At 42.4% G+C, this 144179-nt stretch overlaps 1 protein-coding gene across 1 annotated transcript; it reads left to right on the top strand.

Moving 5' to 3' along the window:
* Window positions 1-125258: 125258 nt before the first annotated feature.
* On the top strand, window positions 125259-129328 carry LOC129812610 (uncharacterized). The gene is made up of 10 exons (XM_055864310.1): window positions 125259-125438; window positions 126101-126250; window positions 126566-126696; window positions 126807-126943; window positions 127067-127160; window positions 127489-127600; window positions 127892-128115; window positions 128267-128438; window positions 128533-128660; window positions 128830-129328. The coding sequence occupies exons 1-10, from the start codon at window positions 125327-125329 to the stop codon at window positions 129145-129147; spliced, it is 1578 nt and encodes a 525-aa protein (XP_055720285.1). The 5' UTR covers window positions 125259-125326; the 3' UTR covers window positions 129148-129328.
* The last annotated feature ends 14851 nt before the right edge of the window (window positions 129329-144179 follow it).

Here is a 144179-nt window from a genome sequence, read left to right as displayed (position 1 = left end):
ATGGCAGGCTGACGGCTCTCTACGCTCATGGCAGGCTGACGGCTCTCGACGCTCATGGCAGGCTGACGGCTCTCGACGCTCATGGCAGGCTGACGGCTCTCGACGCTCATGGCAGGCTGACGGCTCTGGCTGCTCATGGCTCTCTGACGGCTCTGGCTGCTCATGGCTCTCTGACGGCTCTGGCTGCTCATGGCTCTCTGACGGCTCTGGCTGCTCATGGCTCTCTGACGGCTCTGGCTGCTCATGGCTCTCTGACGGCTCTGGCTGCTCATGGCTCTCTGACGGCTCTGGCTGCTCATGGCTCTCTGACGGCTCTGGCTGCTCATGGCTCTCTGACGGCTCTGGCTGCTCATGGCTCTCTGGCGGCTCTGGCAGATCCTGTCTGGTTGGCGGCTCTGGCAGATCCTGTCTGGTTGGCGGCTCTGGCAGATCCTGTCTGGTTGGCGGCTCTGGCAGATCCTGTCTGGTTGGCGGCTCTGGCAGATCCTGTCTGGTTGGCGGCTCTGGCAGATCCTGTCTGGCGGGCGGCTCTAGCGGCTCCTGTCTGGCTGACGGCTCTAGCGGCTCCTGTCTGGCGGATAGCTCTGTAGGCTCATGGCAGACGGGCGGCTTTGCAGGCTCATGGCAGACGGGCGGCTTTGCAGGCTCATGGCAGACGGATGGCTCAGATGGCGCTGGGGAGACGGATGGCTCAGATGGCGCTGGGGAGACGGATGGCTCAGATGGCGCTGGGGAGACGGATGGCTCAGATGGCGCTGGGGAGACGGATGGCTCAGATGGCGCTGGGGAGACGGATGGCTCAGATGGCGCTGGGGAGACAGATAGCTCTGTAGGGAGGAGAAGGAGAGACAGCCTGGTGCGTGGTCTAGGCACCGGCTGCGCTGGAGAGGAGGAAACAGCAGGAGAGAGAACCCGGAGAGACAGCCTGGTACGGGGGGCTGCCACCGGAGGACTGGTACATGGAGGTGGCACCGGATATACCGGACCGTGAAGGAGGACACGTGCTCTTGAGCACCGAGCCTCCCCAACCCTACCAGGTTGAATGAACCCCGTAGCCCTGCCAGTGCGGCGAGGTGGAATAGCCCGCACTGGGCTATGCAGGCGAACCGGGGACACCACCTGTAAGGCTGGTGCCATGTACACCGGCCCGAGGAGACGTACTGGAGACCAGCTACGTTGGGCCGGCTTCATGGCACCCGGCTCGATGCCCAACCTAGCCCTCCCAGTGCGGCAAGGTGGAATAGCCCGCACTGGGCTAAGCACGCGTACTGGGGACACCGTGCGCTTTACCGCATAACACGGTGTCTTACCAGTACGACGCCTTCTACCTCCACGGTAAGCACGGGGAGTTGGCTCGGGTATCCTACCCGGCTTTGCCACACTCCTCGTGTGCCCCCCCCCAAGAAATTTTTGGGTCTTACTCACGGGCTCCCAACCGCGTCGTCGCGCTGCCTCCTCATACCAGCGCTCCTGGGCTGTGGCTGCCCTCTTCTCCTCCTTAGGACGGCGATATTCCCCTGGTTGAGCCCAAGGTCCTCTACCGTCCAAGATCTCCTCCCAAGTCCAGAAATCCTTATTGCTCCGTCGAGCATTCCCATACCGCTTGGTCTCTGTATTTTGGTGGGTGATTCTGTTAAGGCTGTCGCTCTCCTCATCCTCGGACGAGGAGAGGAGAGAGGGATCTGAAGACCAATATGCAGCGAGGTATGATGACATGATTTATTGAATTAAACAAGACACGACATAGACAGAAAACGAACTATACTTGAATAACTACAAAACAACAAACGACGTAGACGCACCTGAACATAAGAACTTACGTATAACGAAGAACGCATGAAAACAGGAACAGACTACATAAACCGAACAAACAAAACCGAAACAGTCCCATGTGGCGTAACATCACACAGACACAGGAGACAATCACCCACAAACAAGCAGTGAAAATGCCCTACCTAAATATGACTCTTGATTAGAGGAAAATGCAAACCACCTGCCTCTAATCAAGAGCCATACCAGGCAAACCGAAACCAACATAGAAACAGATAACATAGACTGCCCACCCAAAACACATGCCCTGACCATAAACACATAAAAAACAACATAAAACAGGTCAGGACTGTTACAATTACTTATCGCATTTACTCAGAAATTAATATTGCTGAATCAGAATGGCTATAGATTCCGTCAATGACCATTAGATAATGGGGAATAGTGATATTCCGGAATCCTGACTCAGCTAATTTGTGGAATCATCTCACCGCCACTGCACTAAACAGTGTTTGATTTGCAGCAGCTAACAAGAAGTAGTGCAATTGTAATTGTGTTATTCACACTTCTGTCCTATACTGTCAAGAGGAGAGTGTAGCTGGTGCATCGAAGTCAGGCGCAGGAGAGCAGAGATGAATGGAAAAAACACTTTACTAAGGCAATCATTTGCACAGAACGCAACTGCGTCACAAAACAAATGCCCAACGAACCAGTAAGGCAGCACAAAGTACAAAACACACAAGTACAAAGTACAGGCTGCCACAAAGCACGGGTAATAAAATAAACCCGGAGCAAACCAGCTCGAAGCCTGCACACCTCAACAATAAACAATTACACACACAGACATGGGGGGAACAGAGGGTTAAATACACAACATGTAATGAGGGAATGAATACCAGGTGTGTGGGAAAACAAGACAAAACAAATGGAAAATTAAAGGTGGATTGGCGATGGCTAGAACACCGGTGACGTCGACCGCCGAACGCCGCCCAAACAAGGAGAGGGACAGATTTGGGTAGGTCTGCCTACCCATGTGAGAGACGCAGACTCGGTCTCAACCTTTAAGTCTTTACTGAAGACTCATCTCTTCAGTAGGTCATATGATTGAATGTAGTCTGGCCCAGGAGTGTGAAGGTGAACGGAAAGGCTCTGGAGCAACGAACCGCCCTTGCTGTCTCTGCCTGGCCGGTTCCACTCTCTCCACTGGGATTCTCTGCCTCTAACCCTATTAGAGGGGCTGAGTCACTGGCTTACTGGTGCTCTTCCATACCCTCCCTAGGAGGGGTGCATCACTTGAGTGGGTGGAGTCACTGACGTGATCTTCCTGTCTGGGTTGGCGCCCCCCCCCGGGTTGTGCTGTGGCAGAGATCTTTGTGGGCTATACTCGGCCTTGTCTCAGGATGGTAGGTTGGTGGTTGAAGATATCCCTCTAGTGGTGTGGGGGCTGTGCTTTGGCAAAGTGGCTGGGGTTATATCCTGCCTGTGTAGACCTGTCCGGGGGTATCATCGGATGGGGCCACAGTGTCTCCTGACCCCTCCTGTCTCAGCCTCCAGTATTTATGCTGCAGTAGTTTATGTGTCGGGGGGCTAGGGTCAGTCTGTTATATCTGGAGTACTTCTCCTGTCTTATCCGGTGTCCTGTGTGAATTTAAGTATGCTCTCTCTAATTCTCTCTTTCTCTCTTTCTTTCTCTCTCTCGGAGGACCTGAGCCCTAGAACCATGCCTCAGGACTACCTGGCATGATGACTCCTTGCTGTCCCCAGTCCACCTTGCCGTGCTGCTGCTCCAGTTTCAACTGTTCTGCCTGCGGCTATGGTACCCTGACCTGTTCACCGGACGTGCTACCTGTCCCAGACCTGCTGTTTTCAACTCTCAAGAGACAGCAGGAGCGGTAGAGATACTCTTACTGATCGGCTATGAAAAGCCAACTGACATTTACTCCTGAGGTGCTGACTTGTTGCACCCTTGACAACTACTGTGATTATTATTATTTGACCATGCTGGTCATTTATGAACATTTGAACATCTTGGCCATGTTCTGTTATAATCTCCACCCGGCACAGCCAGAAGAGGACTGGCCACCCCTCATAGCCTGGTTCCTCTCTAGGTTTCTTCCTAGGTTTGGGCCTTTCTAGGGAGTTTTTCCTAGCCACCGTGCTTCTACACCTGCATTGCTTGCTGTTTGGGATTTTAGGCTGGGTTTCTGTACAGCACTTTGAGATATCAGCTGATGTAAGAAGGGCTGTATAAATACATTTGATTTGATTTCGGCGGAAGTCATAACATATACAGGCATCTACATTTAAGTGGTTTGAAATACGGTTGGTGAAATAGGGTTGATGAAATTAACTTTGTGTACAAAAATGACTTTATGTATTAGTGTTAGAACAGGGAATTGCTGCTTTAAGAGCAAAGTTTGACTTCTTGAAGTTTATTGTCGTAATTAGAGAATAACTGAAGTATATTAAAGTCATCCCCAGTGAATATATTTAATGTGTTTTGTAGCTACATTTTATGAGCCGAAATGTTTATTGGAGATGATAATATCAATATTATTTATTGTAGCTTTGATGGCAGGTAAAACTTGAAGCTAATATTCTGGCTAAACAATCTATTACAATTACTCACTTCTCTCACCAGCTCTTTCCCAGTCTCCTACAGTATATGAAGACGAGCAAAATATTTCCATCTTCATCATCTAGTGTAAATGAAAGTAAGAGACTATGTCTATGACCCATCGTTGAGCTGAGTTTGAAATAGATTGCATCCCAGTCTGGCCACCCTTGTGAAATACCCCTCATGCCGTATATATTGGACCAAATTCAATTACATGATTGCATTCTCAGCCAAACCCTCTTCCCTTCAGCTTAAATGATACATTGCATTAAATTTAAATAGTGAATAGTTCCACTAAACAACATAAATTACTTAAATAAAGAGTTATTAGATTCAGCATGTCTGTCTGCCAAATGGTGACACACAATGTCTGGTGGGTATCCTTCATAGGTATGACAACATATGACTGCAATAGACTGATGCACAGGCGGCTGGAACAGGGCAATCATCTAAAGAGTTGGTTCATTTTGGCCTTGTTTGAGAGCTCGACCTGATCACAGACTGACCTACAAATAATAGTGAGTAGTAATTTAGTCTGCAAGGTGATTTGTAGATCAGTCATTGTGCAGATGCCGACTGCAATGCAGCTGATCTCAAACATGACCATTGAGTTGAATTGACAGTAGTTGTTTCCAGATGGGTCTTTTGGAACTTCACACCTTTAGTTATGTTCCCCTTATCTCAGTAATATACTGTTTTCCTTTAGCCTAGAAATAATGTAGAAATGGTAACGGTTAGCTGAATGTTCATGGATGTTAAACAAGGGTAGAGTTGTAATGTTCTGTTTTTAACAATCGTTTGTTGCGTTTTAATGATATCAGATGATTTGTCATTTATCTTAATTAATATCACTAGAAATGCCAATAGGACTAGGCCTTTTATCAATCTTCTTCCTCTTCTTAAGAATTTTGTGATAAGAAATCAAAGAGTTATCGTTCGTGCCATCGACCTCCCCTATTCTTTGCCAATGAAATTCCTTTTCATTTGTCTTGTCCTGTTTTCCTGGCTACTATTCCCTAGCTTAGGTTTGCTGTTTCTAAAGCTTCTCCTCTCGTGCAAGGTCAACTATAATCAACCCCAGACAATGTCACTGGCTTCTGCAGCAACCAGGCTATTCCTCTGGGGCTTGGAGGGCCTACTGCATTGTACCATTCAATTACTGTTCATTAGACAGTGTACAGCCATTAATCGGACTGAGATGTTCTGCTATTCCTCAAAGGGCCATTGAACCAGGGAGGAAAAACACATGGTGTTTATCCTTGTTTCCTGTTTGGAGATACTGTAGGAGTACAAAGAAAACACTCTGGGATTCCGACTTGATATGTCTCTGTTTTTTACTTCTCCTCCACAAGTCTTGGAATGCAAGATTAAGAAACAGAGCAAGCTAGAGATTTACTGCATATGCACCACAGTATTAGGAATCAAATAGATCATTTGGAGGAGACAGATTTTGTGAATCGGGCCCATATGCATTGAATCTGGCTGGATGATGATATGAGATATGATTTATGTGCCTTCGTTCCAGGAGACTAAAGAGGAGGTGGAGGCGGTGTCATCCTCAAAGCTGTGCGGAATAAGGTCACGGATCTCCAAGTTCTTCAAGGGTAGGTTCATCAAAGCATAGTAGCACCGCAAGCTAGTAGCCCCACGTTTCCTCCACAACACAATTGAACATAATGCGCCCATAACAGACCATAAAGAGACCGCTAATACACTCAGCGTTACCCGGTTTCCCCCTTCGCATGTCACCGGATCCCCAACCGCAGCTCCACACATCTGGGAGAGCTAACGTACTTTATGTTTACCATCTGGTCGAGAGGTTGGAGTTACATTCCCTGATCTCAAATTACTTATTATTTAGTATTAAACAGACCTGCACTTCACAAAGTGCCCCATACAGTATGTCCCGTACTGTGGATTATTCACCTTCGTTTTATTTTTCCCATGTAATCGTGTCTACCCTGACAGATATTCAGGGTTCTCCCCAGGATTTTTTACATGGTGGTGCTGCTGAGTATGGCTAGGGGAGAGTCCCGGAGGGGGGCAGAGATTTTCGAACACCTGTAACTGCAATTTCCTTCAATCTAGAGCAAAAAATGTGTTAATATGATAACAAATCTCTTAGATTCTTTGGGGAGAACCTTGGATATTGTAAATGGTCTTAGTTTAGTATGCCTGTATCTTCTAAAGTATTTCATTTTGGATACAGTATTTTAAAATGGGTTGAATAGAATGTATGACTATGAAAAATGTAAATGGCATGTTCTTGAAAATGACTTCAAATCATGTGTAGATGAGCACAATGATTAGAATGATATACCATGACAGAACGAGACCTAACGGTACCATGATAGAGTCATGTTCTATGTCGGAGGATGTGCCTCACACCTAGCTCAAACAATTTTCTCCAATTGGCCACATATCACAGTCTGTAGGGGCAAGGCCATTCAGTGATCCAGAGGTGTTCCAGCATTTTCCATTGTCCCGTGAGAATTCCATTAGTGAATAATGAAAGACCGGGTCCTTCCACGTGGTTATTTACTGTCCCTGATCTGAGGTGGCACAGCATAATAACTACATCCTGTGTTGCTAACAGTAGGCAATTTACAGAAGCTGTCTCATCTCCATGTCTCACCCATATTTTCTTTATATTCACATTTGCTTTATATTGACTGGACTGGAGCTCTGGCATGATGACAGAGATGGGAATTTTAGCGAATGGATAGAAATATGGCCTGTTAAGTTCTTCTCTTTGTGTGGAATAGAGATATTCCCATTAGGGAATCCTGCCTTCTCATCATTGGCATTGTGAACTCTAGACTTGTCCTTTCTATTTGTATGCACATTGCTGTTTATTGTCATTATTTGTCAATGAGACTTAATGACTTGGTGTTTATGCCCCATATTCAATCACACAACATCTACACATCTGTTCAGAAGCATAGATCATCTATGCCACAACCACTTCAGAGCTGAAGTGAAGGGGCATTTTGAAATACAGGAAATTAATGGGATCTACTCTAACAGTAAGGGAACCCAACACTGCCTGGCTATGCCGCATCTGTCTGTGCCAGTCTTTATCCTCAATGGGATTTTTCCAATTGGTCAAAGTAGGAAACCTTCTTCAGTTCAGCAAATGTAAATCTACCTTCAAAGAGCTTTTTCTTCATATTTGTGTCCAGGTTGGATTGGGTATGGCCTCTATACTAGGGCATTCTGTCCTGGGTTTCCTTGTATAACAGTAGACAATACAGTGTTCAGTTTGCTGGAGATTCTCCCTCAAAGGTTATTGGCAACATGAACAATGGCCTGGTAATTTACAGTGAATGATAGGGCTGCTGACAGAAGTTGTAAAGCATCATGTTCTGATGTACAGGTTGTCATATTTATAGGTCATGATGGTACTGTTTAAGTCAAAAACATTTTGTTTTTCATTTTACCGTAAGTCTTCTGTTAAATAATTTACAGTAAAAAAAAGAGTAATTTATCAGACGCTTTTATCCAGAGCGACTTAAGTGCATACATTTTAATACCCCCCGCCCATACTGGTCCCCCGTGGGAATCGAACCCACAACCCTGGCGTTGCAATGCTCCAATGTTTGTAACTGAATCTTTTTTGCTACATTTTGTTTTACAGAGAAAAGCTAAAAGTGACCAGCTTCTAGACCAATATACCATTTATTCAGTCGAGGTAGGTTGTGCGGGGTAGAGGGTAAAAAACATGGCAAATTAAAAGCCACCTAAAGATCTAATTATGATTCCTGCATTTTCACAGAACCTGTATCCAAAATACAGGTATTGGGTCTGTGTTAATGGTTCTCTGCTTTTTTGCAGGTAAATTCATTAACACTTCCATTGCTTAACACCTCCCTAATTTGAAATGCACCCATGGTTTAACATAATCTCCCACCCTTGATATGTATAAAAGGGGAACGTCATGAAATTTGTCACATTGGTAATTGCATGTTCCATGGATATTTGAGCACACAGTTAATTTCATGATACGTCTTTTCATACTCAAGTTGAGTACTGGTTTATGCTCAGAGCAAATAATATCCCTATGGAATTGAACACTTGAGGGGGGAAAAAACCCATTTGATTAACTATGGGTGAAAATGTATTCTTCTCATTCATCAGTTACATGGCACGAAAGAGCCTTTCAAAGCAGCTCCACTAGCAATACGTTTTCGCCATGAAAAAATAATAAGTTCCAAAGAATTTGCCATTGTGACGTGAGGAGAAGAGAGTGGATGTCTGCGTGTGATCTCAGCTGCCATTGTGATGACGGGCCCCTGTGAAGTGCACCACTGGCCAGTTGCTCTGGCCGCGATCCGCTTTGGACTGCATCTCGAGATGAAAGCCGTCCCTGTCCAGTGTGTCCATCCGTTGTAGCTACTGCTCCAGCTCTCTATTTGCTCTAGGCACCATCAAGGGCATGCTGCGATGAGCGTGATGTATCATTTATCATACAATGCATCTATGACAGCAGGGACATCTCTGTTCCTTCATTTTAATTGAATGCCATTTTTAATTCCTCCTGTTGACAGACTGTGTGGTCAACCTATTGCAGCAAGGTATGGCTTTGTTGTGTTGTTGGATGCACTTTGACATGAGTGGACCCTGTGGTTCCAGAATGCATTAGCATCTCTGTTCTCTCTTTCTCTACACAGAAAGAGCCGGAGCCAGGGAGTCCTATAGTAGCATAAACAGTGGAGGACAATGCACCCTTCTCCTTTGTGAGACCCCCATGTACGAGATGAAACAGTGTTATAAAACCAAATAAAAACGGTCTTCGTCTTGGCAGCCCCACCGAAGATATATGGCCTCTTATTCCAGGGACTATATTGCATAATTATGTATGGCTATGAATATTGCAGGGTGCCTCACACTGAGCTCATGGTAAGATGCCTAATTGCAGAGTTTAATTATTAAGAAGCAAAGATCCTGGGTGGGTTTCACAGAAACACTTTTGATAAATTATTTTTGGAGGTTTTCCTGATGAATTATTTTGGGGCTGGTACCTCATCAGCGGGCAGAGTGGAGAGAGACTTATCCTCCCGGGGAGAGGAATTACTATGCTGATTCAAATTCGGTGGAATCAACAAATAACAAAATGGTATTGGAGTAGATCAAACAAATGATTCACTCCTCTCACAGTCAAGGCTATTAAAACACAGAGGCGCTGTGATGGGAAGAATAAGATCTGTTGGCATTGACCTTCAGGGCAATGGTTTAATTTCTCTGTGTAACATAAGAGAGATTGAAAACAATGTTGTTTGCCTGAGCGCAGAGGACTCTATGTCAGTGATTCCGAACCAGGGGTACTAGGACCCCTGTGGGTACTTGGCCAATTCACAAGGGGTACTTGAGAAGACTCATTACCATTGGCCTACTGGTAAAATGCACATGAGGGGGTACTTCAGAGGTACTCTGGGTAGAGAAAAATTCAGTTGGTGGTACAGTAACCAAAAAAGGTTCAGAACCAATCAATCAATCAAATGTATTTATAAAGCCCTTCTTACATCAGCTGATGTCACAAAGTGCTGTACAGAAACCCAGCCTAAAACCCCAAACAGCAAGCAATGCACGTGTAGAAGCATTGTGGCTAGGAAAAACTCCCTAGACAAGCCATTGCTCTTAGTTGTAAATACCATATATTTCGTGACATAATCCTGGGAGATACTTAGCAATCAAGGAGAGAGAAAGGAAACCACTTATTCACATTTTCTCCAACACGAATGCGGCTAAAGCTGTAGATTATATCTATATACAGTTGGGAGAACAAGTATTTGATACACTGCCAATTTTGCAGGTTTTCCTACTTACAAAGCAGGTAGAGGTCTGTAATTTTTATCATAGGTACACTTCAACTGTTAGAGACGGAATCTAAAAAAATCCAGAAAATCACATTGTATGATTTTTAAGTAATTAATTTGCATTTTATTGCATGACATAAGTATTTGATACATCAGAAAAGCAGAACTTAATATTTGGTACAGAAACCTTTGTTTGCAATTACAGAGATCATACGTTTCCTGTAGTTCTTGACCAGGTTTGCACACACTGCAGCAGGGATTTTGGCCCACTCCTCCATACAGACCTTCTCCAGATCCTTCAGGTTTCGGGGCTGTCGCTGGGCAATACGGACTTTCAGCTCACTCCAAAGATTTTCTATTGGGTTCAGGTCTGGAGACTGGCTAGGCCACTCCAGGACCTTGAGATGCTTCGTACGGAGCCACTCCTTAGTTGCCCTGGCTGTGTGTTTCGGGTCGTTGTCATGCTGGAAGACCCAGCCACGACCCATCTTCAATGCTCTTACTGAGGGAAGGAGGTTGTTGGCCAAGATCTCGTGATACATGGCCCCATCCATCCTTCCCTCAATACGGTGCAGTCGTTCTGTCCCCTTTGCAGAAAAGCATCCCCAAAGAATGATTTTTCCACCTCCATGCTTCACGGTTGAGATGGTATTCTTGGGGTTGTACTCGTCCTTCTTCTTCCTCCAAACACGGCGAGTGGAGTTTAGACCAAAAAGCTCTATTTTTGTCTCATCAGACCACATGACCTGCTCCCATTCCTCTGGATCACCCAGATGGTCACTGGCAAACTTCAGACGGGCCTGGGCATGCGCTGGCTTGAGCAGGGGGACCTTGCATGCGCTGCAGTATTTTAATCCATGACGGCGTAGTGTGTTACTAATGGTTTTCTTTGAGACTGTGGTCCCAGCTCTCTTCAGGTCATTGACCAGGTCCTGCCGTGTAGTTCTGGGCTGATCCCTCACCTTCCTCATGATCATTGATGCCCCATGAGGTGAGATCTTGCATGGAGCCCCAGACCGAGGGTGATTGACCGTCATCTTGAACTTCTTCCATTTTCTAATAATTGTGCCAACAGTTGTTGCCTTCTCATCGGTTGTTGCCTATTGTCCTGTAGCCCATCCCAGCCTTGTGCAGGTCTACAATTTTATCGCTGATGTCCTTACACAGCTCTCTGGTCTTGGCCACTGTGGAGAGGTTGGAGTCTGTTTGATTGAGTGTGTTGACAGGTGTCTTTTATACAGGTAACGAGTTCAAACAGGAGCAGTTAATACAGGTAATGAGTGGAGAACAGGAGGGCTTCTTAAAGAAAAACTAACAGGTCTGTGAGAGCCGGAATTCTTACTGGTTGGTAGGTGATCAAATACTTATGTCATGCAATAAAATGCAAATTAATTACTTAAAAATCATACAATGTGATTTTCTGGATTTTTGTTTTAGATTCCGTCTCTCACAGTTGAAGTGTAGCTATGATAAAAATTACAGACCTCTACATGCTTTGTAAGTAGGAAAACCTGCAAAATCGGCAGTGTATCAAATACTTGTTCTCCTCACTGTATATGTGAAATGAAGCCTCCAGTGGAGGTTCTCTGATTGTTAAATTGACTCATTGACAGTAATTGTTTTACCCAAAAACTATTTCCTCGCCACAAATGAATAATGGCCTATCTACTGTACAGGGGTTGCTCCATTACCTACTTCCACTGTTCCACAATGGTTGTAAGACATTAACTTTTTGGTGAACTGCATGGGAGAGGCCACCCAAAGTCTCCTTCAACACCCATTAGCATGTCATTGTGTGAGAAAAAAAATGGAAGCCACTTTGGCCTATAATGGAGGTCAATAGCTGTTTTTAGAGCCCCTTTCCACAGTTAGCTCATGTTGCGACATAAGTGCAACTTTAAAGGCTATCTTCTGTAACTACAATAATAATCATGTTGACAGCTGACCTGTAATACTCAGTGCCATGCAGTCTACCCAAGACAAGATATTGCAGTGTGAACAGTAGCTTGGCACGACAATAGGTTCAAACTCAGAGTAATGGATCAAATGGCTCCTGCAAAATGCATTGCAGTCTCGCACTTACGAAATCCAGTCAAGCTGCTTTTTGCAAGACCAGCACAAATAGCTGAATAATTGATCAGGATCAATGGGAGGATGACTTGAGTGTGTCCAGCAGTGTTTGGTCTGGCTTACTCTCCTATACCCAGTCTGTCAATGATGTGTCAGTGGTCTTATAGCCTACAGACATGCAAGACATGCAAGACATCACCTAGCTATCCACTTTGTTTGTGTGTTTTTGAACAACCAGCTATTCTTTGACAGTTTGAAGACATCCTGACAGAATATTGTCTAACATTGACAGAGATTCTGGAACAGGCTAAAAAGAAATACAATAGTGAAAGAAAGCAAAGGATCACAAATTGGTAAAAGTCGATATCTAACCAAGGCTTTAACTTAAACAGATCACTGGGTGACTGATTGACTAAATTTTAATGCTTAGGTCCACTAGCCGCAGTGACATTTTAGAAAGCAACCAGCATCAAGATTTACATAAATGATGGATCAATATATAGTTGTAGTATGTGTGTGTGTGTGTGTGTGTGTGTGTGTGTGTGTGTGTGTGTGTCTGTGTGTCTTCATGTGTGTGTATTTGTGAGAGAGTGTATGTGAACCGGTATGCTGCCTATGTACCAGCAGCTCTCTGAAAGGCCTAAAGTGGTCCTCCTAGCAGGCAGTCTTACAATCCCGGTCAACACTGACATCATCCAGAGCCACCATGAGCCACTTATTTTTTCCCCTCGCTCTCTTCCGGTCGGCGAGCTACTGCTAATGGCTGGAGGCTCAGCTAAAAGCCCCCAGTGTGAATAGATGTGAGTCAAAGACAGAGCGAGAGGGAGACACGGAGACTGTATCATTGGGCCAGATACAGTTGAAGTCGGAAGTTGACATATACTCCACATATTTCTTGTTCACAAACTATAGTTTTGGCAAGTCGGTTAGGACATTTACTAAGTACTTTTTTCCAACAATTGTTTACAGACAGATTATTTCACTTATAATTCACAGCTTGGAAAATTCCAGAAAATGATGTCAAGGCTTGAGAAGCTTCTGATAGGCTAATTGACATAATTTGAGTCGATTGGAGGTTTACCTGTGGATGTATTTCAAGGTCTACCTTCAAATTCAGTGCCTTTTTGCTTGACATCATGGGAAAATCAAAAGAAATCAGCCAAGACCTCAGAAAATAAATTGTAGACCTCCACAGGTCTGGTTCATCCATGGGAGCAATTTCCAAACGCCTAAAGGTACCACTTTCATCTGTACAAACAACAGAACGCAAGGATAAACACCTTGGGACCACGCAGCTGTCATACCGCTCAGGAAGGAGACGCGTTCTGTCTCCTAGAGATTAACGTACTTTGGTGAGAAAAGTGCAAATCAATCCCAGAACAACAGCAAAGAACATTGTGAAGATGCTGGAGGAAGCAGGTACAAAGGTATCTATATCCACAGGAAAAAGAGTCCTATATCGACATGACCTGAAAGGCCGCTCAACAAGGTAGAAGCCACCGTTCCAAAACCGCTATAAAAAAGCCAGACTACGGTTTGCAACTGCACATGTGGACAAAGATCATACTTTTTGGAGAAATGTCCTCTGGTCTGATGAAACAAAAATAGAACTGTTTGCCCATAATTACCATCGTTATGTTTGGAGGAAAAAGGGGGATGCTTGCAAGCCGAAGAACACCATCCCAAACGTGAAGCACGGGGGTGGCAGCATCATGTTGTGGTGGTGATTTGTTGCAGGAGGGACTGGTGCACATCACAAAATATATGGCATCATGATGAAGGAAAGGTATGTGGTTATATTGAAGCAACATCTCAAGACATCCGTCAGGAAGTTAAAGATTGGTCGCAAATGGGTCTTCCAAATGGACAATGACCCCAAGCATACTTCCAAAGTTGTGGCAAAATGGCTTAAGGACAACAAAGTGAAGGTATTGGAGCAGCCATCACAATGCCCTGACCTCAATCCCATAGAAAATTTGTGTGCAGAACGGAAAAAGTGCGTGCGAGCAAGGAGGCCTACAAACCTGACTCAGTTAGACCAGCTTTGTCAGGAGGAATGGGCCAAAATTCACCCAACTTATTGTGGGAAGCATGTGGAAGGCTACCCGAAACATTTGACCCAAGTTAAACAATTTAAAGGCAATGCTACCAAATACTAAATGAGTGTATGTAAACTTCTGTGTAACGTCCTGACCAGAGTTCTTATGTGTTTTGCTTGTTTAGTGTTGGTCAGGATGTGAGCTTGGTGGGAATTCTATGTTGTGTGTCTAGTTTGTCTGTTTCTGTGTCCAGCCTAATATGATTCTCAAATAGGGGCAGCTGTCAATCGTTGTCCCTGATTGAGAATCATATATAGGAGGCTTGTTTTGTGTTGGGATTTTGTGGGTGATTGTTTCCTGTCTCTGTGTTTGTGTTCTGCACCAGATAGGTCTGTCTCGGTTTTCACATTTGTTTGTAAAGGTGTATGTAAACTTCAACTGTATGTCAAATCAAATAGAATTTTATTTGTCACATGCGCCGAATACAACCGTGAAATGCTTACTTACAAGCCCTTATGTACTGATTTCTCTGTGATGAGGAACTGGAAAAAGGCTCGATGATATCATCCCCAGATTGCTGACAATGGCGACTGTAGAGCAAGGGGAGGGAGGAGTGTGGGGGACGGCAACTTCTCTGCCTCCTTAAATGACTTGACCTTAGACAAATATGGTAGAAGGTAAAACTGGTGCTAGTAAGGCTAGTTAATAGCATGAGGAGAGGCCACCCATCCACAGGACTGTGCAGGACTGACACACTATGGGCCTACCGAGCTCTAGCAGACTAACGAGCTCCAGTGGCCTATCGGGCTCTAGGGGCCTTTCCACACACCCAAACATTTTTTTAAAGATATATTTTTTTTCAAACTGTTGGTGGCAAATAAACATCACAATAAATACATTATATACCAATACGACAGTAACCCTAAGTTGTTGAGAGACCTTTAGAATTTTCACCTGTAATAAGCCCTCCTAATTAGCCTTCAAGTTCAGGTGAGGTGACTCGTGACCCCAATGCTCATGAGAGTTGTGACTTGTCCGGTCAGAGAGTGAGTGGACTATCAAAATTAGTAGGCTAAACTAAAGTTTTAAATCTTCAAATCCCATAAATTAGCTTCCGTTTTGATTAATGATAAACGATTTGATTTGATTTAGTCCTATTCTTTAACTTACATTTTTGGTTGAGATGTTGACCTGAATCCAACATACCAATTCTTAATTTGTAGACAAACTGGAATTAAAGCAAGACTAAGGCACAGGTTTTATGCTCGATTCTCCCACTCAACAAAAAATACAAGTTAAAGAATGGGATTCAACCAGTGGCTCAGATGGAACTATCCAAGCAGTAAATAAACTCAGTGTATTAGATACATCCATATACAGTAGTACTGGGCCAGACACTCCCTTTGCCCCCATAACAACCTGAATTATTCGGGGCATGGATTCTACAAGGTGTGGTGTTCAATTTTTGCTCAATTGGTATCAAGGGACGTAACGTGTGCCATTCTCTGTAAACCTTAGACAATGTCGTGGTTGAAAAGCCCAGGAGGCCGGCCATTTCTGAGATACTGGAACCAGTGCGCCTGGCACCGACGATCATTTCACGCTCAAAGTCACTTAAGTCACTTGTTTTGCCCTGTAACGGATTTCCTCTTCGTCTGAAGAGGAGTAGCAAGGATCGGACCAATGTGCAGCGTGGTAAGTGTCCATAATGAGATATTTAATAAATCAACAGAACACTTAACAAAAGTACAAACAAACAACCGAAACAGTCCCGTATGGTACAGACACAAGAAAACAACCACCCACAAAACACAATAGAAAACAGGCTACCTAAATATGGCTCCCAATCAGAGACAACGACTGACACCTGCCTCTGATTGAGAACCATACTAGGCCAAACACATAGAAATATAACAACAGAACAAAACATAGAAAATCAACATAGAATGCCCCCCCAACTCACTCCCTGAACAAACTAAAATAAAGACATAAAAAAGGAACTAAGGTCAGAACGTGACATGCCCATTCTAATGTTTAATCGAACAGTAATTGAACGCCTTAATGCCTGTCTGCTTGCTTTATATACAAAGCCACATATACAAAGTGTGAACAATTTTTGTGAACGGTGTACATCTCCACTGAGTGTTGAATCTTGATATTTGATTGCTTTGTAAACTAAACACAAATCAATATTAATTTTGTAATACAGTAAATAGCCTAAAGTTAAAGCTATTTTACAAACCAATGTAACATTCAACCTTAAAATGAGTAACACATCCATGGCCACATTTTGAGGTTACTGTAACTACACATTTCTTCTTATGTAATCATGATAGCATGCTAAGGTCGCAGACGAAGGTCTGTGGAGATCTTCACAATTGCTATAATAATCTGTGCAGAATCTCGAACAGCATTGATCACTTGCACTATGCACTTTTAATGTAATCTCAACTGTAATCCAGGTCATTTGGTTGTGCTATTAGATGAAGCACAGTGATACAATATATTTCCTGACATTGTTTTCCCATTGGAATTTGGTTGTGCTTTTAGATGGTTGAACGCATAGTGATAACTAATTGGAAATTCAACAAACTTCTTTTTGAGTGGCTGAATAAAGGTTGAAATGTCATTGGTCAAGGTCTCAACCAAATATGACCCACATCTCCGTGTTGAAATTATGTGGTGTGCCCAGTGGGAGACTACTGTGTAGCCAGAAATTCGTAGGTGCGTTAGCCAGCAGAAATTTGGATGGGCCAATGAGGGGGTGTTGAGGAGTAATTTTTAAAATAATAATGTAGAATTGTGTTGTTTTTGCTCAATCTGATTGGGTGGGCCTGGCAGGGCCTGGTGCACAAGTGGGTGGGCCTGTGTCCACTCAGGCCCACCCATGCCTATGCCCATAGTTGAAATGCACTGAATTAATTAAGGAACATGATAACGCTCAGAATTTAGGAACGGCCTGTTTCACAATTCACAGCAATGTCTTTGGTGAACAAAAACAGTCACTCTATCATTACTAAATATACATTTAATTTGCTATGAAATCTTGACATATTGGCTTCCGATTTCTGCGGTATTTCCAGGGACTCTAGAGATATTAATTATTCCCTGTATTGAAACGGTGTCACGCCCTGACCTGGTCATAGGATCTTTGGGATCTTGTCTTTTTGTGTTGCAGGTGTTGCACTCCTAGCTTTACGTTCGTTGAGTTGTTTATTGTTTTTTGGTGGAACATTCATATTAAAGAAAATGTACGCCTACAACGCTGCACCTTGGTCTCCTTCTTCATCCGACGAGTGGCGTAACAGAAGATCCCACCACCAACGGACCAAGCAGCGTGGTCAGGAGGACTGGACCTGGGAGGAAATCCTGGATGGAGCAGGACCCTGGACAAGGGCCGGGGAGTATCGCCGTCCGAAGGAGGAGAGAGAGGCAGGGAAAGCGGAACGGCGTCGTTACGAGGAGATAGCTCAACGAAGCAAGCACGAGAGGCAGCCCCAAAACATGTTTGGGGGTGTGCACACGGGGAGATTGGCGGAGTCAGGGTTCAGACCTGAGCCAACTCCCCGTGCTTACCGTGGGGAACGTGTGACTGGTCAGGCACCGTGTTATGCGGTGATGCGCACGATGTCTCCAGTGAGCATTTACAGGCCGGTGCGCTCTGTGCCAGTGCCCCGCATTTGCCGGGCGGAAGTGGGTATCCAGCCAGGACGGGTTGTGCCAGCTCTACGCTCGAGACCTCCAGTGCGCCTCCAATGCCCAGTGTATCCGGTGCCTGCTCCACGCACCAGGCTTCCAGTGCATCTCCCCAGTCCAGTGAGACCTGTTCCGGTTCCACGTACCAGGCCTCCAGTATGTCTCCCTAGCCTGGTAAACCCTGTGCCAGCTCCATGCACCAGGCTTCCAGTGCATCTCCCCAGTCTGGTGAAACTTGTTCCGGTTCCACGTACCAGGCCTCCAATATGTCTCCCCAGCCTGGTAAGCCCTGTGGCAGCTCCACGCACCAGGCTTCCAGTACGTCTCCTCAGTCCGGTGAGACCTGTTCCGGCTCCACGTACGAAGCCTCAAGTGATAATCCATGGCATGAAGCCTCCTGTGATGATCCAGGGCCAGGAGCCTGTAGTGATGATCCACGGCCCGGAGCCTCCAGTGATAATCCATGGCCCGGAGCCTCCAGTGATAATCTATGGCACGGAGCCTCCAGTGTTAATCCATGGCCCGGAGCCTCCAGTGATAATCCATGGCCCGGAGCCTCCAGTGATAATCTATTGCCCGGAGCCTCCAGTGATAATCCATTGCCCGGAGCCTCCAGTGAAAATCCAGGGCACGGAGCCTCCAGCGACGGTCTCCAGTCCGGAGCCTCCAGCGACGGTCCCCAGTCCGGAGCTTCCAGCGACGGTGCCCAGTCCGGAGCCTCCAGCAACGATCTGCAGTCCGGAGCCTCCAGCGACGATCTGCAGTCCGGAGCCTCCAGCGACGATCTGCAGTCCGGAATCTTCAGCGACGAGCTGCAGTCCAGAGCCTCCAGCGGGTGTTCCCAGTCCGGAGCCTCCGGCGACGATCTGCATTCCGGCGCTTCCAGCGGTGGTGCCCAGTTCAGAGCCTCCGGCGATGATCCACGGTCCGGTTCCTCCGGCAACGATTCACGGTCCGGAGTCTCCGGCGACGATCCACTGTCCGATTCCATAGAACCGGATCACCGCCACCGAGGGTAAATGCCCACCCGGACCCTCCCCTACAGGTTCAGGTTTGCGGCCGGGGGTCCGCACCTTTGGGGGGGGGGGGGGGGTACTGTCACACCCTGACCTTAGAGATCCTTTTAATTCTCTATTTGGTAGGTCAGGGTGTGACTAGGGTAGGAAATCTATGTTTATATTTCTTTGTTGACAGAGTATGGTTCCCAATCAGAGGCAGCTGTCAGGCAGCCCTTTTTCCCACCTTCAGTTGTGGGATCTTGTCTTTTTGTGTTGCAGGTGTTGCACTCCTAGCTTACGTTCGTTGAGTTGTTTATTGTTTTTTGGTGGAACATTTATATTAAAGAAAAGGTACGCCTACAACGCTGCACCATGGTCTTCATTTAACGACGGACGTAACAAACGGTAGATTTTTGGGAAAATATGAATCTCCCTACATCCTATACATTTTTCCATACCCTTTAATCATACATGGAAAGCTTAGATGCACAGCTATCCGTCAGACACATTTTGGGGATGTTCAAGTCAGCAGAACTTCGACCTCGAGGGTATATACCATAATTAACTGTAACAATTGCTTTAAAGGAAACCCTGATACATTTTAAACTTTGTTTGACAAGTGGTTATGAAAGGTCATGAAATTATCTTTCAAATTATATATAATATAACCAACTTTTAAAGCACCAGCCACAACTGTTGTTTAAAAATCGCCCGGCTGAGCTCCCTGCTATCCAGGACCTCTATTTCAGGCGATGTCAGAGGAAGGCCCCAAAAATTGCTGAAGACTCCAGCCACCCAAGCCATAGACTGTTCACTCTGATACCCAGGGGCGCAACTTTGGTTTTAGAAGTGGGGGGGAAGGGGCATAAATATAATATTTATTTCGTCCAGTCGGATAAACACTCCAAACAGCCTACCCGACCGCTCGGTGGCGTCCGCATGGTCCTAAAGCACACCGTTGCCTCGTTTTGTATCACATTCCAATGATAAAACTGGAGGGGACAAAAATGCAATTTCAGAATGTGGGGGGGACTTGTCCCCCCCAACCCCAGTGAAAGTTGCATCCTTGCTGCTATCATCCAGCAAACGGTACTGGAGCATCGGCTCTCGGACCAACAGGCTTCCGAGACAGCTTCTACCACCAAGCCATAAGACTGCTAAATAGCCAGACTGCTAAATAGTCAATTAATGGGTCCCAAACTATCTTCACTGACTATCTTGCACTGACCCTATGCACACTCACTAGACAACATATACTCACCATATACACACAGGGTGTTTCTCAATATCCATACTACCGTGCTTCACACTCTCATGCTCCAAGTGCATTCTCCGAGGACATTCTTTTGAGTACATTTTTGTGAGGGCGAGAGTGTGGAGAATGCATAAAACATTACATTAGAGAAGCTCTCCCCCTACTATGTAACCTCACGCTGCACCTCCCCATTCACTGAACCTTCTTCCAGCCAGGACAATAGCAACAATAGAGAAAAATCAAGATATACAGTGTATTCGGAAAGTATTCAGACCCCTTGACTTACAGCCTTACTCTAAAATGGATTTTAAAAAAAACAATCCTCAGCAATCTACACACAATACCCCATAATGACAAAGCGAAAACCGTTTTTTAGAAATGTGTGCAAATGTATAAAAAATTTAAATTGAAATACGTTATTTACATACATTTCAGACCCTTTGCTATGAGACTCGAAATTGAGCTCAGGTGCATCTTGTTTAGGTTGATTATCCTTGAGATGTTTCTACAACTTGATTGGAGTCTACCTGTGTTAAATTCAATTAATTTAACATGATTTGGAAAGGCACACACCTGTCTATATAAGGACTCAAATTGACAATGCATGTCAGAGTAAAAACCAAGCCATGAGGTTGAAGAAATTGTCCGTAGAGCTCTGAGACAGGATTGTGTCGAGGCACAGATCTGGGGGGGTACCAAAAAATGTCTACATTATTGAAGATCCCCAAGAACACAGTGGCCATCATTCTAAAATGGAAGAAGTTTGGAACCACCAAGACTCTTGCTAGAGCTGGCCACCCAGCCAAACTGAGCAATTTGGGGAGAAGGGCCTCAGTCAGAGGTGACCAAGATCTCGATGGTCACTCTGACAGAGCTCTAGAGTTCCTCTGTGGAAATGGGTGAACCTTCCAGAAGGACAACCATCTCTGCAGCACTCCATCAATCAGGTAGATTTACTGAGGAGTGGCTTCCGTCTGGCCAAAGGCACATGACAGCTCGCTTGGAGTTTGCCAAAAGGCACCTAAAGACTCGCAGGCCGTGAGAAACTAGGATTCTCTGGTTTGATGAAACCATGATTGTCGTCGACTATGCTCTTGATAAGAAGTCTCATTGTGTGTCTGTCTTTATTGAGTTATCGAAGGCTGTGGACCATGCTGTGTTAGTGCAAAGGCTAAAATGTTGTGGAATTACTGGTCATGCTCTAGATTGGTTTATAAATTACCTATCAAATCATACACACTGTGTAATGGCGGGTGTTCCTCAAGGTTCTATTTTGGGCCCACTGTTCTTCATTTTGTATGAAACAGCGAATGTTCATTTTTATGCAGATGATACTGTTCTTTATTCAAGTGGTAGTAGTTTATCTTTAGCTTTTGAAAATGAGGGTGGTATGAGGGCCCGACGTCCACAGGTGGGGGTTGTGCTTACAGCCCAACACCGTGCAGGACGTTTGGCATTTGCCAGAGAACACCAAGATTGGCAAATTCGCCACTGGCGCCCTGTGCTCTTCACAGATGAAAGCAGGTTCACACTGAGCACATGAGCACATGTGACAGACGTGACAGAGTCTGGATTCGCCGTGGAGAACGTTCTGCTGCCTGCAACATCCTCCAGCATGACCGGTTTGGCGATGGGTCAGTCATGGTGTGGGGTGGCATTTCTTTGTGGGTCCGCACAGCCCTCCATGTGCTCGCCAGAGGTAGCCTGACTGCCAATAGGTACCGAGATGAGATCCTCAGACCCCTTGTGAGACCATATGCTGACACATGCACATTTGTGGCCTGCTGGAGGTAATTTTGCAGGGCTCTGGCAGTGCACCTCCTTGCACAAAGGCAGAGTTAGCGGTCCTGCTGCTGGGTTGTTGCCCTCCTACGGCCTCCTCCACGTCTCCTGATGTACTGGCCTGTCTCCTGGTAGCGCCTCCATGCTCTGGACACTACGCTGACAGACACAGCAAACCTTTTTGCCACAGCTCGCATTGATGTGCCATCCTGGATGAACTGCACTACCTGAGCCACTTGTGTGGGTTGTAGACTCTGTCTCATGCTACCACTAGAGTGAGAGCACCGCCAGCATTCAAAAGTGACCAAAACATCAGCCAGGAAGCATAGGAACTGAGAAGTGGTCTGTGGTCACCACCTGCAGAATCACTACTTTTTGGGGGGTGTCTTGCTAATTGCCTATAATTTCCACCTTTTGTCTATTCCATTTGCACAACAGCATGTGAAATTTATTGTCAATCAGTGTTGCTTCCTAAGTGGACAGTTTGATTTCATAGAAGTGTGATTGACTTGGAGTTACATTGTGTTGTTTAAGTGTTCCCTTTATTTTTTTGAGCAGTGTATATATATTTTTGAGTGTAATTGCCCTTTAATTCAGTGAGCATGCCCTGCACTGTTGTTTGGTTGGAGGGTTTTCTGTAGCGCAGTAATTGCACATTTGATGATTATGTGTTCCATACAGTGATTCACATTGTGGCAGCCAATGGATTAGGTGGAGTAAAAAGCCACTGCGTATTATTCAGAACCCCATGAAGTGACACCATATATACATTCTACAGACCCTATGGAGTACTCCCTTCAATACTTTTACTGGGGCACCCAGAATAGTTTTTGCTCTATAAGCCAATATGTGGCATTGGTAGCAGTGATTAGCAGTGGGTCATTTATATGAGCTTGGATTTTTTTTTACAACCCACATTTATTGCAAAGGTCACTTAAATATGAACAAATATGAATGAATGTTAATGTTTAGACAATTATTTTTCATATATCATCAATAAATACAGGTTGTTGACACTTTTATGCTATTACGTGGGGGACTTTTATTTAGAAAAGTTTCGAAATTCCATGACCCGGAAGTACTCACAAATGCTAATGCTCCAGATAGTCAACTATTCTAAAGAAGAACAGTTGTATTGCTTCTTTAATCAGAATAACAGTTTTCAGCTGTGCAAACATAATTGCAAAATAGTTTTCTAATGATCAATTAGCCTTTTAAAAGGATAAACTTGGAATAGCTAACACAACGTGCCATTGGAACACAGGAGTGATGGTTGCTGATAATGGGCCTCTGTACCCCTATGTTGATATTCCATAAAAAAATCAGCCTTTTCCAGCTACAATAGTCATTTACAACATTAACAGTGTCTACACTGTATTTCTGATCAATTTGATGTTATTTTAATGGACCAAAAAAATCTGCTTTTCTTTCAAAAACAAGGACATTTCTAAGTGACCCCAAACTTTTGAACAGTATGTGTTATAAGTGACTAAAGGTGTTTTACTTTATAGTAATGTCACGATCGTCATAATAAGCGGACCAAGGCGCAGCGTGAGAGACATACATCTTCCTTTTATTATACGAAGACGTAACACGAAACACTTTTACAAAACTAACAAAACAATAAACGACCGTGAAGCTATAAACGAAAGTGCACACACAAGCTACTAACGTTCAACATAGACAATTACCCACAATCACCTAAAGCCTATGGCTGCCTTAAATATGGCTCCCAATCAGAGACAACAATAAACAGCTGTCTCTGATTGAGAACCAAACCAGGCAACCATAGACTTTCCTAAACCTCTCTACTGAACACAACCCCATACACTATACAAAACCCCCTAAACAATACACACACCCTAAACTAGACAAAACACACAAGCATCCTATGTCACACCCTGACCTAACTAAACTAATAAAGAACATCAATATAACAGAGGCCAGAGTGTGACAAGTAAGTACAGCGTCATATGATATAAGGCATTTATGTACGTGTTATGAATGACCAACGGTGTCTGACTGTAAATGAAGTAATGCGTCATGCAATATAGAGTCTTTATGGCTGTGTTATGAATGGCCGAAGGTGTCTCACTTCAAACGATCTATTACAGGACACTACATAAAATGTCAATAAACAGGTTATTCATGTTCTGCTGATTTATGAAGGCTCTCTCATGATCCACCGGTTATTGTATGGTGCGAGAGGTATTTAAATGGGTTGATGGACCTGTGAAGCTTGTGTGTCTGTCAGAGCCAAGATGATTTGGAGTATCAGGTATTCCTCTTCTGTTCCCATGCTGGAGACCAGGGCTTGATTACAACCTGTTACAATGGTGCCAATATTTTGTGGCTATTCTTTCAGTGGGGGAGTGGGTGAATGTGTCAAAGACCTGACTGGGCCCAGGGACAGTATGGCTTGTTTTTGTTGTGTGCGTGTTTGAATACTGAGGAACATGTAACTTGGTTCCAGAAGAAATACACTTCCAACATCTTTAGGTTGGGGGCTTTCATCCAAGTAAGTGTTTATTGGTGTAACGTCATCCCCAGGCTATTGCACACACAACACATACTACCCTGGGATATCAACAATTCAACAGGGTATGGTAGTAGGTGCCAGGCGCACTGGTTTGCGTCAGGAACTGCAACGCTCCTGGATTTTTCACACTCAACAGTTTCCCTGGTCTACCACCCAAAGGACATCCAGCCCACTTGACACAACTGTGTGAAGCATTGGAGTCAACATCCCTTTGGAACACTTTCAACACCTTGTACAGTCCATGCCCAGACGAATTGAGGATTTTCTGAGGGCAAACATATAAAATACTGTCAAATACTGCCATACCATCAAAAATGAGAAAAACTCATAGGCTGCATTTACACAGGTAGCCCAATTCTGATCTTCAGATTAGCTCTGAAAAAGATCTGATGTGAAAAGATCTGATGTGATTGTTTTCTTCACTAATTGGCCTTTTGACCAATCTGAATTGGGCTACCTGTGTAAACACAACCATATTCAAATTCTGCCTGCTTCTCAGAGCTGATTACATTGCTGAGCCTGGGGAGAGTACAGAAACCTTAGTCTACCACATCATTGCATCTGTGTAGTGTTACAGTGTTACTAACTACAAGAGTGATCACTCCTTTTGGTATCAATCCTGTTCTCAAACTCCTAGTGGTTCAGTAAGTGATATGGCAAGATAGTAGAGTTGGTTACTGTACAGCAGGGACTCTACTATTTGAGAAGGCCCGGTTACACAAATTTCCAAGATGGGAAAGGTCCGGATGGATATTTTTCATTTATCGGCATAGTAACCAACCCCCACTTCGCGTCACAAGCGACCTCAAACTGTTCACACCCCTCTTGTTGGCGTAAAGAAAATGTTGCCGTTTTTTAAGCTCTTTTCCTACAATTCTACACATTTTCACATGGGGTGGAGAGAAACTGCTGCAGTTGTAAGCTAATTACGTGCAATTCTACACATTTTGTCATGCCTTATGTGTGTTCCAGTGGAGGCTGCTGAGGACGGCTCATAATAATAGCTGGAATGGAGTAAATGGAATAGTGTTAAAGAAATCAAAGACGTGGTTTCCATGTTTGATACCACTCCATTGACTCCATTCCAGCTATTATTATGAGCCGTCCTCCCCTCCGCAGCCTCCACTGGTGTGTTCATATGATACCTGAGGGACTCAATAAAATCAATTGGGGCCCCCATGTGCACTTCATCTGCTTCAAGATTTAAACAGGCTGGTTAGCCTAACTTACCTACCTAACTAACATAGGATAGTTGATCAACTGGACATTTCTGACCGGTTATAAATAGCTCTCTAAGGTCTGTCAGTGAATGACATAACCCGTGCAAAACTGCCCACCTTGTGCATTGTGCATTCTACTATTACAACTCAGCATTACATTGAAAGCCTAACTGAATTCCTGACAAAAAAGGCATGATGAGTATTACTGCTGTGCTCTATGGGACATAGTGCTAAAAAACACTGGTGTATACTGGTTTATATTCAATAGTAAGATTATTGTGCAAAAAACATTGAGAGGTGGACATAAAATGAAATGCAGAGACAATGGATTTATTTAACAGTTTGTATTTATATAAAACCTTTTAGGACTGTATGAACTACACTTGTTTCCTACTACATTCTCACATGCTATTATTATGATAGGATACATGTTATATTGTATTGGGTGTTGACAACATGGCTAGAGTTGCATGATAAACTCCCAGTTATGTGGGAACTTTGACTGGTTTTCACCAAAGGGATTAGACTGTTGCCTTGCTCTGCATGCAGTTCGTGATTTTCACGTCCTCCCAATAATACCTCTGATTGGCTACCATGTTGCATAATGGCAACCCATGTCTTTTTGATAGATTAATTTCATTTCATCGCTCTGATGAACTTTCATAACAGCTATCATTTACCTGCAACATACAGTTGAAGTCGGAAGATTACATACACCTTAGCCAAATACATTTAAACTCAGTTTTTCACAATTCCTGACACTAAATCCTAGTAAAAAGTCTCTGTTAGGAGAGTAAAAATTATCTGTCAGTTAGGATCACCACTTTATTTTAAGAATGTGAAATGTCAGAATAATAGTAGAGAGAATGATTTATTTCAGCTTTAATTTCTTTCATCACATTCCCAGTGGGTCAGAAGTTTAAATACACTCAATTAGTATTTGGTAGCATTGTCTTTAAATTGTTTAACTTGGGTCAAACGTTTTGGGTACCCTTCCACAGGCTTCCTACAATAAGTTGGGTGAATTTTGGCCCATTCCTCCTGACAGTGCTGGTCTAACTGAGTCAGGTTTGTAGGCCTCCTTGCTCGCACACGCTTTTTCAGTTCTGCCCACAAATTTTCTATGGGATTGAGGTCAGGGCTTTGTGATGGCCACTCCAAGACCTTGACTTTGTTGTCCTTAAGCCATTTTGCCACAACTTTGGAAGTACGCTTGGGGTCATTGTCCATTTGGAAGACCCATTTGCGACCAAGCTTTAACTTCCTGACTGACGTCTTGAGATGTTGCTTCAATGTATCCACATAATTTCCCAACCTCATGATGCCATCTATTTTGTGAAGTGCACCAGTCCCTCCTGCAGCAAAGCACCCCACAACATGATGCTGCCACCCCCGTGCTTCACGGTTGGGATGGTGTTCTTCGGCTTGCAAGCCTCCCCCTTCTACTCCAAACATAACGATGGTCATTATGGGCTAACAGTTCTATTTCTGTTTCATCAGACCAGAGGACATTTCTCCAAAAAGTACGATCTTTGTCCCCATGTGCAGTTGCAAACCGTAGTCTGGCATTTTTTATGGCAGTTCTTGAGCAGTGCTGAGCGGCCTTTCAGGTTATGTCGATATAGGACTTGTTTTCCTGTGGATATAGATAATTTTGTATCTGTTTCTTCCAGCATTTTCACAAGGTCCTTTGCTGTTGTTCTGGGATTGATTTGCACTTTTCACACCAAAGTACGTTCATCTCTAGGAGACGGAACACGTCTCCTTCCTGAGCGGTATGACGGCTGCGTGGTCCCATGGTGTTTATCCTTGCATACTATTGTTTGTACAGATGAATGTGGTACCTTCAGGCGTTTGGACATTTCTCACAATGATGAACCAGACTTGTGGAAGTCTACAATTTATTTTCTGAGGTCTTGGCTGATTTCTTTAGATTTTCCCATGATGTCAAGCAAAGAGGCCCTGAGTTTGAAGGTCGGCCTTGAAATACATCCACAGGTACACCTCCAATTGACTCAAATGATGTGAATTAGCCTATCAGAAGCTTCCAAAGCCATGACGTCATTATCTGGAATGTTTCAAGCTGTTTAAAGGCACAGTCAACTTAGTGTATGAGAACTTCGGAATCACTGGAATTGTGATACAGTAAATTATAAGTGAAATAATCTGTCTGTAAACAATTGTTGGAAAAATTACTTATGTCATGCACAAAGTAATGTCCTAACCGACTTGCCAAAACTATAGTTTGTTATCAAGAAATTTGTGGAGTGGTTGAAAAACACATTTTATTGACTCCAACCTAAGTGTATGTAAACCTTCGACTTCAACTGTAAATTCAGCCAGGCCCAGGCGGCCATATGACATTATAGTGAACGGCGGAGCAGGGAAGCCAACACGGGTCTCCGGGGTGAAAGGCGAACATCCTACGCATCGCGCCAATAGGGTTAACCCACTTGGTGGGAATTATAACCTGGCTCATATCGTGAGGATTTTTACAATACGCTATGCTCTGTGATATTGCCATCTTTGTCTAGAATGCCTAACCCCAACCTTCATTTCAATCTCAGCACTCGATCGGAACGTCGTCCCTTAGCTGTTCCTATCAGATCTAATAAATGTACTGCCACAGAGGTGAGTGCCATAATTGATTAAAAACCATCATGTTTTCGCCTGGGCTGAATGCTGGACGTGTGTAGGCATCAAAGTTGTGCAGCACGCCACGCACCGGCACTATTTCATCCTGGTTAATGAGCAAACGGCGAGAGTGCTTCTGGGTCACCGTGGGAACATGCCCGGCGAGGTTACTTCAAAGGCGGGATAATGACGGATTAAGTTTAAATCACGGCGATGGTTTAGTCCCTGCGTCACATTTCCCACTGTCGTTGTGCATTTGATGAACAAATCATTGCAATATGATCTGGTAAAATGTGTCCGGTGTCATTTTCCTTGTCCATCTTACTCTACTACCCAGATTACTGGATAGACAGCGTGGGCAGTAGGTATTTTATAAAGCTCTGATAATGGTGATGAAATATCCTTTCATTATAGCCCTATATCTCTTTGGTGTATTCATATTTTAATGTAATGCTGTCCTCACTTCCTTAATTGCCTCTTACGGAGGTGTTGTCAAATGATAGGGACAGGGCAGAAGGGGATTCAAAATGGCTGTCTCCCTCTTCATCCACTCCAGTTTCCAGTTCGTTTTAGTGCTCCTCTATCCAAGAGGAGTGGCTGTCAGCAGGATAATATAAATATGTGATATATCTTACCCATGGTCTTCTCCTTCAGTTTATAACCCTGACCATCTCTTCCTTCGGCCATTCCAGAGTCCTCCTCGTTAAAGGTATGTGCTGAGATCACTCACTGTACCTGCAGGTATGAGACCACTTAAGCCCATAAATGAAGCTGAAGAGATTTATGCACCTGTAGGCTAGCCGAGTGCACTCCAGCAGAGAGACACTCTTGTCAGCACACACCCCAAATTATATTAGGGAGGGTATACATTAGAAGGAGTAAATAGTGGCTCTCTGGATAAGGATTTAACCAAGTGGTTGTTTATGACACGTCTCGATAAAGTGCCGAAAACGATTATGGATTTAAGCGTTTGTTCTGACAAAGGTCAAGAAGGGGTCAAGGTTTTTATGACAGCTCTTAAACATTGGGGCCAATAATCTTGTATCAGCCACAATAATAATGTTTACATGTATGCCTGTAAACCATGGCAACAGCAAATATAATCCAGGATACATAGGTTATTATTAAGATCAACAGTATGTCAGTATCCATGTCGGCATATTTGATCGTTTTAGTTTAGCTGTGATTAGTGGAGGTTGTAGCAGCTGAGTTTGGGCAGTCTACTCCACTCCCTGGCCAGAGGGGGAAATCAGGCTCATTTAACTGCAGGCTCTGAGGTGGCTCTCATTTCACCTGAGTTCTCCAATGTTTAATTGGACTCATTATGTGATTAACTTAGCAAATGTACCTCTTCCCCTCAAGGGCACAGCGTTTAACAGTAGCAGATCAAGAGGCTTCCCAAAGTCTCCATCATACAAACCACAGTGTCAGCATGTGTAGAAGAGCTGCTGCTGGACATTGGGACGGAAGTTTGAGGAACGTTTCCAAGGTCTCAGCAATATTGTTTTGGACGTGTGGCTACAGTAGCACTAATGAGTTTGACTCTCAATTCCCAATGGCTTAACTCTATGATAAATGTGTTATGTCAACCAAATAACCAATAACAAACATAAAGAACTGCACTACAAGTTGGAGTTTAGGCTAGTTTGATATTCTGAAGGACAGTATGTTCTGTACTGTAATACAGAAGTCTTCTGCTGTCACGCCCTGACCCTAGAGAGCCTTTTTATGTCTCTATTTGGTTTCGTCAAGGTGTGATTTGGGGTGGGCATTCTATGTTTTTGTTTTCTATGTTTCTATATTTTGGCTGGGTTCTCAATCAGAAACAGCTGTCTATCGTTGTCTCTGATTGGGAACCATACTTAGGTAGCCTTTTTCCCCTCCTTTCAGTGTGGGTAGTTAACTTTGTTTGTGGCACTAATGCCCTGTAAGCTTCACGGTTGTTTCTTTCGTTTGCGACATTTTAAATAAAAAGGAAAATGTACGCTCACCACGCTGCACCTTGGTCTTCTTCCAGCATCGGCTGTGACATCTGGCCCTATGGTTAGTGTAGTATTGTATTTATGTAGTGTGTTGGTTTAGGATGTGTGCTCTATTACAGTCATCATAACAAGGACAAACACCACAGTAGTGTCAATGGCACCCCTAAACCGTCAAATCTAAACACACCATCTTGTCAAGGAACCTTGAAAGGCTGCAGTCTTGTCTGCCTTTGGTGCTGATGCATATTGGTTTTTTTCTCCTTTGGGGAATACAACAAATGAATGGTAGATGAAAAACAAAGGGCATGATATTAATCTATGTTGAATTCAACATTGAATTCTCTAAGTCCTCTGTGAATTCCCTGACAACCAGATGGAAAGGCAGTGCTAAAGTGCCAATTTAACCAGTTCACTTGTTATTTGCCGGCAAAGTCATTGGGCCGCTTCCTGTTTTAATGACCACTGGCAGACCTCTGTGAAAGCCCAACGATGTGGGCTGGAAGAGCACGGCTTTACAAATGGGATCCGTCATTTTTCATGCACAGGGTGACATCTACCCGACAGCCAATTTCGCTCCGATAGCTTCTCTCCGGGATCATTGATATCTGCATTAGAGACCTTTGTTGAAGGTCTCATCTAAATGCATTGGGAAAAATGCCTTGCTCTCCTGTGTTCTTCCTGCTGAAAAAGCAATGGGTTGGTTGTGTGTGTGCTCGCAGCGCTGAGATTTGGCCGACTTGGCTTTGTCTACATTAATGTTAGCACTATGACAAAGCAATATGGTGTCACTGAACCCTGGTGCTAAACAAGTGGAGAAAAGCAACAACAAGAACAATACATATGGGCTTTTAGAGGGTTCTCACAGCAGTGCATACATGTACATTTGACCGGTGTATCGTCAACAATGAATAAGGAAAATGCCGAGCCTGTTATTGTATAAAAACTTTTACATTTACAGCACAGAGAGTAATATGCATATATGAGTTAGTCAAAGTATGCGGGTAAATGCAGACAAAACATAACAATGAGGCAGTCTTAAAAAAAAGTAATTGACATAAAATAAGGCTTCAAACAAATATTAATATGCTCAGCGTCTTAAATGTGATGTTGGTTTGAATAGCTCTCCATTAACCAAACCCCTACAGAAGCACTTACTTCTATTTGACTGAGCCCTATCTCAAAAGTATGTTCATATAGTAGCCTATGCTTGACAATTACTCAGCCTTTCCCTCTGATCCTTAATGCGTTACTTGCTATTACTGCCTTTCTATTTCCCAGAGCAGCACGAGGCAGAAGTGATCAAGTGTTCACCTGCGTTTTAAGGTAATAATGTCACTGTCTATCCACCGTCTCTTCTCCTCTGTGACAAACATTTGACTTAATTTCCCCTCTAATCAAAGCGCTGTTGAGCTTCAAGGGGCCTCACTAATGCACTTAAATTTGAAATTGCCCCAACCTCTCTGCCCACTAATGTAGCCACTGTAAAATACCATATAAAACCTCAGACCTGCTTTCAGGCAATCCTGTAAAACAGTTATATATAGGATACAAATGTATGTCGAACACTTCATTAGGATGTAATAGGTAGTTAGGCTATATCTTCTGGCACACTTGGAAGATATATTAAGAATAGTAATTAACAAACCTGATAATTCAGAGTATCTTGAAATTGACTAATAATGTGGTGCTGGAGGACATCCCCGCTGTAGGGTTCCATAGGGACCCCATTAGGGGACTCTTCAATAAAATATTTTACGTTTATATAGTTGTGCCATTCGTACAGTTTGGCCATATTATCCCTCTCACAACAATACTGAAATCCACTTTCAAATGTCATTGCAGTAAATATTGCATTTTGACCATATTCATATTATCACAATGGCTAATTGTTACATAGACGGTAGTTTGAGTTTGTCCAACGTTTACAATTTCACTGGGGCCATCTGTCATTGTGTCACGCCCTGGCCTTATTATTCTTTGTTTTCTTTATTATTTTAGTTAGGTCAGGGTGTGACATGGGTAATGTTTATGTTTTGTTGGTTTTGGGTGTTTATTTGGTAAAGGGGTTATGGGGTGTAGTAGATGGTTTTGTGTTGAGTGTATATGTCTAGCGTTGTCTATGTTGGTTAGTTATCTAGGAGAGTCTATGGTTACCTGAATGAGTTCCCAATTAGAGACAGCTGATTTCGGTTGTCTCTGATTGGGAGCCTTATTTAGGGTAGCCATAGGCTCTCATTAATTGTGGGTAATTGTCTATGTAAGAACGTTGGTAGCCTGTTTGTATGTGCACAACGTTTGTAGCTTCACGGTCGTTTTGTTGTTTTGTATAGTTTTGTTAAAGTGTTTCGTGTCGTGTTCATCTTCGTCTTTTAAATAAAAAAAGAGAAGATGTATTCATATCCAGCTGCGCCTTGGTCCTCATTCTCTCCAGTACACGATCGTGACACATTGACGTTCACGTTCTCGAAAGAAAAACTTGACAAAAGCTGTTATCAGAATGCGTGAGATCCTGTTGGTGTTTCTGTCAAAAAAAAATTGAGAACGTGTCAATGGTTACCAACATCAAGCATCTATTTGATAGACAATACATGGAAGATAGAAATACACAAACATAAAATACATCAAAGGAAAGCATAAAGTATGCAATTTCCTCCCCCTTCTATTTGAAATATACATATCAGAAGCACTCAACTACTTTATCATGTGAGGCGGAAATGTCTTTTTTTTTTTTCAGCCTCAACTCCAACAGAGAACACCCAAACCCCAAAACATGGAGAAAGATTGGATGAGAAATCAGTGCAAGGGTCACTGACAAAAGAAATAGGTTTTTATGCAGAGCGTGTGCCCCAATACACAACACTCCCAACAGCTCTGTACCAAAGTAAAGGCACAGCCTTACAGCTATTTCCAACCCCTCATTATTCCTCATAAATCCCAAACTAGTCCAGACCACTGCCTCTGACAACATGACTGATGAGTTTTCTGTCGTGAATGTCAAGAGAAATGGTCTCCCACACCTTATCTCCCCCATTTCTCATTGTGTGTGAGACTTTGGGTTTATGGATAAATACAGCCGCTGTGATGAACATTACTCGGCGATAATGAAGGTTACGTTGATGTTGCTGTCAGGTTCTTACCAGCAGGCAAGCCCCCGTGCAGAGATGTGGAGACATTGTCCATTCAGGCATTTCCGTTGCTTTTATCTGGAGCCCAGGGATAAATAAGCATATTTATACATATTTATATATTTACATTGTGTCAACGTGATGATTGCCTTATCTAGCACCGCCTTTACTCATGAATAGAAATGTCAAGAGGTAATCAAGTCACATAGCGCCTTTATCAATGCTATTCCTGTACGAGAAATTGCATATTGAAAGCATTTTCCCCTTCTTTCCTACTTTGGACAAATGTTCCAGATCCTTGCAAGTTTTGCTCAACTTTGCTATGCAAATAATCCTACATCTTCACTATCCATTATCTTCATCGCTAGTCTGTGTAGATCATTATGCTTTTTTAAAAAAATGTATGTTTTTTTAAAAACATTTAACCTGAGCTAAACACGAGATGAACATTTTAGATGAAATGCGATGAACATCTTCACTTAAAGATTGACTCAGCACAACACGGTAGCTTAACCCTTGCTTGTTTTGAAAATCGGACTCATTCACGAGCACCTGATCAAAGAGGCCTGTAGTCTTCGGAGGCTAATGTAGGGATTTTACTTATTCCCCTTCACCCTTTGCACGCAACAGCCTCTCAGCGGAGCCTACGGATAATGAGGGCTGAGCCAGGTTTTAGCAATGGCTATTAGCCCCAGCAATTGCATATTTATGAAAGCTTTATCAAGCATTTACAGCTTGGTTTCATCAGACAGCTTTCCTTTGAGATTAGTCTCCGATACCCTTGTTAGATGGCAGTCTGCACAGATCAGTTTTCCCGCTGTTTCCCCTCCTCTCTGAAAGAAAGTCCTCCTCGGCTCTTAGGTTCTACTTCTGGGGCCCTGTTACACAACTGATACGAATCAGAATAAGAGTGTTTGTTTACTGTGATGAGAGAGAGCGAGAGGAGAGACAGAGAGAGCGTGCAGCTCACCGCTGTGGTAAATCAGCATTTGTTTACTGAGAAAAGAGAGCGAGACAGAGAGGGAGAGACAGAGAGAGACTGAGGGAGTGCAGCTCAGCGCTGTGGTAAATGTCAAGGATGATGAGGTCGGTCAGGCTGGCAGCGCTGTTGCCATTACGGCAGCAGTCGTCTTCGCATGGCATCATCACAAACTCTGACAAAACACAGTAAGACCCAGTAATGCATGCTTTAGAGACTTGCTCCTCCGAATCCCGCTGTGTTTCACCGGGAAATTAGATACACATGTTATCTTTGAGAACATCCTCCCTCATCGCCCTGATGCCAGCGTCGGGAGTAGGTAAGGGCCAGGTGCCCCACTGTGCTGTTGTTAAATCAATGAGCAAAAGACTTAGGCTTTGGAATGTTGTACAAAACTTTTTACTTTGGGGTTAGACGAGTACTTCTGAATCTAAGTCGACAAAACACATTCAGAAAACACGTTCTTTGTATGGCAGTATGGTATTGTCTTCTAGAAACTCACTAAATGGGCCTAGAGTAGCCGACAATATTGTGCAACTTCAACTTGTGCGGTCAGCAAACATAAAACGACAAGTTACTTCAAAGAAAGGACACAGAGAAATAAGAACAAGATGTGTTTGACCTCACTATGGCACATACAAGACAGTAAACGTGTGCTCGCACCGTTACATAAGGGAGCTGCTATAGCCAGGCTCTCTGTCTGTTTGCTGAGCCTTGTATGTGTATGGTTCTGTCATGAGCTGTGTGCTGGCTGGCCTTTCGCACGCGCTCCTCTCATTGAGCACTTCATCAATAGCTGTCATCTCCAAGTCATCCTCCAAAGTAGCCCACCATTCTGAGTCTGCCCCATAATCCATCACCGTGGTGCTATTTGAATTTGTATTAGACGCTAAGAGGATCTTCTTTACTGTCAGATGACTTAAAGGATTGTTTAAGGACCTTCAGTACGTAGTGTCATAAGCACAAGACCTGCTTTATAAAAATCTATACAATACAGCCTGAGGTCCTGAGGCGGCCTGGTAACACAGGAAAGAGGACGTGTGGAGAATCCTAGTTTTCCCACCTAGTTCTCCCACCCAAAGGCAATTTCGGTGTTTAGATTTATCTGATTGTTTTGTAAAATCGGTTTTTATTAGTGTTTTTCTCCAGCTCCGGTATGTATTTGCTTTCGGGTTGACACAGGTAATTTATGGCATTTACTCATTGGAGGAGAGTGTTTATAAGGTGTTACAGGTCACTCGTTCTCTAAAGCTGACCTACTCCAGACTGCAGAGAAAGCAAGTAGACCGGTGGAGTGAGTACAGTGGTGGCTTGGGATCGTACTTTGTGAGTTTATCTGAAGTAAACACTAATTGTATTCTCTGGGCAACGTCTATAAAGGCGTTCTTCCAAGTGATTGTTCTGTGTAGTTTGTGAGTTTATCTGAAAGAGCGCTGATAGCATTGGAGACGCAATGCCTGTATACAGTCTATTTGAGTGAATACTTTGTTTTCAATGTACTCTCAGTTCTCTACAACACAGCAGTCTCAGCAGATATACATGTACACTGATCTGTTGACCCGACACGGTTAAAGAAAACTGTTTTCGAGAATAGATTTTTGAAAGAGTAATTGGAGGTCAATGGAAACAAATGCTTAAATAGTCATTGGTAAGTTGCTCTGCCACCTCTACAGAACCTAACCCTACAGAGAGCAGAGTAGAGGAACAGCCTTACAGGCTGGCTGCCTGTCAATCAGCCAGTGTTTTGCCTGCATCGCCCCTTAATTTAATCACTGTTTAATTACTGCCGTCCCCGGAGGGGTCGTTCTGCTGGGTTCGGTTACTGAGCTTTTCCTTCTTCCTCTCTTCCATCTCCTCATCTCCTCCATCTCTCGGCGCGTATTTAGCCCTCGGACACTCTGAAGCAGGTCACTCGTTCTCGAAAGCCTCAGCAGTATTTCAACCTTACCTCAGGGCCTCAGCACATCTGCTGATGATAATGTCAAGGGCAAGCACATATGCATAAATGTGATGAGAGTTGCCTGCGGGAGTGTAGAGGAGGCAACTTTAGCTAGCCCAGCGAGCACATGCAGGAAAAAGCTTGGAAACATCTTGTACTAGCGCCACCACTTCCACTTCTACCTTCTCCACACCTTTTCCACTCAAAGTCAAATCAAATCGAATTCTTCTACCATTCTCACGTGCGAAGATGATGTACTACGACATCCTCGAGCTCTACAAATCATCCACTTACAATCACTGCTGAAAGGCCAAGGTGGGGGATGGGTGAGGGGAACAGGTTCCAGGGGAGAACTACTGCCCCCTCTCGTTGAGGGCTCCTGAGTGGCGCAGCAGTCTAAGGCACTGCATCTCAGCACTTGAGGTGTCACTACATACACCCTGGTTCAATTCCAGGCTGTATCACAACCGGCCGTGATTGGGAGTCCCATAGGGCAGCGCACAATTGGCCCAGGTTTGGCTGGTGTAGACAGTCATTGTAAATAAGAAGTTGTTCTTAACTGACTTCTCTAGTTAAATAAAGGTTAAACAAAAAAATAATTCAAGCCATTGAAGTTCAAGGCCAACTGTGGTACTGCAGGCATTGTTAGCAGAAAACAAGATCCCCCATTATAATGAATGAAAAAATGTCAATCTTTGTGTAAATTAAAAGACAATCATGGTACCAATAATTGCTTCTCATACACCAGATGTATGTCCTTGAACTGATTATTTAAAAATCGCACACAGAACACGTTATAAGGATAGTTTAGTTTCTAATGGCAGCCTGCAGTATCCCGGTCAACCTTCAACTTGAGAGGGGGCAGCACTGAGCTAGCCTCAAACATTACATGTTATGTCTCCATGAGACGCCATCGTAACTGACTTATTTTGGCTACAATGCGTTATTGAGTCTTCACATAGGAATGAATGCCGTCACGTGATCGATGGCTTTGTCCATTCATACTGTATATTAAGTCATTAATATGTTCATATACCGGTACTGTAAAATACGACCATATCTACACCAAACACAGTGCACATGTTACAGCTGGATTAACAGCTCCACCACAGTATCGTACATACTACGACATTGCGCCAGGGGAATAACTGACGTTTAGCTATTAAACTACAGCAATCAATATAAATGTAGCATGGTAATGATCATGCAGTGGAGGTATAACTCTCCAGTGCCCTGCCTCTTCCCCTCCTGCTGCTGCGGTAGTAAACTACACGGTCCCCACAGGCTCAGAGGGAACACTATGGGCCTCTACTGAGGATTACAGCAAGGATACACACAGTCAAACGAGGCTGTTTAGAGAGCATCATTTGTAAGTGGAAGTGCCTGTGAGTGTGTGTTCCTCCTTAGACCTAGGGAAGGCAGCAGGGGGACATTTAGAGTGTGTTAAGGATGTAAATGAGACAAACAGAGTGAACGCATTGAGGGTTGTGTGTGTGTGTGTGTCTGAGTGACAGATGGATGAGATGCGGTCTCTGAGGAGAGGGACTGTGGTGATGACTATCACTCAGTGTGTGTGTGTGTGTGTGTGTGTGTGTGTGTGTGTGTGTGTGTGTGTGTGTAAACAGTTTTTTACATTTTAATTGAATTATTATTTGGTTCCGTTGAATGGATGGATATGTCGTCAGAACATCGAAGCCTCAGTGTTTTTCCATGTTTCATGCCTGATGCATACTGACACACAACGCAAACATCTGCAGTGCTGTTCTGGGAATCATTTCACCAGTTTTCCTAGTGGGATCCTTTATTTCGATAACGATGCGAGAAAATAAGTGAATTATGTTAGCTGGATGCGTTGGAACCCCTGCCCCATTCCAATCTACATGACATCCCTCTAAGTCATTGTACATTTACAATGGTGAGGCCCGCTTACTCTATTACTGCCCCCAAGAACCCAAACTGGCTCCAAAATTGTGCCAAGCCTAATCCCGTTAACCCAGTGAGCCAAAGGCTTTGTTTATGTCACCAAATGCATAGCCAGGGAGCAAAGGCCTTTAAATGCAGTTGACGACCTGCTGTCCCTGACGTTAACAAAGATGGAACATGCACAGGAAATTAAACCCTCACTTTTCTATTGTAATGAGATCTTATCCATCAGGCCATTGTTTACAATCAGATCAAACAATCAAAATTGAATCTCAATCAGGCTCAAGCGCCACGCCATCTCTGCAGCCTGCCGCCATCACTCCTCTGAATGGACGGGAAGCAGAATGTGATTTAAATAAAGACTCTATATGTTAATGGTGAGGAGGGTTCGAGCTCCCCGGTGCTCTGCATTATATAGAAAGAGGGGAAGAGGAAGACGAGGGACCGGTTAGAGGTCTCTGTGTCTCCTGTGAGTTGCAGAGCTTATGCAATATAAACGTTAAGACTTCCTTTTGAATGCTTTACAAAGTGCATGACCAACATTTAACATGTTGACCTAAGCAGAAAATGTGGAACCCACCACAGTATGGTTTGGAGAGTGGCCACAAGAGGGGAGTAGCTGCACAGAGGACGGACCAAGGCCAGACAAAACAGCCCACCAAGGGGTTACAGACAGCTGGGATAGGACAGCTGGGATTCATTTCAGTTCTCTTTATGATTTACTGTGGGGTTTTTTTGCGTCTCCTTTAAGGAGTCTATCATGTCTAATATAGATGGTGGAAAAAGGCAATGTAACATTGAATGGTGTGGGCTTTTATATATAATAAGGATCCTGATCAAAGGTTCACATTACTCAGATGTAGCAAGGTTGCACTCAAGAGGTGGAACAAGTGCTCTCTAGCACCATGCAGCTCACTAAATTGCCAGATCAGCTAATCAGAATTCAGCTGGAATACGATGTTAGTTGAGAGTAATTGAAGACAGATTTTAGGGCATCCATCTGGATACCTACCCCACTCTGGCTCTTTGCCGTAATTTGTGGTGAATCTTAATACATTTTTTTTTTAATATAATATGTATAATAGCTGGCTTCCTTAAAATGAAGTCTAAAAGAGCTTTGGACGCATTGGGAAATATATGAAGTACACTATCCATTTACTTTGTACCTCTCCATGGGTCGGGCATGGTGGAGCTTGATGTACTCGTATTCATGAATAACAGTGCATGAGGGACATTAACAGCATCTGCTCATGATAAGTATTGCGCAAGCCAATTACACAAGTCCCATCCTTTTCTAGATGGGAAGATACATATGGAGTGTGTTCTTCTACTTGGCCTCATCATCATAATCAATTCAATATTCTCCTGAAAAATATTGATTAAAGAGGGCAGTATCTGTAAAATGAATAGTTTAGTAATAGGGCCCCACTAGGAAGTGAAACCACAGAGTGTGTTAGATAATACAAAACACTTATTGGGTGATTCCTCACGACAAACAAAACAAGACCATGATTTGGGGGATATTCACTGTCAATACAAGGCCAAAATGTTGCAAATACTCCAACCTCAATTCATTATTTCTTAAGTTTAAGATACCAATGTAAAAAATATGTCAACAATCCTTCCTCCAAATGATCCTTGTTTTGTTGTAGTTTCTTGAGGAATCCCCCAATAAGTGTTTTGTGTATTATCTAACACACTCTGAGATGTTATATTTAATTAATCTGTGGTTTTCTCCATCTGGAGTGGGCTTTCTTCCTAGTGGGGCCCTACTCGTTTGTGAGGAATTACCCTATTTAAAAGAATGCAATGCACTGGAGATTTCTAAAGAGAAATCTAGCTGTTCTATACCGTACGTGTTTATTTACATACAGCATATGAAGTGTGGCGTGTATGAGGCCTCGCTCATTCAATGCTCATCTGCCCACTATTAAAATCAATAAGGCGGTAATACACTCCGTGCTCTGACAATCAATAAGCATTATTGAAGTGGCTGGCTTGATTCTGCCAGTAGTACTGTTGTAAGCGTTGGTCAAACTACACCATCAAAATGCCCTTTCCCTGTTTCACGATTATGTCTCAACATCATCTTATTTCCCTTAACAAAGTCTATTTTCAATCCAATATCGTGTTCAGTCTTTACCCCGATGGCAACATTCAGTCTTCATCCTCCCAAAACGTGTTAATATCTTACAGTGGCCTATAGTGCAAACATCAGGCACATTGTCAATATGGCACACAGCAGCATGAATGGTGTTATTTCCCCTAGGACTTCAAATATTACGTTTTATTGATACCCCGGGAACTTATTTAGCAGATGGACCTCCAAGCTGACAGTACTGTAACCAAAAGGAACCTTACTGACTGTCACACTGCCTAACAGACATAAAAAACAGCCAATGCCAAACTACCTTCCTATCACCCTCATACACTATGATATCGGGATATTTAGCGGAATTATCAATCTTAAAGCTGTCATCAGACCCAGAGATCACATTTAAGGTGTGATTACTGTCTCCAGGTGTCAGTAATGATGGAGTCGACACGGAAGAGAGCATGATGATTATTAGTCCCCGAAGGCTAGAAGATATAATATGTTCCCTTATTTAACTTCTCTCATTCCGGGATGCATTTTCACTCTCCAATGCTTTGCTTTGCCTGGCTGCTTCCAGCGTGCTACTCCGTAAAGAGCCCCCCTGCGACAGACAGGTGTCTGGTTCCTATTCCCGACAGGAGATGTGTCCTACTACTACTAGATGCAGATTGCATGTGGAGATCGCCGCTTGAGCAAAATGATAGTGGTTTGGGAAATAACGGTACAGAGGCCTTTAGTGATGCATTCCACGAAGAAACGATACAACAGTGAAAGAATGATTGCTATAATGATAGAGCGCTAGTAACCAGACATTTTTCATAGATGGAAACATGGAATTTTGGCCTGATTTGAGAAGAGAGAAGCCGTCCATATAATATACGGTATGATGTCTCAGACAATTTGGAGAAGTTTGATTCTAAATTGCTGCATGGATGCTTTGGATGCTTTAAGCCGGGTGTACACTACACGATTTTGGCCACGATTTAGCTCTCCCAGACAAGTTTTTGAGATCAGAGACAATCCCCATGTTGTTGCCTACTCGGGGCTCGTTTAATGTGAGCTAGGCAGAGACGCAATCCGAGGGCTCCAGTCTGAGCCGTCCCGATATTTTCAAACATGTTTGGTTTTATTTTTATGCAGCCATTTTGATCTCAATATCAAATCAATTCTGGGTATCAATTCTGGGTACTGTGAATATTTGTAATAATTTTAATTGAAAACAAAAATAGCTTCTTAGGGACAGATCGATATTCACTGGGGGGAGGTGTGGTCCAGAATGCTTTGGGGAGGGTTGAGTGGTTTTTATTGGGCACGGGAAGGTAGTGAGTTTTTCCCTGGTTTACATTCACTCTTCTGCTCGTTTTTTCCCCTATAAATAATGGCTTGACTTACTTTTGATATTACCCTAATAAAGTTTTGAAAAGTTTGTGAAGGTTTGGTATGGTGCGGCTATTATTAAGCTTTAGCTACTGCAAGCCTACATATGAAGGCAATGCACCCTGGCGCTCCAACTGACTCAGACGAATTTGAGGTAAGGAAGTCTGTTTCAGGCCTACCAGAGTTACTCCTATAATATAACAATTTAATGCTTATCTTTATGCAAAATATTATGATTGAAAATCTACAAAAGAGCCTCCTTCTGTACGTCTATATCTGTATAGCAGACGCGTTAGCCATCTGACATAAAGAAATGCATGTCGGTGTCGTAGCATGTCACCGGAATATCTCTCTGGGATTAGGCCTAAGCTTCTCTTCCTTTATACAGGCTAAATACAGTGCATTCAAAGTATTCAGACCCCTTGACTTTTTCCACATTTTGTTACGTTACTTCCTTATTCTAAAATGTATTAAATAGTTTTTTCCCTAATCAATCTACACTCAATAACCCATAACGACAAAGATGTTTGATTGGGTTAAAATCCGGGCTCTGGCTGGGCCACTCAGGGACATTCAGAGACATGTCCCGAAGCCACTCCTGCGTTGTCTTGGCTGTGTGCTTAGGGACGTTGAACTGTTGGAAGGGGAACCTTCGCCCCAGTCTGAGATCCTGAGTGCTCTGGAGCAGGTTTTCATCAAGGATCTCACTGTACTTTGCTCCATTCATTTTTCCCTGACTAGTCTCCCAGTCCTTGCAGCTGAAAAACATCTCCACAGCATGATGCTGCCACCACCATGCTTCACCGTAGGGATGGTGCTAGGTTTCCTCCAGAAGTGACGCTTGGCATTCAGGCCAAAGAGTTGTATTCATCAGACCAGAGCATCTTGTTTCTCATGGTCTGACAGTCCATTAGGTGCCTTTTGGCAAACTCCAAGCGGGCTGTCATATGCATTTTACTGAGGAGTGGCTTCCGTCTGGCCACTTTACCATAAAGGCCTGATTGGTGGAGTGCTGCACAGATGGTTGTCCTTCTGGAAAGTTCTCCCATCTAAACAGAGGAACTCTGGAGCTCTGTCAGAGTGACCATTGGGTTCTTGGTCACCTCCCTGACCAAGGACCTTCTCCCCCAATTTCTCAGTTTGGCCATGCGGCCAGCTCTAGGATGAGTCTTGGTGGTTCTAAACTTCTTCCATTTAAGAAGGATGGAGGACACTATTCTTGGGGACCTTCAATGCTGCAGACATTTTTTGGTACCCTTCCCAAGATCCGTGCCTTGTCACGATCCTGTCTCGGAGTTCTACGTACAATTCCTTCGACCTCATGGCTTGGTTTTTGCTCTGACGTACACTGTCATCTGTAGGACCTTATATAGACAGGTGGGTGTCTTTCCAAATAATGTCCAATCAATTGAATGTACCACAGGTGGACTCCAATCAAGTTGTAGAAACATTTGAAGATGATCAATGGAAACAGGATGCACCTGAGCTCAATTTTGAGTTGCTCAGCAAAGGGTATTTCTGTTTTTAATACATTTGCAAAAATCTCTAAAAACCTGTTTTTGCTTTCTCATTATGGGGTATTGTGAGTGAGATTAAGGCTGTAACGTAACAAAATGTGGAAAATCGAAGGGTTCTTAATACTTTCCAATGCACTGTATATTCTGTATATGTCATACAGTAGGCTTGAGCGGTATACCATATATATCGTGTACTGGGGTATTTGGTAATAGCCCAGGGTTGGTTTTAGCACAATTGGTTGTGCGCCGGTAAAACTTTTCAGTATTGACGGTTTTCCAATATCGTCAAAACAATTATTTGAAGGTAAATACATTTTTATATTTGTAGCTATTTTTTAAGTAAATACCTGCAGTCAACGTTAGGAGATGAAGCAGATCACGTTCTTCATTTCACCTGTCACATTATTTTACATTATGAAGCTTACCAATGTTCCCCAGAACAGTTGAGCCAGTCTCGTGTTTGTTAGTAAATGACAGAATGGGTGAAAGCGGGAGCAGGTGAGTCCCGCTGTGTATTGACAGGGGTGGGTTTTATATTGAAAGTCAGTGTTTTTTTGCTTCAATGGATTGAAAATACATTAGTGCAACACATTCAGTGGAAAATAGCTTCATTTTCAGAAACATTTGGCTGGCAGCCACACAAGTAAATGAGCTTACAATGAGAAAGCAAGGTATTTTTTTTCAAAAAAAATGCATGGCCAGCTACATTCCTAATGTTTTGCTCAAAGTTATTCTTGAATTGTATTTAAAGTAGGCTGGCTACACCGAGAAAAGTACTGGGAGAAAAAAGTCAGAGCGCTGTCTGCTGATAGAATACCTGTGTGAAAAATGAAGAATTCTGCATTAACGCAACCACTAAGTTTAACTTGCTAGTTATCTAAGTAAGTTACTAAATTAATAAGGTGACGGGCCATCATATTGTGTAAGCTTTCTGCCGTGCTTGAGAAGTCAACTCCCTTTGGATGAGTTATCTGTACAGCTGCTACTGCTCTTTTGATTTCCTTGTTTTTTTCTCCTCAGTTCTTGGACAGTCTGCTCCTCCCCCATCTTCTCCAAGCAGAGCAGGCAGGCCCTTTGTCCTAGGGATTCCAGAAAGACACAGTGTGCACACATGCTGCTTCAGAGCAGACAAGAATGCATCAAAACTACATTCATTTGCACAATGTATCTCGATCACATTCTCTTGTAAATGTCCAAACTCAACAAAAATGACATTCGGTAATGCCTACAGTATGACTTTATGAGCTGGATTGCCTGTCTTTGCAATTTCTTTGCTCTCGTTAGCATATTTAGCAAGCCGGCCTCCATGGAAATTCACTATTACTTCTGCTAATTGTGTTAGCATTCTGGTAACAGATGCCCAATGGTCTTTTTTTGGAGGCACCTCTTGTGTACTAAACCAGTAATACCGTAAATATCGGAATGAGAGAAGGATGGTATAATGATATGAAAATCTGGAAACTGCCCAACCCTATCATACAGTGGACACCTAAGCCTATAGGCCCATGCATAGGGTGATACATTTAGTGCTGAAATCTATGACAGCTGAACCGTAAGGTGGACAAAGTAGCCTAAAAACGAATACAAAAAAAAAAAATAGGCTAAAAAAGTTTTGCATATGCTACACACCAAAACACAAGGAATAGTGTTTTTGTATTTTTTTATAGCGGTTTTTAAGGGCACGTAAATGTGGTTAATTTGACCAGAATTTCTCGTTTATTGATGACGCTGGCTGTGCCAGGTTGGATCTGAATGCATATGGAAATCTGTTAAATTTTGTAAATGTCCGTTAAATTTAAATATTCCCTGTCATGTTGTCTGTTGGCAAATTTTCTTAAAGGAAACTCTGAAATGGCATATTGTTTTAAATGAAGATTTTAGAGTATTTAGACGAAAATCTCTCATCAATTGGATGGAAACCCAAAAAATTCCAGAGTCACTTTGATTATGCCAGCACATCATGGTTCACCAGCAGCCCCAAACATTTAACTTCTTATGTCTGGGGGCAGTATTGAGTAGCTTGGATGAATAAGGTGCCCAGAGGTGCCCAGAGTAAACAGCCTGCTCCTCAGTTCCAGTTGCTAATATATGCATATTATTAGTATATTTGGATAGAAAACACTCTGAAGTTTCTAAAACTGTTTGAATGATGTCTGTGTATAACAGAACTCATATGGCAGGCAAAAACCTGAGAAAAAATCCAACCAGAAAGTAGGAAATCTGAGGTTGGTCGATTTTCAACTCAGCCCCTATTGAAGATACAGTGGGATATTGGTCATGTTGCACTTCCTAAGGCTTCCACAAGATGTCAACCGTCTTTAGAAACTTGTTTGAGTTTTCTACTGTAAAGGGGGGCTGAATGAGAGGGGATTGAGTCAGAGGTCTGGCAGAGTGCCAGGAGCAGGTCACGCGCATTCAGATGAGAGGTAGCTCCCGTCCCATTGGCTTTTTCTGAAGACAAAGGAATTCTCCGGTTGGAACATTATTGAAGATTTGTTAAAAACATCCTAAAGATTGTTTCTATACATCGTTTGACATGTTTCTGCGGACTGTAACGGAACTTTTGGACATTTCGCCTGCAACTAGTGAACACGCTTCGTCAGTTTTGATTCAGAGTCGTCTCCAGGTCTTGGTTGGCTCTTTCCGACTGGCAGTTGGACTGGGGATGGAACCCAGAGGACAGGCTGGCCGACGACCCAATGAGAGTGCAGAACGCCTTCCAGAACCGGGACGAGAACTGAGGACCCCGGTCGGAGACCATGTCCATTGGGAGTCCATGGATCCAGAAGACGTGCTGCACCATGAGCTGGCCGTCTCTTTGGCAGAGGGAAACTTGGGGAGAGGAATGAAGTGGGCGAGGTGGAAGCCTTGGGCGAGTGAAATCAAACCTTCTCTCCTTCCTTCGCTCCCATAGTAGCTCATCAATCCGAATGGTCAAGGCGATGAGCGAGTCGAGATCCGTCGGTATTTCCTGAGTTGCAAGCTCATCCTTTACATCCTCCGATACTCTGTGCAGGAACATGTCGAGCAATGCTTCCGGGTTCCAGGCACTCTCAGCTGCCAACGTGCAAAAATCCACTGCTTAGTCTGCCACACTACGGGAGTCTTGACGTCGCTGGAGCAGCTTTCGAGCAGCCTCTCTCCTGGACAATGGAGAATCAAACACCTTCCGAACTTCCTCCACAAACTCCTCCAGACTGAGGCAGAATGTTGCTCCCACACCGCCATGGCCCAGGCGAGTGCCCTCCCGGACATCAGCGTTATGATGTACGCTATCCTCGAGCAGTCCAAGGGGAACGAAAAAGGCTGCAGCTCGAAAATGAGGGAGCATTGGGAGAGAAAAGCCTGGCAGGTTCTGTAATCTCCAGCGTAGCGCTCCGGAGGAGGTAAGCAGGGTTCTCGGAACACTGGGGACACGGGTGTGACCCGCTGCCCAGTGGGGAATCTGCAGTATTACTACAGCAACGTATCGAACGCCTAGTCATGTTGTTCTGCCAGGGTATGGAGTCCCTCCATAAGACATTGAAGTAACTCCTTGTGTCTTCCAATGGTGGCTCCTTGCAAGGAGACATCATTGTGGAGCTGGTCTTAGTCTGCTGGGTCAGTCATGGCCAGTTTGTACTGTCCCATTTCAGAAGAAGACCCAGATACAGACAGTATCGAAGTAACAAAAGTTAATTAGCAGAACAGGTGGCAGGCAAAATGACAGGTCAAGGACAGGCAAAGAGGTTCAAAACTGGGAAAACTAGAAAACAGGAACTAGAAAATGACTGGAGGGGGAAAATGCTGGTGTGCTCGACGAACAAAACTAACTGGCAACAGACAAACAGAGAACACAGGTATAAATACACTGGGGATAATGGGGAAGATGGGCGACACCTGGAGGGGGGTGGAGACAAGCACAAAGACAGGTGAAACAGATCAGGTTGTGACAATTGTGTTGTGTGACAAAAATACACATTTTAGAGTGGCCTTTTATTGCCCCCAGCACAAGGTGCACCTGTGTAATGATCATGCTGTTTAATCAGCTTCTTTATATGACACGTGTGAGGTGGATGGATTATCTTGTCAGGAGAAATTCTCACTAACAGGGATTCAAACAAATTTGTGCATAACATTTTTTAGATTTTTCTTTGTTTTTCTCATGAAACATGGGACCAACGTTATACATGTTGTGTTTATATTTTTGTTTAGTGTATATATTTCCCAAAAATATATATGGGGGATTGGAAATGATGCAGACAATTACATTGATACAAGACACAATCTGTGTGCAATATTAAAGCTGATCTACCCTTAAAAGTTAAAAAAACAACAACAACAAGACACTCCTACACATTTTATGTATTTATTTAACCTTTATTTAAATGTCTTTCTCAAGGGTGACCTGGCTGAGAAGGGCAGCTCGGCAAAAAATAAATTTGTACACATTATAGCTCCAATGTACACTTCTTCTAAGCAGACAACAGTTCCTCCTCTGCATGACCCCTATTGACCCCTAGAATAGCTAGCCAGTCCCAGTTGGAATAATGACACACTCAGAGGTTATGGTCACACCGTTGCCCTATACAAAACAGCATGCCACTGGAGACTTGAATGTTTGTCTTTGACTTTAATGCGCTGGGCTCAGGCGGTCATACAGTATTCTGCCACGCAGGCCTAGGTAACTGGGAGATTACTAGTAGAACAGGTGTTGTCGGCAGACCAGACCATCAATCTCCCTGTGCCCTGTCTCTGTAGGATTCAGGGTTAATTATCGTCAAATAATCCATTAAAGAGAGCGATGAAAACAGAGGAGTGGGGATGCTAACCTTGCCAAAGAGCTGGGGTTTGGATGTATCCTGTCATTGGGACGACTATTCAATGGATCAAAAGTGAGGGGAAAAGGTGTTGGAATCACTATTCACATTTAAATTAAATAAATTCCCTCCATAAAGGCAGTTTATTATATAGGGCCATGTCTTTTCCAAGGTCTTAGTGTATCCATCTTGCTCTACATCACTTCATAATGCAGAAATGCCAAATGCCATTAGGGTTTATTTTAATACCATTAACATATTAACTGACATTCGACTGCATGTGAGATCATACAGTTATTGTATGCAGAGGAGTCAGCGACACCTGACCTATTGGAGCTTTTACAGTGTGCCTGTACCTTCATTTATCTACAGACAGTCACCTAGAATATTTAAGGCGGCCAATTTTTAAACTCCAGTTAACCTGCTGGATGGAGGAGGCTACTGTAACACATGCAACCACACAAACACACACGTGCCAACCACACACATGCCAACCACAAACACACACGTGCCAACCACACAAACACACACGTGCCAACCACACGTGCATGCACACACACTGACATGACCCATCACACCCACACAGAGGCACACACTCTCTCTCTCACACACACAAACATACACGCACACACTGTGACACTGACACGGACCAGGCCTGACAGTCACGTCACACGTGTAATGTTTATGAGGGCATCTACAGACTGGGTCTGTGTTTTCTGTATGTAAATGTCTTCAGAGGGTCAAAGTCAATGGGTGTCAGTATGCTCATTCACCTTGCTGTGGGAAAATAGAATGTAGAGGATTCAGTTGCCACTGCGCAGCAATGGGAATCTCTAAACATGGCAATTAGCAGTCCAACAGATGTTTACCCCAAAGAATATATGTCACTTCTAAGATATTATTCCTGCTGATTGAATATATTCCATAACATCCAAATTAAGTGAGTGATTAAAAAGAGAGGAGACTTGTCACCGTGCTGCTGTGCTCTTTGTTGCTACTTGGCTATCTGCCAAACTTTTCAGTTTTTACTTTTAATAGCCGTTTAATCAAAATCTGCATTTAACACATTTACCAATGTCTTTGTTTTTTCCTCGCTCAACTTTTTTCATTCCACTTTTTCACGCCAGTCGCTTTATCTGGACATGGTTCTACCGGACCTCCACCAGCCGAAAAAGTAGTAACATTAACGCTATGCCATCTAATTGCAGTTGCTGTACTCATAATATACAGCAGAACTATCGCCCTATGGTGAGGGCTTGAAAACTATTACAGACTACAAAGGGAAGCACAGCCGAGAGCTGCTCGGTGACACGATGTGAGAATGCTATTCATTGACCACAGCTCAGCATTCAACACCATAGTGCCCTCAACACAGGGCCCCTCAGGGGTGCGTGCTCAGTCCCCTCCTGTACTCCCTGTTCCCCCATGACTGCATGGCCAGGCACAACTCCAACACCATCATTAAGTTTGCCGATGACACAACAGTGGTAGGCCTGATCACTGACAACGATGAGACAGCCTATAGGGAGGAGGTCAGAGACCTGGCCGTGTGGTGCCAGGATAGCAACGTTTCCCCAATGTGTTCAAGACAAAGGAGATGATTGTGGACTATAGGAAAAGGAGGACCGAACACGCCCCCATTCTCATCGACGGGGCTGTAGTAGAGCAGTTTGGGAGCTTCAAGTTGCTTGCTGTCCACATCACCAACAAACTATCATAGTCCAAACAGACCAAGACAGTCGTGAAGAGGGCACGACAAAGCCTATTTCCCCTCAGGAGACTGAAAAGATTTGACATGGGTCCTCAGATTCTAAAAAAGTTCTACAGCTGCACCATCGAGAGCATCCTGACTGGTTGCATCACTGCCTGGTATGGCAACTGCTCGGCCTCCGACCGCAAGGCACTACAGGGGGTAGTGCGTACAGCCTAGTACATCACTGGGGCCAAGCTTCCTGCCATCCAGGACCTCTATACCAAGCTGTGTCAGAGGAAGACCCTAACAATTGTCAAAGACTCCAGCCACCCTAGTCATAGACTGTTCTCTCTGCTACCGCATGGTAAGCGGTACCGGAGCGCGAAGTCTAGGTCCAAAAGGCTTCATAACAGCTTCTACCCACAAGCCATAAGACTCCTCAACAGCTAATCAAATGTCTACCCAGACTATTTGCATTGCCCCCCCTCCCACACTCTTTTACGCTGCTGCTACTCTCTGTTTATTATCTATGCATAGTCACTTTAACTCTACCTACATGTACATATTACCTCAATTACCTCGACTAAGCTGTGCGCCCGCACATTGACTCTGTATAGGTACCCCCTGTATTTATCCTCGCTACTGTTATTTTACTGCTGCTCTTTAATTATTTGTTATTTTAATTAGTTTTTTTTACTTAACACTTATTTTTCTTAAAACTGCATTGTTGGTTAACTTCTTATGGCTGCAATCCCGTTAATGGGATGATATGACAACAGCCAGTGAAAGTGCAGGGCGCCAAATTCAAACAACAGAAATCTCATAATTAAAATTCCTCAAACATACATGTATCTTATACCATTTTAAAGGTAATCTTGTTGTTTATCCCACCAAAGTGTCCGATTTCAAATAGGCTTTACAGCGAAAGCACCACAAACGATTATGTTAGGTCACTGCAAAATCACAGCCATTTTTCAACCAAAGACAGGAGTCACAAAAAGCAGAAATAGAGATAAAATGAATCACTAACCTTTGATGATATTCATCAGATGACACTCACAGGATTTCATGTTACACAATACATATATGTTTTGTTCGATAAAGTTCATATTTATATCCAAAAACCTCAGTTTACGTTGGTGCCATGTTCAGAAATGCCTCCAAAATATCCGGAGAAATTGCGGAGAGCCACGTCAAATAACAGAAATACTCATCATAAACTTTGATGAAAGATACATGTTTTACATAGAATTAAAGATACACTTGTTCTTAATGCAACCGCTGTCTCAGATTACGTAAAAAGCAAAAACCATGCAATAATCTGAGGTCGGCGCTCAGAGCCCAATCAAGCCATACAGGTACCCGCCATATTGGGCAGTCAACAGAAGTCAGAAATAACATTATAAATGGTCACTTACCTTTGATGATCTTCATCAGAATGCACTCCCAGGAATGCCAGTTCCACAATAAATGTTTGATTTGTTCGGTAATGTCCATCATTTATGTCCAAATAGCTACTTTTGTTAGTCACGAAGCGCGTTCACTAAAAGCAGACGAAATGTCAAAAAGTTCTGTTACAGTCCGTAGAAACATGTATTGAATCAATCTTTAGGATGTTTTTAACATAAATCTTCAATAATATTCCAACCGGAGAATTCCTTTGTCTTCAGAAATGCGATAGAACAGAGCTCGCTCTCACATGAACGCGCATGGCCAGCGCATGTTCAGCTCATGATCGACCTTACTCAATCCCCTCTCCTTCGGCCCCACTCCACAGTAGAAGCATCAGACAAGGTTCTAAAGACTGTTGACATCTAGTGGAAGCCGTAGAAAGTGCAAAATGACCCATATCCCACTGTGTATTCGATAGGCGATGAGTTGAAAACCTACAAACCTCAGATTTCCAACTTCCTGGTTGGATTTCTTTCTCAGGTTTTTGCCTGACATATGAGTTCTGTTTTACTCACAGACATCATTCAAACAGTTTTAGAAACTTCAGAGTGTTTTCTATCCAAATAGACTAATAATATGCATATATTATCAACTGGGACTGAGGAACAGGCAGTTACCTCTGGGCACCTTTTCATCCAAGCTACTCAATATTGCCCCTGCAGCCATAAGAAGTTTTAAGCAGGTTTATTTTCATGGGACTGTTTTTCCAGCACGCTAGTTTAGTAGAGGAGTGTGTTCCTCCGTTTTCGACTCGACTGTGTTCCTGTTTTCTAGTGGCTGCTTTTGTGGTCCTGTACCTGTTTTGTTGGTGGACCAGTAAATAAAACGCCCTTCTTGAAATTCTTGCTCTCCTGCGCCTGACTCCACACCCACCTCTCCTAGGGAGATACTGACAAGATAATTATTTTTTTCAGCTTTTATTTATTTAATCACATTCTCAGGGGGTCAGAAGGTTACATACACTAAATTTGTATTTGGTAGCATTGCCTTTAAATGGTATAACTTGGGTCAAAAGTTTCGGGTGCCCTTCCAAAAGCTTCCCACAATAAGTTGGGTAAATTTTGATCCAATCCTCCTGACAGTGCTGGTGTAACTGAGTCAGGTTTGTAGGCCTCCTTGCTCTCACACACTTTTTCAGTTCTGCCCACACATTTTCTATGGGATTGAGGTCAGGGCTTTGTGATGGCCACCCCAATACCTTGACTTTGTTGTTCTTAAGCCATTTTGCCACATTTACATTTAAGTCATTTAGCAGACGCTCTTATCCAGAGCGACTTACAAATTGGAAAGTTCATACATATTTATCCTGGTCCCCCCGTGGGGAATGAACCCACAACCCTGGCGTTGCAAGCGCCATGCTCTACCAACTGAGCCACACGGGACCTGCCACAACTTTGGAAGTATGCTTGGGGTCATTGTCCATTCGGAAGACACATTTGCAGCCAAGCTTTAATTTCCTGACTGATGTCTTGAGGTGTTGCTTCAATATATCCACATAATTTTCCTCCTCATAATGCCATCTATTTTGTGAAGTGCACCAGTCCCTGCTGCAGCAAAGCACCCCCACAACAGCCCCTTTTTCCTCCAAACATCACGATGGTAATGATGGCCAAACAGTTCTATTTTTGTTTTATCAGACCAGAGGACATTTCTCCAAAAAGTACGATCTTTGTCCCCATGTGCAGTTGCATACTGTAGTCAGGCTTTTTTGCGGCAGTTTTGGAGCAGTGGCTTCTTACTTGCTGACCAGCCTTTTAGGTTATGTCAATATAAGACTCGTTTAACTGTGGATATAGATACTTTTTTACTTGTTTCCTCCAGAATCTTCACAAGGTCCTTTGCTGTTGTTCTGGGATTGATTTGCACTTTTCGCAACAAAGTACGTTCATCTCTAGGAGACAGAACGCGCCTCCATCCTGTGCGGTATGACGGCTGCGTTATCCCATGGTGTTTATACTTGCGTACTATTGTTTGGACAGATGAACGTGGTACCTTCAGGCATTTGGAAATTGCTCCCAAGGATGAATCAGACTTGTGGAGGTCTACAATTAGTTTTCTGGGATCTTGGCTGATTTTCCCATGATGTCAAGCAAAGAGGCACTGAGTTTGAAGGTCGGCCTTGAAATGCATCCACAGGTACACCTCCAATTGACTCAAATTATGTGAATTAGCCTATCAGAAGCTTCTAAAGCCATGACATCATTATCTGGAATGTTTCAAGCTGTTTAAAGGCACAGTCAACTTAGTGTATGTGAACTTCGGAACCACTGGAATTGTGATACAGTAAATTATAAAATAATCTGTCTGTAAACAATTGTTGGAAAAGTTACTTAAGTCATGCACAAAGTAGATGTCCTAACCGACTTACCAAAACTATAGTTTGTTAACAAGAAATTTGTGGAGTGGTTGAAAAACAAGTTTTAATGACTCCAATCTAAGTGTATGTAAGTTTTAGAACGTCCACTCATTTAACAGTTTTTCTACATTTTGACTATTTTCTACTACATCACAACTATGAAAAACACATATGGAATCAAGTAGTAACCAAAAAAGTGTTAAACAAATCAAAATATTTGAGATTCTTCAAAGTACCCACCCTTTGCCTTGATGACAACTTTGCACACGCTTGGAATTCTCTCAACCAGCTTCATCTGGAATGCTTTTCCTACAGTCTTGAAGGAGTTCCCACATATGCGGAGCACTTGTTGGCTGCTTTTCATTCACTCTACAGTACACTTCATGCCAAACCATCTCAATTGGGTTGAGGTCGGCTGATTGTGGATGTTTAAAAAATCCAAATAAGAAATAAAAGGAACAAGTTATTAAAGAGCAGCAGTAAAATAACAATAGACTACATAGGGGGGACCAGTACAGAGTCAATGTGCGGGGGCACTGGTTAGTCGAAGTAATTGAGGTAATATGTACAGTTAATAAAGTAACTATGCTTAGATAATAACAGAGAGTAGCAGCTGCGTAAAAAAGGGGGTGGGGGGTGGGCAATGCAAATAGTCTGAGTAGCCATTTGATTAGATGTTCAGTCTTATGGCTTGGAGTAGAAGCTGTTGTCACGATCGTCGTAGTGAGGAGACCAAGGCGCAGCGTGATGTGAATACATTTTCTTTTTAATGAACAAATGAACCACTAAACAAACTAACAAAAACAACAAAACGAACGTGAAGTTATAAATAACAGAGTGCTGACAGGCAACAACACATAGACAACTACCCACAAAACCTAAATGGAAAATGGCAACCTAAATAGGATCCCCAATCAGAGACAACGATAAACAGCTGCTTCTGATTGGGAACCAATTCAGGCCACCATAAACCTACATTCCCTAGACATACAACATCCCCATAGATAAACAAAAAACCCTTGACAAGACAAACACACCTATACCCACCCTCGTCACACCCTGACCTGACCAAAATAACACAGAAAATATAGAAAACTAAGGTCAGAGCGTGACAGCTGTTTAGAAGCCTCTTGGACCTAGGCTTGGCGCTCCGGTACCACTAACCGTGCGGTAGCAGAGAGAACAGTCTATTACTGGCTGGAGTGGCCGGGTGGCTGGAGTCTTTTACAATTATTAAGGCCTTCTTCTGACACCGCCTGTTATAGAAGTCCTGGATGGCAGGAAGCTTGACCTCAGTGATGTACTGGGCCGTACGCACTACCCTCTGTAGTGCCTTGCGATCGGATGCCGAGCAGTTGCCATACCAGGCAGTTGTGCAACCAGTCAGGATGCTTTCGATGGTGCAGCTGTAGAACTTTTGAGGATCTGAGGACCCATTCCAAATCTTTTCAGTCTCCTGAGGGGGAATAGGTTTTGTCGAGCCACGACTGTCTTGGTGTGCTTGGACCATGATAGTTTGTTGGTGATGTGGACGCCAAGGAACTTGACGCTCTCAACCTGCTCCACTACAGCATCGTCGATGAGAAAGGGGGCGTGCGCGGCCCTCCTAATCCTGTAGTCCACAATCATCTCCTTTGTCTTGATCACATTGAGGGAGAGATTGTTGTCCTGGCGCCACATGGCCAGGTCTCTCCCTATAGGCTGTCTTGTCGCTTTCGTTGATCAGGCCAGCCACTGTTGTGTCATCGGCAACTTAATGATGGTGTTGGAGTCGTGCCTGGCCGTGCAGTCATGAGTGAACTGAGGGGCCTCTGTGTTGAGGATCAACTTGGTGGATGTGTTGTTACCTACCCTTACCACCTGGGGGCGGCCCGTCAGGAAGTCCAGGATCCAGTTGTAGAGGCAGGTGTTCAGCTCCAGGGTCCTTAGCTCATTGATGAGCTTTGAGGGCACTATGGTGTTGAACTCTGAGCTGTAGTCAGCAAATAGCATTCTCACATAGGTGTTCCTTTTGTCCAGGGTGGGAAAGGGCAGTGTGGAGTGCAACAGAGATTGCATCATCTGTGGATCTGTTGGGGAGGTATGCAAATGGGAGTGGGTCTAGGTTTCTGGAATAATACTGTTGATGTGAGCCATGACCAGCCTTTCAAAGCACTTCATGGCTACAGACGTGAGTGCTACGGGTTGGTAGTCATTTAGGCAGGTTACCTTAGTGTTCTTGGGCACAGGGAACTTGGTGGTCTGGTTAAAACATGTTGGTATTACAGACAATGTCAGTGAAAACACTTACCAGTTGGTCAGCGCATGGTCGCAGTACACTTCCTGGTAATCCATCTGGCCCTGTGGTCTTGTGAATGTTGACCTCTTTAAAGGTCTTACTCACATCGGCTGTGGAGAGCGTGCTCACAGTTGTCTGGACAGCTGGTGCTCTCATGCATGTTTCAGTGTTTTTTGCCTCGAAGCAAGCATAGAAGTAGTTTAGCTCGGCTGGTAGGCTCGTGTCACTGGGCAGCTCTAGGCTGTGCTTCGCTTTGTAGTCTGTAATGGGTTGAAAGCCCTGCCACATCCGACGAGCGGCAGAGATGATCTTAGTCCTATATTGATGCTTTGCCAATTTGATGGTTCGTCGGAGGGCATAGCGGGACTTCTTATAAGCTTCTGTGTTAGAGTCCCTCTACTTGAAAGCGGCAGCTCTAGCCTTTAGCTCAGTGTGGATATTGCCTGTAATCCATGGCTTCTGGTTGGGGTATGTACATACAGCAACTGTGGGGATAACATCATCGATGCACTTATTGATGAAGCGAATGACTGATGTGGTGTTCTCCTCAATGCCATTGGAAGAATCCTGGAACATATTCCAGTCTGTGCTAGCAAAACAGTCCTGTAGTTTAGCATCTGCTTCATCTGACCACTTTTTTATAGACCGAGTCACTGGTGCTTCCTGCTTTAATAATAGCTTGTAAGCAGGAATCAGGAGGATAGAATTATGGTCAGATTTGCCAAATGCAGGGTGTGGCGGATCTTTGTACGTGTCTCTGTGTGGAGTAAAGGTGATCTAGAGTTGTTTTCCCTATGGTTGCACATTTAACATGCTGGTAGAAATTAGGTAAAACGGATTTAAGTTTCCCTGCATTAAAGTCCCCGGCCACTAGGAGCGCCGCCTCTGGATGAGTGTTTTCCTGTTTTCTTATCGCGGAATACAACTCATTGAGTGTGGTCTAAGTGCCAGCATCGGTCTTTGGTGGTATGTAGACAGCTATGAAAAATATAGATAAACTCTCTAGGTAGATAGTGTGGTCTACAGCTTATCTTGAGATACTCTACCTCAGGCGAGCAAAACCTTGAGACTTCCTTAGATATCGTGCACCAGCTGTTGTTCACAAATATGCATAAGCCGACCCCTTACCAGACACCGATGTTCAATCCTGCCGATATGGCGTTTAACCAGCCAGCTGTATTTTAATAATGTTGTCGTTCAGCCACGACTCTGTGAAGCATAAGATATTACAGTTTTTAATGTCCTGTTGGTAGTTTAATTTTCCTCGTAGGTCGTCAATTTTATTTTCCAATGATTGCATGTTAGCTAGTAGAACAGAAGGCAGTGGGGGTTTATTCGATAACCTACGAATTCTCAGAAAGCAGCCCGACCTCCATCCTCTTTCTCTTCATCTTCTCTTCACGCAATTGACTGGGATTTGTGCCTGTTGTCTGGAAAGCAGTATGTCCTTCAAGTCGGGCTCGTCAAACTCGTTAAAAGAAAAATAACTTCTGTCAGTTCTTGGTGAGTAATCGCTGTTCTGTTGTCCAGAGGATATTTTCGGTCATAAGAGATGGTAGCAGCAATGATAAGTTACAAACAGCTGAAAAAAACATTTGGTTAGGAGCACGTAAAACGTCAGCCATCTTCTCCGATGCCATGATACCTGGAGGTGTGTTGAGTCATTGTCCTGTTGAAAAACAAACGATTGTCCCACTAAGTGCAAAGTAGATGGGATGGTGTATTGCTGCAGAATGCTGTGGTAGCCATGCTGGATAGGTGTTCCTTGAATTCTAAATAAATCACTGACAGTGTCACCAGCAAAGCACCCCCACACCATCATACCTCTTCCTCCATGCTTCACGGTGGGAACCACACATGCAGAGACCATCCACTCACCTACTCTACGTCTCACAAAGACACAGCAGTTGGAACAAAAAAACGCACATTTGGACTCATCAGACCAATGGACAGATTTCCACCGGTTTAATGTCCATTGCTCGGGTTTCTTGGCCCAAGCAAGTCTCTTCTTCTTATTGGTGTGCTATAGTCGTGGTTTCTTTGCAGCAATTCGACCATGAAGGCCTGATTCATGCAGTCTCCTCTGAACAGTTGATGTTGAAATGTGTCTGTTACTTGAACTCTGAGGCATTTATTTGGGCTGCAATTTCTGAAGCTGACTGAAGCTAACTCTAACAAACTTATCCTGTGCAGCAGAGGTAACTCTGGTTCTTCCTTTCCTGTGCGGTCCACATGAGAGTCAGTTTCAACATAGCACTTGATGGTTTTTGGACTGCACCTTAAAGAAACTTTAAATATTCTTAAAATGTTCCGCATTGACTGATCTTTATGTCTTAAAGTAATGATGGACTGTTGTTTCTCTGCTTATTTCAGCTGTTCTTGCCATTAATACGGACTTTGTCTTTGACCAAATCAAATCAAATCATCAAGTTTATTTTATATAGCCCTTCGTACATCAGCTAATATCTCGAAGTGCTGTACAGAAACCCAGCCTAAAACCCCAAACAGCAAGCAATGCAGGTGTAGAAGCACGGCGGCTAGGAAAAACTCCCTAGAAAGGCCAAAACCTAAGAAGAAACCTAGAGAGGAACCAGGCTATGAGGGGTGGCCAGTCCTCTTCTGGCTGTGCCGGGTGGAGATTATAACAGAACATGGCCAAGATGTTCAAATGTTCATAAATGACCAGCATGGTCAAATAATAATCAGGAGTAAATGTCAGTTGGCTTTTCATAGCCGATCATTTAGAGTATCTCTACCGCTCCTGCGGTCTCTAGAGAGTTGAAAACAGCAGGTCTGGGACAGGTAGCACATCCGGTGGACAGGTCAGGGTTCCATAGCCGCAGGCCACAGTTGAAACTGGAACAGCAGCAAGGCCAGGTGGACTGGGGACAGCAAGGAGTCATCATGCCCGGTAGTCCTGACGCATGGTCCTAGGGCTCAGGTCCTCCGAGAGAGAGAAAGAATGAGAGAAGGAGAGAATTAGAGAGAGCATACTTAAATTCACACAGGACACCGGATAAGACAGGAGAAGTACTCCAGATATAACCAACTGACCCTAGCCCCCCGACACATAAACTACTGCAGCATAAATACTGGAGGCTGAGACAGGAGGGGTCAGGAGACACTGTGGCCCCATCCGATGATGCCCCCGGACAGGGCCAAACAGGAAGGATATAACCCCACCCACTTTGCCAAAGCACAGCCCCCACACCACTAGAGGGATATCTTCAACCACCAATTTACCATCCTGAGACAAGGCCGAGTAAAGCCCACAAAGATCTCCACCACAGCACAAACCAAGGGGGGGGGCGCCAACCCAGACAGGAAGATCACGTCAGTAACTCAACCCACTCAAGTGACGCACCCCTCCTAGGGACAGCATGAAAGAGCACCAGTAAGCCAGTGACTCAGCCCCTGTAATAGGGTTAGAGGCAGAGAATCCCAGTGGAGAGAGGGGAACCGGCCAGGCAGAGACAGCAAGGGCGGTTTGTTACTCCAGAGCCTTTCCGTTCACCTTCACACTCCTGGGCCAGACTACACTCAATCATATGACCTACTGAAGAGATAAGTCTTCAGTAAAGACTTAAAGGTTGAGACCGAGTCTGCGTCTCTCACATGGGTAGGCAGACTATTCCATAAAAATGGAGATCTATAGGAGAAAGCCCTGCCTCCAGCTGTTTGCTTAGAAATTCTAGGGACAATTAGGAGGCCTGCGTCTTGTGACCGTAGCGTACGTGTAGGTATGTACGGCAGGACCAACTAAGAAAGATAGGTAGGAGCAAGCCCATGCAACGCTTTATAGGTTAACAGTAAAACCTTGAAATCAGCCCTTGCCTTAACCTGTCTAGGATGAGAGTGCCGCTAGCGGCACTCCCCCCCCACCCCCACTGAAAAGGCAGAGCGCGAAATTCAATTATTATTATTTTTTTAAATATTTAACTTTCACACATTAAAGTCCAATACAGCTAATGAAAGACACAGATCTTGTGAATCCAGCCAACATGTCCGATTTTTTAAATGTTTTACAGGGAAGACACAATATGTAAAGATGTACATCTATTACCTAAAAACACATTAGCATAATCCACCATCTTTTATTTGTCCACCAACACCAGTAGCTATCACCAATTCGGCTAAACTAAGATATTTATAGCCCCTAACCAAGACAAAAACTCATCAGATGACAGTCTGATAACATATTTATGGTATGGGATAGGTTTTGTTAGAAAAAAGTGCATATTTCAGGTAGATGGCATAGGTTACAATTGCACCCACCGTCACAAATGGACTAGAATAACTACATAGAGCAACGTGTTTACCTACTTACTAATCATCAAACATTTCGTAAAAATACACAGCATACACGAATCGAAAGACACAGATCCTGTGAATACAGACAATATTTCAGATTTTCTAAGTGTCTTACAGCGAAAACACAATAAATCGTTATATTAGCATAGCACCTGTGCAAACATTACCCCAGCATTAATTCTAGCCAAAGTGAGCGATAACGTCAACATCGCCAAAATATATTATTTTTTTCACTAACCTTCTCAGAATTCTTCAGATGACACCCCTGTAACATCACATTACAACATGCATATACAGTTTGTTCGAAAATGTGCATATTTAGCCACCAAAATCATGGTTAGACAATGGGGAAAGTAGCCCAGCTGGTGAGAAAATGTCCGTGCGCCATATTAGACAGTGATCTACTCGTATACATAAATACTCATAAACGTGACTAAAAAATATAGGGTGGACAGCGATTGATAGACAATTTAATTCTTAATACAATCGCGGAATTACATTTTTTAAATTATCCTTACTTTTCAATACAGTTTGCGCCAAGCGAAGCTACGTCAAAAAACATGGCGTCCTAAGCCACTAAAATGTTTCGACAGAAACACGATTTATCATAATAAAAATGTCCTACTTTGAGCTGTTCTTCCATCAGTATCTTGGGCAAAGGATCCTTTCTTGGGAGTAATCGTCTTTTGGTGGAAAGCTGTCCTCTTGCCATGTGGAAATGCCAACTGCGTTCAGCATGAACTGGAAGCGTGCCCAGCGATTCACAGCGTTTCAGAAATAAATGTCCCAAAATCGCACTAAACGGATATAAATTGCTATAAAACGCTTTAAATTAACTACCTTATGATGTTTTTAACTCCTATAACGAGTCTTAACATGACCGGAGAAAGATTACTCCCAACACTAATGCTTGGAACAGGTGCGGGTCGGTGTCCTCCAGGCGCATGACGCAGCTCCAAAAGAGTGACTAGCTACAGGGTTTTTTAATTTGTAGTGCCTGTGAACGCGCAATCGACCCCATTCAAATCGTCATCACGTAAAGGCATCCAGGGGAAGACGTAAGCAGTGTCCGTATACTCATAGGAATAACATTGGCTTTAAAACTGACTCCAGAACAGTGGCCAAAATTTCTGAAATCTGACTCCATGTCAGGGAAATTGCTGTAGAATGGGTTCTGTTCCACTTAGAGACAACATTTCAACTCCTATAGAAACTATAGACTGTTTTCTATCCAATAATAATAATAATATGCATATTGTACGATCAAGAAATTTGTAGGAAGCCGTTTCAAAAATTACACGATTAGCATAAATAGTGACAACAGCGCCCCCAGCCTCAACAGGTTAACAGGAAGCCAGTGTAGCGAAGCTAGCACTGGAGTAATATGATCAAATTTCTTGGTTCTAGTCAGGATTCTAGCAGCCGTATTTAGCACTAACTGAAGTTTATTTAGTGCTTTATCCCGGTAGCCGGAAAGTAGAGCATTGCAGTAATCTAACCTAGAAGTAACAAAAGCATGGATTAATTTTTCTGCATCATTTCTGGACAGAAAATTTCAGATTTTTGCAATGTTACGTAGATGGAAAAAAGCTGTCCTTGAAACAGTCTTGATATGTTCGTCAAAAGAGAGATCAGGGTCCAGAGTAACGCCGAGTTCCTTCACAGTTTTATTTGAGACGCCTTTACAACCATCAAGATTAATTGTCAGATTTAACAGAATATTTCTTTGTTTCTTGGGACCTAGAACAAGCATCTCTGTTTTGTCCGAGTTTAAAAGTAGAACGTTTTCAGCCATTCACTTCCGTATGTCTGAAACACAGCCTTCTAGCGAGGGCAATTTTGGGGCTTCACCATGTTTCATTGAAATGTACAGCTGTGTGTCATCCGCATAGCAGTGAAAGTTAACATTATGTTTTCGAATGACATCCCCAAGAGGTAAAATATATAGTGAGAAAAATAGTGGTCCTAAAACGGAACCTTGAGGAACACCGAAATGTACAGTTGATTTGTCAGAGGAGAAACCATTCACAGAGACAAACTGATATCTTTCCAACAGATAAGATCTAAACCAGGCCAGAACTTGTCCGTGTAGACCAATTTGGGTTTCCAGTCTCTCCAAAAGAATGTGGTGATCGATGGTATCAAAGGCAGCACTAAGGTCTAGTAGCACGAGGACAGATGCAGAGCCTCGGTCTGACGCCATTAAAAGGTCATTTACCACCTTCACAAGTGCAGTCTCAGTGCTATGATGGGGTCTAAAACCAGACTGAAGCATTTCGTATACATTGTTTGTCTTCAGGAAGACAGTGAGTTGCTGCGCAACAGCTTTTTCAAAATGTTTTGAGAGGAATGGAAGATTCGATATAGGCCGATAGTTTTTTATATTTTCTGGGTCAAGGTTTGTTTTTTAAATATTTTCTGGGTCAAGGTTTGGCTTTTTCAAGAGAGGCTTTATTACTGCCACTTTCAGTGAGTTTGGTACACATCCGGTGGATAGAGAGACGTTTATTATGTTCAACATAGGAGGGACAGCTAAACTTTGGAGGAATACACAGATTTAAAGAGGAGTCCGTAATTTGCTTTCTAATGATCATGATCTTTTCCCCAAAGAAGTTCGATTTTTGTACACTCCTAGTGTAACCAGGAGGTGAGGCCTCATTTAACACAGTAAATTCATCAGGCTTAAGCCATGTTTCAGTCAGGCCAATCACATCAAGATTATGATCAGTGATTAGTTCATTGACTATAACTGCCTTTGAAGTGAGGGATCTAACATTAAGTAGCCCTATTTTGAGATGTGAGGTATCACGATCTCTTTCAATAATAGCAGGAAAAGAGGAGGTCTTTATCCTAGTGAGATTGCTTGGCGAACACCGTCATGTTTAGGTTTGACCAACCTAGGTCGAGGCACAGACACAGTCTCAATGGGGATAGCTGAGCTAACTACACTGACTATGCTAGTGGCAGACTCCACTAAGCTGGCAGGCTGGCTAACAGCCTGCTGCCTGGCCTGCACCCTATTTCATTATGGAGCTAGAGGAGTTAGAGCCCTGTCTATGTTGGTAGATAAGATGAGAGCACCCCTCCAGCTAGGCTGGAGTCCGTCACTCCTCAACAGGCCAGGCTTGGTCCTGTTTGTGGGTGAGTCCCAGAAAGAGGGCCAATTATCTACAAATTCTATCTTTTGGGAGGGGCAGAAAACAGTTTTCAACCAGTGATTGAGTTGTGAGACTCTGCTGTAGAGCTCATCACTCCCCCTAACTGGGAGGGGGCCAGAGACAATTACTCGATGCCGACACATCTTTCTAGCTGATTTACATGCTGAAGCTATGTTGCGCTTGGTGACCTCTGACTGTTTCATCCTAACATCGTTGGTGCCGACGTGGATAACAATATCTCTATACTCTCTACACTCGCCAGTTTTAGCTTTAGCCAGCACCATCTTCAGATTAGCCTTAACGTCGGTAGCCCTGCCCCCTGGTAAACAGTGTATGATCGCTGGGTGATTTGTTTTAAGTCTAATACTGCGGGTAATGGAGTCGCCAATGACTAGGGTTTTCAATTTGTCAGATCTAATGGTGGGAAGCTTCGGCGTCTCTAACCCCGTAACGGGAAGAGTAGAGACAAGTGAAGACTCGGCCTCAGACTCCGACTCGCTACTTAATGGGGGAAACTGGTTGAAAATTTCTGGCGGCTGAATGAGCGACACCAGTTGAGCATTCCTACAGCATTTCCCTCCAGAAACCATGAGAAAGTTGTCCGACTGCGGGGACTGTGCGGGGGGGGATTTATACTACTAACTGTACTTACTGGTGGCACAGACGCTGTTTCATCCTTTCCTACACTGAAATTACCCTTGCCTAACGATTGCGTCTGAAGCTGGGCTTGCAGCACAGCTATCCTCGCCGTAAGCCGATCGTTCTCCTGTATATTATGAATACAGTGACTGCAATTAGAAGGCATCATGTTAATGTTACTACTTAGCTTCGGCTGTTGAAGGTGCTGACGAACCATGTCCAGATAAAGCGTCCGGACTGAAAAAGTTGTGAGGGAAAAACTAAAAATATAAACGGTAATTAAAAAGTAAAAAGTAAAAACCGTAAAGTTGTCAGCTAGCAAAGTAAGGTTGGCAACAAAACGCACAGCAACACGGACTAACTTCTGTACACCACCCCTACCTTGTCACAACATAACTGCTTCGCTCAAACACATTAAGAAGAAAATAAATCACACAAATTAACTTTTAACAAGGCACACCTGTTAATTGAAATGCATTACAGTTGACTACCTCATGAAGCTTGTTGAGAGAACGCCAAGAGTGTGCAAAGCTGTCACAAAGGCAAAAGGTGGCTACTTTATCTCAAATTTAAAAACAAACGTTTGGTTACTGCATGAGTCCATATGTGTTATTTCATAGTTTTGATGTCGTTACAAGTTTCTGCAATATAATTGTAATAAAAAAAATAGAAAATAGTAATATAGAGAAAAAAAATAGTAATATAGAGAAAAACCCTTGAATGAGTAGATGTGTCCAAACTTTTGACTGGTACTGTATATGCACTACTGTTCAAAAGTTTGGGGTCAATTAGACATTTCCTTGTTTTTGAAAGAAAAGCACATTTTTTGTCATTTAAAATATCATCAAATTGATCAGAAATACAGTGTAGACATTGTTAATATTATAAATGTATATTGTAACTGGAAAAGGCAATTTTTTAATCGAATATCTACATAGGTGTACAGAGGCCCATTATCAGCAACCATCACTCCTGTGTTCCAATGGCACGTTGTGTTAGCTAATCCAAGTTTATCAAATTAAAAAGGCTAATTGATCATTAGAAAACCCTTTTGCAATTATGTTAGCACAGCTGAAAATCGATTTGCTGATTAAAACTAAAGTAGGCTAATGTGATTAGCATGAAGATGTAAGTAACAAACAAAATTCCCAGGACATAGACATATCTGATATTAAGAAGTTTCAATTCTTATTAATCTAACTGCGCTGTCCAATTTACAGTAGCTATTACAGTCAAAGAATACCATGATATTGTTTGAGGAGAGTGCACAGTTTTGAACATGAAAAGATATTAATAAACAAATTAGGCACATTTAGCAATCTTGTTCCAAAATTTTGAACAGAATGCAATGGTTTATTGGATCAGTCTAAAGTTTTGCACATACACTGCTGCCATCTAGTGGCCAAAATCTAAATTGCAGCTCGGCTGGAATAATACATTATGGCCTTTCTCTTGCATTTCAATGATGCAATATACAATATCATGTTTTTTTTCTTCTTTGTATTATCTTTTACCAGATGTATTGTGTTATATTCTCCTAGATTCCTTTCACATTTCCACAAATTCAAAGTGTTTCCTTTCAACTGGTACCAAGAACCTGCATATCCTTGCTTCAGGCCATGCTTCAGAGCCATGGAATCGGTACATCGAAAATCTCATCCCAACTATTTTGCAATCTGTATGGCAGAGCTGTCCAATTTTTGGTCCTTAAATTAATCTGGTATACTTTTTTATTTATCACAATTTTCTTTAACCAATATTGGTCTTTAATGCAGGACCGACAGACAAGTGCCTTACTTTCTCCCCCGTCCACGTGCCTCTTCCATTTTTGCGGCAATGCTGCACATCAATGTCGCTTATTGCAATGAGTTTGCATTTCCTGGCTAAGCCAATCTTCATGACATTTAGTTTAGTGGATCACAAGTTCACATTCACCCAGATCTGTGGATAAATACTTTATATTAGCATACTGACCCAACTACATGCCCTCTAGTCTACCGCCACATCCAAACCGCTGAAAATACTTTAAAGCTATTAGCTAGCCTAGGTCCATCTTGTGTCAATGTTTAGCAAAAAGTTTTGCGCTACAGCTGATAACAGCAGTGGAGGCTCAAGAGGCTGAAAAGATTTGGCATGGGCCTTCAGATCCTCAAAAAGTTCTACAGCTGCACCATTGAGAGCAACTTGACTGGCTATCAGCGCTTGGTATGGCAACTGAATGGCACACGACCGCAAGGCGCAACAGAAGGTGATGAGTACAGCCCAGTACTTCACTGGGGCCAAGCTCCCTGCCATCCAAGACCTCTATACCAGGTGGTGCCAAAGGAAGGAGTTGGATGAAATGCACACCTGTTTAGGAGAGGTGCTGGCTAGCAAAAAAAGAAAAGGAGAGCCGCACACTCTAGGAACTCAGATGCAATCATTTTATAATCAACATTTCGACAGCCAAGCTGTGTTCATCAGGGGGTCAGAGGAAGACAGCAAACGTTTTTCACAGACCCAGGCCATAGACTGTTCCCTCTGCTACCGCACAGCAAGCGGTACCAGTGCACCAAGTTTGGAACCAATAGGACCTAAAACAGCTTCTACTTCCAAGCCATAAGACCTCTAAACAAGACTGCTAAATAGCTAATATAATTGCTATCCGCTGCTGCTACGGTCTATTATCTATCCTGTTGCGTACTCACTTCAACCCAAACCCTACCTTGCATCGTCACTTTAACCCTATATGTACAGTGCATAGTATTGCAGATTGACTCGGTACTGGTACTCCCTGTAGATAGCCATGTTATTTTTACTCCTTGTGTCACTATTTAAACATTTGTATAAAATAAAAAAAATTCACTCTGCATTATCTTTAACCCGTAAGTGAGCATTTCACTGTTAGTCTACACCTGTTGATTACGAAGCATGTGGCAAATAAAATTTGATTTGGAAATACAGCATCATGCCCATGCTGAATGGCAATTTTGGCTGCACACACACGTGCCTTCCATTCTGCCGAACAGATGCTTTTATTTTTACATAAAAAGTTATCCTACCCCCTTCATCTTGCCTCCCCAGAACGTAGCTAGGTGCCTGGCTGGTCTGCCTGCACAGAGGGGGCAATGTGTGGGCCTCTTGTATCATGTTAGCTGCAGAGGGGGATTTGTGGGGAGAAAAATTATCGAATGCAGCAAAGTGTTAAATTTTTCATAAACAGAGGAACCACTAAATGCAGACAACTAATAATGTATCACAAAGCAGATGTACAACGTTGCTAATTTATGGGGGGGCTGAGCAAAAAAAGCAGATGGATCAAGAGGAGGTGGCCTATTATGGGACTCCTCTTTTCTCTGTTCTCACCTCACACACCGAAAACCGCTCGTGCACAAACACCACATGCACACACACACTGGCGTAGCACACCCACCCGCAACCCCAGCAAGACGGTGGCCCCCCAAGATTTGGGGCCACCAACCCCCCTCTTCCAAAAATGTTTTTTCTGTTTCGTTTTTTTTGTTTGGGTTCCCCCAGAGGTCAGGCCCTCCTCAGATAGCATAAACCATGATTTAAAAATATATATTATTACGGGAAACTTGCCTTAAAACTGCAACATTTTCTCTCAGGCTCATGTCAAAATGTGTACGATAGCATGAGATTAGCTATAAAACCATAGAATTAGGAATTAGAATATTTAATCGGATCTCTATGTATAAAAAGGGGAAGGCTCTTGCTGAGACCTTGCGGGGGTGTCCCAGCCAAAACAAGCACACACACACACCACACACAGAGAGAGAGAGAGAGAGAACTCCTTAGGGTTCGACCAGACAGGTTTTTAGAACATGCAATATAACTGACTTCATGCAGCTCGACATGGGAGAGCCTACAGGGAAGAGACAGGCCTCATTCTGGCTAGCCATATGTATGTATGAATATGCATGGATTCTGTCATACAGGCAACAAGCAGTACATATATGATGCCATAGGTCACTAACGTGAGGCATGGAAGTAGCTCTCTCCTGGGCAGGCTGAGACATACATGGACTCCTTCAGCACGCGTGGTTGTACTGAGAATCATGGAATGTGTAAATGTAGTCCTTGATTCACTTTTGGAGGACAACGTTGATTGAGAAGTTTTACCACTTTGCTGAAAGTTCGAGGAAGCATCATTGTTATATAGGCAAGAAGTAGCAAACCGGAAGTATGGCCTCGAAGGTGTCCATAGTCCCAAGTGGGATAAGACTGTGTCGGTGTTGAATTTGTATGTACAATTTACTGTAAGCTATGTAACTTAATTTGGATGAGTGTTTCAGGAATACAAAACAAGCTCCTTAAACTTGACTGTTCTCCCTATTGTGGATGGGACATTATTTCTGATGATTCAATTCGAGACTATTGCTTAACAAAATTGCTTAAAAAATATGTATATATAATAATGGAGGGTAGATCAGCTTTAATATTGCAGATAGATTGTGGGTTCTATCAATTTAATTGTTTGCATAATTTCTAATACTCCTTTATAAAAAAATATATGATCACGAATACTACCATCCTTACCTTGACTGGAGTAAACTTACAGACAGCAATACTTCTACTGCTACTTACAGCTATTGTCGCTCACATGTACGGTAGTTAAACATTCTACATATATATCTGCCTTCAGAAAGTATTATTATTTTAGTCATTTAACAGAAGCTCATATCCAGAGCGACTTACACACATTTTTGTACTGGACCCCTATGGGAATTGAACCCACATCCTACTGTTAGCAGCACCATGCTCTACCAACTGAGCCCCTTGACTTACTCTACATTTTGTTGTGTTACAGCCTAAATTCAAAATGGATTAAATGGACTTTTCTTCTCACCCGTCTACACCCATCTACACACAATACCCCATAATGACAAAGTGAAAGCAAGTTTTTATATTATTTTGTTTTGTTATTATAAAAAGTAAATACAGAAATATCACATTTACTTAAGTATTCACACTCCTGAGTCAATACTTTGTAGAAGCACCTTTGGCAGTGATTACAGCTGTGAGTCTTTCTGGGTAAGTCTCTAAGAATGTTGCAACACCTGGATTGTACAATATTTGCCCATTATTATTTTTAAATTCTTCAAGCTCTGTCAAGTTGGTTATTGCTAGACGGACATTTTCAAGTCTTGCCATAGATTTCCAAGCCAATTTAAATTAAAACTGTAACTAGGCCACTCAGGAACATTCAATGTCGCTTTGGTAAGCAACTTCAGTGTATATTTGGCCTTGTGTTTTAGGTTATTGTCCTGCTGAATGGTGAATTTGTCTCCCAGTTTCTGATAGAAAGCAGACTGAATCAGGTTTTTCTCTAGGAAAACTTTTTTCTAGCCTGTGCTTAGCTCTATTATGTTTCTTTTTATCCCAAAAATCTCCCTAATCCTTGCCGATGACAAGCAAACCCATAACATGATGCAGCCACCACCATGATGAGGTAGTCATAAAAAAATTATGTTAACCCCTATTATTGCACACAGAGTCCATGCAACTTATTATGTTTACTCCAGAATTTATTTAGGCTTGCCAAAACAGAAGGGTTAAATACTTATTGACATTTCAGCTTTTCATATTTTATTTAATTTGTAAACATTTCGAAAAACATAATTCCACTTTGACAGTATGGGGGAGTCAAGGGGTGTGAATACTTTCTGAAGGCATTGTATATTCCTTCACCCACAGCGGACAATCCACAATTGATTCTAATCTTAACTCCAACCCCCGATAACCACAGATTATCTCATTAACCCATCTTTCCCAGTATAATGTCAGTTTGCTTCTTCCATATCCCTCCATTTTACTTTGGCTTCTTATGAAGGTCCTGAATCTCCCTATTTGTAACATTTCTACCGATATTGCCATAAAAATAAATACTTTACCCAAGAGTATTATGATATTTGCCATTGACTGATCGTGGTTTTTCAGATGCCCTATCTATACAGTTTGCAGGCCCATCCGAACCCTGAAATGATGACATAACAACCCTTCCTGTACCTGACTTCAAAAGCAAGCCACTGATGAACAGTGCCAGAAAAGATGCTTTATTGAGTCTGATTCCTCGTGAAAACCTGGGAATTATTATGTGACAACTCCCGAGAAGGGCTGTCGCCTTGGGCCGGGATACAGCCCTTCGAAGGAGTTGTCAGACGATAATTCCCAGGTTCGAGGGCATTATTGCTTTTATAAAACATTTGCCAACATATTTATAGAAATCTCAATGACATTCTTTCTTTAAAAACATTATTTTCATGAGTACATTTGTTGTTGCATTCTGGAGTTTCTTCCCAAGAGGGCTGTTCTTTAGTTATTTTCTCATGTTTTGATCTAGTCGTTAATTCTAATCATTCTATTCATTCGACGTTGCTATTCTAAACAAATCGTTGGCACGTAGCTAGCTAGCAGAGATTCAATGATGATGAGAGACAAGGAGTTCAATAAATAATGATTTAATGATTTAACTATTATGGCTGGCGAGTCCAAACTAACCGAGCTAGTTGTTGATGTTAATATTGACATTTTCATTGATGTCACATGAATGGAAAAACAGTCCATGGTCCTGGCACTGGTTGGTGACAGCCAGTGCTTGCCTCTTCTTTAGCGGAGAATGGGACTTCCCACTCACATCGTTGCCAGCTAAAATGACACTCCAGCACTGGAATTCTGAGTGTTTACGGTTTCCATGGTGAATTATTAGTTTCACATTCTTGGGTTAGCTATATAGGTAGCCTACTGGCGCAGAAGAGATCACATTTGCAAAATTATACATTGTTGCATTCATATCAAATCAGTTCTCTAGGTTTAATTATTACGTGAATAAAACAATCATGTAAGCATTAATTAACTATGAAGTCGGGGCACCACAGAAAAGGTTGAGATTTACAGAGTCATAATTTTACAGAGTCAGATATTAATATCTGATCAGTTAGTCTTCTATTAATGAATTATTATTATTACCTCATCAGTTCTCATTACTGAACATTGCAAACCCTAGTTTACATAATCAATCAGCAATATACACATTGGCTTAATTATTTATTTACTAACTAACTAATCACAGAAATACATAACACACAATAGATATTGGTTACTAACAATGATAGAAAAGTCCCTAGTGGGCTAAGCCAATATGAACGCTTGGTAGACAAAGGAAAGGGGTGGGGACTGAGAGAGCAGGAAAGACAAAATGGATTCACTACACACAGCGGATAATTATAATAATTGAAATGCTAATCCTTTGCACATGAACGGCCGCAATGTATATATTTACACCTGTATGTTGTTGTTGTCTTCTCTGTTGGAATCCTCAATCGTCCTGTAGAGTTCAGAGTCTCTGGTTAACTTTCCTATAACTCAATGTCTTTCGTGGTTGTACGTGGTTAGAATGGATACTTCAGAGTACCATTTGGAAATCCTCTCATAGAATAGTGGCTTAGGTCGTTGTCGGTATTCTCATTCTAGACTTACATAATTTTTTGCTGCAGACTAGTAATTATACATCTAAGATTTGCTCTTATTCTGTAGTCATCGATAGTCTCAGAGTTGAACCATTTTCAGCCGTGAAGCCAAAACTACAGCTGTATGGTCTCCGTGGCCTATAGAATTGTTGCCATTCCAACGTGGAGACTCTGTCCAGGCGTTCTCTGACTTAATGTATATTTTGTAGGATGTTGTTTTATGCTCGTGGAAGAAGGGGCGGTTCTATGACGCCTAATATGATGGCTGGGCTCACAGGGGTGTGGCCACTGACTAGTTAATCTTTGTATGAAAATCCGTACTCTCATTTAGAAGGTTATAATCACATTACATCTTTTCACAAATAGTTTCATGTTTAATCACATACATTTCACAATATTTAGATGTAAACCTGAAAGCTGGAAAATGTACACTTTAACGACGCACACACTCACAATGAGCGGTGTTGTGGCACTAAGTGATGGTTGTATGGGGGCTTTGTTTATGGCTCTATCACTTCCTAAGTGTCGAAGGAACTGAAATGAATATAATTGAAAGCATAAACAAAAGATACAGAATACAGTTATCACACCAAAATCATCTTATTGGACTGTATTGTATATCCTCTACCAAGCACCTACCCCGGATTCGGGAGCACCCCCAACCCCCACCACACTGATTAGCATCGCTAGCATAGCGTCACAATTAAATAGTAGCATCTAAATATCATTAAATCACAAGTCCAAGACACCTAATGAAAGACACAGATCTTGTGAATAAAGCCACCATTTCAGATTTTTCAAATGTTTTACAGGGAAGACACAATATGTAAATCTATTAGCTAAACACGTTAGCAAAAGACACAATTTTTTTACTCCACAACAGTTTTTTCCTGCGTCAGTAGTTATCACTAATTCGACTAAATGAAAATATATATAGCCACTAACCAAGAAACAAATTCATAAGATGACAGTCTGATAACATATTTATGGTATAGCATAGTTTTTTTTTTTTAAATGTGCATTTTTCAGGTATAAATCACAGTTCTACATTGCAGCTGCAATCTGAAATAATGCCGATGCAGCCAGAACAATTACAGAGACCAACGTCATATAACTAATTACTTGTCTTAAAACATTTCAGAAAAAATACACAGCGTACAGATATAGAAAGCCCAACATCTGGTGAATCCAAACAATATTTCAGATTTATTAAATGTTTTATAGCGAAAACAAAATGTATCGCTAAATTAGCATAGCCACGCCAGCCAGAACCAGCTGGGCGCGCCCGACCAGTTCACATGCACGACAGATATATGAAATAACATCGTAAATTGGGTCTTACTATTGCTGATCTTTCATCAGAATGTTGATCAACGTGTCCTTAGTCCTGATGAGTCTTTCAATCCATTCACAATGGCAACTTTCCCTCTTCATTTAGCATAGGTACTGGTCGACTGGCACGGTTCTGTCCAAAGTTAAAAAACTCACAGAACGGAACACGGCAAAACTCCCGAAAAAATTCAAATAATCTGATTAAACTATATTGAAAAAACATACATTAAGATGATATGGTCACATGTATCAAACAAACTTCGAGACGGAGATAGTTTTCATCCGTAACGGCAGCAAAACAGAAGACAATCGCACCTGCAAATCCCGCGAATCAGAGAACCGGAAGTTGTCGGTCACGCCAAAGAAATAGGTCTTATTTCACGTCAGTACAAGATAAACAAAAAATTTCTCCTCTGGCGTCCTCTTGACACCCAGAGGAAGACGAATGAAGTGTGTTTCGGGTCATAGGTGGCGTGACCATATATAGGCAGAGCGTTGAAGCGAGCATACACATCTTGCATTCTTCTTCTTGATCAGGGAAAGTGCTGTCAAATGACTTGTGTTTCACTTAGAGACAAAATTGAAACGGTTTTTAGAAACTATAGATTGTTTTCTATCCAATGGTATTAATTATATGCATATAGTAGGAGCAATATTTGAATAAGAGGCAGTTTAATCTGTAGAGGAAATGATGCTAATGGTAAACAGCACCCCCTGTATTCTCAAGAGGATATATATGTCCAAGGTCCTGGGAAAATTACCCTATCATGGCATTGTCTAATGTTATATCTAGGGTGTTCCTAATTTGCGGTGTGTTGCTTAGGGCACTATCCTAAGTTGATAACTACATAAGTCTACAGCTGCAAGGCACCAGCTTTGGGAAGTCTACAGGGATGACCTATGGACCTCTGTTGAGAAACTGGTGAGTACTGTAGCTGTAGAGTCAGGGCCTCAGAGTAGATTTTCAACTTTAGTAAGGCTGGTATTTTGTTCGAACCCTTAATAAATCCTCATTAAATGTTCCGTTGTACGTGTGTGTTTATGCTTACATAAGCGCACATGCCAAGAGAAAGAACCAAGTCTCCTGGTTGGTTGCAACCTGTTCAGAATGAGTCTGACGTCATCAGATCATTTCCAGGTCGATGCCTGGAGGTCAGTAAGAATTGATGTCTACCTCAAGACATATGTTAAGGGGACCTGTAGTAGTTTTACTACACGTAAATGTGTCTTACACCATTGAAGCGGTGATAGCTATGAAGGAGTCTATTTCATAGCTATGTTATCCACGGAGGAGCTAACCTTACGACGGAAGTACTCTCTAAGCACTGAACCAGTCGTACCCGGTGGAGGGTTCTATTTATTAGTGGCATGTGTGTTGACCATCTGGAGTGTTCTGGAGATTCCCTTACACGTGTTGCAATCTGAGTGACTACTAACTCCTCTGTCGCTATTATCAATAGCAATTTGATTTGTGAGGTCTCTAATCCTCTTACTGATTATTGCTGGACTGACTGTGGTAGCATTGGTACTGGTACTCAAGGGGACCATTTATCCTACCGATTTATTCTGAAATATTATCCGACCGGAATGATTAGAGCACTTTACTAGTTGTATTGTAGATGAAACTACACATGGCAAGGCATGAGTTTTTTTGCCATTTGTTTTGGAGGTGGAAGTGTGGTACACCTCAGTAATATCTTAGATGTGCTCCTCACTGTTCTCATAGAGGAGTTTACAACGAGATTTGTTTTCTGCTCTGGCGGCCTCGAACGGTGTTGCACGTAGTCTCGACCCCCCCACCGACTTCGATGAGGCTCATCATGAGTCTGGGCTACTATTCCCCCCCTTTGTGGCTCAGGACCTCCCCACCAGCGATTGGTGTTGGTATCCGAGGCACAACAAAAAGGTCGGACCCTATGTACGATTTCTCAGCGTCCGGATTGTTATGAGAATGGCTGTAACCTTTCAACCAAATCTCCTGGTGTTTGTGCTTCACAATACTCAGTGGCTGTCGAGGTCTGTCAGTCACCACAGTGTCAGCGTGTGGCAACCTTTTCAGTACCTGCGAACTGAGACGAGGATATCTGTCTGTGATATCGCAAAGTGTTTCACCAGTGGAGTTATCGGGTCAGTTGCTGGACTGATGCCGTTAGTGTCATTGTAGGGTGTGACAGTCCCCCACAAAGCACAAGATGTCTCATCGGAAGCAGAGTACACTTGGCGAATCAATGTTTTTCTTGCTGAGGCGGCCGCAGTGCTTGCGGAGGTGTCCGAAGGGCAAGAGTAGTTAATCTCAACTACAGTATTGCACGACTTCAAGGAGGGAAGTTGCTCATTCACAGAGACTGCTGGCTCGAAATCATGAAAATAATGGTCAACCAGGTTTGTTGATTGAATGTGTCGAGATATCGTAATATGTCCTTGGATCGGATTCTGCACCAAGAGGTTTCATAACGTCTTTTTCTCAAGGGTTGCTTTTGACAGATATCCGTCATGAATGACTGCATTGCAGCTAGTGTTAGGGGGAGACAGTGTGGTCAGTGAAGGCACTGTGACCTGCGACCATACATGATTGGTTTTCCAATCAATCAGTGGGAGTAACCGAGCCATCAAGTCTGCTCCGAGTAGCAGGGGTTCAGATTCAAGGCTGGAAACATACACAGGGTGAACGAGCGATACATCCTGGAAGTGTAGTTTCAGCATGACTCTCAATGTGAGAGGCGAGGTAGTCTGAGTGAAACCTCGAAGTGTAGTGTCGCATCGTTCCACTTTTAACCAGTGTTTAGTTGGCTTCAAAGCCCTTTTGAGATCATCGAACAATGATATTGGTCGCACCCGAATCAATTAGTGCATGACAAGTTAAGCAGTCCTCCAAGACTGTTACCCGGTATGGCCATTTAGATTTGCGTTTAGTGGACATATTCCCCACAAAGTGGAGATGTCGTTCGCAATGATGTGATATGCCATTTCTGTTCAAGGTGAAAGCAGATCGACATTTCGGATTTTGAGTGGGCTTGGCTTTAACAAAGCTTTTGACCTTTTTCTTCGCAACCTTTGTATCAGTCTATAGACAAAGCCTGTGGGCTTGTTTCTTGATCAAGCGGGAGAAATTTGAGGTTAGGGTGTTAATTCCTGCGGACCTGGTGTCCGGCAAATCCCTGTCTAGTCCTTGTGACTTATCTTTTACCCTTTTCTCAAAATGTTCTCGCTTTATTTCTTCACGCAGTGGAACTTCTAGAGAACGTTTTGATTGTCTACGTTTTGATTGTCCTTTAACCCTTTGTTACCCTTGTGCTCTGACACTTTGTGTGGGTTGGGTGCTGGAACATAGCGAACAGGTCGATTGTAGGGTTAGTCATTTCGATGGCGACATACTCTACAGTTATTTCGACCACGGTGGTTATTGGATTCGGCGTATGGTGGTAGAAACCGTTGGTGTGTCATCTCTCAACGCTCCAATACCTGACAATGCACCCTCTAACTGGAGTGAGTGCTCCTGGTCAAACTTCAAAACCGAGTGGTCAGGGCTCTTTGCTTTGCAAGCTTTTTATGCCTCAAAAGCTGTGCTTGCAAGCTCTCTGAGTTGTAAGATAGGCAAGCCAACGTGGGCTGTAGGGCCAAAGTAGGTAATGAAGGTGGAATACATGTTTGACAGAAACATGTATATGAATGGTAACAGGTCTTCCATTCCTGTTTCAGTGGGTAGGCCAAAGTAAGCTGAACAAAGCCTATGATAGTAAGAATGTGGTTGTTCATTTCTGAGCTTGTTTGACAGTGTTACCCAGTGAGCTATCGTGTTTGCAAGTCTCAGAACTTCTAGCGCAGTCGTTTAGCACGTGTTGCTGTTGTATACAAATGAACTTTGTCACGTGTGTATTCGACGTTCGCTGTAACAGGTAAAGCCTGCCAGAACCCGTAGCGTTCGTGTAGCCATCCAATGCGTCCCCTATGTCATTTAGGAATGTCTCAGTATCATTTGGCTGACCTGAAAAGGGGACAAAGGTGGGGAAATTCTTGACGAGTTTGTCAAGGTGTTCCGCCCCAAGCATGTTCCCCTGTGGGGAAATTGGGGTTGAAAGGCCAAGAGGAGAAGCCAAGCTTTGGCGGCGAAGCGGCGCCATATTACTCATTGCCGAATGGCCAAGAAGAGAAGACTGAGGGACACATGAGGGAGGCAAAGTCTGAAACCTATCGTCTTCACTCCTTTGAGTACTGGGCTCCGGTTGCTTGGTTGGGTAGTCACGTTGTAGCATGTGACCGTTCTGGAATTCCATCAGATTGTACCTAAGGGTGGTATTCTGCTGCCTTTATTAAGAGTCCACTTGAGCGCTTAGAGTAGTGATTTTGGACAAGTGAGTGTCACACTTGCTCCTGAAGGTCTCAAACGTATCTGTCATTGTTTGGAAATAGAGGTCTTGAGTATGGAGCGAGAGATTCAGGGATGAGATTTCTTCCCTTTGCTTAGAAATCAATATTTCCATCTTCATCACCTGAGTTCCCTTATCATTAATTTGGTCAGTCAATCTGCTGACCTGTCACCCAACTTAGTCATTGTCTTCATTAACTGATCGTGCTTGGTCTGCAGCATTTGGAGTAGAACATTGTCACTTTGAGTAACGTTCAACAAAACTACATGCATGTTATCAAGTTGTGCGCTCCTGTTTGTAGATAACTCTTCAGATTTATCTAGTTCGGCATGGACATCATCGTATTTAGTTTTGGCTAAATCGAGTTGTTCCTGTAGAATGCAATGTTGTTCCTGTAGAATTTTAAGGCTAGGGGGCACTATTTTCACATCCGGATGAAAAGTGTGCCCAAAGTAGGATATGCATATAATTGATAGATTTGGATAGAAAACACTCTAAAGTTTCTAAAACGGTTAAAAGTATGTCTGTGAGTATAACAGAACTTATTTGGCAGGCGAAACCCTGAGGACAAACAAAAAGTTGAGGTCACTCTTTTCAAAGGGTTTCTATGTGGATCTAGATTTCTAAGGCACATGCTTGCAGTTTCTATCACTTCCACTAGATGTCAACAGTCTTTAGAAATTGGTTGATGTTTTTCATTTGAGAAATGAAGAAGTATAGCTGTTCAGAACGAGGGTTGAGTCTAGTGTACTGTTGTTGTTGGGGCGCATGACCTGAAAGCTCGCTCCACTTTGTTTTCGTCCGGTATTGAACAAGTTTATTCCGTCTTAAATTGTATCGATTGTTTACGTTTAAAAATACCTAAAAGTTGGATTAGGAAAGTTGTTTGAAATGTTTGGATCAAGTTTACAGGTAACTTATTAGATACTTTGTAGTCATGTTGCGCGAGTTGGAACCAGTGTATTTTCTGGATCAAACGCGCCAAATAAATGGACATTTTGGAGATATAATGATGGAATTTATTGAACAAAAGGACCATTTGTGATGTTTAATGGACTTTTTGGAGAGCCAACAGAAGAAGATCTTCAAAGGTAAGGCATGAATTATATCGTTATTTCTGACTTTTGTGTCACGCCTGGCGGGTTGATTTATGATTTTCATGTGTTTGTTTGATGGGGTGCTGTCCTCAGATAATAGCATGGTTTGCTTTCGTCGCAAAGCCTTTTTGAAATCTGACACTGTGGCTGGATTAACAAGAAGTTAATCTTTAAACCAATGTATAACACTTGTATGATTTATGAATTAATATTATGAGTATTTCTGTTCTTAAATTTTGCACGCTGCTATTTCACTTGATGTTGTCCAATGGGATTGGCGTGCAAAGGGATCACTAAGAAGTTAACAAAAATTAAAGCTTCCTGCCCGTATAAGATATATCTATATCCTGAGAAATGTTCTTGTTACTTACAACCCTCCCGAGGGTGGGACACCGATCTGCAAGTTTTAATTGGGAGACCACATGGTAATTTAAAGTTTGAATCTTTTAGAGACTAAATCCGTAGTATAATACACGTATTATAGTTGGGCTTCAGTCCGGAGAAATTGAATAAATGATCTAGGTCTTCAATGAGGCCTTTCAAAGTTGAAGATTGAACACTCAGAGAACTTGAATCATTGGCATACATTGATATTTTTGTCTCTAATCCATTAGGTTTTAGCCCCTTAATTAATGTTATCATTAGATCAGACTTTTAAAGCTAACAGTTCAATGGCCATAATAAATAGGTATGGTGACAGATGGCAACCTTGTTTTACCCTTTTGACAATTCAAAGTTCTCAGGGTAATCAGTTCACCGACTGTTGCTTTCCATTACTGGTGTACAACAACTGCCGCAAACATTGCAAAACTATTTGACTCAATTACAGCCTTGTGTCAGGGCAGACTTACAAGTTAGCATTTTTCAATTGGCTCATTGTTAAACATGTCTCATCAGATGCTGAATGCTTCTAGAAAAACCTATCTAGCTACCACACCAGGCTGCTGTAGCACAAATATTCCCATCTTGTTAACTATTTATTCCCTGTTACATTAGCCTAGCATCACGTCCAATGAAAACACCTGTCCCCCGGCATGCACCAGCTTGCACCAACCCACAGTCTTTCTGGTATATATTCCCCACTTAAAATTTCATGATCTCCGCACTGCTGGATGCCACTTCCATACTCTGGCAGAGCTATCACAAACCTATTTCTTTCACCAAAAACACTGTTTCCCCACAATGCAATACAAGGTAGCAATGAATTGTGGAATTATAATTTTCTCCGATCCACTTCCTCTCGCTCTCTCTATCCCTGAGATCATTATATTAAACACTTAATTATTAATTGTAATGCCTGTCATGGTGAAATATTGTCCTCTGCCAATCTGAATGCATCAAACTCCCTTTCCCCTCCCCATCCAAGGTTAATGACAAAGCCCTCACTTGCATTAGCTGGGCTAAATGTGGGAACCTCATAAGTCAAAGTTCCCTAATGGAGCTTTTCCAGTGAGACTTTACCACCACATCAGGGGGCCACCAATGTTTTATGTTGACATAAGCTCTAGTGTTATTGTTATAATTTTTTTATCTTGTTATTAGGGCGTAGATCAGCTTTAATATTGCAGATAGATTGTGGCTTCTGTCAATGTAATTGTCTGCATAATTTCCAATCCTCATATACACTACATGACCAAAAGTATGCTGACATTGCTCGACAAACATCTCATTCCAAAAGTATGGGCATTAATATGGAGTTGGTCCCCCTTTGCTGCTAAAACATCTTCCACTCTTTTGGGAAGGCTTTCCATTAGATGTTGAAACATTGCTGCAGGGACTTGCTTCCGGAGCTCGGTGCCGGCCAGTCAAGTTCTTCCACACCGATCTCGACAAACCATTTCTGTATGGACCTCGCGTTGTGCACAGGGGCATTGCCATGCTGAAACAGGAAAAGGCCTTCCTTAATTTGTTGCCACAAAGTTGAAAGCACATAATCATCTAGAATGTCATTGTATGCTGTAGCATTAATATTTTCATTCAAATGAGCTAAGGGGCCCAAACCATGAATAACAGCCCCAGACTATTATTCCTCCTCCACCAAACTTTACAGTTGGCAATATTCAGGCAGGTAGTGTTCTCCTGGCATCCGCCAAACTCAGATTCGGCCTTCGGACTGCCAGATGGTTAAGCGTGAGTCATCACTCCAGAGAACGTGTTTCCACTACTCCAGAGTCCAATGGTGGCGAGCTTTACACCACTACAGCCGACGCTAGGCATTGTACATGGTGATCTTAGGCTTGTGTGTGGCTGCTCGGCCACGGAAACCCATTTCATGAAGCTCTCGGTGAACAGTTCTTGTGTTGACGTTGTTTCCAGAGGCAATTTGGAACTCGGTATTGAGTGTTGCAACCGAGAACAGATTATTTTTACGCACTACGCACTTCACCACTCGTCAGTCCCATTCTGTGAGCTTGTGCAGCCTACCACTACGCGGCTGAGCCGTTTTTGCTCTATACGTTTCCACTTAACAATAACAGCAGTTACAGTTGACTGCGACAGCTCTAGCGGAGCAGAATTTTGATGAGCTGACTAGTTGGAAAGGTGGCGTCATGTGACGGTGCCACGTTGAAAGTCACTGAGCTCTTCAGTAAGGCCAATCCACTAGCAATGTTTGTCTATGGAGATTGCTAAATCCACTAATTTGAAGGGGTGTCCACATACTTTTGTATAGATTTTAAAAAATGTATACACTACTGTTCAAAAGTTTGGGGTCACTTAGAAATGTCCTTGTTTTTGAAAGAAAAGCACAATTTTTTCCATTAAAATAACAACAAATTGATCAGAATTACAGTGTAGACATTGTTAATGTTGTACATGACTATTGTAGCTGGAAACAGCTGTTTTTTATGGAATATCTACATAGGCGTACAGAGGCCCATTATCAGCAACCATCACTCCTGTGTTCCAATGGTACATTGTTAGCTAATCCAAGTTCATAATTTTAAAAGGCAAATTGATATTAGAAAACCCTTTTGCAATTATGTTAGCACAGCTGAAAACTGTTTCTCTGATTAAAGAAACAATACAATTGACTTGTTGAGTATTTGGGGCATACATTTTACAGACACAGTATATTTTACATTAGTTATTTTGTTTTCCATCAGGAGTGTGACACTAAAGACCACTTTGTGAGAAGGTGTGAAAGTTCACAGTTAGCCATTGTTATGTAAAGTCCAGCTGAAAAGTACCCAGGGCCTTGCCTTGGCTCCAAATCATAGCAGGACTGCTGGAGCCATGGCTCAGGGAGACACGAGGGCTTTCCCGCATATATGCAAACTAAAAGGTCTGAGCCTTTTGGGAAAAACACTGGGGTAAATCCTCATTGGAAATGTAGCATAGGTGAGTCATAACAACCTCCAGCTCGGAAAAATCTCTTTCTCTCACTGCTGGGGGTCAATTAGCTCACCCATAGGGCTCATCTGTGTGGACATGGCACATTTTCATTGTCTTCTCTTTACTATGGCAGACCTAGGTAGCACAGGGAGATGGGATTGGGTGATTGGTCATGTGGTGACGAAAGGGAGCTGTTGGAGCTAGGAACACAAGCACTGCCCTACACCTGCAATAACATCTGCTAAACATGTGTATACGACCAGTAACATTTGATTTGATTTGAGGATGGGTGCGCTATTTGAATGTCCACCCTGCCCATGTATGGGCCCCAGGAATGGCACTATGACTAAATTATGAGAAGAAGGATATTAGTCATTCTCCAGTGCATCTGCAATTTGGGTGGACATCAACAGTATTAAACAGATTAGGGGAGATAGTGGTGACAAGGATCTTGAAGGTTTGATGGGAAGACGTATTAGGGGCCCTTACGTTAATATACTCGTGGGGCAATATTTCCCGAGCAAATATGCAAAGTTAACAAAAATGATAGTTTTGTGCACTTAGCAACAATTGCAAGTTGATTACGTCTCCTAGATATTGCTGAAATGAAATTCACTTTATCACTGGTTAACAGGGTATTACACATATGAAACCCTTCCAGAATAAAAAATGCATGCATTTAGGTGCTTGCCAATAAAGGAAAACGCTGACACTTGTGTAAACATTTCACCAGCATAGCAGCTTTTCCACGACAAATATAATGAGTACCAGAAACAATTAATTTCATTTTGAAGGAAGGTCAATCTTTTATAACCTGAGTCCAAGGAATATGACAGAGAAAAGGGGCAAAGGGAAGCGAGAGATTAATAGTTTGTCTTAAAAGCCGATATGGATCATTATTTAATCCATTGATATTACCTGGTTAAACGTCTATGACTTCATGTCAGAACATTATTAAGAGCGCCAGCTACATCCACCCTACATGCACCCTTTCTGGCCTGATAGCTCAACCAACGCGGAATCTGTTAGAAATTCTGTAGGAAAAATGGAGTTATTGGAATGGCTTACACTCTGTTTCAGCAACACATGCACTTTCTCAATGGGTCAAATAAACTACGACTTGCTTCAATGTGCAACTGCATCTAAATTAGCTTTGAATGGACCGATCACAAACGCACCTGATTTCCCCACCTACATCAAACTTTTTATTCCAAGAGAATTTAAGACACTTCATTTGTGTGCTTTTGACTTAAATTAACACGTGGGTTTCGATTGAATCCATGCCTCCAAATCAATATCATCCACCTGTAACGAGTGCGCTGAGAGTCGGGAAGCAAGTACAGGGAGTGAGTGTTTTAATAAATAAACAAAACAATAAACACGAAACACAAACGCACCGACATGAAACAGAGTCAATAACACCCGAGGAAAGAACCAAGGGGAGTGACAGATATAGGGAAGATAATCAAGGAGGTGATGGAGTCCAGGTGAGTGTCATGAGGTGCTGGTGCGCTTGATGATGGTGACAGGTGTGCGGGAATAATCAGCAGCCTGATGACCTCGAGGCCAGAGAGGGAGTATACATGACATCACCTTATACTGTACATTGTTACAGCGTCTGATTATCACTTCCATACTCTGCTGCTCATTAACAAAAGAACGGCTAGAGACGGCAGAATCTCTCAGGCTCCCGTAAATCATTTGTTTGTTATTAGTTAATGACTCCTAAAGTCCAACAGCACATTGGGTGATGGAATTTCTGATCACCTCTCCACAGTTGACTCTCCCCACTGCCGTGCTAATTACGGGGCCATCTCATCTCATTAGAGAAGGCCAGGTCTAACTAAGATGGCACCATGACAAAACAACAGTCTGAAGCTCTTACTATTTTTTTCTTGCTTCTTTCTATTCTCTCTCTCGCCTCCTCTCTTCAGTTCTAATTGGAGATGTTTTCAGCATGGTCTTCGCACCAACTCTTTCATTTCATTCAGCATATGGAGAGTATTTTATGTTTTCTGCTAAAGCCACTGATTGCCTTTGGTCTCTCCAAGGCTAGTGTTGCATCCTTAAGGTGTAAGTAAATTAGTTGAAATATAGCATATTGTATACTGTAGAAGAGGACCAGTCGGTTAACTTTGAGGCCATACTATGGAGTCATTATACACTGAGTATACCAAACATTAGGAACACCTTCCTAATATTAAGTTGCAACAAACCCCCTCAAAAAAAACTGCAGGAAAGAGGGTAGTTTAATGTGAGGGGCTCAGAGATGTTAGGATTTCGAAAGTCATGTAGTGTACGCCCGGCATTAAGGGCACTGAGAGATGCTTTAAATGCCCACTGCAGTCAAAAAGGTGATTTTCCTGTGTTTTATGTACAGTATACACTGAGTGTACGAACCATTAGGAACACCTTCCTAATATTGAGTTGCACCCCTTTTTGCCCTCAGAACATCCTCAATTCGTCAGGGCATGGACTCTACAAGGTGTCGAAAGCGTTCCCCAGGGATGTTGACTCTAATGCTTCCTACACCCCCCAATGGATATCCTTTGGATGGTGGGCCATTATTGATACACACACAGGAAACTGTTGAGCGTGAACAACCCAGAAGCGTTGCAGTTTGCCACTTACTACCATAACCCATTCAAAGGCACTTAAATATTTTGTCTTGCCCATTCACCCTCAGAATTGCACATGTTCACAATCCATGTCTTAATTGCCTCAAGGATTATACATCCTTCTTTAACCTGTCTCCTCTGTAGCTACACTGATTGAAGTAGATTTAACAAGTGACATCAATAAGGGATCATAGCTTTTACCTGGATTCACCTGGTCAGTCTATGTCATGGAAAGAGCAGGTGTTTTATTTTGTTTAATTTTTTATTACCATCCCCCATCTTCGGAGGACAACAATCTTTTATTTTTTTTAAAGCTTTTCTGCTACATATACATACATTTTGCATACACATTTTACATACATGGTACTTTTGTATAAAGCAGTCACTTTACAATAATACATGACCAAACATAAACTCTTTAATCCCAGCCACTCTCAGCCCATCCCACCTATCACCATAGACCACCCTCGTTTGGTTTCCATGTGCCATATATTTTTCAATTGTGCAGTGATTTATTACATAATGTTTTTATCTTTATAAAATTGGATAGTATCCACAGATTGTGAGCTAAAGATAAAACCTCTCCTACGAGTATTATTATAGTATTTATTGACTGACTATGGTTTTCCAAATTGCCCCACACTGCTATTTGTAAGGTTAATTTTAAGTGCATGTTGTGATTTTTTAACCATTCCTGAACCTGTGACCAGAAACAAGCTACATAGGGGCAATACCAGAATAAATTATCTATTGATTCTGTCTCTTCGCAGCAAAATGTACAGAGCTGAGATTGTTGTATGCCCCATAGATATAGCATTCTGTTGGTGGCAAGAATTTTATATAATCATTTAAATTGAAAAACTCGAATTGTTGAATCAGGTCTAGTTTTTTGTACAAGTTCATAAACCATATGCCATGGAATTGGTACATCGAAAATCTTTTTCCATTTATTTTGCAACCTGCATGGTGCAGCTGTTAACATTTTTGTCCTGAAATGAAACTGGTATATTTTTCTATTTATGCCAGTTCCTTTCAGCCAATTTGCATCTTTAATATATGGCAGGTTGTCACGGCTGTTTAAAGAAGAGGACCAAGGTGTAGCGTCGAGAGCGTACATTTTCTCTATATTTAGAAAAAAGACACCGAACAAAACAACAAACACTACAAAAACAAACCGTGAAGCTAAAGGCTATGTGCCCTAAACAAAAGTCAACTTCCCACAAAGACAGGTGGAAAAAAGGGATACCTAAGTATGGTTCTCAATCAGAGACAACGATAGACAGCTGCGTCTGATTGAGAACCACACCTGGCCAAACACAAAGAAATAGAAAACATAGAAATAAAGAAACTAGAATGCCCACCCGAGTCACACGGGTAAACAAGTTCCCTACCTTCTCCCTTTTCCACTTACCACCTCCATTTTTGTGGTAGTGCTGCAATCAGTTGGTTGTAAATTTGTATTGAGCAGATATTCCCATATATTTGCGATAGCTGCATATGTGACATAACTCCTCTGTTTCTATTCATGATATAATTAATAAATATAATACAATTTTTTACGTTTTTTCCATAACTAATGTATTTGCGTTTAAGGATCCGCCCCTTTTTTTCAAGTTTCGCCTGAAATGACATACTCAAATCTAACTGCCTGTAGCTCAGGCCCTGAAGCAAGGATACGCATATTCTTGATACCATTTGCAAGGAAACACTTTGAAGTTAGTGGAAATGTGAAGGAATGTAGGATAATATAACATTATAGATCTGGTAAAAGATAATACAAAGAAAAAAACAACCGTTCTTTTGTAATTATTTTTTTTTGCACCATTTGTACCATCTAAAAGATTCACTAGATTATTAAGAAAGGCTCATCCTTTGTTCAAAAACAGCCTTTTTGCCTTTATACAGATTACAACTTCTCATTTCTGACTAATTGAACATTTAATTTTGTCTAAGTATCACCCTTTCTTAGACAAGCCATAGAAGCTGGTTACAATTTCAGTTTTATCCTCCAGAAAAGATGGAACAAATATTACAACAAATGTTATGGTTAAACGGGATCGGCGTCCCTTCCACGGGACGGTTGAGCTAATGTAGGCTAATGCGATTAGCATGAGGTTGTAAGTAACAAGAACATTTTTTTGTACCATCATCTTTGAAATGCAAGAGAAAGGCCATCATGTATCATTCCAGCCTAGGTGCAGTGTATGTGCAACGTTTTAGACTGATCCAATAAACCATTGCATTTCTGTTAAAAAATTGTAACAAATATGCCTAATTTGTTTACTAATAACTTTTTATGTTCCAAATTGTGCACTCTCCTCAAACAATAGCATGGCATTCTTTCACTGTAATAGCTACTCTAAATTGGACAGTGCAGTTAGATTAACAAGAATTTAAGCTTTCTGCCAATATCAGATATGTCTATGTTCTGGGAGATGTTCCAGACTGAAAATATTTTATTTCTTCAAAAAGTTCCTCTTCTGTAAGTTGGCCTTCACACAGGTCTTTCTGTACATTTTTAATTTTACATTATTATTATTAGGAAATAAATCATTACATTTAACATCATTCCGTGGAAATGGAGGAGACAGAAAAGAAAACAAATGCTTAATATATTTTGCACCTCTTTTAAAATATAATTTGGTGAATCATGGATAACTCCATTTGTAATGAGTTTCTGTAAATTCTATTTTGGTAGAATTTGTGTTGTAGATTCAAGAAAAATGTTGTGCATTTTTCCTAATTTTCCATGGTTCCACATTACACTCCATTTCTTTTCGTTTTTCCTCTAACCTATTTTGTGTCTCTAGTACAATTTTCCTTACAATCTACCTGCGCTGTTAAATCCTCTACTTCCTTTATTAGTCTTATCTCTTATGACCTAAACTGCTTTTGTTTTAATGATGTCTATTGTATTGAATGGCCTCAAAAAGTACATTTAAAAGTGTCCCATGCAATAAGTGGATCTGCTGTACCTATGACGTGCAAAAAAAGTAAATTATGAATTAATTTGTTTTAGTTAAGAACAAACTGTCATCCAATAGGCTTTGATTAAATATCCAATATCCTCGTCCACGTGGAAATTCTGTAAGAGTTATATGGAGGCCAATTAGATGGTCGTCCAATCGCATTTGGTCTCCAATTAGTATTTTTTTTTATACTTTTGATGCCAGCAAGAATGAGACTAGGAAGTAATCAAGACATCTAGCTTGATTTAAGCCTCCTCCATGTATGTCTCACTAGGTCAGGGTTTTTCAACCCCCATATATCCACTAGTTCTGACATATTCATGATCTTCATGATCTCCTTAAGTGCTTGAGGGTGATAGTTTGTAGAGTGATTTCCTTTACGATCCATTGAGGTACTTAATTAAAACAGTATTATAATCTCCCACCATGATAATAGATTCATTTGTTGCTTGTGAGCTCAATAAATTATTATATATATTTTCGAAGAAGTGTAGATCATCATTATTTGGCCCATATAGATTCAATAGACAGATCTGTTTTTGGTCCAATAGCATATTTAAAATAATCCATCTTCCTTGCGGATCTGTTCGCACAGTTTGCACAATCGGATAAACATTTGTATCAATTAGTATAATCACCCCTTTTGAGTTTCTTTGCCCATGACAAAAATATGTTTCTCTCTCCTAGTCCTTTTTCTACCCAACCTTATCTATATTTGTAGAATGTAAACCTGTAAACCTGTAAACAATAGATATTAAATTATTTCTCTTTTAGCCATGTAAATATTGATCTTCTTTATTATGATCTGCTAAACCATTACAATTATAATTGGCTATACTTATTTCCCCACTTACCAGAAGGATACCCAAGTTTCAATTATACTTACCACAACCAATTTTTGTAAACTTACCATTAAAAAGCACCATGATGATTAAGTGTCCATATAGCTGTACCATAATAATTTGCACTGTTAAGCGCACTGTAGCTGTGACTTTGTAAACCTCCAAATGTCCTAATACCCCCCCCCCCCCCCCCACTAAAATCTCCCCTCATATCTAGGTCTGTTGTCACTAAGACCAGCAGACCATCTCCCTGACTCATGACACACCTTTGTTTTCTAAGGCAAACCCTTAGCCACCAATTGGCGTTGGCCAGAGGAAAATATGGGCAGGCCCACAATAACATAAATATCTATGAGGGTGCTTAAGAGAACTAACCAAATAATATGGAAAACAGTCAGAAAAAGATAAATAGTAACAAAAATAGATCCTATTAATAGAAATAATAGCAGCACAATCTTATAAACGCATGCTCATATTTAGAAAGTCCTAGCAGGTGTTCTTAATATTTTGTATACTGAAATGAAGCAACAGGGATGAAATAATGTAGCAGGGGCTTGGTTCAGTGGCACACCAGCAACAATGGTGGGCTGTTTAACTTGGTTAAAGTGGTCCAACAGGTTTAAGTCTTTCATCAGCCCTTCGGGTGATGCAATTATTATACATTCTCCCTAAACTGACGATCCACATTTTGCATGTGAGAAAACAATGCATTTATTTTCTGCTCCAATCTTGTACTAAATCAACTTGTTTATAAACTTTCTAACAATAATGAGTGAATTGTCTAATACCGTAGCCATATTACTCATTCCCTCTTCCCCATATCTCCCTCTGTAACTTCTAATCTAGCCATTCATCTCCACAGGCTAACCTAAGGCTGATTTCTCAGGTCATACATGTGTATAGATATATATTACTGTCACAGCTTATTTAAATAATCACTCGCATGTCGGAACACATTAAGGCCCTCTGTCAAGATAATAACACATTGTCAACGCTGTTGGGAAGCAAATATTAAACCACTGATCAATGTTTAACAATGTATAATGGAGTGAATACGAATTAAGTGTGTGAACGTTAAAACGTTAAAACGTTTAAATGAATTTGGGATGTTAATGGTAGGCCTTTACACGGGCAGATTTGGACACTGATTAGTGCCTAACATGCTATACATGTCGCCAGAGATCAGGGTCTCTGCTTCACAGCTCTGTATGGGTTTTGACTGACAGACGGTCTGAACTTGAGCATAGCTCGTGACAGGAATTTGCCCCCATCCTTCCCGCTAATTGGGCAACTTTTGCAGTGTTTTATTGTCTGAGTGTGTCACGCCTGCTCCCGCTCCCCCCCCCCCCCCTGGCGCTCGAGGGCGCCAGGCTCCCCAGCATTGCGCACTCCTGCCATCATCATTCCGCACACTTGCCTTCCCCCCGTCACGCGCATCAGCGATTATTGGACTCACCTGGACTCAATCAACTCTGTCATTACCTTCCCTATATCTGTCTGGTTACCCCCTCTGTTCCCTGCTTCTGCAGTAATGTTCATATGTCCTTGTATACCCATGTGCTGACGCTGTTTCTGTCCTTTTCCCTGTCTGTTCCTATTAAATGTTTGACTCCCCGTACCTGCTTCTCATCTCTGGCATCGGTCGTTACAGAGTGAGGGAAAATGCTGTAAATTAAGAGGACTCTATGTATTTGGAAAGATGAGACGTTGAGGATTATAATAAATACCACTGTGATATCATATAAGCAAGCCAAACACCCATGGGTCCAACTATGCACTTCACATTTAATATGCAGTGTCATCGTTAATGGTGTACAAGAGGATGTACTGTATTTTTCACCCCATCTGTACAAGAGGAGATGGCGTTACACCCTGGGTTGTCCTGAACAGAATGAGTATGTTTGTTGCATTGTGAAGAAGATTTGCCGCCTGCCTCACATCTGAATGCACTCATGACTCCATTCTATGCACACCAAAATTACCATCTGCTTTTCTGTGAAACCCTACCACTTTAATATTGTATGTTATAATTTAGCTAGTTATGTTGGTAATAGAACAAGCTTTCAAATTATGCGATTTATAATGGACCGTTTTAGCATTGCGTAAAGAATAACAGTGGGTCTGCTTGTTCTAGTTCCTCAACGGCACAGCTAGGAGAGCTCAAAAAGCACCTTATAGTTGAAGACTCTTCTTTGAGTCATAAAAGTGCATTGACATTATTTAGGAGCTATGCACGCTTTGGAGAGGTGTGTGGCCGTTTGGAAACACCAGTTAGACCTTCCACAAACCCTTGGCATTTTTGTGCCTTACGTTGCACCAACACCAAATTTTCCAATAATTTTTTTATATTCTTGTGTACTGAATGTACCTCGAGTATTTTTAGATGTTGTTATCAACAAATGCGGTGAAAAATACAGTACATGTAAAATGTATAAAAACAACAGTGTAATGTTTGGATTCAGTCTTGTGTCAGGTGAACTGTTGTGTCCTCACCTTTAGGCTAGTAATTTTCCCATAATTTCCCAACTGTTCGCTTTTAACCCATAAGCGGATAAGCCCTGTATAAGACGGTGGAGAGGTGTCTACTAAGCTACAAGGAATTGTTTTAAGAAGGTCATACCAAGGATCATTTAGCTATTTGATTTAGAATTAAGACCCCTTGAAGAATAAAAAAAAATCTTACAAAAATCTTTGATTGAAAAATTATTTTGGGCCTTACTGCTATTAGCCCATACAAATGCATTGAATAACAGATTCACTACATGGAACAACAGATAGTCCCCACAAAAAAATCTAAATTGAGTTTGTTTTGAAGTGTCTGTCCGTATTTGTCTGTATTTAATTGCTACCGTGGTTATACATATGCTTTCCATATTGTAAGAAACATTTGAATTTAGCCCTGTAGGCCTTATAGGCTACTTCCCACAAGTGTAAGCTGTTAATAAAAAAATCCATGACCCAAACAGCATGTTGTTTTTTTGCTTCCACAAAATTTAAATCACAATGCATATCACGAAACTACTGTACCACTAACAGGTCCCGATCATCATCATAAAAGGAAAATTGTAACAATTACGTAACGCAACAATGCTTTAACGTTAGTAGGAGATATGCATATTTCAAATGATTTGCCACAGATATAAAGCGCTCGGCACGTCATCGTTGTTAAATTGAAAAAATGAAAATGAAGATCTCGTACTACTCTGTGTACTACTCCCTTCACAGAACAGCGCAAACTGGCCCTAACCAGAATAGAAAGAGGAGTGGGAGGCCCCGGTGCACAACTGAGCAAGAGGACAAGTACATTAGAGTGTCTAGTTTGAGAAACAGATGCCTCACAAGTCCTCAACTGGCAGCTTCATTAAATAGCACCCTTCAAAACACCAGTCTTAATGTCAACAGTGAAGAGGCGACTCCGGGATGCTGGCCTTCTAGGCAGAGTTCCTCTGTCCAGTGTCTGTGTTCTTTTGCCAATCTTAATCTTTTCTTTTTATTGGCCAGTCTGAGATTTGTCTTTTTCTTTGCAATTCTCTCAGTTGTGCACCGGGGCCTCCCACTCCTCTTTCAATTCTGGTTAGAGCCAGTTTTCTCTGTTCTGTGAAGGGAATAGTATACAGAATAGTACGAGATCTTAATTTTCTTGGCAATTTGCTGATAATGGGCCTCTGTACGCCTATGTAGATATTCCATAAAAGAATAATCCGTACAATAGTCATTTCCAACATTAACAATGTCTACACTGTATTGCTGATCAATTTGATGTTATTTTAATGGGCAATTTTTGAAAATGTTCTTTCAACAACAAGGACATTTCAATGTGACCCCAAACGTTTGAACGGTTGTGTACGTTAACATATTTTGTGCAGGAGTAGAGATCACATTTTGTTTTTACAACTTTCTGAATGTCTATAATGAGTGAGTCATGCACAAGACAGGTCATGGGAGACAATGCTCACAAATGGATTTCGCATTTTGGAATATTGATAAGTGGCAGTTGGGATCGTCTCAACGCTCATTTTGGCCAACACACTTGCAGACTCGAGTGGTAACTTTCAAACACAACAAAAAGTGGCCACTCGATAAAGGGCTTAGGGGCCAAGTGTTCGGTTTGAGAATCAGCCAATGGCTGCAGTAGATATAATGTCATTTCCCCCTAGTGGTCATACGAAATAGGACCACATGAAGCAATAGGACCATATTATGCATTGTGATTTCACATGGAATTTTGATTGAAAACCAGTATAGAAATGGCTGTTTAAATTTTAATAAAATTGTCCATTTGTCACATCCCTAATGCGAATGTCAACGTCTTCATTACTAGTGGCCATTGGCTATATTATAATAATTTAACACCGCAAATCAGGGAAAAGTTGCTATCATTATTGCTTTTTTTTATGTCAAAAAGGGATCATGGCAACATGTATTATGCACAGTATGTCTGTATAAATGAGACATGGCACTGATTGAACAATTGTGCCCCATAACTTTGCACACAGTTGGCTTATTGTCAGGCAGAATAGAGTAGATAGGACATACTAATCATTATTTCCTATGATGTATTGCCATGTTGCTTGGAAAGGTACAGTATATGTAGTTCGTACTGAAAGTTGTGTTTTTTGCTGTTGTCTGCTGTAGCTTGTAACCGTGAAAGTCCCTCCTGTTCCTACAGCTTTCAGGGCTGGTAGGTAGTCGGAAGGGGAATGCCCTGGGTAACGTTTCATTCCTGATGGCCTGATCCAAATCCTATACTCCTGCCATTGTTGTACATGAGTAGAGGGAAGCTCCTGTCCTTCCCCATCTCCACCACCTTATCAGGACAAACCATCAGTTGGAAAATCCACCCCCCCCCCCCCCCCCCCCCCCCCATTCCAGTAGCGGTGCGTGGGTAAACTCACTGGGGAAGTCAAGCCAGAAAAAAAGTCATATTACAACCTACAGTTGAAGTCAGAAGTTTACATACACTTAGGTTGGAGTCATTTACTCATTTTTCAACCACTCCACATATTTCTTGTTAACAAACTATAGTTTTGGCAAGTCGGTTAGGACATCTACTATGTGCATGACATAAGTAATTGTTCCAACAATTGTTTACAGACAGTTTATTTCACTTATTACTCACTGTATCACAATTCCTGTGGGTCAGAAGTTTACATACACTAAGTTGACTGTGCCTTTAAACAGCTTGGAAAATTCCAGAAAATGATGTCATTGCTTTAGAAGCTTCTGATAGGCTAATTGACATCATTTGAGTCAGTTGGAGGTGTACCTGTGGATGTATTTCAAGACCTACCTTCAAACTCAGTGCCTCTTTGCTTGACATCATAGTTAAATCAAAAGATATCAGCCAAGACCTCAGAAAAAAAATGGTAGACCTCCACAAGTCTGGTTCGTCCTTGGGAGCAATTTGCAAATGGCTGAAGGTATCACGTTCATCTGTACAAACAATGTACAAACAATGCGTTCTGTCTCCTACAGATAAATGTACTTTAGTGCGAAAAGTGCAAATCAATCCCAAAACAACAGCAAAGGACCTTGTGAAGATGCTGGAGGAAACAGGTACAAAAGTATCTATATCCACAGTATAACGAGTCCTAAGTCGACATAACCTGAAAGGCTGCTCAGTAAGGAAGAAGACACTGCTCCAAAACCGCCGTAAAAAAGCCAGACTACGGTTTGCAACTGCACATGGGGACAAAGACCTTACTTTTTGGAGAAATGTCCTCTGGTCTAATGAAACAAAAATAGAACTGACCATTGTTATGTTTGGAGAAAAAAGGGGGAGGCTTGCAAGCCGAAGAACACCATCCCAACCGTGAATCACAGGGGTGGCAGCATCATGTTGTGGGGGTGCTTTACTGCAGGAGGGACTGGTGCACTTCACAAAATAGATGGCATCATGAGGTAGGAAAATTATGTGGATATATTGAAACAACATCAAGACATCAGTCAGGATGTTAAAGCTTGGTCGCAAATGGGTCTTCCAAATGGACAATGACCCCAAGCATACTTTCAAAGTTGTGGCAAAATGGCTTAAGGACAACAAAGTCAAGGTATTGGAGTGGCCATCAGAAAGCCCTGACCTCAATCCTATAGAACATTTGTGGGCAGAACTGAAAAAGTATTTGCGAGCAAGGAGGCCTACAAACCTGACTCAGTTACACCAGCTCTGTCAGGAGGAATGGTCCAAAATTCACCCTACTTATTGTGGGAAGCTTGTGGAAGGCTAACCGAAACGTTTGTCCCAAGTTAAACAATTTAAAGGCAATGCTACCAAATACTAATTCAGTGTATTGTGACGACCCTCCCACTCTGTCTGCCGTATTCTCTCTTTGTTCTTGTTTCCTTATTAGGATGTTGGTGGGCGGAGTTGGGGAGGGTCGTCAGCTACATGGGAGACACCTGGGCCCGGTGTCTCCCAGGATAAATACACCACTTCCCCATTCATTGGGAGACTCTCTCCAGGCAGACACCTTGATAGATTTGTTTGTGTTTGTTTGTGGTTTTTTGGTTGTTTGTTTTAGCATCTTTCAACACCTTGCATTATCACATTCATGCATGCAAAAACACTCACTTACACTACTGATTACTGATTACACACACACCATTGTATATTATACTTAGTTACTTTAGTTAATAAATATATATTTTGTTACTCCTTTTCTCCACGTTGTCTCCCTTTTGTTACGGGCTTTGAGCCGGTTCGTGACAGTATGTAAACATCTGACCCACTGGGAATGTGATGAAATCAATAATTCTCTCTACTATTATTCTGACATTTCACATTCTTAAAATGAAGTGGTGATCCTAACTGACCTAAGACAGGGAATTCTTACTAGGATTAAAAGTAGGAATTGTGAAAAACTGAGTTTAAATGTATTTGACTAAGGTGTATGTCAACTTCCGACTTCAACTGTATGTGATGTGATAATTGCTTTGTTTGCGCTATAACCTGTTAGCTCATATACCTTGCCACTGTGACATATAGGCCTAAGGCCGAGACAATAAGAAGACACAGTGGCAGAATAAATTCAACCACACCTTTGTTTCATCACAAAACCGGAGAGCAACCTCTGTCCGGTGAAGTCGACAAAGCATATTGCATTTAACAAACCGTTACATGACCTACAGCACGGTCAAGCAAGTGAATTATTTAGAACCACGGAAGGTTACCACAAGTTGCAAAGAAAACAGGAGCTGCCTCCACTATTCCATCACCATTTCAACTTTAAAATGTCAACATCAACAAATCACCTGTGATTTGTCAAATAGTTACAACTTAAAAGACTCAAAAAGACTCAGAACCATCAACTCAAAAAACAATTTAGTCCAATCAACGTAAGCTAAATATGATGTGGTTGTCGATGGTTCTGATTTCTCTGTGTGTGTGCGTGCGTTCGTGCAAGTAGAACAAATATGTTGACTCACCCTACTTATAGAGAAACGCCAATGCCATCCTCTTTCATGTTGCCAAAACGTTCTATGTCTGTCATACAGTACACACTTTTATGTTTTGTTGTCCAAGGCTACCTGGCTGAAATGTTTGCTCACTAGCCTAACTTCCTTTCATGGGCAACGTTAGCTAGTAAACATTAGCCTTCTATATGTACAGTATCTACATATTGAACTTCCATCCTCTCAGGCCAGGGGCACGTAGTATGAATTTATGGTTTGATCGGAACCGGAGGACAACAACACAACGAGATGCAACAATTCAAGTTGTTTCTAAAAATGACGTATTGCTCTCGATGTGATGTGATTGGAGTGAAGCCACTTGACACTTTTTTTGGTGCGCCAGGACCATTCACAGTTTAACTCAATGCTGATTGGATATTATTTGATACTTTTTTTATCAGGGAGGCCAAATGCTTGCTGGCTTCCCTTTTTATCAATGTTACGTGCGGCAACAATGTCATACTCTTTTTGACCAGACAGAGTCCGATAAATGGCCTACACATACAGAGACTGTGCTGTTTCGCTGCCTCTTGTGTTTTCTCCACAGAGATATATTCAGCCTTTTGTGAATTGACGAACAATTATGAAACACAAGAGACAAAAGATACATTGTTTTAAACTTTTTTTTCTTTTTTTCTTGGTCAATTGTTTGGGGAATCATGGTTTTGCTTGCCATCCATGAATATACGCCACTGCTCCATCCCTGATCCTGAGTCAGGGGCCTGGTGGGTGTGAGGGGGGCGAGGCCCCGCTGTTTGCCCATGGGATCAACCAGGATCATCTGTTGCTGACTGGGTGCTCTAGCCTCTGGGAACCTCCAGGTGAGTCTGATTAGCTCTCTATGGAAGAGGCGTAGGAGGCGGGGTCAAGGCATGGCAGCTCAGATTACCTTGGAAGAAGAAGAGAATGAGAAATAAGAGAGAAAAGAGGCGTTTGTCCCTCTCAAACCCTCAAGCAGTTGTGGACTAACGAGGGTGAAATTTGACAGATGTCAGGAGAGGTCTCAATTTCCCCCCTCAAATCAGCATGACACCTGGCCCTGGTCTTTAATTGGTCGAGACACATCACCTAATCTGCGGGTAGGTTGGCTCCTCCAAACCTCGGAGCAGCGTTGCCCTTAAGCTCCATTTGTCACTGAGGCAGACAAAAGCAGGTAATGATAAGAGTCAAAGGAGGGCCTCTGCTGTCAGCTCTAATCCAATTATAAAGCTGTTGAGGAGCCTGAGTATAGTTTCACGTCCCTTAAAAGTACACATGAACTCTGGGCACCTCGGTGACCTTTGGTGACCTCGGAGAATGGCATCTTGTAGAGGCACAGCGGGTCCCCCTCGCTTGATCTTCCTCTGACCAGGAGGGGGGTGAGAAGGATTACTGTCTGTCCCATCCAATGCTACAATAACGGTATCATCATCCAAAATAGGAATGGGTCTATGGCTGCATTTAGACAGCCTGCCCAATTCTGATATTTTTTCCACCAATTTGTCTTTTGACCAATTACATCAGATCTTTTCACATCAGATCTTTTTTTAGAGCTGTTCTAAGAGTGTTGGAGATCTCCTGATAGTTGTGTAATGGCACAGTGTTTGTTTTTAATACTCTTACGTAAACACAAGACAACAGAGCCACTTTGGTGTTAAACAAGTATTTTACAGCACTTCAGGGATTCTGTGGTGTGTGTGGGGGGGGGGGGGGGTTTATTCAAATTTCTTTGTAAACAGGGTTATTATTGCCTTAGGTGAATACATTGAAAGTAAATACATCAATATTTATTATTGCTTTTATATATTTATTATTGCTCTCCATTCTCCCTTCTTGGTAATATTTAAAGCTGGCAGGCGCTACATACTGTACTAGTCAAAGACAAAGCAAAGCGAAAAAACTTTACTCTGTGATTTGAGAGCACTATTCAGACTATCATTAACTTGTTGAGAAGTGTCAGGCCAAAGACCATTGGCCCAAGAAATAGGTCCTAAATGTTTTCCTAAAGGGGGGCGCTTTCTGGGTCTCATAATATTCCCACCTAGTGATCAAACAATGAAATATAATCCGCGGCCCCAGTCTACTTCACATAAAAACCTGTTCCCTAATATAATGATACATTCTTGGAATATTAAAGCAGCATATCATCTTATGAATATTTCATTTATCTCCACCTTTTAATAATACAAAAATTAAGGACAGAACATTTCCTCCTATAGATTACCACTGTCTGTACTATTGTATATCACACATTGAATTACAAGCCAGAATACTTTAGGTACTGCTAAATAGCACTGCACTCTGTGATGACTTGGGGCCTCTTGACTAAATGACATACGCCTGCGTTAAGAGAAACATTCCCAATGTTTCTAACACAAGCCCATATCATGTACAGTGTAGCTGGTTGAGAATGAGAGAGTAGTATCTTGTTGGACATGTAGCTATTAGGGATATTTGGTGGATCACTCCGAGAATGGAGCTCGACATAAACCAGCCGCGGGATTGCCAGTTTGCAATGATGAATCATTTGACTTAAATTGATTTAAACACCACAAAATCCACGGTGGCATTTATGACCTGCATACAAATGCAAACAAACTAGCACGGTAATGAAAATGGATAGGAATCTCCCAGCTCTGTTTGACAGTGCTAGGTGTCTCTGTTTCTAGATGGATCTCATCAGTTATTAGGAGGCAGAGAAATATTTCATTTAGGTGTGAAGACTGGGAGAACCCTGTACAGATTTGAATGCTAACCTAAAAAGAATTACCGGACATAATAGGCATGCAAATTGACTTTGCAGACATGGCAACCCTCTTGGATACAGGCTTGCAGCAGTACTCCATTAGTACTGTATTGTATCCCTTGTAGCCATGTTTCATTTCCTCTGTCGTTATTGTTATTATCGTCTATTGAATGTCTCTGTTTGCCACTGTGAGGAGGTGTATAATTGTGTGCCAATCCCTAAGAAAAAAAGCACACTCTTAATTATTCCGGTATCATAGTTATGCTGGCAATTAACGCTTGACTTCACAATTATATACTCCATTTGATTGCTTTTATTGGCGGGATACAATAGGTTGTTTGCTTTCGCCATCAAGCGACACACAGTTATCTAGAGTAGAGGCAATGTCAAGGTTGAATAGTGTGCTAACAGGAGATACAGGTGGATGCGTCTCATCAGCGTTGCCCTACACAATAGAATAGGTGGTGCACAAGACATGCAAAACTCCTACATACAGTTCATACATATTTAAATACCTTTAAAAAATGAGTGGCCAGGGTAAGTTGCAATGGCAGAGTAAGCCAATGAGTGTCATGCTACTGAAGACTTGATCCCTGCATGGCAATCACCTCCCTCTCAAATGACGTCATTACACAGTTGAAATTGGTCAGAATCTTTAACACCTTCGAACATATGTACCTCACGGACTTTGTGTCTATTAAGGGAAATACAATTTCTTATGGGAAATCGTTTGATGTGGATAAAAATTATGTGAAAAAAATAATAATCCTGATTTACACCTGAACATAAACTAATGTTTTTTTTTAAGGGAAGTCCAAAATGGTTACGAGACTGTGCCGGCTAGTATAACCCAAACCTGAACATACCTATGCCTTCTATAAATGTTAACCTAATAAGTAAGTGACACGGTTTATATGTTGCTTTAATTTAATTCAGACCTAATTATACTGTGGTACACACCTGGCACTTGCATCCCACTACCACATTCCAGCATGTTTAATGTCTTTGGCTCTGGCATCAAAGGCTGGATTTGATGGTATTTGGCATTGAGCTGTCTTGGCTGCAACTTAAATTAGATTAGAATGGGATACATTAAAAAAGTATCCCTCTTGATCTCCACATAGCAGGATATTCTAAGTATTTTCAACGTCAAAACCAACACCCAACCAAAATGATGAACATGTTGAGATTAGTAGGAAAGGCTGTGAAAACATGTGACTTCTAAATTGTGCCAAAACCCAGTTAAACAAAAAAGAAAAACCTTTAAGGTTGATATACAGTAGGAAAAACAAGAAGTCATATGTTAGCACTTTAGCTAAGTTCCCTTGCGTGCACTCTTATGGATCGTTTTAAGTCACTTTCTATGGATTCCCTATTATATCGTATCAATTACTTTATGCTATAGTCATTCAAACCACTTTTAGCTAACATCCAAAAGAACAGAGCATCTCAGAGGCTACAGTCCACCACACCACGTTGGATGAAACCTGACATGAATGCTGTTTGCTTGCCAATGTTATTACAGGCCAAATTGTGTTCAGATATTGCTAGTCAGCACACCAGATTCTGAATTCAATAAAACACTTTCTTTATACCTGATCGTGGAGGCGAAACAGACAAGTGAAGGGTATGAGCCAACATTCAAATATAAACAAGATCAATACACACGGTTCACTGATGTGCATTTGCATTGTTTCCTAACTACCTCATCTTCTATTCCACTCCTATTTATTGTCATATAAATGGATAGGGACTGGGGCTTAAAATTGATCTATAAGGGGAGGTTTGCACTACTGTAGTGTAGCCAAATTAAAATCTCTTTCTAGTTTAATGAGTGGTTGAAATGTTCAAGTTAGTTGGCTTGACCCAAAGACTCAATTGCTAGGGAGCAAAAAAGTTGATGCGCCCCTCAGAACGCTTTTCAACAATAACTTGGAGTGATAAAGTGTCTGTGTGATTAAAATGGCAGCCTGTACGTAAACATTTGGGGTCAGGTGCTGCCACAGACCAGAGGCGAGTCCTGGTGCACAAGGCTCAAGCCAGGAGTTAGGTCCAGCTTTAAAGAAAGACTTTCATCCTAATGTTTGTATGCAAGTTGTAACTAATAATTAAAAATGCAACATTCTTATCTTTTTTGTCGTTGGTTAAACTGAGATAAAATGTGAAACAACTTATCTCATCATCATGTATATGTATCCCCGAGCATATGATTCATATTGCCTGCTGTGGCAAAACGAGTTATCTTCTCAAATAATAATGCAATCCGACTCGAATTTGAGCATTGGTCGTGATGTAGAATGTGGTTACAAAGTTTCACAGTAGCTTACCTAAAACCCAAACGGCAAAACACAAAATGACCTCTAAAATGTGGGCTCCTTGAGCATTTGTCACAACGCATGGCCGTTAAACACAGGCGCCAGTCACAACCCATGCACCAGAACATACATCAGACCGCAGCGTGGACATCAAACATCAAATTACACCGCCCAGTATGAGACATATAGATAACCCTGATGTCGGTAGGAATCCAATCTAAATCTAAATTGTGCTCCCCCCCCTTGATTAGTTCTCCAATAAAATACATTTCCTGGCTCCCGTTGTCTATTTTAGGTCTGTTTATTTCCCCACTGGTATTTGGCAATAGGCCCCTCACTGGACTCCATTTCAGTGGCCCCAGTCGGTGCTCTGTCTGCCTGCTATGCTTCAGCCAAGTCTGAAGCATCTCTCCTCTCTCTGCCCCCGACCATGCCCAATGATTACATTGGCCCCTCAGTGAGCTTTTTCAATATGCACTGGAGGTCAGTCCTTTGTGTCCACTCCAACCAGAACCAAATGAGGGGAGCGATTTATCAAAACTGTGCTACTTTTTACTTCACTGACCTAAACCGGAGCAATGTCGTGCATGGAATTAGCAAACAAAATGTCAGCTTCAGTGAATTCTTGCTCTCAAAGGAATTTGTGGCGCTAGTCAATTTCTTCTTCACTCTCTTCTAGCTTTTTTTATGCCCTGTAGACAATCTCAAGTAGACAATCTCAAGGAAAAGACTGGAGCAAATATCTACAGATTTACGTTAACATTTGGGCTTTAGGGCCTACTTCACACTTAAAAAACATTATCTGTATATTCTTACCATGGTTTAAATGTGCTGCATTAAATTTAGCTCAGTGAGTCATTTTCCCTTGCTTATCATAATACTAGCCAATTCTATGTTTTAGTGTAATTTCAAGTCAGTAGAAGGTATTTTATTCAAATAGAACAACGTGTCTTCTGTGATACCCGGACAATATATAAATAAGTATGTGGAGGTCTTGTATCTTCTCTGTCTTCTCTCTCTCCATTTCCGATGGAAAGAAAAGGGCTAAATGCCACTAATCCTCTGTCTCCAATGAGCAAGTGGAGGTCTTGACAATAGGTAGCTTGTTTATCTTCCGTTCCACCCCCCCTTAGATATATCTCCAACAGCAAGGTCTCTGTGCAATCTCTTTTCAGACCAGGAAGTGTGACAAGTTGACATGTGGCCGTAATTGACTATTTCACATATAAAGTTTAGTCAAATGGAAATGGGCCATCTCAGGATGTTTTCCAGCAAAATGACCTAATTTACTGTATTGACATTATTGACCTCTGGGAGCGGGAAAGGGATTCCTGTGACCTCGGGCCAGTAAACATATGAGAGGATCAATACTACAAAGTCAGAGTTCACTCTGCTCCCTCCTGAGGTTGATTGTGGAATGAACTCTATTAAAAGTTTCCAAAGCCGAAAAGTCAAACATTATTTGGTTCTGATGCAGGAGAGTGCTAGCAGGAAAACCCAAAGGCACATTGATAGTAATGGAGTTTGTCTGTGTCACTTTAATTGGAGGTGCACCCAATTCGATAACTGCAGGGAGCACTATGTGGCTGGAATTTTGTAAAGGGAGCAGGCTCTCCAAGATTAAAGGCTTGATTAACTGGGAACTTCAGTAAAGGTTACACACTGTCCAACCCATGAACCCACAGTCTGGCAACATGTGCTCACAAATTGACAGCCGTGTTTTGAAGTTGTTTTCCACTTCACTGCCAAAACGTCCTGACACTCCCAGGAAAAGGTATGTGTAGAAACTCATTCATTAAAGGTCCAATACGGCCGTTTTTGTCTCAATATCAAATCATTTCTGGGTAACAATGAAATTCCTTACTGTGATTGTTTTAAAATAAAATGGTCAAAAAGAAACAAAAATAGCTACTTAGCAAAGAGCAATTTTTCAAGCAAGAATTTTGCTAGGACTGTCTGGGAGTGGTCTGATTGGGGAGGGGACAACAGAAAACGTTGCTGTTATTTGCAGAGATGTTTGGAACTCTTTCTTATGGGTTTATTAACTAATTTACAGACTGGTGATGTCACCAGGCAGCCAAAAACTCCATCCCACCAAAACAAGCTAAGATTTCAGGCTGTCTTTTCAAACAGCTCTTACACTAACAGGGCATTATAATCATTTTCAAAATGTTACTGTATTATTCCAACCTCATAGTAGTCAAATATAAAACACAAGTAAGTCATGTTTTTGACTGCATTGGGCCTTTAAAACAAAGCAAGTACTAATGTATACAGTTAGAAGAATACACTTGTTTGGCCTTTGGTTAGTAACCCACCACAAAATGTCAACATTGTTCTGTATATAATTTTAGTAAGATGAAGAATTTGTGATCTACAACTTGCACATGAATTAAATATTATACACTGAGTGCGTAAAACATTAACACATGCTCTTTCCATGACATACTGACCAGGTGAATCCAGGTGAAAGCTATGATCCCTTATTGATGTCACCTGTTAAATCCACTTCAATCAGTGTAGATGAAGGAGACAGGTTAAAGAAGGATTTTTTTTAAGCCTTGCGACAATTGAGACATGGATTGTGTATGTGTGCCATTCAGAGCTTGAATAGGCAAGAAAAAAATATTTAAGTGCCTTTGAACAGTATATGGTAGTAGGTGCCAGGCACACTGGTTTGAGTATGTCAAGAACTGCAACACTGATGGATTTTTCATGCTCAACAGTTTCCTGTGTGCATCAAGAATGGTCCACCACCCAAAGGACATTCAGACAACTTGACACAATTGTGGGAAGCATTGGAGTCAACATGGGCCAGCATCCCTGTGGAACGCTTTCAACACCTTGTAGAGTCCATGTTTTGATTTGATGTTCCAATGAATTGATGATGTTCTGAGGGCAAAAGAGGGTGCAACTCAATATTAGGAAGGTGTTCCTAATGTTTTGTAAACTGTGTAAATCAGAGGTACAATTTTGAAATCATTGTGGCATGTGGCCCTTGGAATATTCCTTCTATAGAATAGTTACTGTACATTTAGTCTGTATTTGTGGGAGAACAAAGCCTCCAGTATACAGGTAGGCTACGAACACACACATTTTCACATGAATGAAGGGCATATGGAATGAAATTAGGCCTATAGTCACCACAGCAGTTCTATGCGATTTGATTGTAAGGCGGGGGATGTAATTGCATTCAATGATGCATTCCCCACCAAGCCACAGCTTCACAGTGGCCTCATCTGTCACCTCTCCCCCACCTCTCTCTCCCTCTATCCCCATCCCCAAGCCAAGACTCACTGTTCCTCTATTTACCCAGATAAAGCTTTAATGGGTCTCTTTGTGCCATTGACAGCCACTCAGCCATGCCGTCTGGCCCAGTCAACAGAAAGCTTCTTTCATCAGGAGTTAGCTTCAATTAGCCAAGTTAGTCTTTTAATGAAGGTCATCTGTGACCTTCAGTCTCTGGTCCTCCTTTAAATGATTTAACTTTGTCTGATCGTTTTGCCTTAGAGTTTGATTTCAGAGTGTGTGCTGGTCTTGGGGGGGATGAAAGGTTTTGTTTACTGACTGATAAATGGGTGTAATGGCAGTAGATACATTTTTGGGAAGGGGTGGGGTATGGGTTTGGGGATAGGGGGGGTTGCATTAAAGATTTATACACTCCCCCCAGCTGTCCAAGTAGTGAAATGTCTGCTGACTGGCCTCTCTCATTGCTCTAGACAGATATTTTTATTTCTTTTCTTCCCTCTCTCAGTACAGATAGCCCATCGCTGTCTCTGTGTTCAGTCTGCTGGGACAGCTGGATAGGGATGATAGATAAGGAGATTCAATCGGGCGTTGCAAATCAACTTTTCCACCGGCATCTCTGGGAAGACCAGATAATACAGGTTTGTAATATCTGACCTGTCTGGCAAGAGAAGAGAAGAAGGGAGAGAAAACACATTGTGTGATTCGGCTAATAGTTCTGCCAATTGATGAGTACCTCTGCACAGTCATAAAGATGAAAGACTGTCGGCGGAGTGAAATAAATTGGGCTTATTTTGGGGTTCTTGGACATGTATCAGAGTGCTCGGTGGACAGGGTACCGTCTGAATATCCTGTTTGTGTCTCGTCACCTGTCAGGTTTCATCCCCTTCCTCCTCCACTGAAAACTGTTATCGGGCTTTTCAAAAACCTTAAATGGATACTGGGTTACTTATACAGAATCAAACAGGGTTTACAGAGAGAAAACAGGACAAAGGGACAATCACATTTCTGAAACTGGAAGAGGTCAGTATAGGATTCGTGTCAGGCAGGGATATGCAATGAGTGTCGCGAAGCCTATTTCGTTGAACTCGTCAATGTCACAGCTGTAAAGGCTCATCTTCGAGTCGACATAAAAAAAATACTGCTGTAATGTCTTGTGAAATGATTTTCAGTAGTATTGAAGTGATCGACGTGTAGGCCTACAGTATGTTCCATATGGCCATGTTTCTGTTGTTGTTTTTTGTTGTTTCACATCACTGATTTGTTGTGTTCAGACTTCTGAGCCATGAACATTGTGCATTGCAATGATGGTTGGTCAATAAATGTACCTAGATGCAAAATATTTGCCAACGATTGTTTTGTAGCAACATTTGACGACAAGGATGGGCTCGTTCAATAGTAAAGGTGGGGCGATACTATCTGTCCCCTTTTCTCTGTCATAGAATCCATTGTCAATGTTGCTGTTATCTGGCTTGAAGGCCCATAACGTATATTGTAGCCTATGGACCACATCTAGGCTATGTTATGTTGAATTAACAAAACGTTAACATCTCGTCTTGTCTGAGAAATCTTGTCACTGGTCTTGTCTGAGTAGGGTTCAATAATAGTATGGATCTGACTCTCACAGCTCACATCATTCACAGCCTCGGTGTCTTCCTCCCGGCCCAGTTACTGCTGGGCCTGGCTGTGTCTGTCATGGCTCAGCTCAGTGTGACAGTGCCAGACTCTGCACTGACCTTCCTTGATGTTACGGGCTACAGAGGAGCCAGTACAGGGGCTAACGAGACATTGACATGGTGCGATAGCCAGGGGTGCCACACAATTATTCTAGCCTAGCGAAGAGAGCTATTTGAGAGTGTGTGTGTCTGTCTCCTGTAGTTCCCTAGCAGGCTGGCCAGACAGCAGGAATCTTCCTATTAATGATTGATGTCTGATTTTCTGTCAAACTACACAGGTCAGGTCTCAACACAGGGGAGCTTCATCAACATGGACTCACTCACCCAAAATGCTCTGCTTTCTGTTTTGAGGATTTGGCTTCAGAATAAAATATTTTTGTCTGAGGAAACCCTGAGATGCCCTCCTTTATTCATTTCCTCTTCAACAGTTTGAAGAGTTTTTGTGTTTACTTTTTGTTTTTCATGCGAACTTTGAGAAAAGTCCCATATCTTATTGCGATTAACATAAATGTACAACAAGAAGTAAGCATTGTAGCTTAATAATACTTAGGAGAATTCAAAGAAAACGATATAACACAACATTTATGCGTAATAGAGTGTCACAATTAGAAAGTCATTTTAATGGAGACAACTCGTTAACAGCTGTTTAGATGCATCCGCATCTGATTAACAGGAGTAATTCATGGAATAAGTCACTTAGCCATGGTGCTGATGAGTGAATGATTGAGTGTGTTTCCCCATAAACATCCAGGTGAGATGACAATAAACGGCTTCAGGTGATCAATTAAGTACTCAGTCAAGAAACGAAATGCTGAATAACTCTGAAAATTACGTAGGCTGCAGTAGCGTCACTTACTCTTGACATTGACAAGTTCATTAAATGATTTAATCAAATCCTCAGAAAAGAGGACAACACCTAATTCCTTTCAGATCAGAGCAGCAAAAAAAAAACGAATGTATGCATTAATCTGAGGCGACGCAGCTGTCATCCGTTCTCTCCATCTGTCTGTCAGGTCATCCATCCATCAGCTGAAAGTCCATACTGGCTACAAGTTGGCTCATAGTTACTCCATAAAAGCGAGCACATCAAGCCAAGCATCAAACGCTAAGGAAACAGCAATAGGGAAGTGGGGTCAGGACCCTGTGCGGCTGCCTGGGTAATAAAATAGGGATTTGTGCTGGGAATAAAAGAGAGGAGAGGTGGAGGGGATAGACTACATTTGAGCAACATCCAACAGTCAGGGAGAAAATGAAATATGGCGTAGAACAAAGCGATACAAAAATGTACTTTTACAACATCAAAAGTTGAATCTCTTCCATCTTCCATGTTTTTCGCCCGTAAAATCTCAACGATGCAAGATGTTAAAGATGTTTAACACGTTCTATTCCTTTTTCTAAGCCAGAGAGTAGCATTCCCACATCATGAGGCGTATATGCCTGCAGTTCTATGATGATTAGTGACTACGCAGAGTTTCTTAGACATTTTAGCCGTCTATCAAATGTGGCTAAACATGCATCCTAAAGTTTGTTTCTTCAGTTTGCTTAAAGTTAATTCTGGATTGTCTGCTTGCAAAGTCTTTCTTATAGCTTTTGTTCTCATACTGTATAGCCTATGCATGCAACATTTTAATTAAGGATAACTCTTCGACCTATATAGATAGATAGACAACACTATTACTTAAATAAAGTTGGACTACCGGTATTTGGGTCCAATGCGTCAAGTTCCTGGTAAAGTGCATAAATCAAATGAATAAATAAGGAAAAGAAGCTCTCACTTTGTTGTAAAGGGCACTTTGCTCGGTTTCATTCAAGGCTGAACTCACCGCAACGCCTCAGCGGACTTTATGCTAGGGGGGTATTGATCTGTGTGTGTTTCAGCCTACTGATTGCATGTAGAAAACAGTGCTACATTCCTCAGGGCTAGTGGCTATCTAGCCACGAAACCAAAGCATTCTTCTCCCTCAATCCTCATGATAATCCTTCTGGACCCCTTCAAACATTCGCTCAACTTTCAGGTGTCTTATTTGAACCTATAATACAGGGGTATTTCGAGTCCTTGTTGAAATTCCGCAATATAACACTGATAATATACCATATTCTTCTCTTGAGTGATTTAAATTTCAGGTCTTGGGAAGAGAGGGCGTTTTAAAGACGGTCTTGATGGGTAGGTCACTTTGTTTTTCTTTGAAAATGCACAATGGGCCTCATACAATACCTCCCTCTTGCCTCCTTTCTCATTTGACATACAGTATATTCTTAACAGTGATCCATTGTGGGCCTTATGACAAGAAAATAATCTATTCGAAAAATGACTTTGGAACTGGAGGGGAAGAGGAACCAGAATCTAGATCAATACGGTTTCAGGAGGCTGTGAGTGTTTCTGAAACTGAATTTCCACCTTCTTCCATGTGAATTGTTTTGACCTTGATCTCAAAAGAGATATGTCTCTCCTTCTACCCCCGGCCTCCCTACACCATGATTATCCTGTACAGTTTGAAAGATCACCTTTGTGGTGAGCGGCACTTTTCTCTGCCCCCCTCGCCGCGCGTCATTATCTTGCCTATCTGGAAAAGTAGAACAAAAGATGTCACCATGCAGGCATCCATAGCGCACCTTTATGTTTGTTATGCACTTTTCTCTCATTATTCCCTCGGCTGTCTAAATTGCTTCTCCACGATAACTGAATTTAATTGAGAAAAATGCAGGGTGACAAAGAGTATTTTGCTGTGTTAATGGGTTGGTGTTAAAAGTCCTCGCTCTTTTAATGGCCTAGCTCTTAAAACCATCTAGGTAAAAGCGAGATAAAGTTTAGAACATTTGTTCATAATCAGTTTACTGCAGATTGCTTGTGTACTGTTTCGAGGCAAGGTTTAATTCTGTTTTTAACTATCCTGCGCAACAATATCTACAATATCTTCTTTCCATTTCGATTTACAATGATACACAGGGCCACCAGACAGACCAAAGAAAACGGGCATGAACGCATTATATATTTCTGCCAAAATAAACATCCAACTGTTGTCCCCAGATGATTGTCCAATGCCAGGAAGTCATTCAGGTTTCAGTGGACAGAAACACATGTTGTGACGATGCAAAAATAGAATGATGCGCCACAGCTAGAAGTCCTGCGAAATGAAAACAATACTGTGCCTCAATCAAGGTTCTGTGGCTCTCTTTGCCTTTCATGTCTCAGTGGAACTGGAGACAGACACCGCATAAAGCCATAGCCATGTCTTCTCAGATGGATACTAGGACAACTCTCCTCCCGCTCAACCTGTTCTCCTGTCCCTTTCAACCTTGCAGGTTAGCGAAACCAAAACAGAGCTTCATTAATACTTTACCATGTTCATGCTGGGATAATAGAGATAAAATAATAAAATCACACTCATTGATATGAAGATGTATTACTCTCTTCTGTGTATCCCTGATCTGGACTGGATCCAAGGTTGGTGGATTAGCTTGGTGTGGAATATTTTGGACTCCCATTGCATTGTCTCAATTTTAGAGATGAACTGTTAAAATGGTTTGCGATATAAAAAGCAGAACGAGTCAATATCATTGGTGAGGTTAAGCACAGAACATGGTCACAGCTCACAAATAGGTTGAATTGAATTCTTTTAGAGAGAGGGGAAAAAATCCCAGATGATAGTTACATGGAATAGCCTTCTTTTGACACAGCATAACCGTCGCTTGTGAGTCAGTTGGCATTCTCATACAATGAAAATACGTCTCAGTGTACCATATCAAGGAACAAATGTGGCAAGTTATTCAAGCAATATCAACAATATCAGAGCTGTCTGCCACAATGGTGATGGAGGCAGGAACCCAAAATGCATTACATTTTCATTATGACCAAAGCAATGTGGTTCATAGCAAAGGTGCACTTTCTGTGCACCCCATTTATTCGGAATGAAGAGGTGGCGGCTGCAGTTCAATGACCTCTTATCTGATGGTATGCCTGTCATTGAAGCCATCAGAGTGAAAGGATTAAGCCCTGGCTCATATCGATATAAGTCCTGAATGGACACACACAGACACCACGAACACATACACACACACACACACACACACACACACACACACACACACACACACACACACACACACACACACACACACACACACACACACACACGTCGTAATGAGTAGACCAAGGCGCAGCGTGCGTAGAGTTCCACATCTTTTAATAAACAGAAACTCACCAAACAAAACAACAAAAGCACAACCGAAATGTGACGCTACTGGTGTGCACACAGGCAACTATCTGTAGACAAGATCCCACGAAACACAAAAGGGGAAAAATGGCTGCCTAAATATGATCCCCAATCAGAGACAACGATAAACAGCTGTCTCTGATTGGAAACCATACCAGGCCAACATAAACCATTAATCCCCTAGATGACCCACCCTAGTCACTATCACGCCCAAACCAACAGTGAATGAACAGCTCTCTATGGTCAGGGCGTGACACACACGGGGACGTCATGCTTTCATATATGCTCTCTCTCTGTTGTTCTTTCTCTCTATCTCTCTATCTCTTTCACTCTTTCTCTCTATCTCTTTCTCTCGCTCTCATACGGTACATATTCTGCATGCATGTGAACACAATGTTCTGCTGCTCGTCATACTTGTTTGAGCTGATGCAGACTGTTTCGTCAGTATGCATGCCACCAAATTTGGATTCTATTGGCTTTCTGTTACAATACTTGACCCGTGTGCCCCCCTTTTTGCTTTATCTTCAGTAAATGAGGAAATATGCTGACTTCAAGCGTGTCAATTTTCATTATTTCTTCCTTACTTGTTCTCATCTGGGGATTTAATGTGGGAATCAAGCACCGGCCAAGTTGACAATTAGATATGATTACTTTCAGATTGCATGCAACTCTGGGTTAACGCCATCATTTAAAATCCTCTCAACATACATTTAAATAAATATATATATTGATCAACTAGAATCTAGATAATTATCCGATCACTCCAGTATACCTCATTTGTTAGGATTTATAAGCTATTCACAATGCCAGTATGGGAAATGTTAAGCCCAATGTTGATTTTTCTGTTTCAACATACGTGATTTGAGTTGCTTGAGGCCCTGCTCTTGAACCCACCCGTTTGCTAAGAATTTCATCAGATATTACTTCTTCGACATGCATAATGCATCGTTATGTCTTTACCCATCTGACTCAAGATCAGGGAAATGTACTTATGTAAAAGAAAACGGGTCAACCAATTCTCTGCTGAGTGTCTCTCGCCCTCTCATCCTGAAATGATTTCACCTCGCTGTGGTAAATGTGAGGCTCCCGAATGGCGCAGCGGTCTAAGGCACTGCATCTCAGTACTTAGGGCATCACTACAGACACCCTGGTTTGAATCCAGGCTGTATCTCAACTGGCCATGACTGGGAGTCCCATAGGGCGGGGCACAATTGGCCTGGGTTTGGCCGGTGTAGGCCTTTCACTGTAAATAAGAATTTGTTCTTAAATGACTTGCCTGGTTAAATTTAGTGGCATTTTTGGAATGAAAGAGGAGCTTCCCTCGCAGTGAGGAACTCAGAGAATAGTGGGTTTTAGTGACTAAAAGCCTAGTTTGCCACCTCATGGCGCTTCTAGGCAGCTCTGTAGGAGGTTAGATCATGGGTCCCCTATTCCAGCAGAGGGAGTGATTGGCTACTGGCCTCTTGACTGAAAAGGGGGACATTTTTCATATGGACTTTTTAGATGTGCGTACAGGCCCTCCATACTACCAGAAAGGTTATCAACTTATCCAGTACATTTGACACTTTTTCAGTCATTTAGCAGACACTCTTATCCAGAGTGACTTACAGGAGCAATTAGGGGTAAGTGCACATCAATTTTTCACCTAGTTGGCTCTGGGATTCAAACCAACACACTTTTGGTTACTGGCCAAACACTCTTAACCACTAGGCTACCTGCCGCCCTACATATGGCTTCACATATGTTTTTTGTTTATTACATATGATGCTCTGTGCTGTCCAGTAGTCATACATTTTTATTTTTTTATTTTATTTCACCTTTATTTAACCAGGTAGGTTAGTTGAGAACAAGTTCTCATTTGCAACTGCGACCTGGCCAAGATAAAGCATAGCAGTGTGAACAGACAACAACACAGAGTTACACATGGAGTAAACAATAGACAAGTCAATAACATGGTAGAAAAAAGAGAATCTATATACAATGTGTGCAAAAGGCATGAGGTAGGCAATAAATAGAATAATTACAATTTAGCAGATTAACACTGGAGTGATAAATCATCAGATGATCATGTGCAAGAAGAGATACTGGTGTGCAAAAGTGCAGAAAAGTAAAATAAATAAAAGCAGTATGGGGGTGAGGTAGGTAAATTGGGTGGGTAGTTTACAGATGGACTATGTACAGCTGCAGCGATCGGTTAGCTGCTCGGATAGCAGATTTTTAAAGTTGTTGAGGGAGATAAAAGTCTCCAACTTCAGAGATTTTTGCAATTCGTTCCAGTCGCAGGCAGCAGAGAACTGTAAGGAAAGGCGTCCAAATGAGGTTTTGGCTTTAGGAATGATCAGTGAGATATACCTGCTGGAGAAGCGTGCTACGGGTGGGTGTAGCCATCGTGACCAGTGAACTGAGATAATGCGGCACTTTGCCTAGCATAGCCTTGTAGATGACCTGGAGCCAGTGGGTCTGACGACGAACATGTAGCGAGGGCCAGCCGACCAGGGCATACAGGTCGCAGTGGTGGGTTGTATAAGGTGCTTTAGTAACAAAACGGATGGTACTGTGATAAGCTGCATCCAGTTTGCTGAGTAGAGTATTGGAGGCTATTTTGTAGATGACATCGCCGAAGTCGAGGATCGGTAGGATAGTCAGTTTTACTAGGGTAAGTTTGGCGGCGTGAGTGAAGGAGGCTTTGTTGCGGAATAGAAAGCCGACTCTAGATTTGATTTTGGATTGGAGATGTTTGATATGAGTCTGGAAGGAGAGTTTGCAGTCTAGCCAGACACCTAGGTACTTATAGATGTCCACATATTCTAGGTCGGAACCGTCCAGTGTGGTGATGCTAGTCGGGCGTGCGGGTGCAGGCATCGAATGGTTGAAAAGCATGCATTTGGTTTTACTAGCGTTTAAGAGCAGTTGGAGGCCACGGAAGGAGTGTTGTATGGCATTGAAGCTCGTTTGGAGGTTAGATAGCACAGTGTCCAGGGAAGGGCCGGAAGTATACAGAATGGTGTCGTCTGCGTAGAGGTGGATCAGGGAATTGCCCGCAGCAAGAGCAACATCATTGATGTATACAGAGAAAAGAGTCGGCCCGAGAATTGAACCCTGTGGTACCCCCATAGAGACTGCCAGAGAACCGGACAACATGCCCTCCGATTTGACACACTGAACTCTGTCTGCAAAGTAGTTGGTGAACCAGGCAAGGCAGTCATTAGAAAAACCGAGGCTATTGAGTCTGCCGATAAGAATATGGTGATTGACAGAGTCGAAAGCCTTGGCCAGGTCGATGAAGACGGCTGCACAGTAATGTCTTTTATCGATGGCGGTTATGATATCGTTTAGTACCTTGAGCGTGGCTGAGGTGCACCCGTGACCGGCTCGGAAACCGGATTGCACAGCGGAGAAGGTACGGTGGGATTCGAGATGGTCAGTGATCTGTTTGTTGACTTGGCTTTCGAAGACCTTAGCTAGGCAGGGCAGGATGGATATAGGTCTGTAACAGTTTGGGTCCAGGGTGTCTCCCCCTTTGAAGAGGGGGATGACAGCGGCAGCTTTCCAATCCTTGCGGATCTCAGATGATATGAAGGAGAGGTTGAACAGGCTGGTAATAGGGGGTGCGACAATGGCAGCGGACAGTTTCAGAAATAGGGGGCCCAGATTGTCAAGCCCAGCTGATTTGTATGGGTCCAGGTTTTCCAGCTCTTTCAGAACATCTGCTATCTGGATATGGGTAAAGGAGAAGCTGGGGAGGCTTGGGCGAGTAGCAGCGGGGGTCGGGGCTGTTGGCCAAGGTTGGAGTCGCCAGGTGGAAGGCATGGCCAGCCATTGAGAAATGTTTGTTGAAGTTTTCGATTATCACGGACTTATCAGTGGTGACCGTGTTATCTAGCCTCAGTGCAGTGGGCAGCTGGGAGGAGGTGCTCTTGTTTTCCATGGACTTTACATGATAATAAGTAAATATTCTATAGTGATTCGCCCTGGATATTAGATACGATTTTCTATGGTCCACTCTGAATTGACTCGTGTTATGTTCCTCAAAACCAATATTAGTAGTCCAGACAGCATTTTGTTTTAATTCACATGATTTCCCCCACAAATCAAATCAAAGTTTATTGGTCACGTACACAGATTTTCAGATGTTATCGCAGGTGCAGGGAAATGCTGGTGTTTCTAGCTCCTAATAGTACCTAGCAATACAAAACAATACGTACATAATTGCAAAAATCGAAGGTGTTGCATCTGAAGTGCAGTTTTTCCTATTGCATCAAGGTACATATGGGTTTTAGGCCTGGTTAACCTGGTCTGGAGTGATCACTGATTTCTCCCTATTACCCTCCAAATGATACCCATTTCTGAGCAAGACAGACTGACTAAGACAGAACGCAATGATGTCATAACTAATAACTGATTTAGTAATAATAATAATAGTAATAATAATAATGATTTATCATTCACAATTCACTTCAGCAAATCTTGGAATGTATTGGAATATTTAAGAAAACAGGTATTTGCATGTGGCATTTAAATAAGTGATAACCCGTCCAAAGAGTCTTCACTGTCACGGGTCCCTCCGGAACTTTCATTGCGCACACCTGGCCACTATTCCCACTGATTGTATTTGTATATATGTGCCCTTTGTTCACCATGGTGCTGTCGATTTATTGTTACAATGTCCGTTGGTGCGTGTAAGTACCTGTGCTGTGTGTTTTGGGCTTTCGTGCCCTTGTGGATTGTACAGATGATTACGGGACTCGTCCCGTGTGTTAAACATCGTGCGTGTGTGTTATTTTTTCGAGGTACTCCCTCGCTCTTTTGTTTGGGGTTCAACCCTGTGTTTTTGTTACGTGTTTGTTTGGTCTTCGCCCCCGTGCTTTTACACGCCACGCCGTAATTTGGGTGAAATAAAAACCCATATTACGCATTCCTGCGCGTGTCTCCCGATCATTCATGCCAACTTGACATTCACTTCTGAAAAGTTTGATGCACCACATACCAGTCGGTGTTTTATTTTTCATGATATTAATAACATTTACTATGTTTTTCAATTAACTTGACATACTCAAAAGGTACAGTTCAAATTGTTCACGATGGATAGATTTTTTCCCTCCAAATCTGGAGACGCAACTTTGATATGTAAACTTCCACAAAGGGCCTTGAATGTTGTTTAGATAGCAGATTGTTGATTTCTTTCATGTGGCTAACTGGTGTGAGAATTACAAAAATCGAATCAAATGTTATTTGTCACATGCACCGAATACAACAGATGTAGACTCTACCGTGAAATGCTTGCTAACGAGCCCTTCCCAACAATGCACGTGACCATAAGAATGAAGCTATATACCAGTACTAGATCAATGTGCAGGGGAGCAAGGTTAAGGTATTTGAGGTAGATACATGTATGTACAAAAAGGCAGGGTAATGTGACTAGGCATCAGGATAGATTAAAAAACAAAAAAGTAAAATAAAGAACAGTGGCAGCAATATATGAGTGTGTGTGTGTGTTGTGTCGTTGGGTGTGTATGTGAATAGTGTATGTGAATGTGTGTGGGTTTTGTGTGAGAGTGTCAGCATAGTGAGTGAATTAGTGTATACAGCATAGTGTATATACACTGAGTGTACAAAACATTTGTAATAATATTATATTGTTTGCCCTTAGAACATCCTCAATTCGTTGGGGCATGGACTACAAAGTGTCGGAAGCGTTCCACAGGGATGCTCGCCCATGTTGACTCCAATGCTTCCCACAGTTGTGTCAAGTTGGCTGGATGTCCTTTGGGTGGTGAACCATTGTTGATACAAACTGTCACGACACAAGGGGAGACCCAGATGCAGACATAGGAGGCAGATGGTTTGAGCTCTGGTTTTTATTATAATCCAAGGGATAGACAAAGGCAGGTCTGGGACAGGCAATCGTTCATAGCCAGGGCAGAGTCCAAAACGGTACAGGGCGGCAGGCAGGCTCGAGGTCAGGGGCAGGCAGAGTGGTCAGGCAGGCAGGCTCAGTCAGGACAGGCAAGGGTCAAAACCAGGAGGACGAGAAAAAGAGAGACTTGGAAAAACAGGAGCTGAGAGAAAAATGCTGCTTGACTTGGCAAACAAGACGATCTGGCTCAGACAGACAGAAAACACAGGTATGAATACCCAAGGGATAAGATAGGCAATACCTAGAGGGGCTGTGGAGACAAGCACAAGTGAAACAGATCAGGGTGTGACACAAACAGGTAACTGTTGAGAGTGAAAAACCCAGCAGTATTGCAGTTCTTATCCAGAGCGACTTGCAGGAGTAATTCGGGTTAAGTGCCTTGCTCAAGGGCCCATTGTCAGATTTTTCACCTAGTTAGCTCTGGGATTTGAACCAGCAACATTTTGGTTACTGACCAAATGCTCTTAAACACTAGGCTACCTGACGCCCTACATATGGCTTCACAAATGGTTTTTGTTTATTACATATGATGCTCTGTGCCGTCTAGAACCAGTCAAATCCAAGGTGGCGTAGCAGGAAGACGTGTGTTGTTTTGTTCCGTGTAAATACTCAGTTTTTTTTTGTTTTTTTGTATATATATCAAGTATATTTCAAACTCTTTTTATCCATTTTCGAATGAAATATACCTTCCTGCAACCTGCCTCACCCAATGTGGTATGGATCTACAATTTTTTAGACCTTATAACTAGAACCTCCATCAGAAGCTAGCCATCAGTAGCTAGACAGCTAATTAGCTACTAGCTATTTAGTCATTGTTAGCAACTCCTAGCGGTCTTCACATTTAGCTTAGACACCAGCCTCTTTAGCCCGGATAATACTTGCCAGTCTGCACAGCGCGATATCAGCCTTGAGCATATCGGACTGCTTTCTTCCACTACATCACCGGATTCCTGCCACAAGCTTTGGACCATTACACCGGATTATCGCAGCTAGCTAGCTGCTACTGAGTGGCTATTGTGGCTAACACCCTTGTCCAGAAGCAAGCACCAGTTAGCCTCGAGCTAGCCTCAAGCTAGGCCCATCTCCCGGCTAGCCAACGAAGTACACCAACTACAATACTTCTCTTACCAATTGGCCTGGACCCTTTGTCGACACGGAGCCCCGCCGATCCATCACGACTGGACTGGTGACGTAATCCGGCCTCTGCGTCGTGGATGTCGGTGAAGACCCATCTGCTAGCCCCGGCCCACTAGCTTTCTGAATACCATGTCTCCCGCTCGCCTATCGTAGTAACGACTACCGAACGGCTCCCTGTTTCATCTATTGCTGCTGATTGGACCCTTTGATCACTCGGCTACACAGCTGATGCCTGCTGGACTGTTAACACGGTACTTCATTTTGTTTATCTGTCGGCCCCAGCCTCGAACTCAGACCCTGTGTGTAGCTAACTGACCCTCTCTGCCCATTCATCGCCATTTACCCATTGCTGTTTACCCGCTGTTGTCTTATCCTTTGTTGTCATAGCTCTCCCAATTAACGCCTGTGATTGCTTTATGCCTCTCTCTAATGTCAATATGCCTTGTATACTGTTGTTTAGGGTAGCTCTCATTGTTTTATTTTACTGCGGAGCCCCTAGTCCCGCTCAACATACCTTAGATAGCTCCTTTGTCCCACCTCCACACATGCAGAGACCTTAACTGGCGCCTCCAGAAATGGAACCTTCATCGTCACTCAATGCCTAGGTTTACCTCCACTGTACTCACACCCTACCATACCCCTGTCTGTACATTATGCCCTTAATCTATCCTACCATACCCAGAAATCTGCTCCTTTTATTCTCTGTTCCCAATGCACTAGACAACCAGTTCTTATAGCCTTTAGCCGTACCCTCATCCTACTCCTGTTCTGTTCCTCTGGTGATGCAGAGGTTAACCCAGGCCTTGTGTGTCCCCAGGCGCTCTCATTTGTTGACTTCTTTAACCGTAAGAGCCTTGGGTTCATGCATGTTAACATCAGAAACCTCCTCCCTAAGTTTTGCTTTATTCACTGCTTTAGAACACTGCCAACCCTGATGTCCTAGCCTTGTCTGAATCCTGGCTTAGGAAGGCCACCAAAAATTCTGAAATTTCCATCCCTAACTACAACCTTTTCCATCAAGATAGAACTGATAAAAGGGGCGGAGAAGCAATCTACTGCAGAGACAGCCTGCAGAGTTCTGTCATACTATCAGATTTCAAAAAGGCTTTACGGCGAGGACAGCGCCCCGCATACAAACACATGAAACACATATTTCAACCAGGCAGGTGCAACACGAAAGTCAGAAATAGCGATATATAAAATGCCTTACCTTTGATGATCTTCTTCTTTTGGCACTCCAAAAGGTCCCAGTCACATCACAAATGGTCCTTTTGTTCGATAATGTCCTTTATATCCTTAAAAACTCAGTTTAGCTGGCGCGCTTCAGTCAATAATCCACCCACTTTCCCTCCATCAAAATGCATACAAAATGAATCCCAAACGTTACTAATAAACTTTTCCAAACAAGTCAAACAATGTTTATAATCAAACCTTAGGTACCCTAATACGTGATTAAACGATAACATTTAAGATGGAGAATTGTTATTTTCTTTTTCCCGGAGAAAAATACCAAAGAACGCGCTCTCTTCCATGCACTTGGAAACACAACAGCCAAAATGGGAGCCACCTAGAAAAACTACAATTTCTTGCTAATTTTTCCAAAAACCAGCCTGACACTCTTTCTAAAGACTGTTGACATCTAGTGGAAGCCCTAGAAATTGCAATCTGGGAGGACTTGGCCTTATAATAAAAGTGATGGTTTGTACTCAGGGTTTCACCTGCCATATCAGTTCTGTTATACTCACAGACATTATTTTAACAGTTTTAGAAACCTTTGAGTGTTTTCTATCCAGATCTACCAATTATATGCATATCCTAGCTTCTGGGCCTGAGTAACAGGCAGTTTACTTTGGGCACGCTTTTCATCCTGATGTCAAAATACTGCCCCCTTACTCAAGAGAGGTTAACAAACTATAGTTTTAGGAAGTCGGTTAGGACATCTACTTTGTGCATGGCACAAGTAATTTTTCCAACAATTGTTTACAGACCTGTGGATGTATTTCAAGGCCTACCTTCAAACTCAGTGCCTCTTTGCTTGACATCATGGGAAAATCAAATGAAATCAGCCAAGACCTCAGAAAAAAATTGGGAGCAATTTCCAAATGCCTGAAGGTACCACGTTTATCTGTACAAACAATAGTACTCAAGTTGAAACACCATGGAACCCCTCAGCCATCATCTCACTCAGGAAGGAGACACTTTGTGTCTCCTAGAGATGAACGTACTTTGGTGCGAAAAGTGCAAATCAATCCCAGAACAACAGCAAAGAACCTTGTGAATATGCTGGAGGAAACAGGTACAAAAAAATCCACAGGAAAACGAGTGCTAAATCGACATAACCTGAAAGGCCGCTCGTCAAGGAAGAAGCAACTGCTCCATACCGCCATAAAAAAGCCAGACTACGGTTTGCAACTGCACATGGGGACAAAGACCGTACTTTTTGGAGAAATGTCCTCTGGTCTGATGAAACAAGAATAGAACTGTTTGGCCATAATGACCATCGTTATGTTTGGAGGAAAAAGGGGGAGGCTTGCAAGCTGAAGAACGCCATCCCAACTGTGAAGCACGGGGGTGGCAGCATCATGTTGTCATTGAGTGTATGTAAACTTCTGACCCACTGGGAATGTGATGAAATAAATAAAGTCTGAAATAAATCATTCTCTCTACTATTATTCTGACATTTCACATTCTTAAAATAATGTGGTGATCCTAACTGACCTAAGACAGGGAATTTTTACTCTAATTAAATATCAGGAAGTGTGAAACTGAGTTTAAATGTAATTGGCTAAGGTGTATGTAAACTTCCGACTTCAACTGTAGGTCTCTGGCTAGACTATAAACTCGCCTTCCAGACTCATATTAAGAATCTCCAATCCACAATGAAATCGAGAATCGGCTTCCTATTTCGCAACAAAGCCTCCTTCACTCATGCTGCCAAACATACCCTCGTAAAACTGACTATCCTACCGATCCTTGACTTCGGCGATGTCATTTACAAAATAGCCTCCAACGCTCTACTCAGCAAATTGGATGCAGTCTATCACAGTGCCATCCATTTTGTCACCAAAGCCTCATATACTACCCATCACTGCGACCTGTATGCTCTCGTTGGCTGGTCCTCGCTACATATTCGTCGCCAAACCCACTGGGTCCAGGTCATCTATAAGTCTTTGCTAGGTAAATATCCGCCTTATCTCAGCTCACTGGTCACCATAGCAACACCCACCCGTAGCACGCGCTCCTGCAGGCATATTTCACTGGTCATCCCCAAAGCCAAGCCGCATTTCCTTCCAGTTCTCTGCTGCCAATGACTGGAACGAATTGCAAAATCACTGAAGTTGGTCGACTTATATCTCCCTCTCTAACTTTAAGCGTCAGCTGTCAGAGCAGCTTACCGATCGCTGCCGCTGTACACAGCCCATCTGAAATAGCTCATCCCCATATTTGTTTTTGTTTTTCTGCTTTTTTGCACACCAGTATCTCTACTTGCACATCCTCATCTACACATATATCACTCCAGTGTAAATTGCTAAATTGTAATTACTTTGCCAATATGGCCTATTTATTGCCTTACCTCCTTACTTCATTTGCACAGATTTTTCTATTGTGTTATTGACTGTACGTTTGTTCATCCCATGTGTAACTCTGTGTTTTTGTTGCACTGCTTTGCTTTATCGTGGCCAGGTCGCAGTTGTAAATGAGAACTTGTTCTCAACTGGCCTACCTGGTTAAATAAAGGTGAAATAAAAAAATGAATACATGATAAGAAAATATTCTATAGTGTTTCACCCTGGATGTTGGATACAATTTTCTATGGTGGACTCTGAATTGACTAGTGTTATTTTCCTCAAAGCATGCTTCCTACAGTTGTCACATTGGATGGATGTCCTTTGGGTGGTGAACCATTCTTGATAGACACAGGAAACTGTTGAGAGTGAAAAACCTTGCAGCGTTGCAGTTTGACACAAACCGGTGCGCCTAGCACCTACTACCATACCCCGTTCAAAGGCACTTAAATCTTTTGTCTTGCACATTCATTCTCTGAATGACACACAAACACAATCCATGTCTCGAGGCTTAAAAATAATAATTTAACCTGTCTCCTCCCCTTCATCTACACTGAAACAGATTTATCAGGTGACATCAATAAGGGATCATATCTTTCACCTGGATTCACCTGGTCAGTCTATGTCATGGAAAGAGCAGGTGTTCCTACTGTTTTGTATGCTCTGTGTATAGTCTTGATGTGCAGTCAGTGCAAGATAGGGTCAATGCAGATATTTCCGTAGGGATTTCTTAATCATAGGTTAAAAAGATTGCCCATAATGTAACTTAGAGATGCCATGTTGAGTATATCCTCAGGGAAAATTATTTTACACGATTTAAGCAGATTTAAGAGGACAAAGTTCATATCAACACAGACTATGCACAGGAGAGTACTGCAGTATACACTACAATATGATTCTTCCACTGGGCTTTGTGGCAAGGACATCAAGATTTAAGTCACTTGCTCAAACCCCATGAGCTACCCAGTGAGCAGCACTCACGTCCCTGGGTTTTCAAATGCTAATGACGAGTGGCGCTGAAAGCCACAAATTGGGACATGCAATTCATCCTGTGGTGTTTGGTGAGGCCTAGTTCATGTTGGAAAGGCTGGGGTCCTTCCCCTTCCCCCCTCTAGTCTTTTGTGTGCTGCCGAAATAGGCACAGATGTTCGTCTCGCCTCACACAGGGCCACTCTCCCCCTAATCGCCACCCTGTATGTGTACGGCTTGCACCTGCCCAACAGCTCTCTCTCTTTCTCTCTTTATCTCTCTCTCCACTGAATTAAGGTCTTGCCTGATGTCTCCCAATATCGGCTATTTCTCAGCCGCCTGATTCTTAAAACATTGAACTGAGGATTGGGGGATGAAGGGAGGAAAGGGGTGGGTGGAAGAGGAGGTGGGGGTACTCTTTTGTTAATGTGGGGAGAGGCAAAAGAGACAGAGGGGTTAGCCTTCCCCACTCCATCTGGAGACAATTTGGAACATAACACCCATGTATCAGCTCAGCCAAACCTCAATGCTGATGGTGCATTTGGGTTGCCCCCCTCTTTAGAGGTGGTAGATGGATGTGAGAGTAGGAGAGCCCTTAGAAATGGGACCAAAGTGCAGTTTGCTATGCATCTCCCGTAGTGTGGTGTGATTTGTTCATCTCGAAATGGTGCTTTCCAACTGTGTCCGGATATTTGTCCTTGCAGTCCAACGTTTTGTCACCATAGGTTTCTTGGAAACAATTTGTATGCTTTTAACTTGATTTCTTTGGGAGAAATAATTTGAGATGTATAATTACCTTGAAACGAATTCACCCCAGGTGCAAGCAGAGCTCAATGTAACTTTTGCTTTAGCTTGAACTAATGTCAGGGAAGGGGTACTCAAATGAATCTATTCTAACACCATACATGAGGGCAATACACACTCAATGCTAACTTGCCAATGCATTGATTTGGACTATTCTATAAAGCACTGCTTCAGTTAGAATCATTTATTATAGCGTGCAAAGATTTTTTCTATTGCAATGTTCCACCCAAGTACTTTCTAATTATCAAGTTGGGCTCTTACTTTCTGTTTTACATTTACATTTGCCTCTGTTGGTGAGCACTCTCCTCGTGCAGAGAGGCTATGCATACAAAGGTGCTGAGACCTATTTGGGTTGCTTCAATTTGCGAAGAGGAAGACTTCCCAACCCAGTCTCATGAGCTGTATGCTCCTGATTTCCACAGTACCATTTAGAAGGACACTCCATATGTTTTTACCCCCAGTTTGGCAGATATTGGCAACATTTTGGACCAAGTAAAGCCTGACTGACCAGTTGAGGATAAAACGAATATTTTCCTTTACTCTACTGAGTCTCTGCTTAGTCCTCAGCTAGAGGAAAGGAGTTCTAGGAATTGTCTCTACTCTTTCTCTCAACTCAGATCCATTTAATGCAATATTCAGCCTGTGTCAAGTTGAGGAAGTGATGATCGCTCTCCGAGGTCTCTGGTTCTCTGCTCTCTATATTTGAGCAACGTTCTCGGCGTGTAGGCAGCTTGAGTCGACTGACACTCCTGTGATGTGTTGTGACAGTTTTATGGTTCTCTGGAGGACCCCTCTTTATTGCACGTCTTCGCTGAGTGCGGTGTTCTGTAATCATCGCAACTTAACCACAACCGTCGCCCTAACCAGGGTACTGACGCTGTTTTGCAACACTGTGGTGGGGGGCGAAGGAGGTCACATATTTGGTTTTCAAGCAGATGCACATCAGCCTCTTTGCACTTAGGCTACCTCATCCATAACCCACACTTCCACAAAATAACTTTGGTGATCCTTACTTTCTTGATTTAATCGGGCATCGGAGGGGAGGTTTGTCACGAAATGAACTGCTGCAGGAAAGTGTATTACCCCATAAACTCCAGTTGATAACTGCCTCAAAACGTCAAAACGTTCTTTCACAAGAAACAGTCAAATCAATAACGACTTGGATCGTTGAAAGAAAGAGAAAAACACAATCTTCAACCGACAGTACTGAGTTGTCAACACTAGTGCAAGTACCAGCACATTCAACCACAGGCTTTACTAGACTTCTCTAGTCAGTTCTGTTTGATAATGCGGGCGCAGAGCCATTCAAATTTGGTCAATGACCTCACGATCAGATATTATCGCGCTAATGGTGTTTTCTAAAGCAAGAAATAGACCTCTGAACTTTTCACCTATTACTACCTGTCAGGGAAATGAGATTGAGGCTGTAATCTCATATAAATATCTTGGAATTTTAAGTGATGACGGCCTCTTTTAAATTGCATATTCAACAGCTTACAATTTTTTTTAAGTTGAAGTTGGGATTTTATTTTAGGAATAAGCCCTGTTTTTCTTTTGAAGCCAGAAGGAGGCTAGTATCAGCTACATTTATATACTAGACTATGGCCTATACTAGACTATGGGGATATTTTATATACAGTATGAAAGCTTCCGCTCAGTGTTTGAGATCAATTGACACCCTTTACCATGGAGCATTGATATTTATTTTAAACTGCAAAACCCTTACGCACCACTGCACTTTATATACCAGGGTTGTCTGGCCTTCTCTAGTCGTTCGTTTTATATACAACGCCATTTTGGGTTTACTACTATTTTATTTGGGCATTTCTATTCTTCAGAAACGTGGTGGCTACTCTCTTCGTTCGCAGAACTTTATCCTGCTAACTGTTCCAGTTGTCCGAACTAAATTTGGTAAAAGGGCTTTTATGTACTCTGTGCCATCAGCTTGGAACACCTTACAAAATAGTTCTAATCTGGAAGAATTTGTCCCGATTGGTGTTTTTTAATCATTGATGAAGGATTTTGAGGCTGATTCCTAGACCTGTCAATGTTTTTAATTTGCTGTTTTATGATTTCGTTATACTCCTGTGATTTCTATGGTTTTTACTAGATTACTTGTACACCGTAAAATCTGGAGTGTTTTTTCTGGAGTTAAAATTATTTTCCTCTCAAGTAGTGAAATGAAATAGAGTGTAATTATTACCAGTGGCCGCTAGAGTGGGAGCAAAAATACAGCTTAAATTCAATTGGAGTAAAACAGCATGACCACGCCCACTGATGTTGGTTAAATTGAGATTTTGCCTCCATTGCCCATTTGCAAGTGTCTCGTGAATGGAAAGAGTGGATAGATCGAGAGCGTGGATCGGTCGAACATCAGAAGTCATTCACAGAACCACAGAATTTCTTCATTTCTAAACTTAATTACAACTCCAGTCATTCACAGAACCACAGAATTTCTTCATTTCTAAACTTAATTACAATTCCAGGTAAGTTCACTGGTATTTGTTAACTTTGTGTGCAAATTAAAACAGTCGAGCAACATTACAGCTAGCTAGCATTGTAGTGTAGGCTTACTGTTACTGCACGATTTGCATAGTCAGATGCCAATGTTAGCATCTAGCTAGAGCTAATTAGCGAGCTAGCTACAGTAACATTAAGTTATACCACTTTTAGTGGTTTATGGACAGTATGTACGCCTGTTGTACATTTTCAACAGAGCAGTATTAGCTATTATCAGTAGCTGGCGGACTTTACTGACTACTGCCAGCAGGTTAGTCAGTGCAACATCTGTTTTACTCTGAAAAGCAAGCTGTTAGCAGACAGTTAGCGGTAGTTGGTCTGTGCTAAATGTGTGTTTCACTCAAGTTTAGAGCTATTAGACAGTTTTTAGCTGCAGGTTGGTCGGTGCAGACAGGTGCATTTTACTCTGAACAGAGCTGATGGACATGAACAGAGCTGATGGACAGTTTTAGCGCAGTTTGGTCGGTGCAGCACGTGCGTTTTACTCTGAACATTAGAGCTGTTACCGGTTGACGGTTTTTGGCTGCAGTTTGGTCGGTGCAGCACCTGCGTTTGACTCTGAACTTTAGAGCAATAGACGTTTTACTCTGAAAAGAGAGCTGTTAGTAGAAGGTATTTAGTGGCAGGCAGGTCGATGCAACACGTGTTTTACTCTAAACAGAGCACTGCTCTCTTGTAATTTGTGTTAATGAGATTTAAATGAACTTTTTCTTGTCATCAAGGATGCAGGCTGTACGCGTGAAGTACAGGGATTGTCAGAAGTACATTTGTTATGAGGGGCAACTGACCTTCGAATCCTTTTTGGATTCTGGTGAGTGAAAAGTTTCAAATTTGACACAATATCCTATGGAACAACATACTTATACTGACACACTTTAAATAGACTTACTATTATTATACTACTACTATTATATTTTAAATAGACTTACTATTATTATACTACTACTATTATATTTTAAATAGACTTACTATTATTATACTACTACTATTATATTTTAAATACTTACTTTATATTTACTGTCAAATTGATTGCCGATTTCCTTGCTGATAATGAATACAAAGCAAACTTGCGCCTCCCCAAATCACAAATCAGTCAAAGATTGGTTTATGTTTTGGGAGTTGTCTAATTATGCTAATCTGTAGCTGCGCTCATTGTCTTTGCCTGTCATTAATGGTTTTAAAGAATAAGTGATACTAACATTTGTATGCCGCTACAATCTCAGCGTTGATAGCTATCTGTGGTGTATTGCTATAATATTCAGACTGCTGTTATAATAACTCAGTACGTGGCAGTAGTTGACAGGCTGTAGACTGCATATAATTGGAATTGATTTGGAAAGGAGCACTGAGTCCGTTTTGGGGTTACAATGTTCACGTAAAGATGACCTCTTGATTTCTGTTCTGTTTTTTTCTCTAAAAAATACACAACATATTTAATCAATAAGGTTGTGCAATCTTATTTTGTCTTCACAGTTGCCAATAAATTTGACATTCCAACCTTGGACTTAAAAGTCTATGATGAATCGAAGACTGAAGTTGATGAGGAGGTGTTTGAGTTTCTTCTAAAGAAACAGGACCTTGGTGTGCTGGAAATTTGTTTACCCCAAGACCCGAATCCTTATGGTGAATTGCTTATTAGCTTAGAGCTTCACATTCATCCATACAGTCCTGGCTAGCCTAACACATGTTCTGAATATGTGAGACAGGCAGATAAATCTGCTGATTTATTTTCCCATTTTGATATTTTAAAATGATCTTTGTTTCTGTGCTCACCTCTCCCACCCCTTTTAGAACAGTAGTGGGCCTAATCAATAAATGTTACATTTTTGCATTCCGCTTGTCATTAACAAAAGTCCTCTAATCATAATGAATGTTTCCTCCTAAATTGTGTTATAATTAGTGTTAATCACACCAGTTAAATGTTAACATGGTTGCTAGATTTGTTGAGCTCCTCTGCAAGCAGCTCCTTATCAAAATACAGTGGAGACAATAAGGGGGACTTGGATGACACCATTATATTGCAGCATAGTGCTACAAGAGAGACAGCTGAGGATAGTCGTCTATCTCAAGTAAGTACTGCACATTTCCAGTTTAAACAAATGCCAAACATGAAGATTGAGTGATAAATGACATCAACAAAAGTTGTGATCATGGTGTGTTTTAAATTACTCCAACTTAGATGATTGAAGACATTCTGAAGAACAAACCTGGAGGAGAGAGGATCATGGATGAGTATGCTCGGACAAAAAGCCTAACAGATAGCAGAAGACGCGATATGGTCAAGATATTGGTTGCACAAATGACAAGTGAACATGGGTATATGTCATATACTCATTACATACCTTACCACCTAACACAATTTTTTAGCAGAAGTTGTGATTTACACATCAATACTTTTGTTTGGATCTCAAACAGTAAAGTGTGTGTGTGTGTGTCTAGGACAAGTCCTTCAAGGCGTGTTAAAGAGGACTGCGCAAAGGGCATCATTGCCTTGTTCCCATACCTGGCCGATCCTAGGAGCAAGTTTGGTTATGTAAGTACATTAAAAACTAAGTCTAACATTTTTAACTCTCTGGGAGTCTTACACCTTACAATTTGTCCAGAATGTCAATATTTAATTGTTTTACTGTTGGGTGCTGTTTTTATTTAAACTATAGATCTGTTAACATGTCTGTATGCCCACCATCTCTGCCATCTCTCCTAAGCTCAACTCTGGTGGTATAAAAGCCGTTAAGTTCTGCACTGCTGACCTGTTGAATGAGCAAATGTTCATCTATGGTCGCATCTGTAGTTTTAAGGATAAAAATTAATATGAAGATATTTTAACCTGCTCACTCAAAGTGAATTATACTTTACTTTAGGAGCATTATTACAATGCAGAAGATGGGAGAGGATATCTAGCATGGAGACTGAAATTTGTTCAAAGGGAAGCATCAGAGGGACGACAGAAGGCCATGCGTCAGTCACTGACATGTAAGTGATTTTGATTGTAGTTAGTCTCATTCATGACACATGACCAGAGAATAATTGTGTGAACATCTGTATAAGCAAGTGTTTCTTAGTCTCTTACTCTTTTAGTATTTCTTAGTATGAATTCTGTTTCTGAGTCAAATAAATCCTACTTTTCATCTGGTGACGTAACTGCATGCATGGCCATCCTTGCAGAGTTTCCGAGCATTGTTTTTTATATCTTATGACACAATATTGTATACTTGCATAGAGCAGACAAACCCAGCAATCTGTAAAAGTTTCACCATGTTACAGGTGGTCCAAAAGTTGATAGAGACCCCTTCAGAGAGGAAAACTGTCCAACAACAGAAAGCCTGTGTTGTGAGGCCATTGCACTGATGAAGGATACGGCTGAGGAAGAAATTGTAAAGGAGAAGATGAAGCAGACGTTCGCCTATCGCCAAAAGATGGTTCATGACCCAGTGAAGTCCTCTGAAATATTCACAGCTTTTCCAAGATTCCAAGACATAGCAGGAATGGTATGTGGTTCTTCGACTGCCTTGCCTTGAAACTGTCAGGACAATTGTTTTCTGTTCTACAACAGTCTGATTAGGATTGTGATATATTACATGATAGTGCCATACCATAATATTTACTGTTCTGTCTTGATTTATTCTATCTTGTCTGCAGATTGAGCAAGATTTTAGGCTGATGTTTGGTGATGCAACCTCCGCAAAGTTCCTGGAGAAGTGGCCTGCTCTCTACAAGCAGAAAGTCATTGACCAAAGCCGTGGCCTCACACAGACAGGCAACTTGCAAGACCTGGTTCAAAATGCTGAATCCACAAGAGAAGTGAAAAATGGTATGCTGGAATAAAATGATTATACTAATGAAAGGGAGCGTTGTTTTTGAAAGCAAAATGGAATGTAACTTTCAGTGAAAATGTGTACTTTCAGGATGGGACAGTGACATGTCCTCCATTTTTGTCCTTGTCCACCTTCTTCCACCGTCACCTCTTGGCCGCAAGAGACCAGGAAAAATCTCAGCCAGACACGCCAGTGACCACATTGTGAAGTTTATCAAGGTGAGGTTACAGTTGACTGTTCTGTCCCCATTCCTAATCCTATAAACTACTTTTAAGAATATGGACAAATCATGGTAAGATCATGTGTAGCTGTAATTTACATTTTCACAAACTGTTTGCGATCCGTGATTCATTTTAATAGCACACTAATTAAGTTATTGTGTCACAGACTGGGACCAGCATCCAGGGGCATCTGGAGAGCGTCATGGAAAGCTTTCAACCCTATCTGCTTGCTGTGGGGACCCAGAGGAGTGCGATTCACAAGTACTTCATTGTGATTGACAAACATGCAATACCTTGTAAGTCACCAGACTCTCTTGCCTGTTTTGATGAGCTTTTCAAAGCTCATTTTGTCTTTGGTACCTCGTACAACCAGGATCTGATAAATGTGTACAACTTCTTGCAAACCACAATTTATGAAATTGATGTTGATACCACTAAGGTTAATCCTAGAGTCGCAGAGTTGCGGGCTCGGATGCTGCATTGAGTTGCTAAACGTTTTGAAGTTGTCCCGTGTGGCTCAGTTGGTAGAGCATGGCGCTTGCAACGCCAGGGTTGTGGGTTCATTCCCCACGGGGGGACCAGGATGAATATGTATGAACTTTCCAATTTGTAAGTCGCTCTGGATAAGAGCGTCTGCTAAATGACTAAAATGTAAAATGTAAAATGTAAGTTGCAAAGGGTTAAACCACAGCAGAGGAAATAACCTTTTTCATTTCACACATCGTCGAAAATGTTGTGTTTTGCTTGCAAATGCCCCCAGGCAAATGCTAATCCCTTGACACAACACTTGAAGTTGGTCCACGGACTTTGTCCAGGAAAGACACTTGGTCTTAAATGCGGTCAGGCTGGTTGTTCACAAGTTTATGGTACTTTTTCTGGGTTCAGAAAGCATCTTTATAAAGCACATGAACCCTGTTCTGATCATGGTGAACACCCCTCTACAGCTGAATATGTAGCAGTAAGTCATTTTGATGACTTGCCATAGACAAGTTCCCCTTCTGACTCAGTCCTTGTCAATAAGAGTCTTGTAGACAGCTGCGCTGCAACCATAGCTGAGCTTAAAGTGGCAGGTGTAGGTGAAACCACCATTAACTCGTTGGTAATTTCCATGGAAGAGATAGTTGATGATATTCAAGCTAAAGAATCTGAAGAAGTGTCTGTCTATACAGGAGCCTATTAAAAGTGGCATTGAGTGTAAAATTCATCAGTGTTTTGAAAAAATGTCATCCTTTTGGTGTATTAAATTCTGTAAGTAAGAAGGCAGTATTTTACAGAAAAGTGGGGAAGGGTAGACCCAGTTGAACACGTTCTTGGTACAAGATCTGATGCACAATGCAATCGGACTACTGGAGGCTATGATCAAATTGTTACTGATAAATTTGTTTACATCCCAATGTTGAAACCATTGCAGTTTATTTACAAACCCCCTAATATGAAGGAGATGGTGCAGACTGATTGTAGGTCAAGAGAACTTTATGACTTACGTGATGGAGATCTGTTCAAGAGCCATGTTCTATTTTCAAAACAGAAGCATGCAATTCAGATACAGCTTTTCTATGATTTTGAAACTGCAAATCCTCTTGGATCAAAACGGGGAAGACATAAATTAGGAGCAATCTATTTCACCTTACGGAATTTGTAACGGGTGACGCTCTCCTCATCCTCGGAAGAGGTGAGGAGAGAAGGATCTTCAGACCAAAACGCAGGCTCAGGGAAATAAGCCATCTTTATTATAAATTACGATGGCACACGAAACGAAACAAAACACTTTCAAACTACAAAACAAGAAAACAACGTTGAACGAAACCTGAACATAAACTTACATAACTAAACATAAACTTACGTACAGGAAACGGACGACATCGAAACGAAACGAAACAAACAAACGCTACAGTCCCATGTGGTACGAACATACATACAGACATAGGAGACAATCACCCACAAACAAACAGTGAGAATGCCCTACCTAAATATGACTCTTAATTAGAGGCAAACGCAAACCACCTGCCTCTAATCAAGAGCCATACCAGGCAAACCGAAACCAACATAGAAACAGATAACATAGAATGCCCACCCAACCTCACGTCCTGACCAACTAACACACAAAAACTAACATAAATAGGTCAGGAACGTGACAGAATTTTTCTCAAGTTCAACTCATTTCTGCTTAATATTCCTTTGGTTGCTTTATGTCATGCCCAAGATGTTAAAACATGGCTTTTCTAAAATACTTAAACCAATTGTGCAGGATATTAAAGTACTTGAGAGGGATGGAATTATGGTCACCTTGTATGATCAACCAGTGTATGGAACTATTGACCAAGTTACAGGTGACAACCTTGGTCTTCAGTGTTTATTTGGTTTTGTTGAATCATTCAGTGCCAGATATTGTTGCTGCTTTTGTCTTGCTGAGAAAGGACTTTCAGACTGAATTTGATGAAGATTCACCCAAGATAGTCATGCGAACTCGAGCACTTCATGCATAACACCGTCAAAAAAAGAGACAAATCCCAGTCTTCCCTCTGCGATGAGTGTTAAACGTTCTTGCATTCTAAAACTCCTTGCAGTACTTCAATACATCTGAAAACTTCTTTGTCGATATTATGGCATGATATCTTGGAGGGAGTGGCACAATATGAAAATAAACTGCTAATACTGCACTTGATAAACAAGTACACAACATCAAATGACAGACAGGAGAATAAAGAGCTGTAACTATGGTTATATGGAGCAAAACAACAAACCTCCTGCAGTGGAGTTAGGAGAGGACTCTAATGACTTGGGGTTAAATGCTATCCAGTCCTGGTGTTTACTTCTCAATCTACCACTTATCTTTGGAGACTTAGTTTGTCCAAAATATCTACACTGGTATTTACTGTTGATGTTGCTTCAGATAGTAAACATTGTATTTTCTCCAATGATATGAAAGTCTATTACAACTTTTTTTGAGACACTTAATCGCAGAACACCACAGGTTATTCAAGCAAAAAATAGGTTGCTACCGAAGCATCATTTTATGGTGCAATACCCCACATGTATGCTTAAAATTGGACCAGTTTTACATAGCTGGTGCATGCGCTACGAAGCAAAGCATAATTCAAAAAAAAAAAAGCTTAAAAAATAACTAAACATTGGTAAAAAAAAAACACAAGTCAAATAGCATACAGTTGGCAGACATTTGACACCAACAGAGTCATGATCGGTTCAGGTAAAATGTTATCTTTAAATGTGGTGGACTGGGACTGTAAGATGGCTGAGACTGAGGTACCAATTGACACCACGGTTTTAAATGTTAAATGTGCCAAACACCATGGAAATATGTATCGTTTAGTTTGTCTTAAAGTCCATTGTGAGATGCCAGTTTTCAGAAAATCCACCATGTTACAGATGAGAGGTTACCTTTGCCCTACAAACTGTCTTGATGAACATTTTAATGCATATAGAGTTGGGTGTGCAACAGAGGGACCGTATCTAGTTGTTAAAGAGCTTTTCTGTCGCAAAGCACTTGATATACAAGATGTCTTACAGTTGTGGTGATTCAAGTTTGTTTGTTCCATACTGTTTCCTGTGACTCCAAAAAATGGCACAGTAAGCTCTTTTAAAACCAATATGTATTGTATTGCAATATTGGCATTTTTATTTACTTTTAATAAAAGGGGGGACAGATGCCAAAATGTAATTTTACAGAGGCCAGTTTTATTTTCTCGTCAGTGTTTTTGATATGTGAGATGCCAGTTTCACAAAATCCTCCATGTCATTGTTAAATGTATTGAATTGCAATATTGAGCTTTTTATATGTACATGTATTAAAGTGAACAGAGGCCAACATTTAATTTCAGTCCACAATCTTATTTTATCATCAGTATTTTGATATATATACATTGCAAATGGCTTACATTTAAGAATAAAGTGCTTTGTTAAATATTGACATCTGATTTATTGACGTTAAGTTTAGTTGTACAAACGCTACTCTTGACTGATGATATTCAATTCTATATTGAGTGAATTGGCAGTAGTTGTTTCCATGTTAAGCTTAATAGAGTAAATTACAGTTTGCAGAGTTAAATATAACACTGAATAGAGTAGAAATAACTCTGAAAATTGAACTCTGCAACAAGAGTACTCTATTTAGACTGGGATGAAATGTCTTTTGAAGAGTATAATTGTATTCAATTTGAGTAAAATGTACTCATAAATGTACTGTGTAGTGTTTCATGTCTGTCTGTAATTGTGCAATGACTTGGTGCTGCCTTTCTTGGCCAGGACGCTCTTGAAAAAGAGATTTCAAATCTCAATGAGCCCTTCCTGGTTAAATAAAACAATTGTGATTCTCACGATTCTATATATATATATTACGAGTTGATGTTCCAAACATATTGCTATGTATGTTTGCTGCAGAGAGACGAGAGCATGAGAAAATTACTTTTGATCAGCCATGGAAATAAAAGTGCTGAATTTGTTGGCTCACTACTTAAAAAAGATGGAGAACAAGCTATAGGATTAAAAATAACTAGGTTTTGGAGCCGGCACAGCCGACTAGTGCTAGCTAATATAACTTATTTTTTGCAAATCGATACTTGGAGTCAAAGTATCGACATATCGATATAGTATTGCGATATGTAACTATCAATTTTTTTATTTTATTTTTTCCCCCACCATAACTACTGGAATTGCAGGCTACCAGGTTTTTGATTATACTTTAAGCCCCGAAGTATTGGGACAGTGACACATTTTTGGTTTTGGCTCTGTACTCCAGCAAATGTCATGATTTTAAAGTGTTAAAAATGTTAAAGTGCAGACTCAGCTTCATTTGAAGGTATGTTCATCCATATCGGGTGTGCGGTTTAGAAATCGCAGCACTTTTTGTACATGTGCCTCCATTTTAGGGGACCAAAAGTATTGGGACAAATTCACTTGTGTATTAAAGTAGTCAAAGGTTCAGTATTTGGTCCCATATTTCTATCACGCAATGATTACATCACGCTTGTGACTCTACAAACTTGTTGGATACATTGCTGTTTGTTTTGGTTGTGTTTCAGATTAGGTAAAAGATGTATTGTGTCATTTTGGAGTCACTTTTAATGTAAATAAGAATAGAATATGTTTCTAAACACTTCTACATTAATGTGGATGCTACCATGATTACAGATAATCCTGAATGAATTGCAAATTATACAATTGACTCAATTGACAAAATACATTATTTACCATACATTTCTACTGGGTACAAAATAATCTGAAACACAACCAAAAGCATCCAAGAAGTTGTAGATTCACAAGCTTGATGTAGTCTATGCGTGCTATAAATATGGGACCAAATACTTAACTTTTTACTACTTTAATACATACAGTGCATTCATACCCTTTCCCCTTTTCCACATTTTGTTACGTTACAGCCTTATTCTAAAATGTAATAAATAAAACATGTTCCTCATCAATATACACATAATAACCAAAGGAAAAACCTTTGTTATTTTTGTTAATTTTGTTACTTTTTTTGGTGCTAATTTATACAAAAAAAGCAGAAATACCTTATTTACATGAGTATTCAGACCCTTTGCTATGAGACTCAGCTCAGGTGCATCCTGTTTCCATTGATCATCCTTGAGATGTTTCTACAACTTGATTGGAGTCCACCTGTGGTAAATTCAATTGATTGGACATGATTTGGAAGGAACACACCTGTCTATATAAGGTCCCACAGTTGACAGTGCACGTCAGAGCAAATATCAAGTCATGAGGTCGAATAAATTGTCCGTTTAGCTTCGAGACAGGATTGTGTCGAGGCAGCAGATCTGACGAAGGATACCAAAACATTGAAAGTCCCCAAGAACAAAGTGGCCTCCATCATTCTTAAATGGAACAAGTTTGGAACCACCAATACTTTTCTTAGAGCTGGCCACCCGGCCAAACTGAGCAATCGGGGAAGAAGGGCCTTGGTCAGGGATGTGACTAAGAGCCCGATGGTCACTCCGACAGAGCTCCAGAGTTTTTCTGTGGAGATTCATTCCAGAAGGACATTCCAGAAGGACAACCATCTCTGCAGCATTCCACCAATCAGGCCTTTATGGTAGAGTGGCTAGATGGAAGCCACTCCTCAGTAAAAGGAACATGACAGCCCGCATGGAGTTTGCCAAAAGGCACCTAAAGGACTCTCAGACCATGAGAAACAAGATTCTCTGGTCGGATGAAACCAAGATTGAATTCTTTGGCCTGAATGCCAAGCATCATGTCTGGAGGAAACCTGGCACCATCCCTATGGTGTAGCACAGTGGTGGTAGCATCATGCTGTGGAGATATTTTTAGCAGCAGGAACCGGGAGACTAGTCAGGATCAAGGGAAAGATGAACGGAGCAAAGAGATCTTTTTTGAAAACCTACTTCAGAGCACTCCAGACCTCAGACTTGGGTGAAGGTTCACCTTCCAAAAGGACAATGACCCTAAGCACAAAGTCAAGACAATGCAGGAGTGGCTCGGGACAAGTCTCTCAATGTCCTTGAGTGGCCCAGTCAGATCCAAGACTTGAACCTGATCGAACATCTCTGGAGACACCTGAAAATAGCTGTGCAGCGACACTCCCCATCCAACCTGACAGAGCTTGAGAGGATCTCCAGGGAAGAATGGGAGAAACTCCCCAAATACAGGTGTGCCAAGCTTGTAGAGTTATACCCAAGAAGACTCGAGGCTGTAATCGCTTCCAAAGGTGCTTCAAACAAAGTACTGAGTAAAGGGTCTGAATACTTATGTAAATGTGATATTTTTTTGCAAATTTGTTGAAAAACTTGATTTTACTTTGTCATTATGGGATGTTGTGTGTAGATTGATCAGGGAAAAAAGCTATTTAATCCATTTAAGAATAAGGCTGTAATGTAACAAAAAAATTGAAAAAGTCAAAGGATCTGAATACTTTCCAAATGTACTGTATATAAGTTCATTTGTCCCAATACTTTTGGTCCCCTAAAATGGGACTATGTACTAAAAGTGCCGTAATTTCTAAATGGTTCAACCAATATGTAAATACCCTCAAATCAAAGCTTACAGTCTGCCCTTTATCCTCATAGTCATTACATCATTTACAAATATAAAGTACTGGAGTACAGAGGCAAAACAACAAAACATGGGACACTATCCCAATACTTTTAGAGCTCATTGCATATTTATGCAGCATTTGTATGACATGCCTGTTAAAAACTGCTGCAGCCCATAACAGCAATGATATCCATCTGCTGTATTAAATCATATCAGCACTAAAACTATACCAAGATTGTCAGACTTTAATTAGTTCCCGAGTACTTAGTTTATTAGTTTCTTAGTGTGATTAATAGAGGACTAAAGAGAACATACAGAATCAGCTGTTGCTAAACTCTAGCTGCACACTAAATGGTGTATTCGTACACTAATCAAATCATCAAATCAAGTTTATTTTATATAGCCCTTCGTACATCAGCTAATATCTCGAAGTGCTGTACAGAAACCCAGCCTAAAACCCCAAACAGCAAGCAATGCAGGTGTAGAAGCACGGCGGCTAGGAAAAACTCCCTAGAAAGGCCAAAACCTAGAGAGGAACCAGGCTATGAGGGGTGGCCAGTCCTCTTCTGGCTGTGCCGGGTGGAGATTATAACAGAACATGGCCAAGATGTTCAAATGTTCATAAATGACCAGCATGGTCACATAATAATCAGGAGTAAATGTCAGTTGGCTTTTCATAGCCGATCATTAAGAGTATCTCTACCGCTACTGCGGTCTCTAGAGAGTTGAAAACAGCAGGTCTGGGACAGGTAGCACGTCCGGTGGACAGGTCAGGGTTCCATAGCCGCAGGCAGAACAGTTGAAACTGGAACAGCAGCAAGGCCAGGTGGACTGGGGACAGCAAGGAGTCATCATGCCCGGTAGTCCTGACGCATGGTCCTAGGGCTCAAGTCCTCCGAGAGAGAGAAAGAAAGAGAGAATGAGAGAATTAGAGAGAGCATACTTAAATTCCCACAGGACACCGGGTAAGACAGTAGAAGTACTCCAGATATAACCAACTGACCCTAGCCCCCCGACACAAACTACTGCAGCATAAATACTGGAGGCTGAGACAGGAGGGGTCAGGAGACACTGTGGCCCCATCCGATGATACCCCCGGACAGGGCCAAACAGGAAGGATATAACCCCACCCACTTTGCCAAAGCACACCCACTTTGCCAAAGGGGGGGGGGGGGGGGGCGCCAACTACCGGTCATACGTTTTAGAACACCTACTCATTAAAGAGTTTTTCTTTATTTTTACTATTTGCTACAATGTAGAATAATAGTGAAGACATTGCAGCTATGAAATCACACATATGGAATCATGTAGTAACCAAAAAAGAGATTTTTCAAATAGCCACCCTTTGTCCTGATGACAGCTTTGCACACTCTTGGCATATGTGTAATTTCATAGTTTTGATGTCTTCACTATTATTCTACAATGTATAAAATAGTAAAAATAAAGAAAAACCCTTGATGAGTTGCTGTTCTAAAACTAGTGTATCTGTTGTAGTTTTTAAATTGTTTGTGTTTCAGAAAAGTCTCTCATACTTAAACATATTGTCACACAGCCAGGAGTGGTGGGTGCGGAGTCAAGCGCAGAGAGCAGAGGATAATGGGGGAAACCAAACTTTATTGCGGTATCCACAATTAACCTGTTGGGGATGGGGGCGCTGTTTAGACTATTTATGCTAATTTGGCTAATTTTTGAAACGGCTTCCCACAAAATCCTTGATCGTACAATATGCATATTATTATTATTATTGGATAGAAAACAGTCTATAGTTTCTATAGGAGTTGAAATTTTGTCTCTAAGTGGAACAGAGCCCATTCTACAGCAATTTCCCTGACATGGATTCAGATTTCAGAAATGTTGGCCACTGTTCTGAAGTCAGTTAAAACGGCACTGATTTTGCTATGACTATACGGACACTTCTTACGTCTTCCCCTGGATGCCTTTACGTGATGACGATTCCAATGGGGTCGATTGCGCGTTCACAGGCACTACAAATGAAAAAACCCTGTAGCTAGCAAGTCTTTTCTTGCTGCGTAACGCGCGTGGAGGACACCGACCCTCTCCTGTTCCAAGCGTTAGTTTAGCCTGTTATATTTCTCCGGTCATCTTTTCACTCGTTATAGGAGTTAAAAACATCATAAGGTAGTTAATTTAAAGCGTTTTATAGCAATTTATATCCGTTTAGTGCGATTTTGGGACATTTATTTCTTTAACGCTGTGAATAGGTGGGCACGCTTTCAGTTCATCCCGAACGCAGTTGGCATTTTCACATGGCAAGAGGACAGCTTTCCACCAAAAGACGATTCCTCCCAAGAAAGGATCCTTTGCCCAAGATACTGATGGAAGAACAGCTCAAGGTAGGACATTTTTATTATGATAAATCGTGTTTCTGTCGAAACATTTTAGTGGCTTAGGACGCCATGTTTTTTGACGTAGCTTCGCTTGGCGCAAACTGTATTGAAAAGTAAGGATAAATAAAAAAATGTAATAACGCAATTGTATTAAGAATTAAATTGTCTATCAATCCCTGTCCACCCTATATTTTTTAGTCACGTTTGAGTATTTATGTATAAGAGTAGATCACTGTCTAAGTGGCGCAAGGACTTTTTCTTTACCAGCTTGTCTACATTTCACATTGTCTAACCATGATTTTGGTGGCTAAATATAAATATTTTCGATCAAACTGTATATGCATGTTGTAATGTGATGTTACAGGAGTGTCATCGGAAGAATTCTGAGAAGGTTAGTGAAAAAATTAATATCTTTTGGCGATGTTGACTTTTATCGCTCACTTTGGCTAGAATCAATGCTGGGCTGCTAATTGCTATGTGCTAAGCTAATATAACGATTTATTGTGTTTTCGCTGTAAGACACTTAGAAAATCTGAAATATTGTCTGTATTCACAGGATCTGTGTCTTTCGATTCGTGTATGCTGTGTATTTTTACGAAATGTTTGATGATTAGTAAGTAGGTAAACACGTTGCTCTAAGTAGTTTTTCTATTCCATTTGTGACGGTGGGTGCAATTGTAAACTATGCCATCTACCTGAAATATGCACTTTTTTCTAACAAAACCTATCCCATACCATAAATATGTTATCAGACTGTCATCTGATGAGTTTTTTTGTTGGTTAGGGGCTATAAATATCTTAGTTTAGTCGAATTGGTGATGGCTACTGGTGTTGGTGGACAAATAAAAGATGGTGGATTATGCTAATGTGTTTTTAGGTAATAGATGTACATCTTTACATATTGTGTCTTCCCTGTAAAACATTTTAAAAATCGGACAAGTTGACTGGATTCACAAGATCTGTGTCTTTCATTAGCTGTATTGGACTTTAATGTGTGAAAGTTAAATATTTTAAAAAAATATTTTTTTTGAATTTCGCGGCACTGGTTTTTCAGTGGGGGGGGGGGGGTGTGCCGCTAGCGCCACGCTGATCCTAGACAGGTTAACGCCAAAACAACACAACCCAAAACTGGGCACAAACAGACAGGGAACACAACACGCAACCAACCTAGACTAACAGAAAACAAGCCTGCACAAAAGCAGGCGGGCCTAACAGGCTTAAATAGTCCTGAACCAAAACTCAAACAAGAAACAGGTGCAACCAATAAGACATAACAAACAGAAAAGGAAAAGGGGATCGGTGGCGGCTAGGAGACCGGCGACGACGACCGCCGAGCGCCGCCCGAACAGGCAGGGGAGCCGGAAGTCGTGACAGAACCCCCCCCCCCGACGCGCGACTCCTGCAGCGCGCAGCCCTCGAGGGCGACCCGGAGGGCGAGGCGCAGGGCGATCCGGATGGAGGCGGTGGAATACCCTCAGTAGTGATGGATCCAAGATGTCCTCCATCGGTACCCAGCACCTCTCCTCCGGACCGTACCCCTCCCAGTCTACGAGGTACTGTAGGCCCCTAACCCGGCGTCTAGAGTCCAGAATGGATCGTACAGTACGCCGGGGACGCCTCGATGTCCAGAGGGGGCGGAGGGACCTCCGGCACCTCACCTTCCTGCAGGGGACCAGCCACCACCGACCTGAGGAGAGACACATGAAACGAGGGGTTAATACGATAGTAAGAAGGAAGCTGTACACCTATAACACACCTCGTTTATCTTCCTCAGGACTTTAAATGGCCACACACACTGCGGCCCCAGCTTCCAGCAGGGCAGGCGGAGGGGCAGGTTTCGGGTCGAGAGCCAGACCCGGTCCCCTGGTGCGAACACGGGGGCCTCACTGCGGTGACGGTCAGCGCTCCTCTTCTGCCGTCCACCAGCTTGTTTTAGTGATACCTGGACGTCTCTCCAGGTCTCCTTCGAGCGCTGCACCCACTCCTCCACCGCAGGAGCTTCGGTCTGGCTCTGATGCCATGGGGCCAGGACCGGCTGGTAGCCCAACATGCACTGGAAATTTGACATGTTAGTGGAGGAGTGGCGGAGTGAATTCTGAACCACCTCCGCCCATGGGACGTATCCTGCCCATTCACCTGGTCGATCCTGGCAATACGACCGCAGAAACCTACCCACATCCTGGTTCACTCTCTCCATCTGGCAATTACTCTTGGGGTGAAAACCCGAGGTCAGGCTGATCGTGATCCCCAGACGCTCCATAAATGCCCTCCAAACTCTGGACGTGAACTGGGGACCCCGATCAGAAACGATGTCCTCAGACACCCCGTAGTGCCGGAAGACGTGGGTAAACAGGGCTTCCGCAGTCTGTAGGGCCGCAGGGAGACCGGGCAACGGGATGAGACGGCAGGACTTAGAAAACCGATCCACAACAACCAGGATCGTGGTGTTCCTCTGAGACGGGGGAAGATCGGTGAGAAAATCCACCGACAAATGCGATCACGGCCGTTGTGGAACGGGGAGGGGCTGTAACTTCCCTCTAGGCAGGTGTCTAGGAGCCTTGCTCTGAGCGCACACCGAGCAGGAGGAGACATAAAACCTCACGTCCTTGGCCAAAGTGGGCCACCAGTACCTCCCCCTAAGACCCCACACTGTCCTCTTAATACCAGGATGGCCCGAGGAGGGTAGCGTATGAGCCCATAGAATCAAACGATCACGAACACCAAGCGGCACGTACTGAACACCCTCTGGACACTGAGGAGGTGCAGGTTCCAACCGTAACGCCCGCTCGATTTCCGCGTCCACCTTTCATACCACCGGTGCTACCAGACATGAAGCTGGAAGGATGAGAGTAGGATCGATGGACCGCTCCTCGGTGTAATAGAAACGGTACAGCGTGTCGGCGTTAGTATTAAGGGAGCCTGGCCTATAGGAGATCATGAACCGAAATCTGGTAAAAAAAACATGGCCCACCTTGCCTGACGCGGATTCAATCTCCCAGCTGCCCGGATATACTCCAGATTACGATGGTCAGTCCAGATGAGGAAAGGGTGCTTGGCCCCCTCAAGCCAATGTCTCCACACCTTCAGAGCTTTTACCACAGCTAATAACTCCTGGTCCCCCACGTCATAGTTCCGCTCCGCCGGACCGAGCTTCCTCGAAAAGAAAGCGCAGGGGCGGAGCTTCGGTGGCATGCCCGAGCGCTGTGACAGCACGGCTCCGACCACAGCCTCGGATGCGTCCACCTCCACTATGAACGCCAAAGAGGGGTCCGGATGAGCCAGCACGGGAGCGTCGGTGAACAGCTCCTTCAGACGACTGAAGGCTCTGTCCTCCTCCGCTGTCCACCGTAAAACCGCCTGCCCCTCCTTCAGCAGTGAGGTAATGGGAGCAGCCACCTGACCAAAACCCCGGATAAACCTCCGGTAGTAATTGGCAAACCCTAAAAATCGCTGCACCTCTTTTACCGTGGTCGGAGTCGGCCAATTACGCACGGCTGTAACGCGGTCACACTCCATCACCACCCCAGGAGTGGAAATGCGATAACCCAGGAAGGAAACGGCTTGTTTGGAGAACACACATTTCACAGCCTTGACGTACACTTTACTTTACGCACCAGAGACACATGCGAGGCGCATGTGGCAGAATAGATCAGTATATCATCGATATACACCACCACACCCTGCCCATGCAGGTCTCTGAGAATCTCGTCTACGAAAGATTGAAAGACGGCTGTGGAATTTGTCAACCCATACGGCATGATGAGATACTCATAATGGCCAGATGTGGTACTAAACGCGGTCTTCCACTCATCTCCCTCCTGGATACGCACCAAATTATACACACTCCTGAGGTTCAGTTTTGTGAAAAAATGCGCTCCGTGAAATGATACCGCCGTGGCGATGAGAGGTAGCGCGTAACTAAACCCCACTGTGATGGAATTTAGACCTCTATAATCAATGCACGGACGCAGACCTCCCTCCTTTTTTTTCACAAAAAAGAAATTCAAGGAGACGGGTGACGCGGAGGGCCGAATGTACCCCTGTCCCAGAGATTCAGTGACATATGTCTCCATAGCCACTGTCTCCTCCTGGGACAACGGGTACACGTGACTCCTGGGAAGTGCAGCGTTTACCAGGAGGTTTATCGCGTAATCCCCTCGTCGATGAGGTAATTGCGTCGCCTTCTTTTTACAGAAAGCGATAGCCAAATCGGCATATTCAGAGGGAATGCGCACAGTGGAAACCTGGTCTGGACTCTCCACCGTTGTCGCACCGATGGAAACTCCTCTGTACCTACCTGAAAACTCCTCTGACCACCCCTGGAGAGCCCCCTGTTTCCATGAAATCTCAGGATTGTGACTAGCCAGCCAGGGCATCCCCAGCACCACTGGAAACGCAGGTGAATCAATAAGGAAAAGACTAATCCGCTCCTTATGATCCCCCTGCATTACCATGTCCAGTGGAACCGCAGCCGACGTGAGTAAAACATTTAAACGTGTTAACCCTCGCAAGGCTGCAGGCCCAGACGGCATCCCCAGCCGCGTCCTCAGAGCATGCGCAGACCAGCTGGCTGGTGTGTTTACGGACATATTCAATCAATCCTTATCCCAGTCTGCTGTTCCCACATGCTTCAAGAGGGCCACCATTGTTCCTGTTCCCAAGAAAGCTAAGGTAACTGAGCTAAACGACTATCGCCCCGTAGCACTCACTTCCGTCATCATGAAGTGCTTTGAGAGACTAGTCAAGGACCATATCACCTCCACCCTACCTGACACCCTAGACCCACTCCAATATGCTTACCGCCCCAATAGGTCCACAGACGATGCAATCGCAATCACACTGCACACTGCCCTAATCCATCTGGACAAGAGGAATACCTATGTGAGAATGATGTTCATCGACTACAGCTAAGCATTTAACACCATAGTACCATCCAAACTCGTCATCAAGCTCGAGACCCTGGGTCTCGACCCCGCCCTGTGCAACTGGGTACTGGACTTCCTGACGGGCCGCCCCCAGGTGGTGAGGGTAGGTAACAACATCTCCACACCGCTGATCCTCAACACTGGGGCCCCACAAGGGTGCGTTCTGAGTCCTCTCCTTTACTCCCTGTTCACCCACGACTGCGTGGCCATGCACGCCTCCAACTCAATCATCAAGTTTGCGGACGAGACTACAGTGGTAGGCTTGATTACCAACAACGACGAGACGGCCTACAGGGAGGAGGTGAGGGCCCTCGGAGTGTGGTGTCAGGAAAATAACCTCACACTCAACGCCAACAAAACAAAGGGGATGATTGTGGACTTCAGGAAACAGCAGAGGGAGCACCCCCCTATCCACATCGACGGGACAGTAGTGGAGAGGGTAGTAAGTTTTAAGTTCCTCGGCGTACACATCACGGACAAACTGAATTGGTCCACCCACATAGACAGAGTTGTGAAGAAAGCGCAGCAGCGCCTCTTCAACCTCAGGAGGGTGAAGAAATTCGGCTTGTCACCAAAAGCACTCACAAACTTCTACAGATGCACAATCGAAAGCATCCTGTCGGGCTGTATCAACGCCTGGTACGGCAACTGCTCCGCCCACAACCGTAAGGCTCTCCAGAGGGTAGTGAGGTCTGCACAACGCATCACTGGGGGCAAACTACCTGCCCTCCAGGACACCTCACCACCCGATGTCACAGGAAGGCCATAAAGATCATCAAGGACAACAACCACCCGAGCCACTGCCTGTTCACCCCGCTATCATCCAGAAGGCGAGGTCAGTACAGGTGCATCAAAGCAGGGACCGAGAGACTGAAAAACAGCTTCTATCTCAAAGCCATCAGACTGTTAAACAGCCACCACTAACATTGAGTGGCTGCTGCCAACATACTGACTCAACTCCAGCTCACTTTAATAATGGAATTGATGGAAATTGATCAAAAATGTATCACTAGCCACTTTAAACAATGTATATGTATATACCCTACTCTATATCATCTACTGCATCTTTCCATCTTTATGTAATACATGTATCACTAGCCACTTTAAACTATGCACTTTTATGTTTACATACCCTACATTACTCATCTCATATGTATATACTGTACTCAATACCATCTACTGCATCTTGCCTATGCCATTCTGTACCATCACTC

This window comes from Salvelinus fontinalis, chromosome 16 (genome assembly GCF_029448725.1).
Source record: "Salvelinus fontinalis isolate EN_2023a chromosome 16, ASM2944872v1, whole genome shotgun sequence".
In the NCBI taxonomy this organism is placed as follows: domain Eukaryota; kingdom Metazoa; phylum Chordata; class Actinopteri; order Salmoniformes; family Salmonidae; genus Salvelinus; species Salvelinus fontinalis.
The sequence above is the reverse complement of the archived record's forward strand: the minus strand, read 5'-3'. Positions and strand labels throughout refer to the sequence as shown.

Excerpts from the sequence above, each read along its gene's own strand:
- LOC129812610 (XM_055864310.1), top strand. The coding sequence starts at position 125,327 with ATGAACTTTTTCTTGTCATCAAGGATGCAGGCTGTACGCGTGAAGTAC. Across the intron at positions 125,439-126,100 it reads CGAATCCTTTTTGGATTCTG|TTGCCAATAAATTTGACATT; the intron begins GTGAGTGAAAAG and ends TTGTCTTCACAG. Across the intron at positions 126,251-126,565 it reads CCAAGACCCGAATCCTTATG|ATTTGTTGAGCTCCTCTGCA; the intron begins GTGAATTGCTTA and ends CATGGTTGCTAG.